Here is a 120,685-nt window from a genome sequence, read left to right on the forward strand (position 1 = left end):
AATCCAATCTAATATGAGACCCTTGACAAGTCCACAATCATGGTAAGAATCGACAAAATCCTATTCCACCAAGAAACCAGGGAAACCTCCCCATAGGGTGCAAGAGATAAAAAGGATTCCAGTTACCCAAGAACACCATCCCAACATGTTTGTTTTTTTTAAGACAGGAAGTGACACCGTTGTTCTTAATGGAAGAGAGGAACAGAGCCATGTTTGCTTTCCCCAAATAAACATTTCCTTCTCTTATCAGATTGAGGCCAGAATGTGTGGATCAGTTGCCTGAAGTTTTCTCACACATCCTGAGCAGCCACATGTCCAGATGTGGTGCAGCTCAAACGGGGGAGTCGCTGCACACAGTCCACATCACAATCCTTCTGAACCTGTGCAAACGTTTCAGTCCATTTTCTCCTATTACACTGACTTTGTGCTTTATTCCAAAACACAGCAGTAGAAATAAACACATTCTATGTTTATGGAGTCGTCGTAGTCAATCTTGGACCTGAATGAGCCTGAAAATGGCACAAAAGGAAATCCCATGAAAACCTCAGCATTAGACCAGCTTAGATCAACTAGCAATGGAAGGTCTAGCAGTTTGCAGCAGAGGCATGATGATGAATCCCTGCTACTTCTGGAGTTGTGCTGAAGGTCCAGGTCGCGGAACTAATTCACATCCAGCCCGATGCTCACTTGGCTCAGAACCTCCCTCCTCTGATCGAGGTAATGAAAGCAAATGTAAGAGCCTGGAACACCATGGATGTGTTTTTCTATGAATTCTTCCACCAGCAGAAGGCTGGAGAAGCTGCAGAGATGAGGTGCTGCTGGAGTCCTCGAAAAGCTGGGATTAGAGACAATGTGTGGCCAGGAGAGAAAAACCTCGGGGGGACTAGAGGAGTTGGTAAAGCCATGGACAATGAATAAACATTAAAAGTGTTGATATTGTGTTATTCATAGCTGTAAGTCAGAATCCAAAGTTCAAAAACATGCATTTACACATGGCACAGGTCACTTCAGTATTCAGTATATATATTATACCCACAACAGCTTACAATGGGATTGTTGCACTAAATGCTCCATCTAAAACACATTATGAAGCTTTTGCAACTTGACAGCTAAACAAAACATTTCAAATTTCATCTGTCGAAGTACAGCGCATAAACGTTACTCCTTTTGGTTTAGCTAATATACCAATATTCGTATTTATGGTCAAGTGAATTTTAAAGAATGAGTTTCCCCAACCAAAAACTTACCTAGTTACCAGCTGCAAGTATCTGTAATTACTGAGAGGCTGCTATACTTGCATAATACTTTCCATTGCATTGATTTGCCTCCTTTTTTAATTTTGAAGAGTTTTGACCACCGATGTACTAAAGAATGCAGAAGAAAACAAACACTTCAGTTCAGCCATTTTAATATTTTCAACCCTGATGATTTTCACACAACAAACTATAATAATAAACAACAAATTATAAATAGCTTCTCATAAAAAAACCTATTTATTTGGATCTAAAAAAATACTAAAAGATGCCATAGTTCAGCACATTAAAATATCTCTCACAAACTGTCAGTTTTTCATGCAGTCAGCATTACTTCCTTCACAATTTTCCAGAGTGTCTGTGATTAGAGATTAAACTTCTAATTAAAAATGCTTGAAAAGTGCAGCTTATCCTTCAATATGATACCGAGCAACAAGAAGCTGTGAATCTCATACGGACGCTTGTTTGAGGTTTCCCCCCAGAAGAAGTGCTATTTTTCTTGATTAAAATGTGAAACTGACATAGTAGTTAAATACAGTTGTGGTTTGTCAGAGTCTATTTAATTCATTTAAACATCCCTCCTTCTGAAATAATAAATATAGAAACTAATATGCATAGAACTGCTATAAAATAAGAGTTTAATTACTGATTTCTGACAGTGTGACTTTTTAACCTGTAAAAATAAAAAGGTACAATATATTTTACAAAATCCAAAATTGAAAACATATAATAAAGAATGTGAAGAAACTTTTTTTTTTAACATCACCTCCGGTATGATAATAGATTATGCTCTGTGGCCATTCACAGGAGGCAGAGAACAAATTGTCAACAACGGCTCTTGTAATGCCACGTTCCACCACACAGTGGTGTCGTGAGTCAGTGTAGTCCAGTGTCTATCAAGTGAAGAAGAAATTACATTCGCTGAAGTTTGTAGATTTGAACAGTAAATCTGTGCTGGATGATCCATAAAGATTGCGTAGCAGCAAAAACTGTCCACAAATGCAGGATTTTGTTTTTTAAAGCTCATTGCTCTTTGAAGCACACTTGGTGGGGCTGGAGAAGATCCTGCTTTAGTTCAGATCAGTAATTGCAAAAAAGTGTTCATGCTGGTTCTATTGTTCCCTTTCAGGGCAGACTTGATGCTCCGATGTTCATAACACGACGAACTCGTCCAAGCTGCTGCTGGTGTCGATCCTCCTCCGTTCCGTCTTCCTCTGGATGTAGGTTACGTTGTCGGTGGGTGTGCTACTCCCCGCCTCCTCCTCCTCCCCTTCTGCGAATATGAACATGGGGTATGTCTCTGCCGATGTGGAGAGAGCCTGTAAAGGTAGAGGCCGGACAAACCGGGCGTTAACAAGACAGACAACATGAACCCAAAGCCATGTAGAACAGGGTACCGTCCAAATGAATGAAAACCCAAATAAGTAGGACACAAACCTCATTCACAGCCGTGTGCAGTGACTCAAAGTCCTTCTGTGCTTTTGCATAAAATCCAATGGTGCAGCTGGGATCCATGCGAGAGAAAGACATTTTCCGGGGGTATTTACAGTGGAACGACTGCAAACGACGTGTGAAGAGATAAAAGCTCAGAGGAAATACACAGAACGCGGCAGAATACTTCTTATGTCTACAACTCCAACTCCAAAAATGTAAATGTTAATAAATACTGGAGGCAATGATTTGCAACTCTTATTAGACTTAGAACCTCCGCTCTGTTAAACCTGTTTCTACTGCTCTGCTAAACTTGCTGCATCCACTCTTCTCAACTTGCAGCCTCTGCACGGCGAAATTTGCTGCATCTGCTCTACTAAACCAAGATGAGCCAATCAAGTTGACCGATCATGTTAAGCCAAAACAAGTTTAGTCTTTTTTCCAGATTTAGAAATAAAACTTTCACAGTAGTTTTCCTGTCTATTGTTGACTTCAGATTGTATAGCCGATGGCCTCACTGACTCACATTCTCAAATAGTCACTGTACAATCAGTGACCACAGTTCCTGCTGATAACAGTGAAAAAAGGAAATCTACTGTTAAAGAAGTTTGACCTAAAATTATCTCCCTCAAATGGAGTTATTAGGGCTGAAAAAGAAAAGTGTCGACTGGCTGGAAATAACCATGGAGACATTTGGAAGGATTTCAAGAGGTCATTTTACTGAACTAAGAGAACATATCTGGGAAGCAATGACTGAAAACAGACGTCACATAATGGAAACAATACCGAGAAGAAAAATTGTACTTCATACCTCTAAAGGAAAGTTCTGCTTTCTTATGTCCACTGTGGGCTGACAGTAATGAGGATCCAAGTAGAGGAGGTGGTCATCTTTTTTTTTTTTATATGTATAAAAGCAACAGAAAGAAAAAAATATGAGGAAATTGATTTGAAACCATTCAGGGCAATAATCATGATCTGAACATAAAGACATACCCTGGAAGCCAACGAAAAACAAGGAGTGCTTCGGCTTGCCGCCGACAATTCCAATGCAGCATTCTAGTGACAAGAGTTTCTGTGGAGAGGCAATACACTCACCGTCACGAGAGGCACGTCTCAAGACATTTCTCTGAAAAAAGAAACAATGTTTAAATATGATAATTACGTACTTTGACACAAGCGATGTAAGAGGGATTGAGATCTTGGCCCCCGAGTCGCACAGGAACCAGGATGATGATGGCTTTCCATGGCTGAGGTCGAGGCTGCTCGCACAATTTTCTCACATCCTGCAAGTAGACTGAACAAAGAAAACCACAACTTGTCAAAAGAAGTCTGATTTTGGGGAGGTCGTCTCCCATTTCTGCCCTTCATAACGACGCAAAACACTGAGAAGATACTCACTTGTGCAATCTTGTGCGACATACACGACAAGATTGGGAACGTTGGCTGAAGTCGACACAGCTTTCCTGAAGCACAATTATATTGATCTTTAAAGCTCGAATGCAGATGATGAAGATAGGTGGACTGGTACGTCACCAGTTCATCGCTCACCTGAGGATATGTGCCACAATGGACGGGCCGTACCAGTCTCCAGCTTTCTTCCCCAAGCTTTTTCCCAGCTCTATGAGCTGGTGTATCCCATAGGGGGCCGTGACGTGGTCTGCAAACCAGGAGACCACGCTTCTGTGGGTACCCTCCATGGGTCTGTCCAGCAAGGAGCCCAGGCTCAGTTTTCGATCCCTCTTGCTTGCATGTTGGCTTGAATTCCATCCAGGCTGGAAACCTTCTGTGTTATGAAGCAGTTCCATGTCATCTTTGACAGCGCGCTGACTCACAGACCAAGTCCAGCCTGAAAGAACGAAGATTTAAGATTATTGTGAAATGATACAGGTCTACTTTTAATAACAGAAAAGGCCCCACACTGCAAAACTGAGCAGGAACGATGTGGGGCAAATGGTCTTTTCGAAGCCACCAAAGTCCACCAAAACACAGGTGACTGTCATCACCTGGCGGCATGAGGTGTATCAGCAGGCCTCGCGCCAGCAGCATCTGGCCGGTGCGTAGAACACAACCCCAGCCACTGTCCGTGGTCAGACAGCCGCCGGCCAGCGGAGGGAAACCCCGTCTGTACGTCAACCATAGGAGGGACGAGAAGCAGCGGCGGAAATGCTCCTTCTCCCCTGAAACACACACAAAATACCATTCCATTTCCTCTTCACCCAAGAGTTGGTTTCAGACAAGCTGAGCAGTCAGACGACGACGACGACGACGTTGTTCTCGTCTCACCTTCATCTCTGAGCTCGTAGGACTTCCCGAGCATGATCACAGGAGAGCTCCTGCTGAATTTGGATTTCTGCTTCCAGGACCAGCCTGAACAACGTAAGAGAAACTGTTTCACATCACAGCTATAGAATGAAGGCGGCCGCATGACAGAGGAGGCAGAGGTCTTAGCTTACAATTTTTATTGTGTGAAAACTGCTTTGTCCAAATAGTTTGCTGGATTGATTGATTGATAGTGGATATCCCCAGTTTGATTCCAGGTTTGAGGGTCTTTTTATGTGGCAATTGCATGTGGTCCAGGTACCTGGTTCCCTCCTACAGTGTCGGCTGACCTGCTGTATCTAAATGGACTGGAGACACCAGTCTTAAAAATTGTTTCAGAATCAACTGGTTGCCATTTCTCAAAACCAAAGAAAAACAGGTTTAACAATTAGTTTAGTGGCATAACTGGTTGGTGGAGATGGCTTAATCAAGTTGAGTAGTAGTAGTTAGTTGAACAATAGCGATTGAGAGTTTCTCTTCCAAACAGACGAGCAGGAAGATTACATTTTTTTTATTGTTGAGCATATTAGGTTATATAAAGTAATTCATTTCACTGGTAATTTGACAATTTTTAGGTAATAAATTAGTCTAAATAGCCCACTCTTCTTAGTGAACTGAGCCATAAGTACACAAGGGTTCCTCAGGGAACTGATTGAGCCTTATTCTTATTCACTTGAAAGGAACAAAATAAAGAAAGCTTTGTGAGAAAGTTTCAACGCGAGACAGATCAAACTGACCATATTTGACGCTGTTCCACGCCGACACCAGCCTGGACTTGAGTTTGCCTTTGTCTTCGGACTCCTGCTCATCCCTGCTGACCTCTGGCCCCGGGGGCACGGCCGACTCCGAGGAGAGGAAGAGCCACCCGTCTTCCTGTTCATCGTCAGCGGACTGGCCCTCACAGCGAGGGGAGGAGGTGCTGGGATTCATCACTCCTTATCACCGCCGCAGCCTCCATTATGTACAGTGAGCACAAGACAATGCAAACTGTGGGTCATCACCATCATGACTGCAACAATCACGGTCAGCTCGTGGCTAACGCTAACCACGGCGGAGTCAATGGTTGTCTGTGAGACTCAGAGAGGACAGAAAACATGTGACTGCACCCTGTGACTCCAGGAATCTCAGAAATGTTGTGGGTTTTGTTTTTCTTTTAGCTACAAAAGGAGAGCTGCTCGATCTGAAATATCTCGTCACATCAATCACACATGCAGGGTGGGATTTGGGAGGAGGGGTTGGATATTCAGTAACAATTACATTCATGACGGGGTAAATTACGTTTCTCGTTCCGAATAGTCAGAATTAAGTTGCAAACATTGACAGTTCACATGTCAGCTATCTACATCTGAATCCAGTCATTTCAATTCATGGCAGCATCAAATGAAAACATGTAAACATTTAAAAATAATGTATACAGCAGCATTTCAAAAAGACACAAATCAACATTAACATCCACCATCTGATCAGAATATGGCACCAAGATGAATTTTCCTGAAACTGCATCATTTAATGTGAACACAGGATGATGGCAATGAACTTGCATTTATTTCTACAAAGCCATTACTCCATTGTAATGGTCCATCACAGCAAGATATACATATTCTTATTAGAAACAATATACAAATACAACTCTTAAATGTATATAAAAGAGATCAAATATATTTTTCATCCAAATAAAATAACATCTCAAATATAGAAATATGGGAAAAAAGGTCAAATCCGTGTCTAATGATTTATATCCATAATTCAAGGTAGTGATATCTGCAACATCATATTGTCTGGTTTAAAGCTAAAGATAATAATCCTCTTAATTCAATGTATTTTCATTGTATTTTGTAAACTGGGGTTAGGGTTCGGGTCAGGTTAACACCAAGTATATTATGGTACAATTATGATCAGGGAAATCCATCTGGGAGCTTTCTAACTAGAATTGTGACATTTGAATAGCTAATTATTGATCCAGAAACGTCTTGCTCACCAACTGTATTTATTGCAAGGGTGTCTTTAACCTCCATCTTGCGTAATTAAAAGGGAGCTACAGAGATGCGCATTGTGTGCAGAGTGGACCCTGTACACATCCACGACGAGTGAAGTTTGTATTAAGTGACGTGAAAGTAAATAACTTTACTACTAGTAAATAACCCCCCATTTAAGCAGCAAACAGCTTTAGGACCGTTACTACTATGAAAGCTTTCCGAGTCAGCACAGTACTTTTACACAGGCAAATTAAGAATTATTGGGAGTTTTCTTTTTTTTTCTTTTTACCTTCATTGTGCATTCCTCATGTCGCATCCAGAGTACCGGGGGAACTGGACGAGTGGTGTTCGGCTCACTTGCGATTTTTCTGAAGTCGGTTCGGCTCAGTTTCTCTTTTTCTGGTGTCTGGCCAGCTCAGATCGTCCTAATTCGTGTTTTTTTTCCCCCAGGTGTGGGTTCGTTTCAGTTCGTCTTACTTCGTGTTGTTCTGGTGTCGCTTCGTCTCCTGCTGCGTCCCCACTCACACTCGCTTCCTGTTTATACCTGTCACGTGCCCACGCTGCTCTCATTGGCTGCCAGAAAACCAATCACAATGAGCCCCGATTCAATGAATGAACGCTTGGTGTTTTCTACTAAAAAAAACAAAAAACAAAGACAAAACTTTGAACTTTCTGTGTATTTTATTACATTTCTGCTCAATTGGCTTTTTTTTTTGCATTGTTTCCTCACAACAGTGGCTAGTAAATACATTGCAACAAATGGACAACAACAGTAAGCGATGATTGATCACTTGCTGTTGTAAAAACAAACAAAAAAGTCAAACACGTGGACAGGGATGGGCTTGACAGCAATAGTACAACTTTATGGAAGTCAAAACTGCACATATCAGAGTTAGCCACACAGATTTGGTAGGTTTCTTGGTCCAGATGTAAAATTTAGAAACTTGAAAAAAGTATTAAAGCAGAATGAAAAAGAAATCAATAAAATAGGGCAAATAGAAAGAACATAATAAATAAGAGATAAAAATAAACATATCTGACACAACATAAAGTGCAATTTTCTCACTTTAACGCACATTCCCTAAAAAGAACAAAAAAAACCAAACAAACACTGTTTAAGTCACTACAATAATGACATATAAAATGAGGACTGGACTGGCTATGGTCCCTGTCAAATAAACTATGTTTCAGATTTCCAACGTGGGGACTGGAAAGATCAGAAAGAAGATATCAGACTTCTCCTAAAATGCACTTGAATCCTTTCTCTGTACCTCAGGACTGCAGGAGTTCACTGATGTCGTCCACAGGATGGCAGCCTAAGACAGCTCCGCCTGCCCTCTACTAACATCCCACTACACACCAACAACAACGACACCAATAACAACAAGAACAAAGAAGAGCTCACGACTGAATGAAATGCTCTCCACAGATTTACAGGGTTTTCTGAGTACAGTCTGCCATCACTTTACAGATATGAGTGCTCAGTTTTGAGGAACTGGGCACAGTTGGATTGCATATTGTTACACATTTTAAGTACAAAAATGAAAAACAATCCTTTCACATTATCTTAAAATAAAACTACTTTCCCTCACATGTAACATCCACAATAGACTGCACTTTCTGCATAAATAGAGAGCGAGTGAAAGGGCGGACTCTTCTCTAAGTGATACTTTGCTTTTGTACCTTTTTGTCTTCTGAGCACACTAACAAGAACATCCTAACATAGAATTGCACATGTCACTATGATCAGCAGAGGCGGCTTCAGGAAAAAAAAAAAAAAAGTGTTTGCTTATTGCAACCCTTTCCATTCCTTTTCTTCTTCTAGTCACGAGCACAATGTAAACGTAAGTGATTGGGGACACCAAAATAAAGTGGCATCATTAACACATTGCATAGTGTCCCTGTGCAAGTTTACCGTCTCTCAATCCCACCGAAAATCAGCCCTTGAATCAGATCTGAAGCAAAACCAGCGGATCAGTCCTCCAGTTCCATCAGGTGCACGCATTTCAGTTAAAGGTACAGTATGTACGATCGAAGTTGGGCCACTTTTCTGCACAGGATGGCAGTAGTGAGCCACCATTCCTTGACATTGGAGGGGTTTTCTGTTTGGTCTTGCCAAGGCCTCTTGTAGAATTTGCCAGAATTTTCTGCTGCATTTTAAACTGATCGCAGCAAGAGAGGTAGTGTGGCTCATTACACCCTCTTGTGGTACAAAGTGGTATTACAAGGCGGCCCAAACTCGAGATGTCTCTTTAACTTTGGTGCACTTTCCCGCAACATTCTGATGTTTTCTTCACTAATACATACTGTACTTTTATTGGTGGTCCAGTTTCCCAGTGTACATTGTTGAGTCTTACAGTGTGCAACCTATTAAAACTCTGTGCCAGAAACCTTTACGGAACATGTAGAAACCTTTACAGAATATGAGGCTTCAAACTAGAATCGCAGAACTGGAAAGGTTAGGATGTTGTGTAAAACGTCAATGCAAATGATATGTGAATCTTCAAAACCTAAAATTTAATCAATAATGTCCAAACTTGCATTGCATTGTTTTAATGCAGTGCAGCGTGAGGGGGCTGAAAGAGCAGAGCGATTGACTATTAGTTTTTCTTAGATAGAAACGTCTCTGGTAGTGGAGGTCCAGGATCCCCTTTGGGGGTGTAGAAGAGGGGGTGCCATAGATCACACGGGACCCCCGGGGCTTCGCCTGCTCTGAGACGAAGTTAGATTGCAGAAAACTGTACAGTATTAAGACACCTTCTGGAATCTGAATCAGACCAGGCAAAGTGAAATGTGCTTCTTTTTTCTCTCCTGATTTTGTACTTTAGTGAAAATGGGTGCGTTTGTATGTGTTTGGCTTCACACTTTTATTAAATCAGAGGTCACAGGGGTCAGCAGAGGGAATCAAGGGAATAAGGAAGAGGATGTAAATATGCAAATTAGCATTATTCGCCTGTGCAGTTGACACATGAATGATGAAACTGATCTGAGCCACATTAGCCTCAATAGTTGTGAGATATGACAGCTCAATTCAACTCTCATATTAACGTCTCGGAACCATTCCGATACATTGATTTAAGTCAAATCAGTGTTTTTTGGCTCGTGTGAGATAATCAAGGTACACAGAGAAAACGGAAACATGCACAAGGAGAAGATGCAATGAGCAGAAAGGCCAGAAAGCTCAGAGTCAAACAGAGGATTTTCTCACTGTGAGGCAAGAATGCTGACGACTACCCCACCATGTGGTCAAACAACGCTCTCAGTCTTCTGTCGTCTTTATCACAACTTTTGTCTAAACGTGGTTGGAATTAACTCTAAATTGGCCCAGGGGTTTTCAGTTCTTTGATATGTTGTATTTGTGTGATGAATCACGGAAACGTTCCCATTTTACACAACCGCCTAACTTTTTTGAAACTTGTAATGATGGCACAGGAGCTGATCTGGAACGTGAGTAATGCCCGCTATTGGCAGAATTCCCACCCGCTTGCGCACAGTTCAGAGTTTGCTGAAAAGTTGTTCACAGTGTTTGCTACCTTTAAGGTCTGCTGTATATTGTTTCTTTTTTTTTTTCTCTTTATATATTCTCTCATTTTCCATGTACAGTGTCACACATGCATTGAGACGTATGCATTGGTTTCCACTATATACAACACGACGTGATGAGCACAGTTACACACACAGGTCTACGTTATGACACCACAGGATCCAGCAGGAGATGATGCATCTTCGTTCTCAACTGCTTTGCCTATTTGGTGGGTTTTTTTTTTCTTTGTTTCTCTTCAAGCATTTCTGTCTTCCCTTTGTTTAAAGTCATGATATGTCACATGTTGGTGTGATACTACAGAAAAAGGCATTACATGGGAGAGTTTTGCGCTGTCTTGAAGCCCTCTTATATCACGAGTGATGTTTGGAGCTGCGGCCGCTTCCTCGGTCTGAGTGGACGGCGCCCGACGCCCCCTGAGCCCCCCGACGGGCGCCGCCCGCTGAAGCCTCGGCTCTCCCTGCGGTGTTCCCCCGCCTCTCCTCCCCTGACCTGGAGCCGTCCTTCACCTTGCCGCCCTCTTGTGGTCCACCTTTCATGGGCCCGAGCACGGTTTTGGCCACGCTAGTGAGCTGCGTGACGAAGCTGGCCTTGTCTCCGGGGGACATGGGCCGAGACTTGCTGGAGCACGGCGAGGATGGCGATGTGGGGTTCTCCTCCAGGACCTCCAGACGTGCCCTCTCCTCCCTTGCTCCTCTGTAGCCGCTGGCTGGCCTCTCCTCCTTGTGTCTGCTCAGGCTGTGGGCCTGAGCCTGTGTTGGGGCCGAGGGTGCAGGGCCTTTGGCTTTGGGAGCATCAGCAGTTTTGTCTGCCGTGTCGGCTCCTTTCCGCTGCTTGTTCGGCTCTGTGGACGACGCTTTCTGCAGGGAACCCTTTTCCACCCCCACAGAGCTTCTCCCTTTGTCCTCGCTCTTCTCTTTAGCTTTGCTCGGTGCTCCGCTGTGAGCATGTGCAGCCTCCTGTCTTGTCGTGCCTTGAGTCGAGATTTTCTCATTGAGTTTACTCTTGGAAACCGTCGCCTCTGAATTAGGCATGGTTGTGGGTTTGCCTCCAGGACTGGGTTTGATTTCTGTGGATGAGGTACCTGGTTTGACGTCAGCTGCTGCAACAGTCCCATGACTCTTCTCAGCCTCAGCAGAGGTTTTGCTCGTGTCCACAGGACCGGTTGTAGACATTCTCTTCTCAGCTGCGCCTTCAGCTTGAGCCCCGATGAGTTGGAGCGTTGAAGTTTGGGTGTCTTTCTCCTTTGGCGTTGCGATTGTGTCACGGCTGAGCGGCGATTCCTGTCTTCCCAGCTTCCTGGCAGGCTTCAGTCCCCCGATCTCTCCCCCCATCGGGGGCGATGGGGAGGAGGAGGATGAAGGAGATGGCGGAGCCGGGCCGTTCTCTCCTTCCATCTCCAGCAGGCTTTGCAGGCTGTGCTCACAATGGAAGGACTCCCTCCGGTAGTCGCCGTGCGTCACCTCCAAGCTGTGCTTGCGAAGCGACACGCCTCCGGTTAGAGGAGAAGGTGAGGAAGAGGAGGAGGAGGAAGAGGGCAAGATCGGAGCGCCGAGCTTCTCCGCCGACTGCACCCGCTGCAGCAGGGGGGACCTGGGCGGCTCGGCGCTCTTGGGACGTGGGCGGGCGATGGGGGGTGACGAGTGCAGCTTGGCGGGGAACATCTGCGTGGTGTTGGAGCTCCCTACCGTGTGGCCACTGAGCGGCGGGGGGGACGAGGTGGTCGGGGACGGGGTGTGGGCTAGCGGGGACAGGGGGATGTTGCCTGCGGATTTGCAACGTGCCGAGCGGTATTGGCGGTGCAGTTTGGGGGACAGGCCGTGCAGGGAGCTGGGGCGCATGTGGTGAGAGGCTGCGGGGGAGTTCGGGGTGCTGGATGCTGGAGAGCTGCTCTGAGAGGACGTGCCTGAGGAGGGGAGATGACACAAATCCCCCAAAATCAATGTTGGTCCCACTTAGTTAAATATACTTTATATGTTTGTTCCTGGTTCCACGTCATAGAAATCACTCTAGAAAGTCGCAGCAAAATAGGGCAAAATTCACAACAGCAACATTCTATGGAAATTATGAGAGGAGCAGCTTTTAGTTCCTACATTCCTCACATGTGGAACAACTTCCTGAATACCTGAGGACTGCTGACAAAATACCTTCCAATCAGGACTTAATATTTGTTCAGGCTTTCCAATAAACAATAGATTTCATTTTATTTATTTATTAACTTTGTCTTTGTAAATCAAGCTTTACTATATAACAATTTAAAGTACATTTCACTGTGATGAATTGTAAAAATGTGTACAAATTAACAGTAAAATTCTATTTATTTTGGATGAAAGTTTGCATATTTGAAACCATGATACAGTGTAATTTAGATACATTTTCTGCCTATTTTAAAAATATATTATAAAATCAACTACAGGAAAATGTATCAACAATAGAAAATTGCTTTAACACTACATGTAATTTGCAGTCACAGTTTTTTAAAAATAATTAATGAAAACTGGATTTGCATAATTTATGCAGCACCATTTGCATAATATATACCAACTTCCATAATTTATGCAAACACATGCCATTCATGGTCACCTTTTTAACTAATACTGTTCAGAATTAAATATTGACAGTAAAATTCCACATATTTCTTGAATTTGTCACTAAATCATTGTGTTCATTGTGAGGCTGTCGGGATTAAAACGACAATATGTCCAACAATATGAAGGACACAGTTGCATATATTCAAGCACCTGTAATTTTGACAGTTTTAAGTTTGTTTTAAACATATTCACATTAAGGTATTTTGACTCTGCAAACACACTGTGCACTTAACTGCAATCCTTAGCGAGAAAATACACTCTTTTCACTCTTTGTTTCTGATGACCTGAAACAGAATTTTTATCTTTTGATCTTCTAATAACACCTTTCCTCAGAACTGACTATACACAAACCTCCCTGGCCAACTGGACTCCCACACTTACCCAGGTACGGCGACTCGAGAGTGGAGCGGTAGGTCTGAGTGGGCGAGCGGGCCGACAGACTGTGGGTGGGCGAGCCCGGGAGACTGTCCCCTGAAGACAGCGAGCGGTTCAGAGACGAGAGGCTGCGGCTGGTGTGCAGCAGGTTGGACTGCTTGGTGATTTTTCTGAACAGGGAGCTGCGCTTCTTACTGAGAGAGGGAAATAAAGGATGGAGTGAGAAGAGTATATATAGGCCGGAGACGGGATAAATGTATAATCTTTGACGTTACTCACTCTTGTCCCTCCTTGGCTCCTGCCCTCTTGGTGCGCCGGGCCATCTTTGATTTATAGCTGGATTTGCGGGCCGGTCCCACTTTTATGGAGGTGTTCTCAAAGGGCGTGGTGGTAACTGTCACCTTGTTTCCACTCTGAGGATTATATAAAGGAAATGTATGATATTTATGAGCAAATGTGTTGAGAGTAACTTGAACCTGAACCCTTAGAAACATTCAGTTGAATCGTTCACACCTTCAAGATGAGCTCTACCACCTCCGTATGGACCAGGCCATGGACCGACTCCCCGTTCACGTGAGTGATGAGATCCCCAGCACTCAGTCCAGCCTCCTGGGCAGGTCCACCATCCTCCACATGCTGTGATTAGAACAAACGTTTTATTGAAACAGTTATTTTCACTTCCTGGATACAAATAGTGTTGAATATGATGTATATGGTGTTCCACAGGGCTCCATCGATAGCACACATCACTTTCTACCTTCAGTCTCTGCACTTTGAAAAACAATGTTGTGCTCGTAACTCAATCTTGAGGATTTGAATACAATAAAATAATCTTATTTGGACAAGACACAGCCCATCATAACAATGTGGACACAGAGCTCATTATTTCATGCCCCGTCCACATGACACCATTTCAATTGAAAACACATTGTTTTTGCATTGTGTTTTCAGTGGCTCTGAGCACCATTGGCGCATGTGAATGTTACCACTTTTTGAAAGAAACAGACCTGTGAGCTCACGAAAAAAAAATGAGCTGACAATTAAAGTAGATGCGCACTGATGCTAATGGACCACTTCCACATATAGCGGGCGGCATTTTCCATGCTAGTTCAGGACTAAAGCACTACTTCATCAAACAGGTGTTTAGTGAAAAATGAACAGATTTGCTTTGTATCGTGACCCAAAATTACCTGATAGTACATCCAAGACATATTCACACTTAAAAACAGAAGTAGTGCAACTGTATTTCCCACACTTCTATTGACCAATACAACACAACACTCTGCTCACTCACCCACACCATGTGGTGCACGCTGTACACGTCACTGTCCCCCATGTACACCCGGATCGCCCTGAGGGTGAAGCCGTACTTCTTCCCTGAGCGGTGGATGGTGATGGGAGAGTGCAGGATGTTGACCATGGGGGAGTAATCTCGGCTGGGGGAGGAGTCCCGGGAGGAGGCGTTGGACGAGAGGGAGCGAGGGGACATGGGGCTCACCAGAGGGGAGGCACCGTGCTGCTCCACTGTGGGAGAGAGAGGCGGAGTTGACATCTCTGCAGGATGTAAACCAGCTTGCACAACATTTCAAGTGGAAATGCCTTCAGAAAAGTTCTGAGTTTTACACGGCAACGTTTTGAAAAAGAGGCCTGTTTACACGGAAACGGGAGAAATGCTGAAGACAATGTAGCTCTAAACTGACCCCCAAACACAACCAAGGTTTTGTGGTTGTTGTTTTTTCTTTCTTTCTTGAAAACCTTGTGTAAACGGAGCCTTATTTCGAGACATGCTCTAGCTGATTGTCATGTGTGGTGAAAGCATACCTGCAGGGATGATGACAGACAAAGCTGTGGCAGAAGCAGATTTGATAACTTTGCCTCCAGGCCTTGAGTTACGTTTCTCGCCCTCAGCCGAGAGCTGCTGGTGTCGAACTCTTCGCAGCACCAGGTCTGAGGTGGCCCCGCGGGGCACCTGTGGATCTGGGAGCCCCAGAATGGTAGCGCTGCCCGGGAGAGGCAACGAAGCATCAGCGGGTCTCAAGAGTTTATCTGCAACAAGAAGGAAACATGCAAATGTTCAGTCACACAAACAAGATAGTTCATTAAGAGGAAGAGTAACTGGTTGAGTTTTACCTCCTGCTGCAAGGCTGTTACTGTCTTTGAGGAGGGTCCTCAGATCTCCCTGTGAAGACATGGGACCTGTGGCTCCTTCCAGTGACGTCCCCCTGACCTTGATCGGTGGCTGCCTGGTCAGGGGACTCAGCTCTGAGTCCACCTCCAGAGGGGATGCCAGGCGGTAGGTATCCATGAGGGCAGAGAAGCGTCGCCGGGCTCCGGACGGTGGACTGGAGTCGCTCTCAGTGAAGGAGGACTCCGAACAGGACAGACGCTTCCTAAGACAGTGAAGCACACGGACAGTAAAGTCTTCCAAAATGAGACAGTACAATCATCCAACTGCCTCTTAAAGAGACAAGACACAAAGATTACTATCCTGAGCGCCGGATTTTTTTTCTTCATAATTTTGGGCGTGGGTTGGGAGCACGGTATTTTGGAGTTTTTTGTTTGATTTTATTTTTTAACTGAAAAAAAATATGCCGCTCCAAGTGGATGTAATGATTTGCGACACTTACCAAATATAATTTCCCTCTGATTCTCATGTTCAAATATCAATATTTAGGTCCTTGTTACCATTTATATAAATATGCTAATATAATAAGTCATTACACTTTTTAGGATCTATTTCCTGCTGGTTGGCACATTGTTTCTTCGCCCACATGTGATGCTAATACTGCTGTACAAATGTGTTCCGTTGATGGCTGAATGCTAACAGTTATGTTTGGAGCTGAGATAGTAATAGAGTGGAGTACCGACAATCCTAAGCTCTGTGTTCAACCAGTAAAGCAGATCATTATCCTGATTCAGAGATTATGTGACTGGGTGGGTTAATCAGATATATTTTTGTCCACTGTATTATGGTGTACCACAAGGATTAGTTTAGGTTATTTTTCTTACATTTGCTAAACCAACAGACTCAAACCTACTAACTCCTGGTCCCAAGTCTGCTTCTCTAACCTCAAGGCCTTTAATAATTTGCACGTCATTCCACTTCACAGACATGGAGCTGTCCGATCGATCTCTACACTCACATCTCAGGTGAGCCGGTTCTCCAGCTCTTCTCTCTGAGGGTGACACTTCCCAGGCTTTCTCTCTTGGCCACTCGATCCTCCCTCGGGACTTTGTGCTCACGCAGAGTCACTCCGTGGGTTTTATGCTCCAGCTGAGACAGATGCTCCATGCTGCTGTACACCTTCAGAAACCCACACGACATTCAAGCCATGATGAACTCGCCCGGTAACCTCTACCGGATGAATGTTGAGCTGAGCGGCGAGATCCTGACCTTGCTGAAGCGAGGGGAGCAGGACGAGAAGCGGTGAATCTCCACCGGCTCGTCGTCGTTAGTGTCATCTTCGTCGTACGACTGCACGTGATGGTAGCGCTCCGAGCGGGCTGGCGACAGGGGGGAGAGGACATCATAGCTTTAGAATCTGTCATGAAGACTACACACAGGGATTTTTTAAAAGTTTTTTTTATGTAACTGTGCCTTGTTGTCCATCTGCTGTACAAGTACATGTCGTTCTATTATACAAATTACACCCATAGATATTTTGGTCTTTTAATTGTCAATATTGATTCAAAAAGAATCCTTATTGTATAATTATTGTTGTGAATTATGTCATTAATATCAAAGTGGATTTACATCACAAGTAACTGAAAGGAGGAAGATGCTCAATAATCCGGACGAGAGTCGATTCAATCAGAGAGACAGCAACTCTATAATGGTTTTCTTCTACGACGAGTGTAAGAAACTCATTAAAAATTTCTTATTTACCCAATTCAATATAGTAATCGGTTATTAGATATTAATGATAAAAGTGGAAGGGTTACAGGAAGTCCTCACCTAATAACCGTGACAAGCTTCTGTCACTTGTACATATTTTGTGAGACAAAAAGCAGCTGCGATCTAAAAGGGATTCTTTTACGTGTGAGTGTATAAATATCAGCATTACACTGATAAGAGCCTTTCTGCTCCAACAGGAGCTCACCTCCTAACATCGGCAGCTTAATTAGAGTGACTCAGCCGACACCGGGCTTTTTCAATGACTCAGCTTGTGCGGATTTAACAGAATTTTCTTGTGTTCCCAGAGGCAGACTTACTGTCGAAATAACTGGTGTCCTCCTCTGACTCCAGGTGTGGGATGAACTCCGCCTTCTGTCTCAGCAGGCTGTTCCAGTCCACCTCAGCGAAGAACGAGTGCTGCTTCACTTCGAAGGCCCCACCTGCAGGGTGGAACGAGTGATGAGTGTACGGACACACCAAGACATTTCAGGCGGCAGTCTGTGTTCCAGGTCAGCAATTCCAGATCAGAGGTACATCTACCCACAGCACAACCCTCAGTTTGGCTTACATGTTGTTTATTTCCAATGGCATATGATTTAGAGTTAATAAGCATCAAGAAACACAGCAATACTCTGTTTACTTCTTGTTCATTGCAGAACTATAGTTTGGCTGTGATGCTCCTCACTCTGCTGTGAAGGATTTTTTTCTCTTTCTGGCGGAACGAAAAATAAATCCTCATCTGACAGGTGTCAAAAAAGTTGAGTTTGGCTTCGTATTTCAGTGTTTTCTTTGCGTCTGAGTGTTTTGTTTACCACTCCTTGTTTGTAATTCTGGTCCCTGCATGAACATACCTGGTAAGATATCGTTGTTGTCTGGATTCACTGAGCCAAACATCCAGATAATCAGTTCTACAAAGGTGCTTATCAGCTGTACACCGGGTTTTTTGGATCTACCTGGTGTTTGCTGTACTTCACAGACATGGAACAATCAGACAGAGAGGGGAGTATGAGGAGGCATACATATAGGCAGATTGTAACCCGTCTGTATGTATATCTCCTCGTATTCATTCCCCTCTGTGTTTCTGCACCTGCATCCAAAGGGCTCTCTAGAAACAGACAGGTCATTCTCCAATCCAGCTAATTGGTCAGCAGGTGGCTTTGTGTCCCTACTGAAGTCTTATCCTGCCTCCAAATAGGTTATGAGTTCAGTCATGAGTTACCATGGCAACCTATTTTAATGAAAAGGAAAATCTTTGTACTGAAATGTACTGAAATCACCAAACTTGAAATCTTCTTTGAAAGTGGAGGCCTCTGGTATGTTTTTAGTCCATGACCTGTTTGCCACGTCAAAGCGGCCTGAGCCAGCTGAGTTCAGCACCACGGACAGAGACACGGGATTATCCGCGCGGCAGAGGAAGGTGGGGGTGGTGGTGGTGGTGGTGGTGGTGGGGGGGGGGGGGGGTCTAGTGGGAGCACTGTAGTTGTGTGTGCATTGTGGATCCGTACTTGCTCAGATTAGTGTTTAATTTCTCACTTATTGATATCATTATTATGACTTCACAAGGCTTCACAATGATTAAACTGAACCTTTTTTTTTGCCTCGTCTGTCCTTATGCTTCTTCTCTAAAACCTTAAAAAAAACACGAGGAAAAGCAAAAAATGAAGTTATTTTTGCGTTTACTGACCTGTGCCAAGGCGAACCAGTGGATTTGTCTGCAGGAGGGAGGAGATCAGATTCTGTGCATCAATGGGAAGAGCCTCATCCCCCTCTGGCCACACAATGTCATCTACAGGACACAGCACAGGGTGTGTTTGTTGGCCATTTCAACCACTTTAACATATCAAAAACCTGTGCATTGCACTGTTTGGGGAAAAAAAGTATTTTGTAAAGTAACCTGTTAGTACCTGACTTTTATTGTAATATTAGGGACAGTTGTTGTGTAAATTGACACCCAAAACGCAAGCCTCTACCTGTGATGACCTGTCCAAACAGCTCCTCTGGAGTGTCTCCGAAGAAGGGCACGAGGCCCACCAGGAACTCATACAGGATAATCCCCATCGCCCACCAGTCCACTGGCTTCCCATAGCCCTGACGAAGAATAACCTCCGGGGCGATGTACTCTGGAGTCCCGCATACCTGAATAACAAGACACTCATTCTTTTTTATACTGGATATTTTGAACTCTATGAATCCCTTACTTTGTCTACATTTCTGCCACTGTTAGGATTTGTGTCTCAAATGTAACCAAATTCATTATTTGAAATCATACTATTGCTCAGAAAGGCACAGCCAACGCTGTGGAAGGGGCACATGTGTGACGTATGTTGAGTAGATCACTTCAGACACACCAAGGAAAGATGAAAGCCCCGGTGAGCGTTTTCATGTGCAGATTGGCACACGCTGAATGCTAACAGAAATCTGTCCACCTGAGACGTTCACACGAGAAATAATGAGGCTTGCATTCAAAGCATGTGAGCGCAAAATGAAAGGAATGGGAAAATAAGCCTCACCTAAAAAGGGAAATGATTATAGTAACTGAGGAAATACTGGCCCATTGTTCTGCCAACTGTTAACGGCCTATTTTGGCTCGCTTTGGATATGCCCGCCACACTGATGGGGATTATCTTTGCATAGAAATGAAGACATCAAAGGGCATTTAAAAAACTGAAACTTTGCCCGGATCACAAATATCTCACTGTAACATTGCAAGAAGAGACTGAATAATACACAGTCGGGTTGCATGTGAGATTATTAAAAGGAATTTAATTTCATCCTTGCAACTAGTGTAGGTTTCAAAATGTAGAGTTGTATTACTCTTGTAGAGTTAAAGTAAACCGGAATCAGCAGGATAACTTGAGCACATGAAGGTTTACAATGATCCTGCATACATTTGATTTCATACAGTATACACAGCAATTTCATATTGTCTTCACATTTGTCTTTTTAAGAGCTTCTGCTGACAAAGACAGTCATTATGCCTATCAGAGATCAGTCACTGGGCCCCCTGCTGTGACACACTTTGTTGCCATGGCAACCAATGTACACCATAGCACAAGTGAAATGAATGAGGTGTCAGTCATCCAGCAGCTCCTCTGTTATCCAGGGGCAGTTTTTGTCAGAGGCAGCTCAGAAGAGAACAATGTATTGTGGGAAAAGCTTCAGACAGCAAGAAGAAGCGATGGAAATTTTCTAAAATGTCAAGTTGTCATATTTTTACCACGACAATGACACTTTGTTTTATGACAGACAATTCGCAGACATTTCATTGGTCCAAAGAGAACATGTTGGGGAGCTGCAGAGCTGTTGACTCTGTTCTGCTCCAATTTTAGCTTTAACATTAGCATTCAGCAAAGCTGTTGTCCCTGTTTTTGTTATTTCTTCACTGCAACATGTTTATCACTTTGGTCGGTTCTAATTGACAGTGAGGGCAGGTGGAACTTCCTGCATTCTGCTCAACACATCCCCAATTGCATGATTTATTTTATTCTATGGGTGGATTCAAAACTACTTCAAGACCAGACAGGAGTAAATACATCAGATATTCTTTGATCCAAGTCAAGCAAAGATAGCAACTCTTGTGCATCTGGAGAGAAAATCATGCTATAGATTGTAACTTCACATTAGATCATCATTGTATATTGCAACACATTTGTCACCCCCAAATAATCAAACTATACATCCTTCAGTCAATACAATACACGCAAATGACTAACTGACTGCTGCCTGTGGTTAAAGGTGCAGTAATGCCACTTTAAGTGTACTGGGTGGCAGTAATGAGTCACTATTCCTCAGAGTCTCTTTTATTGGTGTTATTTTTGCTGAAAGTAAAAACTAAAGGAGTCAGAATCGGCTACTTATCAATTCCACTGCTCTCAGGTGAAGTTATTCACTGCACCACCTTGTAGTATAACAAGTATAACATGGTATTACAAGACTTTGGCCCGTGTCTAGTCAGTTGGTGAGTTAAATTCGATAGATTTAACATAATTTGAATATGACAAGGATTATTTTTTAGGTTGTTTGTTGACTAGATTATCTTTAATTGTCACACCTCAGGACTTGCCCTTGACTTTAGTGAGTCATACATGTAGAGTTTTGGTTGAAACTACTGGGTTTCTTTCAATGTGTTGGGATTTCAAGACACTGTAGTGCGATTGTATTTGTATTGTCTTTGTCATACCTGTTTATCCAAAAACTCCCGGGTATCCTTTTCTATGTGGCCCTCATACAAATTAGTGGTCAGACTCATCAGACCCATCTTAGACAGGCCAAAGTCCGTCAGCTTGATGTGGCCCATCGAGGTAATCAGGAGGCTGAGGAAAGAAAAGTACGTTTAAAGTCAGAACGTCACAGCAGTGAAACAGTTTTTGTTTTTGTACAACACTGTGCAATGATGACCACTTTCTCTCTCTCTCTCTCTCTCTCTCTCTCTCTTACTTGTCAGGCTTGAGGTCACGGTGTACAATGCCGTAGTTGTGTAAGTACTCCAACGCCAGGACCGTCTCTGCAAAGTACAAACGTGCCATTTCCACAGGCAGAGCTCCAATGTTCTTGAGCAGAGTGGCACAGTCCCCACCTGCCAGCACAGATCATTATTCAATTAGTCCCACAGCTGACATTAACAATTACCATGAATGTGTCCTGGGACCTCTTGTTCTTGCCTACTTCGGTTTCCATTCAGTGCAGTGAGCAACATGCACAGCAGAATGCAATCAAACAATCTGTGTAGGCCAGTGCACGCTTCGAGTCATGTCGCATGGTGTAATTAAGGATCTCTGGCACATCAGGGCGGATTGCACTTTGCAGGGGAAATCATGCTATCGTCTCCTATCTGACCAAACAGAGCTCTGACAGGAAAGAAACACCAGCGCCTTCTGTCAATGCTCAGACAGCTACGTTAACCTCAGGGTGGGCTCGTAATAATAAAAGCAGTGTGAAGAGATTGGTGACGATGCAGGCAAACTGCCAAGTTCGCAAGATCCAGACATAAACATCTTAATCATTGTTGCATAGGTAGATGTGATGTTCAAGGTATTCCTGGATTTTCCCTCTAATGTTCTGAGTGAATTTTTATTAAATCTAGAAATAATAATAATACAAGTCACTGTAAACCTGAATGTATTTGAAAATATTGCAAAGACAACTGTGAGAAGGGAGAATGATACTTGAAGAGAAACATTGGGGTAAAGACAAACTGTTGAATGAGCTCATGTTTTCACAGCTTGATGCTTCCTTTATTCAAGTTTAGTAGCAGGAGGAGAACTCTTCTCTTCTCCCTGACATTATCCTTGTCACACTGTCTTTGAAGATGCTATCTCAGAGAATTATCTTATTCTCCAGGAACTAAAAGAAGGTTCAATCAGCATTGCCACTGTGATGTCAAACACATTTTAGTTCAAGGGTCACAAACTGCCCAATTTCATCTTAAGTGGGCTCAACTGGTCTCCTAGAATAGCTGTGCTCCCACAGAAGCTCCTCACCAACTTCCACCAGTGCACCATAGAGGGTGAGGTGACTTGTGGTTGTACTGTACGGTTCTCCAACTGCACAGAGGACCTGCAGTGGATCATTGAGACTACATCCGAAGTCATTGGTGTCCCCCTTCCATCTTGAAATACTCCATGTCCGATTAAAAAAGGGCTTAAAAGATGAAGTCTGACAGCACACTGTGGACAGTCTGTTCATCAGCCTTCCCTCTGGCAGGCTCAGAGTCATGAGGGCACAGACTAAGAGACTTAAAAACAGCTTCTTTCAGGGCTGTTAATGCTCTACTCGAAGCCTGTATTGGTCTTGTAAATAAATAAAATAAATGGACAGTGATGTGCAATGACAAAAAAGACCATTTCTTATTAAGGAAGTGGCTTTGAGACACAGATCTGTGGAGGTGTTGTGGGATCAAGTCCACCAGGGGTCTTCAACCTGCACTTCTTCAGACCACCTGTACCTGACCCCATGAAGTTGCACTGAGTTACATGCCAATAAACACATTTACCTCTAAAATAAGTGTCAGTGCCTGACAGGTCTGGACTGTAGGAAGTCAGTGTTGCACCAAGAATCTTTTACTACAGTTATTAGAGTCCACTAAGTTTTTTTTTTTTTTTTTAAAGCTAATTTAATGGAGAGAGTTGTCTTCTATTTGCAGGGTTTTGGGTTTGATCAAAGTCAACAATGTTATCTGCAATGTTGTTTGACCGGTATTGTTTCAGTCTTGGCCTTTCTGTGTGAAATTTGCAGGCTCACTCTGGTAACATGATCTTTCTACCATGATCCAATAATATATACACGTGAACTTTAACTTGGTAAGACCTTCAGTGTGACAGTCTTGTGATTGACTAGTAACCTATTAAAGTGTTTATCTTTACTTTCACCCACAACCAGCTGAAGTAAAAACTGCATGAAGCAAATATAGCAGATGAATGAATAAATGTACGAAATATAATTGCCAAGGTGTCAAACTATTTTTGGGGGGGGGGTTTCACTTATGAAAAAGTCCTGGAAGAGACTATTATGCACCTGCTCATGTTACTTAATCAGTTATGAGATGTTCAACAGACTGTTTTAAGGTGTTTGACACCCACTTCACCAGCTATGCTGCTTATGTTCCAATCTTTAAGATGTGTAGCTATCACTAAATTCAATGTTATGTATGGCATGTTACCAGTTAAATATGGGGTTTAAGCAATGTGCACATTACAACATTTTTTGTCGGAGCAGGGGGTTGTCCGTCGCCACATCCTTACCTTCCACATACTCCATGACCATGCAGAGGTGCCGCCGGGTTTCGAAAGAGCAGAACATGGAGACGACAAACGGGTTCTCTGCAAACGTCAGGATGTCTCTTTCCACAAAGGCCTGCTGGATTTGGTTCCTCAGGATCAGGTTTTGCTTATTGATCTTCTTCATAGCGAATCGCTGACGCGTGTCCAGGTGACGCACCAAGTACACAGCGCTATTTCACAAAGAAACACCCATTGTGGATGCCGTCATATTATCATCTCAGCTCTGGTAAACACATCTTCCTCAGCAGATTAAAGGTGATGACGTGATGTTCCACTCACCCATATGCTCCGTTACTAATCAGCTTGATAGTCTGGAAGTCTGCTTCTCCAGGTGGCTTCATTGCCCTGATTTTACCCTGGGTATCAAAAATCACAATGCTTTAATTAGATATTGGACGAATCCATCCAAAAAGTTTTGGGACATTAGTATGACTCTTTGTGATAGACACTTAAGTCCTCTGTACAGATAAAGTGGCTTTAGTTCTGATCTATACTTTTCTTTCCTTTCATCAATCTCCCCTTTTTCGTTGACTTAGCTTCATTTCTGACAGTTGGAGGCATGCCTAATGCTGGAGGGATGGCACTGTGATTCATGGAGGGCTGGGGATATCCTGTTTCCAGAACCTCAGCATAAATTAGATGGAAGAGAAGCCTGCATGCCAAGTCATTAGCAGATGAAGCAAGCGTTTTCACTCAGACCCAGAACAACCTTGGCCAGACCTCAGACTGTCTGGAAAAGTAGGAAAAAACACTGCGAACCGGGAGAAACAAAGAGTTACGATGCATCTCACCTCTGTGGAGTCGTCCGTTTCAGGCGTCACCGGTCCTTCGCTGTCGTAGCTGTCCAGATTCACCATGTCTGTGGAAAAACCCACGACGTCACAAATCAGCTCATTAGATTATCTCAAATGCAAAGTTTAAGTTTGTGTTTGCCCTGGTCACCTTCAAGAGGGTCTCTGGTCAGACCCAGCTGGCTCACGATGTAACGAGGAATGTCTGTTTTCATGAGGTGACCCTCCTTCGCGTGGTCCTCCGCCGCCTCCAGGAGATGGTAGAACTCCTCTGGGTTGAACTCCTGGAGGCCACAACCAAAACACTTCACCTGATGAATGAAACCTTATCCTTCCACCCATCGAGACCTCAATCATTTGTCACGAGGCATGAAAACCCAAGTTGTGAAGTCAACAATTAATGTCTTTTGGACTTTGTGAAGATCCAAAGTTGGTGAACAAAAATCTAACAGTCCCACACAGGAACTTCTCGCTGTCAGGTGAGTTGTAACCACTTCACCACCCTGAAGAGCTCATCCATTAATGTGTATGGGAATGAATAAACTGCTTTTCACCAGTACAGTGAAATTTCAGTGAACAAAATTAATGTATTTGTACACACCATTCAAGGTCATGACTCGCATTGGGAGCAACTTGGGGGTCCAACCTCTATAGGACCAACTATTTTGAGTTGATTTTCTGTGACACCTATTATCACCTACGATGTATGCTATACATGACATTAAAGCCAAGATCTTCTCATTTCTGGTGATATCTACAGGAAGTGTGTGAGTAACATACCTAACAAGGTATAATATAAATACAGTATAGTGAAAAATATGAATGCTGGGTGAGCAAATATATAATGGTTTAATTTCTTGAATGTTGACACAAAGAGAGGTGGAGTGACATGCAGAACATAGATTGAAAGATTGATAATGATCCCTCAAGGGAAATTGTAGCAAAAAAACCACCTGAAACGCGAGAAATGTTTTGTGTTTTCACTTGAAATGTGTGGTTACTACAGCAAAACCTTGCAAATTATATTTTTATTATATTGCAAAGACTTTATTGAGCAATGCTGTGAGGAATTTCCTCTCGGGATTAATAAAATATTTTGATTTCATCCTATATTCTGAAACATGGAGAATGCCGAAGAAGTGCTAAACATTCAGTAAAACATTGACATTTCTAAAATACCTCAAATACTGCAAAATAGATTGGATTCTAAAAAGAATTATCCAACTGAAGCAGCAGTGTGCCTTAATTAATTGTGTGCAAGAAAGTGGAAAAATGGACGCGACAAGCTCCATGTAGAAAAACCCCTGCAAGCCTAGGAATTGATCTGGGGATTTCCCCCATTGTGAGGTGTGAATGCTAACCAGTACACAGCTGTGCATTTATTTTTCGATTGAACAAAACGAGTGCATGCTGGGATTCTCACCGAAAGCCGCTGACACACAATGCATCTCACACACACATTTAAATAGAAGTACATGCAGACTGGATTTGGATCGATGAATCAATCCTCCACTTTCACAACCATCACTCATCATGAAAAAACCCACAAAAAAAACAACCCACGTCCATGGGGGATGACTCACAGCGAAGTGCACAATGACCCCCGTTATAAAACACATGAAGGCCAGACAGGAACCGGCATCCTGTAACTTGAAGTGACACCGCGGTCACGGTCCGTCTCATCCGGGCTGGAAGGCAGCCGAGCTCCCTGGTATTAGCCGTACAGTGTGGCACGCTGAATTTTAATCTAAATGCAAATGTCTTCTGCAGACAGATCGAGGTCGAGCCTCACACTTGTGTGTTTGCTTGTTTTGATTGTCTGCCCCTGCTGTGTGAGACACTGGCGTGTCTAAACGATCGTAATGGGCCAACAAATATGCACTCATGTATATTTTAAGAGGGAGAAGAAAAAAATTTATTCGCCTGAAGTTACAGGAGCTGTGAAATGCTGTGATATGAATATTGGGGATTCTGGAGGATTGTGATCGTCGGAGTCATGTCAACAACGAGAAGTGTGTATCTCTTACCAAGCACTCTAAAAGCCTCGCAGGCCGGGAGATGATGATGAGAAGCTTTTTCACCAACTCTGTGACGAAGGCTACTTCGGAGCTCTCTGAACGCTCGAAGGCCTGAACAGAGACACGGAGGAGGAAGACAGACGGGAGGAAAGTGTGTTATAAGACACAGAAAAAGCTGTGAGATGGCAGATAACAGGCTTCACAATCAAACCCCGGCCCAGAGTGATCACAGCTTTTTAATCAAACCACCAAAATGAGCCGCGAGATGAAAACCCTTGATATCCATTATCTGCTCCGGCTAATCAGGAGCACAATTAGCATCTGTTTGCTTCAACCATTTGAGTCAGACTTCCACCAAATACAGCACGTGCCTGAAGGAAATAAAAAAACATGGAGGCTTGTGTATCAGACTGTGGTCAGCCCCCCAAAACACAAAGCATCAATTAATATTTTAAATGTTGCAAAATTCTTATAAAACTGAATAAAAATCAATTAAATGTGAAAAACAATCATTTTAATTCAACATAGGCATAAAAGCTAGTTCTGAGATAGTATCTTAGCCGCGTTTTAAACTGACCTCTGGTCTGTGTTGCTTTTATTTTAAAGAGAGAAACTATTCCAAAGCTTGTTGGCAGGAAAAGCAAGATGTCCAATCAACAGAAGGGTTTTTAAATGTTTATCATTGGATGTATAAGAATAGTTTGTTGATTGACTTTAGTGCTTTGGATAAACAGTTTAATGCTAAGTGAAGTTAAATAAAGTTTAATCAAACCCTTCAACCTTTAAAACTTAACCTGAATTCTAAAATGTGTGATTTTTATATAGGTCCAGGTATAATTTTACAAATTTACAATAAAAGTACAAAGCACAGCAGTTTACTCTGCTTCATTAGCAATGTCAATACAACAGTGAATTTGCTTTTTTGATAAATAAACCTTTCTTTTTCAGAAAGGTTTTGTGTTTCCACAGCAATTATTTGAAAACTATGTCCATTTAGTGTATATGGAAACTGTAGAAACCTTCAAAACAACGTGTTTGGAAAGTACATGGACATTCATATGAACAGATGACTAAGTAGGATTGTCATGACACTGGAGGCCACCATGGTTATTATTGTCCCTCCAATCGCGCGTTTGCAGAAGAACTACTTACTACTGCCATTGTGCACATGTGCAGTAGCAGCGTTTCCACCATGTACACAGAGATGGATCCAAGCGTTTCCAGAAAGTTCTATTTTCAGTGGTCCGAGCACTGCTGCTGTGTGAATGGACACTTGACAAGTACGGTAATGAAAGTTTTGTGTTTTCACTTGAAAATGTTGTCGCGCAAACGGGGCCTGATGCACCACTTCTAACGGGTCAGCTTGAAGGTCTAAAGCTTGACACAACTGTTATTTATGATCAGATATTAAAGTTGGGTTTTTGTTATATAGACCAGTCAAATGTGTATGCAGGGCCAAGTGGGGGCCCTAAGCAGGATTTAATTTTGGGGGCCCCCTTCCAATAACATAATAATAATAATTATTATTATTATTACTATTATTATTGTATTGACGTTTGGAAGCCATCTCTCTCTCTCTCTCCACTCTCTACCTGTAAACAACTGCCTGCCGGCCCATCTGACCGCTGATTGGTCAGATGGTGATGCTTCGCGCTTTCGTCTCTTTTTTTTTCTCTCTCTCTCCTGCCTCAGGCTGACTTGGTGGCGGTGCTCTACGCGCCTCTCGGCAAAATGCACGCGCATCCTTTGCGCATATGCAGAGTACGATGATACTTTATTGATCCCGAGGGAAATTCAATTCACTTGCGCAAAATGGGGCCCCCCATGGATCGCGGGGCCCTACGCACAGCGCGTGTTCTGCGTGTAGGGAGGGGCAGGCCTGTGTGTATGTATGGTCACTCACATCATTAAGCAGCTTGTCCAGGTTCTCCTGCAGCTCAAAGAAGTACACGGAGGTGATGAGACCCTCGCGGGATTTGGCCAGGCAGTCTCTGGACAGCTCAGCTATCTGGTGGTGGATGAAGCTGAGGACGCCGTCGGCCAGCGGAAGAACGTTTTCTGGAGAGAAAGCCTGGATGAAGTCGGCCAGCTTCTCCTCCATCTGTGCTGTGGCCTGGCAGGAGGTCGGTGTCACACCAGGACAGGAGCAGAAATATGACAGAGAACGAGAGGATACATGTCACAGAAAGTTCAGGAAAACACTTCAGACTGTGTGGCTCTGCAGGTTTACAACTAACTTTAACACAATTTGCTGTTTTTTTCTCTGATGTGACTTGAGGGAGAAGGAGCCCGAGGCACTGTTACCTCAGATAAACTCCAAACTATAAGGCTCAATTTCCTCTCACTTGATTGTTATCACGGTTAAAGCTTTCAGCTCATTTCCTTCTGATGGCAAACTCAGCCCACAAAGGAAGAGGGAGGCAGAAGAAGGGATTGAGAGGGAAAATAGAGGCTTTATTTAACAGTTTAAAGCTGCCAAAGTTCACTGGATACACTCTCTCAAATTGGAAAACTGAGGCTTTAAGGACTCATGCAGGAAGTGATTCACTCAGATCCTGCAAATCCCATGAAAATAGATGCTCTTCAGACTCAGAAACAGTATTTTTTCTGGAGCCAAAACCACTGTTCTGTTCTCTTCTGTTCTGTTCTGTTGTATTATCTTTGCCTGCATTTTTCTCTTTCATTCACCATTGATTTATCGGATATATGTGGCACAACACAGAAAAGTGTCTCATAATTAAATCGAAAATAAAAAGTTGTGGGGGGGCCAGTTAAGGAAGTGTCTCTCATTACAATAAACAGCAGCATCTCTGCTGAAAGCTGAGCTGATTTACACATTCAAATGTGTCAACAACAGATGTTTTTAACTGTGTGTGTGTGTGTTTGTGTGTGTCACCTTTGGAAAGCGCTCTTTGTACACATGATTCATCATGACGATCTCATTGTCATAGCAGGAGGAGGAGCGCCCCGGGCTGAGGAGACACATTTACAATTACATGACAATCTGCAAAACACAGACCGAATTACCTGAGAAAGAAAACGTGTTATTACAAGTTCATGCAAATAGCTCTTCAGACAGTCAGCTTGGTGTATATATTCATGTAGACATGGTAAAGATGGTGATTCATGGAAGTGAACCTCAATATTTCACAAACTGTTGATCTGCTGGGATTTAACACACATCCATCTCCAGGGTTTATGGTAAAACAAAGAGGAAATAGAGAGACTGGATGGAGATGCTGGAAAGGGAACATGAACTCAAATAACTACCGGTTACAACCTGCAGTGTGCAGAAGAGCATCTGTCAGCTTTTCCAACAGGGTGGAGCTTGAAGCTGATAGGAGTCAACGACACTTTTCAGTCCAGGGGCCACATGAGGCTCAAGTGGGCCGAATCGGTAAAATAGTTCAATGATAAGCTTTAAATTTAAACTTTGCTGTGGTGCAGTTTATGTGATGAAAATATCTATATTTTCACAAATCCAAACAATTACAACTAAAAAAGACTATCTATCTTAACCCATTTTTATTGAAACCTTCTGGTGCAGAATACAGTGAAATGTAAAAAAAAAACCTGTAGCATTATGCATATTTCTAGTAAACTTTGCTCCTGCATGCTTGTCATAGTTCATTCATGATATTTTTAAGTTAAATGTTTTAATCAGGTGAACCAACTGAAAAGAAATTCATCTTTCTTAGAGCGCCGAGGAAAATACAAGCAACATCTAAAATCCCAAAATTTTGCCCAACAAGTGAATGATGCATTAACTCTTCATCACTTTCAATATAAATCCATGTTAATTGGTTTATGAATACATTTGTAGCTGTTTTATTATTACAAAAAAGGGTACAGTAAACACGAAAACAAGAAAATGGAGGGTGAGGCTACATAAAACAAATAATAGGATCAGCCCAGTAAATCTGTTTTGAAACGGCCCTTTTAAAAAGAGGATGGAGCCTCTTGGCAGCAGAAGCTGCTCTTTAATCTGCTGCGGTTTGCTGACCTGAGACTGCGGGAGCGTGGGCGCATGTGGGGCGAGCAGCGGCCCCCGTCGTCATCCGTGATGCTCTCCGTGCTGCCAAAGTGCTTGGACAGGAAGTGGAGCTCGTCCATGGTGGGCTGGAAGGGCAGCTGGTGCAAACGCTCCTGGGAGGAGCTGGACGACTGGGAGGAAGAGGAAGAGGAAGAGGAAGAGAAGAAACAAAACTTCAGCTCATAGAAGCATGATATCATCAAGCTCTGAGCTGGACCCTGTTTGTCGATTTAAAGTTCCTTAATGGCTCGCGAACAGCGATGGCGCATGCTAAGGTATTCTATGAGGCTCGGGGTCAAAGGTTGCCCCTCTGTCTGACACACAAACCTCATCTCGATGCTTCATTTGTCTTCAAAGCAGAGACGCTCTGATTTCACTAACAGAACAATCGATCTTATCAATTCGCCTGCTTCATGTATGCATGTCAAGGTCTTTCTATTGATTCCACTTAGGCTGCTTTACATTTCCTTTTTGAGAAATATTCAATTCAATTCAACAAAATACAACAACAAAATCAACAATTCATAAAGCACAGAATACAACAAAGTCACTATTATAAGTATTTCCGCAACGAGTTAGATTGGTGATTTTCAGAAGCAGAATTGCCACAAAACAGTTTTCTCAGATCAAGCTATTGAGATAAATAAAAATAAAAAAATGCTTTTAATTACAGAGTTTCGTTCAGGCCTGCATATTATATTGGCTTGATATTAACATGCACGAGTTACAAATCACTGAACCGTGATGAATTATGTTTGATGCAGTGTATGTTAACATATTCGTGGAGTCCTGCTGCACTAAATACCCTGCAGTACAAATAGAAATAATCTTTTTCAATAGGGTCCTATGTACTGTCAGTGCCCGGACCTTAATAAATCATAAAAAAAGACAAATCTATAGGGAATACGTAGGAAACCGTAAGAAACATTAAATGAAAATATAGAATAAAAATGTTAAAAACACTAGTTGAGGACAATTAAACCACTTGGCTAACATTATGAAATCATATCACTCATGGTCCCATAAACCTTAAAAGACAAATATCTCATATTCATGTGTGTTGCAAAGTATTTGATGCAGTTCAGATGAAGCAAAATGCCCCAAGGACAACTTTTCCCTGACAGTTTTCAAAGACTTTGCCACACTGCGCTGCACTCTGATGTGTTTTTGCTTCAGTTGGTAGCATGTGGAGACGTATAACCAGGGGTTATTAAACGACTGGGGAACAGTGCGTGCTCCGTCTCATGCCAAATTCTCCTCTCGCGTTGCATTTCTCACGATCCTCTCTCATCCCACCGGCCTGGCACTCATCGCCCTCCCTGCATCATCCATCCCTCCATCCATGGCCAGATGGAGAGAGGAAGCGCGCCTCTGATGTCACCGTTACGCAACAAGTCACACAACCGAAAGGCGGCAAGGGACAGAAGTACAGGTGACGAGCTGGGGATCATGTTTAATCCGATTGTGCATGTTTGCAGCCAAACATTTCTTCATGTTCTGACATGGTGGACAATGCAAAATGGACAAAATAAGTCTATTGAGAATTCAACTGACACCCTGACAAAGCTTTATCCACTTTAATGTTTGTGGTAAATTGTTTTGGCCAGTTTCTACTGTAAAGGCAGAAAATGATATAGGATCCTTTAATTCTTCTTTGAATTGCAGTTGAATTACACAAGATAAAGTTGTATTTTGAAGTTAATATGAAGCTGGAATACATACAGAAATTTACATTTATATCACAGATGTGCATTAACAAAATAAAAACTGTCTGTTTCCTCTGAGGCGGTCAGACAGTATTAAACTGAAACCATCATTGGTAGTCACATACTATAGCAGGAATAGTGTGCGACATTGCTCCTTTGCTTCATTCAGCCTTTATTCATGAGAAGCTGCACTCGTTTCTCAAACAAGGACAATTTGAGAAATTCAACAAACCTTTTATTCCACACACTGGAAGGCATTTTGTTACACTATTTTTTTGGGGGGGACGAACTCATTTGTTAAAGATCTGCAGCTACAGCACAGCTGTAATGAACAATTAGCAGATGTGTGACAGTCTGTAGGCCCTTAAGGGTTAAAGGAGCATCACGTACTTTAGTTTGTTCTGAAACAATGACATCAGCATTTGTGCTGGTACTGCTGGTAAAAACGGATTCCTCTTGAATGATCCCTTCATTAAATTCTGTGTTCGGCTACCTGATCAGGGTGTGGACTTGTCATTGAGTGCCACATTCATGCACACACTAATGACAAGCATCTACAACCCTGATCTTTTTGTTTCTGCTCAGCTGCAGTTTATTAGTCACATCACGTAAAGCACAATCACAACTGACTTCAAAAACAATGAATCCCACTTTTTCACTACAACACTGCTGATTTGTACCAAAGTATACATATTAAACAAGTACTTGAATGTTATATTGTTTGATTTAAGCTTTTCTAGAGCTCCAGAAAACTAGTACTGATGATTAGGTAGGAAGTGTGGATTTATGCATGTTTTAAACAATGGAAACCACTCTGGTTGTTTACCGTTGAGCTGGGAGTGTTGGTGCCATATCCAGAGGAGGGCAAAGACGCCAAAGACCATCGTCGTCCATCCGCTCTGCAAACAAATATATCACATTTTTTAAAACTCATTGCAAAGGGTGTATTATTTGAACGGGCTGGGAAAGATTTTGGTGAAATGTGAGCTTTTGTTTCAGGTACATAAAAACATTCATTGAGCCGACCAGGGGTTTGTGACGGGGATGTTTCCCTGGAGAGGGGAGCAGAGGAGGCTCATTTAGTGGACTCATGGACGCCTCGATAGTGCAAGTGACAGGCAGCCTCGTGGATTTGATAAACGAGGACGGGGATTTACAGGAGCCTCCTCGAGACTCCGCTCTCAACACGACATGTGACCGAGGAGACACTGAAGTACAGTCGAATCTGGAGCAGCGGAAACACTGCAAACACTGTCGTTTTAATGTTGGACCACTAGTGGGTGCTGTTATTTGCTTTTGTAATGAAACCACACATGCTCCACACAGAGCACAATAAGGTATAAACATTAATAAATGGTAAGTACACAAAGATTCGTACGGACAGACGATGAAGTTGGATTGCAATTACGGTGATTCTCAACTATAAAACTATCAAGTCCCAGCAGAATATGAACTAGAAGTCATGACACACAAACACTGTTGTTGTTGTCCATCTACTTGCACATTTGCAGAAGAGCTATTTATTACAGGTGTGGTTGCACATGTGCCGTAGCTGTGTTTAAGCCATCTCCACAGAGAAGGAGACACAGAGCTTGAGTGTTTTCGGACATTTGCGTTTTACCCTGTTTCCATGGAGACGGAGTCGGGCATTTCCAAAAAGTTCTACCATGTGACCCGGTTTCAAAAAGTTGTGTCTTCAGTGGCCCTGAGCACTGTTGTCATGGAAACGGACACCAAAAACACAAGGAAAGTTTTGTGTTTTCACTTGAAAACGTCAGGTAAACAATGCCCAGTGTTGTGTTTGGCCTATTTCTCTGCCAAATCAACCCTGACCCATCGAGTCAAAGACTCAACCAGGCCCGCGAAACAGTGATATCTGGTACCCAGAAATAAGTGACACACATACAACACATACATCGACAAGCTTTCAGCTGTCCATGAGCGTATCACAGTTTGTGTTGCCTCTTGTTCACTGTGGACCATCACACCCAATCATCTACCTGAATTTGGTCCTTCTCAAACTTTAATTCCTTTTACTTGCTATTTTTCAGTTGCTGACACATCTGCAGCACTGCTCTGAACAAACTTGTGCTACACTCGAGCCTTTTGAAGAAGACATTGTCTCTATGTGGTTCACGCTAATGCCACCGCAACAACGCCCTTTATCTCACACAGAAGTCAAGAGGTAATCCAGAAAAACAGTCAGGACATAAAACCTTCTTGTGGTATTGTGATTGAAAAGCACTTGCTTTTAAATCACAATGCCATCCCATCCAAAGATAAAACATACGGCTCAAACTCTGCAGGCATTTGGGTATTAAAGGCAAATGTGATTGCAGTAATCTGCTTATAGATTATATATAATAATCTTCTTATGGACCGGTGTAAGGTTTGTGAATGTGGCCAAATGAATTTGACCCCACTGAGGAATCGGAGCTCTGGTGAAGTTGTTACAGATGTTTATTTGGGTCGTTTCACTTGATAATTGAAAGGTTGGGAATTGAGTTCTGTACAGTAGGACTACGTACTTAAAACAATAACTTTAGGTCTTTTTCATCTGAGATCTAATATTGCTCTAGATTTTAGGACACAAACATGTGTTTTCATTTTAAGTCAACACGTACAAGGATGCATAGGTTGAAGAAAAGGGTTCAGAAATATTCAAAGTATTCATTGTGTATTTATGTATTACAAATACTAATCCATGTAGTACCAAGACACTTTTGGGTGCCTTGTGTTTTTAAAAGTAAGCAGATTATAGCATACACAGAGAAGATTAGCACGATGCAGGTAATTGCGCTAAAATAAACATGAATTGCTGAATGAGTGCTGCTTCGGCTTGAAAATATCAACCACTTCATCAAAGGAAAAAAGGTTCGCTCACCTTCTGGAAGAGGCGAAGGAGAAGTGCGCTGGGTTGCTGGGAGAGAAGTTTCGAGGACTGTCCAGCGGGCTGCTTCCTGGAGGGACGGCGAAACGAGCGGAGGATGAGACACAGAAGAGGGGACACATGAGCAGGACTTGCCTTCTTAATGCTGCCAAACGACTTGCTGGGCATTAAGCTCACTGAAGCTGACCGCCAATGATTCTGTCACTCCATGTGACGGTGTGACTGTAACCAACCATGGCCGGAGCTTCTGAGGTGGGAAATGATTTCAAATTGATTCCACTTTCAAAACCGTTTGGGTCCGTCATTGATTTTTAGACATGAGTGCTTTGGTTAATGGCAAACAATTTTTGATAGTTTTTCCTCAAATCAATGCAACAAACTATCAAATTTAAGAAGATAGAGAGGTCGTGTGGATTGTGGTTAGCAGAATTCTTCTTTACATACAAACTAAATCGCCACAATTATGCATGTGAGAGAGACACTGGTACATTAATATAGTTATTATCACCATGGAAACAAAGCAAAACAGCAGTGTGCAAATCAGTAAATGTGTACTGGTATCAGATCAATGTCGTTTCAATGTGTCTGTTGTTGTTAAATAGTTATTTGTTGGTAAAATCCTCCAGACTGATCAAGGAGGTATCCGTGGCACTGAGGAGAATCAAAGGCATTCAATTGGTTTTATGTTATTAAAAGCCGATCATATGGGTCTATTCTGAATAATTAGTCTATTCTTTTAGATTTGAGGCGATATTTCCAGGGTGGTCAGAAAAGTGGATCGTCATGAGCACCAAGTCATTCGTCAAGCATCACAAAGAAATGCTTTGACGTTCTTGATAATCATGTTGATTCAGCCAATATGTGGTTCCAGCACGACGTAGGTAGCAATTTTTCTCTGCTGTACTCAACAATCATCTTGATTTGCCACAGTTGCCTGGAAACCTTCAGGTAAAGATTTTAAAAAAAACCTGTCTCATGAACACTTGTAAAGCCCTGATCTGTCAATGTCACTGTTAGAGTCGTGTACAAATGATACATACAGGATGTGGTCCACTGATTGCTCCTCTTTAGAAGAGCTTTTTTTAAAAATTCTCCTTGGTTACACAGACTCACTGTTTCCCTTTTGTCATATCTGGATTCTCAACTCAGCAAACCAACAGCTGACTTTGACTTCCGACTATCAATTCAGACAGAGATGAGGTTAAAAAAAAACAACAACAACAACAAAAAAACCTTTAAACTGAGTAAAAATGTGGATGAGTGAGAAAATTAGCTGTTGGCAATATTAGCCAAATCAAACAATATTGGCAATTTGGGTCTGATTGCACCTACTGGGACCAGCGAATAAGGCCCCGTTTAATGTGTTCAAATGAAAACGTGTTTTTGGGATCTGTTTACATGTCAACAACGCTTGGAGCTGCTGAAAACACAACATTTTCAATGTGGCTGACAAAGTTGAATTTAGTTCAGACTTTCTGACAAATGAGAAATCTTTACTGGTCCCAGAGAGAAGTTCTTGTAGCGTAGCTCCACACAGAAAATAAAAACCTAGAAGTTAAAATATCAATCTGACAGAATAAAGTAAAATGAGTAATATGTTAATAATATATACAGGGCTAAGTGGTGACTGTTAGTAAGCATAAAAGAATGATTAAAATAACAAATTCTCTGCTGCAAATGATGCATCATGGGAGTCAGTTTAAAGGCACAGTGCAGATATTAGTGTTTGGATGACATTAATGAGGGGAAAAAATCGAATACATTTCTAAGAGCAATCATATTATATTTTGATAAACACCATGAACATCACTTTTATCATAAATACACACATTTCTACACAATACTGGACTTTCTTTTTTAAATAAGACTCAGTGGAATTGGAAAAAAAAGCAGATGATCTGGATGCATTTTGGTATTGAAACGTTATCTTATAATTAGTCAAATAATTATGAAAGTTATTGTAACATTATAAGAAGGACTATTATTCTGGTTAATACTTTTAATTCTCTTTACAGAAAAGATCATAATTATGTATTTAATGTTGTTCTTAGAAAATAAATGACTTTAACATGCTTGTTAAAGCATCATGCAAATCACCCATAGACATTTTAAAGAATTATGTTGCAACATCACAATTTCACGGCCACGGTAGGAGCTGGAGGCCTTCTGCTACCACACTAAGTGCCTCTTGTGCTTTTTTTCTGTCCAATACAATCTGTCAAATTGTTTGGATGTTGGCCAGTACTGCTCCATATTCTGCTGCATTGTGATTTCAGACACTGTAAATTATCGCAATATCATCACAATCTTCCATCCAAGACAAATTGCAGACAGAGTATATCTGCCTTCAGAGGCCAAAAGGTTAAGAACCACTGCTGTAAAAGTAGTTTTTAAGTTATTCTGAACAGGAGGAACTAAATGAAGGCATTAGACTGTGTTGTACGTACCAAGGTGTCCGGGGAGGGGCAGGGGGGAATGTGGCCGGGGCAGCGTGGGGGACGTGGTCGTCAGGATCAGACTTTTCCGGTTGCTTGTGCGACAACTGTACAGGGGGGAAAAAACATTATGAGAAACAGCAACTGTATCCAGGCAGAGGCTGTGAGTGTTCTGTCTGTCACAGTGTGTAAACCAACACATACAGAGGAACACGAGAATTAAATTTCTTCCGTCATCCATCCCTGTCTGAATCGCCTCGGCACAGATAAGGAATGAGGGGGAAGAAGGCTGGAAAGGACTGACATGATTTAATAAATGGAGAAACTTTTCCATGACCTCACATAATTCTGTTTGGGGGGGGGGGGGGGGGGGGGGATTTAATAGCAGTGACTAAAAACTGTCTCTAATGCCTGTGAGCTGCAGTTTCCCACTCACACACCATCACATAATCCCATCACTGGCTTTTCGGAATTCAGTATGATCTCATAGACAAAAACTGTTTTCTAAACCTGTGCTTTGCAATCCCATTTGCTTTCCAAGAGACATAAAGAAAAGTAAGTACATACAAGCCAAAACAAAAAGAGGGCAGTAAAGTGAAGCTATAGTAAAGACAGAGTCAACAAGCTTTGAGTGAAGGGCCCAGACATGTGGACATTTTTCATCTATATAACATTCCACTTTAATTATTTTCACAAATGCAAAAACTTTAACCTAAATCCAATTCAATCAGAACAATTTAACCTACGAATACATCAAATATTTTAAATACTTTAAACTGCGAACGACAGAAGTTTCCTCTTGATTTGAAGGTTTGTATTGTATTCTGTGGACACTGAGACACTAGAAAGTGAAACAAGAGTAAAATGACAAACATGACGCCAGTCTAGCGAGCAGCAACAAGACCGCCACACACAGTAAAGATAATACATGAGACATACGGAACATGTGATGTATTTAATCAGCCAATAACAGGATGTGATCTCCTTCACTCCTTTCAAATGCAGCTTTCTGTCATCTTGCACTGGATGACTCAACAGTGTGTGAATAATTGAAATGTAGCTGATCACACACTGTTCTGACGTCTGTGAGGGGCTTCGCAAAGTCTCAAACAGATGGACCATGTCCCACTATCTGATGGCTTTCCAATGGCGTTTGAACTTGTTCATTTAAATCTGTGCAGGTACATACTATATACATGGCTTACAGGAGCCATAGGGATTTTGGTTATTTAATGTTAAAATTCTCCAAGCAACCGTGTTTTTGGAATAATATTTCAGCACTGCATTGTTTCTGACACTTATACAGGAAGTGGGTGTGGCTGGCAGACATGATAGTTCTTCCTGCTGCTGCAGTGTCTGTCCAGAATAAATTATTGGCCAACACCAGAACACCTTCTTTAGTTTGTCCGGAGCGACGACACAGACTGCGTGTATTAGCAAAGCCAGGAGCCTTTCTGACGACACTGATCACGAATCTGATACTCAGCATGCACACAAACTGCCTCCACATTCAATTTGATATGGTCGCATATCAGAGAAACTCTCGTCTCGCCTCGTGCGTTTCAGTAACTGTAACTGCACACAGGAAGTCCTAATCAATCCCGTCTATACCTGCCCTTATGGATATTGATCATGAAAGCCAGATGGTTATATTTCAAAGGGCAGATCTGATAACTGCTCTTGAGCCATTTCATCCACTCCAACCACGATCAGTTGTATTCTGACTAAACTATTGTGGGCCTGATTTACTCAGATGCTGCATAAAGCAAGCTGCATGCTCAACCTAATGGAGCGTTCCTTCAGAGTGTGATTTGCAGCTGATGAAGTAAGAATAACAAAATGGGAGACATCATGTGCAAATAGGTGTAGTTGGTATTGTCATGGTTTTGTGAATAAGATTGAAGCAAATTGCCAGGAACCAAATCCAAAACTTTGATAAGATATTCCAAATTATTTATATGTTAATCATGATTTCAACACAAACCTGTGTACCTGCTGGGCAAAGAAGCATGAACTGAATAATCTGTGTCAGTTGGCCATAGCACGGCCTATAGAAACGGCTCCATAAAACAGTGTAGTTCTCGCCATATAATTACATCGGGAAGCCAGCGTAGTTGCCAATAAAAGCAAATGTCCATCAATAATAAATTAAACTTTGTATTTTTTCTTGAAACTGTTTTTGATTTGGGCCATCCATGGTTGCAGATCCTATGGTGTAAATATATGAACGATTTCCTTAGTGAGGCTAACATTTCAGTAAAGAACTGCCTCTTTTATGAAGACAAATCCAAAGACAGTGTCAGCAGCATGACAGTTTAATGTGTTCTCAGTGCTGCAGGAAATCAATATTAGCCGTAAACATACAGCTCTATGGTTTGACATTCCCTCTGACACGCCCTCAGCATACGCCTCTGTACACACACATTTTCTGTTTTTACTCCACCTCCAGTATAACTCTGCAGTGTTTCTGCTGCTAATGCTGCTGCTGCTGCTGCTGCTGCTGACAGCTCCACAATCAGAGAACGCAGCTCGGGGCGTTTCTTATCTGGACGAGATAAAGAGGAGGGTGGGAGGAGAGGAAAGGAAAGGGATGCTCTCGGTAAATCTGGAGAGGAGGACGGAGGGAAGAATATGAAGATAGGGGTTAGAACAAGCATGACATTAAAGCAAAATGAGGGGTGGGGAAGGCCTCGGGAAACAGGGCCAATGCAAATTCATGGGAGGGTTGAAAGAACCCACACACACACACACACACACACACACACACACACACACACACACACACACACACACACACACACACACACACACACACACACACACACACACGCACACACACGGTAAACATGACCCACTTTTCTCTCACCGCTGCACACGCATGCACAATTATATGTATGTTCAGGAGCACGTGGGGCCAATACGCCAGCAGATGACACACAACCAAAGGCTTGAAAGAAGCCAGACTAACTGGAGCCTTCATCTTCTGCACGCTCATGTCTCTTCCTCTGCCTCACAGCAGGGGGTGGGGGGCATCCAACCATCCCCTTCACAGGATGTAGCTTTGATATACCGAGTCCATCAGGAGCAAAGGAAGACAGTGATGAACTGGTTTATATGTAGAGCAAAAAATCATTTAAAGTGCATTTCTAATATTTGGGATTTTTTTTTGCAGGCATGAAAGCAGTAGAAGGAGATCCAGCAGGCGCTTGCAGGCCCTGGAGGGACTGTGGTGGAGACGAGGGAGACGAAGGAGACGAGGGAGACGTGGTCACGTGACGATTGTTGCCATGCAGTGTGTGCCGGGGAGACTCATGATAACGACTGAGACAGAAAGGAGAAAGAGACACGCTCATTAGAGGAGGCACTCAAGTTCACCGAGAGAAGAGGGAGGAGACGATTCAAGGGGCAAGAGAGACAGGAAGTCACGTCAACATACCTGTTTGCGGTGATGTAATGAGAGGTTATTAGGTACAGATTAGAGTAAGTGCATGTTTAGCATACTCACATTTCAATATTTCAATTTGATGCTCAATCCCGCTATATCTGTCTAACAGCCTTATAAAAAAACTAAAAATCCAATTTATTCAATAAATATGACAATTATAATCAACAATCGTTTCTAAGTCGAACAGAATCAATGACCAGTTGACATTAAATATTTAAAAAAAGAAAAGAAAAAGCCTAGCGAAAATGGTAGTGGAAATGATAACCAATTGTGTATTATTTAGTCATATAAAATGTCAATAAGTGTAAATTTAGTATATTTATGTTCAAAGGCTGGAAAAGAAAATGCATTTTGCAGTAACTGAAGCCTGAAGATGCAGTACCACCAGTTGCCATGGAGAACAGTGTTGACATCATAATAGAGGTATAAATGTCGGGAAAGTGGCTGTGTGATATCTCAAGGTGTTTAACGTCCTTGGACCCCCCCCCCCCCCCTGCAATGCGAACTCCTTCTCAAAATCAACATTAGTGCGACCACACGCTGTTTGCAGATGCATCAATGATCATTTAGCAAGCCCATTTTGAGACACAAATCAGCCCAGATGTGAATCGATACTGTCCATGAAATTGGTTGCCCACTATTAACCATGACTTTGGACCTGACGCATTTCCATTATTTCATGTTGACGTCAAGCAACGGAAAAGAAAACAAATCAACTAATTGCTGGTTGTTTAAACTGTTTTGTTGTCACTAATAACAATTTCATGCCATTACGTTATCATGATAAGTGGCGGCATGAAGTCATTTTGATTCAAAGCAGAAAAACCTTATATCTATACATTATATTACACATAGGAAGATGATCTGTTTTCTATTTCCTTCTGGATACTGTTTGAAGCTGCAATAAAAGGGTTGTTTTACACAACCACTGTCATCTGGTGGTGAATTAGCAAGAATGAGCATAATCATATCTGATTATGTAGTAGCTCATCTTACCTTCCGTTTTGTTGGTTATTAAACATTCCTGCATCCATTTAAAACTATAGTTCGGTGCATTTACCTAATTACAATCACAGCATAGAAGCAACTAAGTCAAACAAAAGAACAATCTCATGCAAAATGAACTGACACACAAACAACAATATGTGCCCAAGATGTGCATATATGTGTGTGTGTGACCTGCAGGCACACACGTGCATAAATCTACATGCTGATGTTGCAACATCTGGGAAATGTTCCTGTGTCATAAAAGCACAAGTCAGGAAGGGAGGCTTTTATAGTGGCACTCTGCAGAAATAGCACGTGGCTGCAGGAAACATCTGATTTATTACGATTGACTCTGCTGACTCATTTTAAACACGCGTATGACAGTTACATAGAGCACGTGCTATTTCCCTTACAATTGGAGACTGAAGCTGAATGTATGTGTAATATATACAGTGTATGTGTAACAAGCCTTTCCTTTATGTTTCTAAATATGTGGTTAGTGTCAAAACCCCATAAGTTTCCCCCTCAAATCCAGTTTTCCAACACGGCTGAACCTATTTCTCTGTGAAATGTCTCGATATTCAATGTCTCCAGTACGACAAGCAGAAAAGCAGCCACACAGTATGATGATACCTCCACCGTGTTAGTCAGTGGGTGGACTGGACTTCATTCGCATCTAAACCAAATGACATATGACATTCCTAATAAGCTAACAGATCCAATTTCTTGATTAATTCAATGCACCTTTTTATATAGTTTACGAGTTTATGGCACTGAATCATTGTTGGTAGATTTTAAAATGTATACAGAAATTAAACTGAGAACTGTTATCATAAATCATGGACAGATTTAAATGCCGCATTTACTCAACGTTTCAATATGATCACAATTTCAAAAGCTGATGATTAATGTTATTTAAAACGATTAAGAAGTAAGTAGACCAGGATTAATGTTAGACATTGGGATTATTCCAGTACAGTGCACAGAGCAGCTTTATGTGCAGGACAGAGACATGATACACTTCCATGTCTAAATCTCTTTGAGTAAATGGAACAACACTGTCCACTGGGTCACATGATGAGCAGTAAAAGGCAAGGACAGAAGCTAAAATGGTTGTGCCCGAGGCAGAGCACTGTCGTACCTCCGCTCTATCACGTCTCTGCTCGACTGCGCCGAGCATTGTGTTAAATGTCAAATTCATGGCTCGGCCCAAAGCACGACAGCCAGGAGAGAAAACAAGCACACCCCCAACCCCCCTTTTTATCTCTTCTCCCCTACAATTGTTTAACTTTCGGGGTCCCAAATACCTCAAGTCATCTTTAAAGCTTCTCTGCTAAGAGGAAATCTTGTGACGCACTCAGACCTTTTGTCTGTCTCTGTTGCAATATCTGTCAACCTTGGGTAAATTTAGGGCCGCCCAAAAAGCCTGTGTCTTCAGAAGTGTTTTCCCTCCTGATAGAGAAACTCTCAGAGGGATAAGATCAAAGAGAATAAGAGTCCCATTACTCTAACAGGGAGGGAAAGATAGTGCTCCTTACGTCTTCACTGCAGTTAATAGGAGGTTGTGGGTATTGAACCCTGAGCTGCAGCACTCAGCAGGACAGACTCAGGTAACTCCTCCTCCTCCTCCTCCTGACCTCCTTCGGTTCACTCATAATTGGTTAAGCAAAGTCTAATGGCTTATTTGGTTACAGAGGATTGTTTATGAGCAGGAGAGTCGCTGAGTGCATGTTGGTGTGAAGGCAGCACACATGTGTGATCATAGTGTGTTTGTGCAGCTGAGCACAAACCGCGTCCTAATGTCACCCCCCAACAACTACTGCGTGCATCTTCCAATCCTTTCTACCAACCCTCTGACTTCACATCACTTTACTTTTAGCATTAGCAGGATCCTAATGCAAATGCTGCAGTGCCGGATAAGTAAAATGAGAGAGAATGAGGACAAGTAAAAGTACATTTACTTTCACAACAAGTACAATCTAGTTAATAGATAAAAGAGTATAATGTAACATTGAACGCGTATTCATCCTCTATGTACTGTCTAAAGATAACTGCCTTTATGCTTCCATATGTTCAATATCTTGTAATAAGACTTTGGTATTTGATCCACCAGAACGCACTGCTCTCAATCAATATACTACCCAAATACCAAGAGGAAGAGTAAAGTTCATGATAACACTGATGGTGATTGCAGGAAGTTGTTCTAATATTGATATTGAGAAGGAGGAACGATCAGATTGGCAGCAAACGATAGAACTTCAAACATGTCAACATGTCACACAGCCACACTTTGAAAACTTCCGACATGTATGATTCACTTCTAATCTCAATGCTTCCACTTCACAGGAACTGGTGGTACTGCATCATTGGTCTGTATCCCTTAGCTTCCCGGAGACTAATAGAAATAATGCAAATAGAACAGACCAAATGCTTAGTATGTATCCACATGTGCATATCTAGTGAAGAGAAGTATAACCTGAACTGCTTTCTACAAAGTACCAAATAAAGACAAACATTACATACACGCACAAAATCAAAATTTTTCTCAAATTGGCCAACTATTAATGCAAAGTCAATCATTATATTGCTTCTGATGTTGAACCTGCTTGTGATTACAGGAACCAACCAGGAGATTGAGATGGACACAAACTCCAAAGGTACTGATAACAATATCACAAAAAACTATATATTTTGGATGAGAGTATTCAAAAGCTCATATGTCTTCAAGCTAAACTGAAATAGAACCCTGATCAAGTCCAAACCCTCGAGGACAAAGCTCGTGCAAATTGTTCTTGCTCTCTAAATGTCTAAAACTCAAGTCCATCTTCACAAAGAAAAGCACTCATGTACAAATGCAAGCAGAGGAAAACCTCTTAGGTTTGTGGAGCACTTCTATCTCTCTATACTCGCACAGTTCAAATAAAAGAAAGCGCCACTAAAGGATGAATTAATAGAAGCAGAAGTAAAAGAAAGAAAGAAAGCCTGAGATGGAGCAGAATCAAAGCGAGTGTGTGTCTTGTCTGCTCACGTAACCTTAGTGAGCTGGTCCCTAATGGAAGAACTGACACAGATATGACCCCAGGGTCCCGGCTACCCTCTCCTCCCGCCCTCTCTCAGCCTATCCTCTTTTCACCTCTTCATTTTTCCACCTCCCCTCCTTTTACCACCCTAATTGTTCGTCCTCTCCGTTCTTTGCTCTGTGATGGACGTGACTTTGCTTCTTAAGCAGCTAAAGGGTAGATTTCCAAGTTGCTGGGGTGAAAATGATCTTAAACTGATTGCACTCGACCGGCGTCCCCGACATGGGGTCAGAGAACTTTGTGAGGACGAGCAGAAATCAGAGGAGGAAGAAGACGATCTCCACAAATCTAGTTTTTATGTTATATTGAAGGCTGTGCTTGTGAAAATGGATGTCTCTTAGTGTTTGACGTCACCGTGATGTTTTAGTAAGTCAGAGATTGTGCAGAGAGTCTGGAAGCTTCCTCAGCTGCAATCTGCCCCTGACCCACTATGGTCTAAGTGTCCCTGCAGGAGGCAGTGAAACAGCTGAAGCTCTGGCACTTCCACCATCCGTCTCTATGTGTATGTGGGCTCAGGTGGGCCTCGGTGAGAACCTCTTCTGAAATAAATGGCAGTTTAATCCCCGATCAGCTGGGGAGGATGAAGTCACTCAGAGACTCAGCACGACACCCACTCCAGCCACAGCAGAACAGGAACCCCCCCCCCCCCCCCCCCCCCCCCACACACACACACACACACACACACACACACACAGCCTGAATGCCAGGCCGAATTCACTCATTGATGTCAGCGAAGCAGTGAAAGGAAAACATACCTGAGATCACCCACGTAAGAACAACTTCTTTTTAATCACCCTCAACAGGGATCCAACACAGCACACAAGAAAATGTCTGATTAACCTTCAGAGAAACACCATGAATCAGACTTTGATGATTCTTTACCTCGTGTCACCATTGACTGATCACTTAACACAGTGAATCAGGATCTTCCTGTTCTCGTTCTGTCAGAAATGTCTCTGTGGTGAGTCATTCTGCTCTATAGCTCACTTTTATGTGGACATCAAATACATTTATAAAACAGAACCGGAGCCACAAACTGATAAACACAGACCTGCTCATATAAAACTGTTCCACACTTACTGGTCCCTGTGTCTGTTATCTGTTAGACATACTGTAAATATGTACATTTTGTATAGAGTTTTGTTTGTTTATTTATCCCTGACTGTAATGTGGAGGTGATGTGATGCTTGAATTTTCTCAATGTTGATTCAATAAAGTCTGCTCTTCCTCTGCACGTCTGTTTGCCTTGACTCGGACCTGCAGAAGTCAACTATCCTCAAAATAAAGGAAATTATAGAAGTTTTAATTACAATGTGTCCCTGATTGGAGTGACATGTTTTCTGCTCCAAGTGTTTAATATTAGTATCACAAATACTGAAAATGTGTACATCAATCCAAACAAACAGACATGATATCTAAAAGTGTCAAAGTATGCTATATCTATAGAGGTCCTTTTTATGACTTTGCACTACCAATTAACAACAATATATAAAAGCAAACTGAACTTACAATATCTCTATCTGAACTCTCTGAACTCTCTTTGTCTAACCGGCTTTTTGCTGAGTATTGGCTTGGAGAGACTTCATCCCCTCGGTGACGGCTGTCTTGATAAAGCAGATATGAAAGAAGGAGAGATCTATAGCAGCCGCCTGGACTCAGAAAAGAAATTGCAGTCCCTGCGTTTTCCACTTTATTTCATCACATACCCATGAACTTATGAGCCACACTCATAAGATGAGCCATAAAAACAAAAAACAAGTAACTAAACGGGTAAATATAGAGTATGTGCTCTTAGCTTCTGTTTATTTACTCATTTTTAAATAGTTTTTTTGGGGTTGTCTGACAGGAAAGAGAGAGGTCACAGGATGCAAACAGACTGACAGGAAAAGAGGAAGAATTCATGACGCTTTTACTTCCTCATCCTCCTCCTTTTCGAGTGAGTTTGCTCTTTATTGTGTTTATTCCAGGTTCTTGGTTGACACAAACCCTTCATTCTCAAAAGTCAAATGTTGGACATATCAAGCCTAAAAATCCATGAAACACAAGCAACTCATCCATCACAAAACCAAAGTTTGAATATTCTCAGAGAAACAGACTTCCAGTGAACTTGAGAATAAGACCGCATAAGTATATCAAACTATGACTGACAAATAATCCCATACAATCACATTCATTCACACAGATTAGAACCACCAAATAACCTGAAACGCATCTTTGTGGACTATGGGAGGAACAACAATCCCAGAAACAAATCCAACAGCAAAAATAATGTTTGGTAATAAATGGCCAATGAAAGGTAACAGTTGTTAGAGAATCCTCGTCTTTGGTCTTGGTTTTACATCTGTGGTCCTACATCACAATGTGAGACCAGTTCAAGGATGGACATTGTCATGGTCAAGACAACCTGCGATAAAATTCTGACAGTGTCAGAAATTTTGGGGGGATTGGTGCTGCTGCGCCCAACGGCAACTAAAGTATGAAATGAGTTGTGATCAGCACGAGACTGGCGCAAGACCCTAACCTTATTTCAAACATTACAAGAACAACAACAACAAGAATAAGAATAAGAATAAGAATAAGAATAAGAATAAGAATAAGAATAAGAATAAGAATAAGAATAAGAATAAGAATAAGAATAAGAATAAGAATAAGAATAAGAATAAGAATAAGAATAAGAATAAGAATAAGAATAAGAATAAGAATAAGAATAAGAATAATAGTGTATACTTAGCTGTTCGAAAATGACTCAGGAGAAAAAGCTTGCTTATCTCGCCCTACCCCTAATCTATTCTAATTATCTCTTTTAATTACTGTATCACCCTTACTGCACTTCATATTAATCTTCTTTGTATCTTTTGATAATATAATCCTTATATAACCTTTTAAAGTGATTAATATTTGCCCTGTGTTCGATTTCTTCACTCAGTGCATTCCACAAAGTCACAACACAAACTGACACATACATACATTTGCTGGTAGTGCAAAACCTGTGGCTACAATAGTAAAATCCATTAAAAAAAATTTTTTTAAGTATGTAGGATGTAAACAAAATATCTTTGGGGATTTTTCTCCAAACGCCTAAATGCCACAAGGCCCAGGGCTCCGATCAGGTGTTACTAGTTTACTTTGTGTGAATGGATGGCACATGCTTATGAGGTTTTATACTTGTGCAATAATTGTTGACTCGCGTACATCTTATAAGCTGCGATTCAGCTTGCATCATTATCGTGCCATCTGCCCACAGCTAACTTCATGTCGAGCCCAATGTTTAATAGATTCATGTTGTACAGTGTGGCAAGCTGTGAACTTCTAAGATTGTTAAAATCACACGATGTGTAGCGGGCATGAGGATTACTTTTAACACTTCCAGCTAAAAATAGACATAGGAAGGCACAAAACATTACAGCTTAAGCTTCTTGTGCACAATATAGCATAAAACATTTGAACAACTGGAAACTTTCATTCACTTACACTTACGGGAATTTAAGATCGCTAGTAAATAACATCAAATGTATATTTCTGGACTAAAATCTGAGCTTGTAGAAAACCTGCTGAGACAGAAAGCTCCTCAAACCAGGTGAAAAGAGTGTAACCATGACTACATTGGGATCAACATATGATCCTATAAAGTTCAGAAGCTGAAGTGGAAGCGTTTAACTAACATGGATACACTAATTATAAAAACAACAAGGAAGGTCCATCCTGTGAGAAAAGGAAAGAAACCTCACACTTAATCATTTACTTACATCTTAAATTATGAAAACAGCCAAAGCAACATTTAAAACCAAGAAGAGTGGCCTTCAGAAAAGCTACAAGACTTATTCAGTAACTCCATTTGACCTGACATGCATGACTTTTGCTTTGTACGAGTCATTCTTAGCTTATCTATGATATCCATGCAGTGACTGCAGGACAGAATAGATGATCAGCAATAGTAAACAGAGATCCTCCCACACCCCACGAGAAAGAAAGAGTATCACTGCATCTCCAGCCCCCTGTACCTTTTAGTGCGACGGAACATGTTGCTGGATGGTATCGAGGTGTGACTCTCAGCAGCAGCAGCTGGTCGGTGAGTAAGAGCAGTCACAAACCAGCAGAGGGTCTCTGGTGGAATATCAACCCGATGCCACACATGTTTAGAGCTCCAACTACCTTCAAATGTCTGTGTGAGTGTGTCCAAGCACCAGAGGAGAGCGAGATAAAAACAGAGTGAGGGAGGGAGAGAGAGAGAGAGAGAGAGAGAGAGAGAGAGAGAGAGAGAGAGAGAGAGAGAGAGAGAGAGATGGAAAGAGGAAGAGGGTGGGTCTGTCTTTGAGAAACAACAACAAAAGGCATTGGAGGATTGTGGGTCGGTTCTTTCTCAAGGCTACAGTGCAGTTTTTTTGTTTTCCTGTGTGTGTCACTGCACCAAATGGTCCCATTGCCGAGCTGAAAGCTTCCACTGCAGGCTATTTACACCATGAATGAAGGAGGCAGAGAGTGAGGGGAGGTTAATTCGTCTCAGAGGTGGAGAGGGAAGTGACTGAAGTCATGTTGGATGTTACATAACAGCGCAGCAAGATTGAGAATGAAATCAAAGATTATATGAACAAAAAAGAAACAACAACAAACAGCTAAGCTGGTGAGACAACGAGCACCAAGCACACAAACTGTGAATGGGTGTGTTTCGCACATGAATGAAAGCAAAAGGAATGAAAGTATAGCCAATTCCTCCCAGCTCATCTATAATGGATGGGAGGGGGCTGATGGTGTCCTGCAGAGGGAGGCGGCGAGTGATGCGAAGGAGGCAGCGACGGGCCGAGTCCAGATGGAAATGCCGTCGAGAGAGAAGGGACGAAAATGGGAGGCAGCGGTGGAGAGGCAGTGGCGAGACGGATGGAAGGAGGCAAACAGAGCCGGTCTGTGGCTTCATTTCATGTCTGATTACCCGTGATGAGGAGGGGATGAGGAGGGCGGGGAGGCGCAGAGAAGATGGATAGGACAGGCACCAGTGAGGAGGGTGGAAGGAGGGGTGAGGCTGAGACATTTCAGACACAAACACAGACTCACGCACAGGTTTGCTCTTAATGCTGTTGGGGTGCAAAAAGGTAAATAACATCATTTGAGCTCCAAGGAATCTCTAGAAATCTGTTTACAAAACCAAAGCCAAAGCCGCATTATTAAATGGCTGCGGTTCTCAGACAGCATTGAATTATAAACAGGAATTATTTAAGGATAGAAACCTCCGTATGGACTAAAGAACTATTGTCAAAACCACTTTCTGTGAAGACAGTTCATCCCTGCATTTACAAATACAACTGATAAGACAAACATGATGAGAAGACTGGGTGCTGCACAACATTAGTTAAACTTGATTATGTTGAGTATTATATCATAATATCAAGTTTGTAATCTTGATATCTTTATGCTATGGAATTAGTAGAGGAACCTTTCAGTGCTCTTTCTGTTTTTGGGCCCACATCCAGCCACAGTGCCATGTTTATTTCCACTTTTGTTTTAAAATGATCACATGCACATCTGCAGTTTACCAGCAATGTTTCAAAAGTGGAGCAAATTGCAGTTCACAACACGATTCAGAGCAGTAGGAATCAATCTATATGTGGACATGCAGAGCCTGAATTCAGTCAATATCCATCTTCTACATTCACTTGATTTAAATTAAGTTCTGAAGCCAATCCCAACTGGATATGGATGAATACACCCAGGTCTCCCAGAGAGACATAGAGATTTACCCCGACGGGCAAAAGAACCAATTACCCTGACACCCTGATATATTTTTAGGGAGAAGCCTAGAAACCCACATAGAGAACAGGCAAACAATGCAGAGCAAGGTTCTGCTGTGAAGAAACAGAGGTTACCACTGAGCACCACCACCACCACCTTAAGTGCAATGTTCCCAATTCATTTTGAGTTTTTGGTCTATTCGTGATCCTCACCAAAAGTACAGAAGTAGAAATACTTTATTCAGTTTAATCAATTCTCTAAACCTCTAATGAGAAAATGCAACAAGAAGAAAGTAGAGTAAGAAGAAAGAAAGAAAGAAAGAAAGAAAGAAAGAAAGAAAGAAAGAAAAGAAAAATGAAGGGTGAAATAGAGCCAAGTAGGTGTGTGACACACAAGTAAGTTATGCTTCTTCTTCAAGGCAACACTTAATTAAATAGATGGAAGCGCACAATGTCTTTGAATAGAGAAGTAAATATTTACCACCAGGCAGAGTGTTAGAGGGAGATAAAGAGAGAAGGAGAAGTGAGACAGGATTAAGAAAGGAGAAGAAGCAGGAAGGCAGAGGAGTGGAAATGAGATAGCGAGACACAAAAGGATTATTAACCGTGGACTGTGAGGAGAGAGGAGGGGAGATAAAGGGCGAGACACTGAGCGGCCGGAAAAAGGCAGCACGGCTGTTCAGCACCACGGACAGCGCCCAGAACTTTGGCTGGCCTCCATCAGACTCTTCAGGAGTTCTCTCCCTCCTCCTCCTCCTCCTCCTCCTCCTCCTCCTCCTCCTCCTCCTCCTCCTCCTCCTCCTCCTCCTCCACCCAACACCGTGCAGACTTCCCACTGCGTTCAAAGCCAACGTGCAAATCATGGCAATGAGCTCAGGGGGAGAAACCTCACTCATGAACAAGCTCGGCGGGGAACAAGTGGGATTGTTTTTCTTTCTCAGAGAGACCCAAGCTCTCCCCGCAGAGGAAAGGAGAAGAGGGAGGGCAGGAGGGGGAGAAGCAAAGGTAACACTCACCTGCTGTTTTTGCGAGGCAGGGGCAAATCCTTCTGGTAGAAACACAGAGAGAGAGAGAGAGAGAGAGAGAGAGAGAGAGAGAGAGAGAGAGAGAGAGAGAGAGAGAGAGAGAGAGAGAGAGAGAGAGAGAGAGAGAGAGAGAGAGAGAGAGAGAGAGATCAGGTACAAACTCACAAATATACACTTTAAGATACATTTATGTGAATGCTACCTAATTAAACCTGTAAAATCAATCAAATGAATAAAAAAAAATTGCAATAGAATAGGTTTGCAATAGGTTTTTTCCTGATCATTATTGTTAGTTTGGTAGAAAGATTTCTGCCATTTTCAGAATTTTGCCATGTAAATGCAAACACATAAACATCAACGTTGTCATTTAAACAGGACCTTAAAGTAAAATTGAGTGAAAATTCTAGGAATGATATTAACTGCAATTATATAATCAACTGTAAATGACAAAATCTTATTTCTTGTAAAATACTGTTGGCCTTTATGGTCGTGATCTTTAATGAATGTGTGAAGAAAATGCATCCTTAATAGCTGTTCAGTTTTGTAATTTTTTTTGGTCCAGAATCTGAGAAGAACATATGAACTTATAATCACTCAGCTAATCATGCTGTCACATTAGTGTCCCTCCCAGGAGATCAAACTCAAGATGATACTAATAAAAATAAGTTTGTCAGTTCGCTAATTGTCAATGACCATTGATCCACTTCCGCTCTGATCTGTGGAGTCTGAATGGAAAGACATCACGGAGCTGAAACTGCAGCAAAACAGAAGCAGCAGGAGCGGCGCTGGATCTGCTGCCAGCATAAACTGGCCAGGGAGGAAACGGGGGACGGTGTAAACAAGGCCGGAGCAGAGGGCGAGAGGTGGGCGGCTCAGTGTGACGCCGGGGGAGTTACTCCCCTGCAGCCACGTCCTCCAGTATTCTCCGCGTCTGCGTTGTGCACCACAAGGTTAATGAAGCCGGAGCCTCCCAGACGAGGCCATTACGAGGCGCGTACCTCCAGATGCAATTAATCCATTAGCTGCTTCACACCTCCTCCTGTCAGTCGCTGGGTAACCTTGTTAAAGTGCTGTTAGCGCGACGCTGACCTCCCGCTAACCTCAGTCAGTGCTATTATAGTTAACCTTCAGATATAGATCCAGGGTGGGAGGCAGCGCGTGGCTTCACACTTGCTGTCATGTAGCATATTTTTACACCGTGACACAAAAGCAAACCACGAGTTGAACGTCAGGTACCAGCTGAGGAGGAATCCAAGGAGCGAGGTGACGCCAACAGAGAGGAAAACGGCCAACCATAGTCCTGAATTCTCTTCCTTGGGTCAAAAGCTAAGTCGAAGGCTAAGTGGTTGTTGATCAGCATGTGTCGGGGTTTGACATGATAACAGAGGCAAATCCCTCCTTACAAGGACGACTGAATATTCAACCCATTGATCCCCCTTCGCTTTGTCCTTCATTGATCTGGCTAATTGACCCTGAGCTGTCAGAGCCCTGGAGATGTCTAACACACTGGTTTGACACTGAAGAGGAGCGCTAGCTGGCCAAACAAACCTGATCCCAAACACGACCACATACCAACTCTGCTTGTATGTTTCAGTACAAAGAGGATACCTCTGGGTGGGGAAGTAAAAATCCCAATGGTCGAGTAAAAAAAATAAACACAGTTGTTGAAACATCTGTTTCTCATTGCGCTTACGCATTGTCCATATTTAGCTCTCTGTGTGATGCAGGAACAATAATCCCAACCAACAATCATGGATGATATTTGAATTGTTTCTTCTGTGGCTGAAGTATTTATTCTTCCTTTTTTGCATGATGAATCCAGACACGACCAGCTGCTGTGGGTATTTTATGGTGGATTTACGTTTAAACGATAGTGAACGTCATTCACTAACAAGCACAACAGGAAGAATGGCGCTTCCTTGACATTTAATAATAAGCAAAGTAGCATCATGACTTGCTTTGGTGTGTATATCTGCTTTTGAACTATCGACCAAGCACTTGCATCTGCAGTTACATCTCAAGAGGAAACAGGAAGTGCACGTCAGAGGTTGCCATCATCTTCACGTCCAAAACACCCTCAAAATAATCAGATAAGACGAATCCATGAAGCCTCCGAGGCTCAGGAGATAGACAGCTCCATCATCTGCACCTCATCCTGTCCTCGGGGGAAACTTAGAGCCCCCATGTGGCTCCTGATTGGGAAGAAACTGCTTTAGAGGTCACAACCTCCTGAAGATTAACTGCCAAGTCATTCAAGTGAAAAGATGAAAAGTAGATAATACCCCACTAAAACCTAAAATCCTGAGAAAACAAGTGGTCTGAAAGTATAATCAACCAGCAAAACGTCTATTTAAAAACTGTTAGAATGAACGACAGTAGAGGAATTTATTGTAAAGATTACTATAACAGTTAAAAAACTACTAGAATTCCACTTTCTAGGTTAAATTTGAATACATTCACCAAAACAGCTTTGACATGTATTCATATTGTACAACTAAAGTTGTGCTGGAAATGATTTTTAGCTGATTCTGAATTAACGCAGGGTTTAGAATTCTCAATAATCATGTTGTGCACGCTCTTGGCTCTAGGGGGGGGGGGGGTGGGGGGGGGGGGGGGGGGGGGGGCATATTGCAATATGGAGCCTTTGTCTGTTTCTGCAGAAAGTCTCCACCTCTGAGTCTGGTTCTACAGGTTTCTTCCTGTTAAAATTAGTTTGTACTTTCCATCAACACTTATGTGAAATTATTTTATTGGTTTTCTCTGTTAAATCGCCTTGAGATTACCAGCTAGCTGAGAAAATACAATATGACAGTATAATGACCTATAAATATCTACAACTCCCATATTTCTTGTTATCCATCTTATATAACATGTTCTAGTACACCCTGGACACTTATGTTGACACCTACAGGCAGTCTGGGATCAGAAGTTTTAACTCACGTGCATGTTTTTTTTAGCAGTAGGAAAAAACTAATACAACAAGAAGAACATGCAAACTTCCTAATGAAAACATTACCATCCTTCCTTACACATTCGAATGAATATGTTCAAATACCCAATAAGATTTCTGGATCCATTAACATACATCGTCTAACTCGTCCATGGCACGGCTTTGATGCTCATATCTGCATGATATGATATTACCAAAAATGACCAAAGATCTTAAGATAAGAATTATTTTCAGAAGAATAAACACCAAATGCAAATAGTCGTGGATAAGAAGCTGGCACACTGAACAAAGTCTATTTCTGTGAAGAGTGTCTGTGTTCCTGTCATGTGTCGTCTCTCTCCAACATAACTCCCGCCCAGTATTAACAGTCCAGGCCAGTCGATTAAAACGCAGAAACTCTAACGAAACTCAATTATTGAATCCCGCAGAAGACTTGGCCTTCATTAACCCGGCAGGAATCCCATCCCAACCGTGACTCCATCACCCACACTTGTGTGTTTACATTTCTTGCTGTCGCTCGGCATCGGGACGGCTTTCCTTCATAATCCTCCATTCCACTTTAATTTGGAAAAAGGTCACAAAGTGGAAACTCTATTTCCTGCTTCCAATCTCGACTTGATCGGCGGTCACTGGGCCAGGAGACGAGCTGCTTCTAATTTGTCTCTGTAACTCACTGTGATACTGTTCATGATGCTGGACATGTGACCAAATAAGGAAAAATACTTATAAATCATTCAATTCATATATGCTTTTATAATTTTGTTTCATTTTAGGTGGGTTATTTTTCCTAATTACAATTGGAGTCTGCCTTTTTTTCCTCCTCTTCTCACCTTTTGTGTTTCTCTTTTTTTTTCCCCCAAACTTTGAAAAGTAATTTTCATTGTACATGTGCAATGACAATAAAAGGTGATTTGATTTGATTTGATTTGATAAATTGCATTTGCCCTTTTTTTACAGGATGGACAAATAGATGCAAACATGTATTCAAATACAGCCATTCCCAACCTTAAGGTCACAAGATTAAAACAACTCAAATTAAGTTTTACATAAGAAATATTAATCTTGACGAATTGATAGTTTTGCATTTGGAATGATCATTCTGGTCAGAAATATACAGAAACAAATCAAGGTAAATGCAAAAACGTCCACCCCCCCCCCCCCAAACCCCCCCCCCACCCCCAAGATTTAATGGATCCCTAGAGAGGAGTCAACCAATGTTTTCCTCTTCTGCTGTGAGAGCTCGTAATATTATGACAGTCTGAATGAGCAAAGAAAACACAGTCCTCCCCCCACGTTAGGACCCTCGGATGAAACCGAAGCCTGTCACTTAATTCTCTGGTGGTGTAATAAGCTTGTCAGAATGTTTCGCTTCTTGCCGAGCGCATGATTGCGTGTCCCACGTCACGACATGCCGGGAAGAAAATGTTTTAAAAAGCATCATCTGAGGGGATTCACGGAGCTCAGGCTAATTCTCCCTGAGTCCTGCTAATGAAGTCTGGAGGTGGTGAAGGGTGACTGACGTGCAGGCGGAGGGGCTTTGTCACAAATATGACATGGCCACCGATCACAGATAAGAGAGCGCTTTACTCCAGCAACTCATATGACAGGAGCAACTGTGTATTATTATTTTTTAATCCAGGTTTATCGAGCCCTTCTGGAGTGGGGGTGGGGGTTGCTGACGTATGAGCTTCTATATGCTGCTCTCTGATCTCCCCCGGTGGTCCCAGGCTGTCACTCTGACAGCAAATAACATGTTTGTGAGAAGGAAATCGGTGGAAACACTGATTCATATTCCGACCCTCTCACTGGAGGGACACTGGCCCATTGCCTTGTGACGACTGGCCTTTTGAACTTTTCCTTCTATTAACCCATTTCTGTCAAAGCATATTCACATTAAGCACTAAGAAACTTAATGAGCAACGCTGTCTGTGGGCACGCACAATTTCACTGTGCATGATATACATATCACTGAAGACTGAAGTGTAGTAAATTCTGCATGGAAACTTATTTGGCCAATCGGGTGGAGCAATCCAGCCTCGATGACCACCCAGCAGGGTTTCACTCACAACAAGGTGTAAATTAGGGCCAAGAGAAGCAGCACTGTTATTCGGAAGAGCAAATCCTAAAGCGCAATACTCAAAAAGTTACTGGGAGCTCACATGTTGATCTGACATCAGGCAGAATTCTGTCTGAAGTTTTTCACACGTCTCCAATTAGATATATATCCAATGTCAGACTTTTGAACTTGGACATTTTTAAACGTGACTATGATGGTTTATCAGTACATTTCATCATATGCAAGTGCCATATTGCAATAGTTGTTTACACAGCAGTGTAATATTTTTTCTTCTTTTAAATATCTCGACACATCGATGGTCCATGAGAACTCAAACACAAGGAACCAAACATTTTGAAGGAATCCTATCAAACACCTACCTACCTCGTTCTCATGTTAACAGCTTGGTAGCACAAATTGTGTAATTAATCTATTGATTAATACTGACGACACTAACCAGAAAACCATCCAGAAACACACTAATGCAGTAATCCAACCTGTGAGGTGAGAATGCTAACCACTACAATCAAATGTCACAGTTCAATTCATTAAAATAAAAACATGTCATAATGCTTCAAATATATCCATATTTTTATTACTGTGTATTTTATAGATTCACAAAATCATCTATTTGTACTGGTCTCATATTCGTAGCATTTCTCCATTTTCATTTAAAATACCTGAGCTCCCACCATCCAGCCACAACACCCAGCTTCTTCAAGGGAACACGAACTGATGAGAACACTTTGATAGGGGCCAAAACATCTTCAGTCCACTTGGCTCAATTCTCTTGCTTTGAGATGCTTCTCACCTCTTCTCTAACCCCCAGGCTCTGTTTATGGACGGTTAAGCAAATCTCATCACAAAAACATAAATATCACGATGCGAACTGGGATTGAAATGCCCGCACAAGTTATTTTGTGACTATAACATCCCCACACTGCTGTGTCAGGAGAGCCTGTTTGAGCTAAATGGTCTGATGCAGGTAGTAAACCAGCCGATAAAAGCTCCCTCACTGCCGTGTCCTTCAAGTCATATTGGCTGCACTGGAGAAATAAAAAAAAGGCCCCATAATAACGAAATGGCATTAGGTTTCCCTCTCTGGTGGCTCGGCCGGGCTGCACCAGCCTGTCTGGGGGAAGCGGGTGAGAGCAGGGGAAATGTGGGGATCAATCAAAGAGTGAGGTGCTGCCAGGAGGCGGCGAGCAAAGCAGCCATCATCCGCGGTGCTGACGGAGTCTCTGTCCAGGCTCTGACAGGGGGGGGGGGGGGGGGGGCAGGAGGGGCGACCGTCACACAGCATGCGAGAGAATAAATGTACATTAACAACAAAGATTTACCGAAGGCCAGTGTGTATAAAAATCCGCACAAGGGAGCTGTTGGGGGGGACACACATGAAACCTAATGGACTCATTTACATTATTTGCAGTTGTTTATCATATCATCGGCTTTTAACATGTCAAGTTGTTCAGTCAAGATGCTGCTGTTATCGTAGTGAGAGACAGTTCCTCTGCTGGCCCCCCTCAACTTTTATTTATAGACCGAATTCTCAGATATTTATAAGATATTTACCTCAAATTTTGACATTGCCAATTCAACCATATTGCCGTCAATCATTTAAATTCCCCTGATTGTGCAAGTTGTTCTTAATGAATCACTTACAAACTGCAAGTGTAATATATGTATGTGTAACTTGGAATGTTTCATAAATTCTCTCATCTCGATTTGCCGGTCGATCTTCATTCCTACCCTCACCTATGGTCATGAACTATGGGTCATGACCGAAAGAATGAGATCCCGGATACAAGCGGCTGAAATGAGCTTCCTCCGTAGGGTGGCTGAGCGCACCCTTGGAGAGGGAGCCAGCACCTGTTTCGGATGCCCCCTGGACGCCTCCCTAGGGAGGTGTTCCGGGCATGTCCCTCCGGTAGGAGGCCTCGGGGCAGACCCAGGACACGCTGGAGGGACTATGTCTCTCGGCTGGCCTGGGAACGTCTTGGGGTGCCACCGGAGGAGCTGGAGGAAGTGTCTGAGGTGAGGGAAGTCTGGGCAACTCTGCTCGGACTGCTGCCTCCGTGACCCGGCCCCGGATAAGCGGTAGACAATGGATGGATGGATGGATGGATAATGCTGTATGTGCGCTATTGTGTTGTTGCCTTCTTTGTTGTTTACCGGGAAAAAATAAACATTGTGGTGTGCACCTGAGGGGGAGGGTCTCCCTATCAGAATGGAGTGGGTGTGTCGGTCACGTGGTGTGGTGTTGGTAGTGGGGAGGTGTTATCAGGGGAAGTACGGTGACACAAAGGGGTTGGTTATTGAGAGGTGAACTGTCAGTGCTGTGCGAGAAAATAAAAGAAAGCGACTCGACTCCTTCGTCCGTCTCCTCTTTCTCCGCCTCCACAACATATTAATAAAAAATAAAAAAAAGGCTTGTTCAGCAAGTTCTTGTTGCGCTTCTGATCTGCTGCCTTTGTCGATCAGAGTCACGGTCGCAACTTGTTCAAGGTGTTCTATCAGGGGAGAATCTTGAGTTTCTTTTTCCCTTTTTCTAACCCTTCAAAATTTGAACAGAATTTTTGAGCAGGAGAGTCTCCTCTGTCATTTAATCATGTTTTGAAGCAGACATGATGTCCTTCCTCAGAGGAGATAGTGGTTTCTTGGTGGCACATTTTGGCACTCTGGGGGTTCAATTTTATATTTCTCAAATTTTTTCGCCAGTCTTGATGAGTGTGCAAAAATTGGCGAGTTTTTGGGCGCGTTCAGGGGGTCAAATTTGGGCTCAAAGCCGCCTCAGCAGTGAAAGAAAAATACAATAACAATAAGAAACATTACAAATACAATAGGGTCTGGGCCTCCAGGCCGTTTGTCCCAGAAAACTCTCTCCTTAGTTCATCATTAAGATAATTTATAGGCAGCAAAACTAGGAGTCAAGAAACTGGTGAAATGACAATATTGCTACTTAAGCTGCCTCTGAAATGTTTAGCATTGTATGCACTCCCTGAAAGACAACAAATGATCCACCATCACACCAATATCGGTTACGGTGAGTATTTTCAGCTTATTTATTCATTAAACTAACTAAACTTCTGCAAGAACAGTAAATGACACAGCCACAGCCAGAATGAGTATCAATATTAATTTGAAATTATTCATACATTTTAAATCCTTAATAAACTGCTAGCAAATATTCAACAAGCAATGTATAAGTCATTAACAAATGGCTATTAATGGTTTATTAACTGCTTATAACGGATAGTTATTATAAAGTGTTACCACAATTTCTACTCCCAATATCTATATGTCAGAGGAATTACCAAGTTGTTTTGAGATGAACTTCATGAACTTCAATGTTTCTATTTATCATGAATCTCATTGTTATTGTTGCCGCAGACGTTACACACACGAGCCAGAAAGCTAAACAGAGATCGCAATGCATCATGGGAGTGACCCCTGACTCCCTCACTGCAGGGGAACGGGGTGTGTCACCATATGGTGCTGTGGGAATGATTGCATGCAAGTGTGTGTGTGTGTGTGTGTGTGTGTGTGTGTGTGTGTGTGTGTGTGTGTGTGTGTGTGTGTGTGTGTGTGTGTGTGTGTGTGTGTGTGTGTGTGTGTGTGTGTGTGTGTGTGTGTGTGTGTGTGATGAGTCTCTGGGGGATGACAGAGCCGCTGAATAGAGCCCACTGAGCCAATCACATGTCGACACACAGATTCACAGACACACAGGAGTGAAGATAACTCACGGGCATAAAACTCCTGCCTCACACTCACACACACACACACACACACACACACACACACACACACACACACACACACACACACACACACACACACACACACACACACACACACAAACACACACAAACACACACAATACATCATTGTGCTGGCCTGACCATATCTATAAAATGCCAGGGACTTTGTGAGTGTGATTAATTCCTTGGCAGCTCCTGTCGTACATCACGGCAAGGATGACGAGACATGAAACCATCAGCAAGCCTCGCCACTAATCCTCCCTTTATTCTGTCTTTTCTCTTTATCGGCCTCCCTTTTCCCCCCGATTCTCCTCCTCACTGGCACAATAACTGATATGAACAAGGGAACATTACATGCACATACTGAGGGGCTCATGGCTGCTCAGCTCTCTGCACTGAATCACTGAGGAGGAGGAGGAGGGGGAGGGGGAGGAGGAGGAGGAGGAAGAGTAAGGGGGGGTGACCCCTGGTTAAGCAGTCGGCTTTATAATGCATGAGCTCAGTCATTTGAACACGTCAGATCAGTATGCATGACTGGCCTTTCATTACGCACACCCCGCTAAGGAGACTGAAGATACCCAAAGAAGAAGACGTACACACAAGAGAGAGGCTGGCGTCACCGTGACGACGGCACAATGCCGCCGCCAACATGACATGTGCAGAACAAAAGCTTCATCTGAGTGACGTGCCGTCAAAACAACACAGCTAAAACACTGAGGTTATCAGGAAAATTACAGGGAATCAACTGAGAAACTTTCACAACTTGTGGTTTATCATTTCTCATAGTTTAATAATTCTGCTGTTAAACTATGCGATCGCTGTTATTCCAAACACTAAATAAATCATCACACAACATGTTCACAATGGCTCAATTATTTAGTTATAGTTATAGTTATAGTTTCCCATATTTCCCATATTTTCCCATATTTATTTTATGTGGACATCAACCCTTGACATCATTTGCTCCCCAATGTAATAAAAAGCAGTGAGACAATAAATCTGTAATAAAAACAACATAGTTTTGTATAATAGCAAACTTGTGCTTGCAGACAGTAACAGTTATTGCTAGTTGAGTTAAAATACCCTCAACCTCTGACTCCAAGGACATCCGATAGGCAGATCAATGAAAGAATATGTATATTAATCATTATAATTAGGCAAATTTTAAGAATTAAACAGATTTCAATGCTGAGCTTGTGGTGCGAGTGGTTGCAGTGGTTAACAACAAGCTAACGGATGCTGGCAGTTTTCGGTGCTACATATATTTTTAAGACAATGCTCCAGGGTTTACTCGGCACTGATACAACAATATCTGTGTAATGAACTGAAAACAAATTGCACTTACTATGTAATTTTTTACAAAACCTTGTGCTATCGAAAAGTCATCTTTATTGCGAGCAGAGTTCAGATATCCTGGATATAAACGCTGCCAATTGACTGCAGAAGTCAGACATCTGTGCATTGATTGAAGAATATTTTTCTGATACTAGTTATGTATGTCTCAAGAATTAATATCCAATATTTCTTTTTTTCCGCAAGCTTGAAGCACGAGCTTCAAGCTTGTGTTGAAGCTCGTGCTAACTGCAAGCAAACTGTGTTAACGGCTTTATGAACTATTGATAAATTCCTGTTGGACATAATAGGAACTGCTATGACATTATTTGTGTAATAACATGAAGAAAATCTACAATCACAATACAAGTAAAAAAAAAGATCCTCTTCAAGCAGTTATTCTGAGATAAACTAAAATATCTTCAATATAAGCGCTTAATTCTGACTCTGAGGACATTAGTGATATGTGAACAGAATCATAATTATAAAATAAAAATATCGATGTATGTTTGAAGAATCAATCTCCATTAAAAATAGATTTTATTACCAACCTTGTGCTAGTGTTATAGGAAGTGCTAACTGACGCTAACTATGTTAGTTTCTATCTCAATTGTTGATAAACTCCTGTTGGATGCAATATGAGCTGCTATGACAATATTTGTGTAATAACATGAAGAAAATGTAAAATTACCACACCATTTTTCATAAAAATGTGCTTATATTAGTGAACAGTTACAGTTGCTGCAAGCTGAGTTAAAGCATTTTAATACAAGTATTGAAATAATATTTTTTCTAATCTACTTTAGGTGTGATTTTAGCTGTTTTGTTGTTTGTTGATTTTCTCCACACATTCAATATATAGGTAAACCAACATGGTGAAAGCGATACACCTGTTTTAAGAATGAAGCTCTAGTTTCCTTTAAAACTTTTTCTTTACTTGGATTTAGTCATGCTTTGTTTACCAAGAGGTGCATTTGGAAAAAGTTGAAGTTTTATTTAATTTAAGTGTCTAATTTGCCAACTTCAAGGATGATTTTAATTTGTAATCTCGTGTGCACAGTGAACAAAAATGAGGTAAAATGTTTATTTGCATGTCAGTCATTGAAAGCTGAAGATATTAAAATGTGATAAAGTGAGCTTGTTCAAAATGTGAGGTTAAATGACCAACTCTCGGGAGTCTGTGTGATGAAATGATGAAGCTGAAACAATGGAGAAAACAATCAAACCTGATGAAAGCCGCTCACCTGCAGCCTCCTGCGCCTTATGATCCCGGAGTCATCCATGGCTCAGTGGGGAATCCTCTGGATGGCCCTGATGGAGGGAGGTACCCCCGAGCTAACACTGAGACTCCAGCAAACTGTGATCCGACACAACCGGGCTGCGGCATTAACGCAAAGACCACACAGTAGCGTCCGGACGCGCACGAAGCCAAAAACAGAGCGCGCACACAGTTTAGGGGGGGGGATTATGGTGTCACGTTAATAAGTCCACTTCAAAAGGATAATATAAATGTATCGGGTTGCTGCATTGTCCCTTGGTGTGTGGCTGAAGCGGAGGTTCACTCAGCTGCACACTGCCACACCGCGCCGCGCTCCTTCCCGGACCATCTTGTGCCGGACTTCCGTGCGCTCCGCCGCCGTCCCGCTCAGCGCTCCGAGGCCTCCGCGATCTCCGCAAAGCTCATCCAATACAGCTCCACCTCCTCACCGCTCAACTTCTTCTCTTGTTCCCCATAAATGTCACCGTGGGGGGGGGGGGGGGGGGGGGGGGGGGGGGGGGGGCGCACAAAGGGACGGCGTTATCGCAAAGCTCCGTGCAAACAAGCGGCCGATCGTTGGCTTTCTTCACACATTACTGCGCCTCGCTGAGACGCGCTCCGTCCTCGGACGGGCTGACATTGCCTGGAGGCAAACAATCGTGGAAAAAAAGCACTTATTCTGATCCTCCCGTGTCCACTTCCTCTGAAGTGTGCAGCCACGGAGCAGCGCGGCAGCAGCAACGCGATATTTGCAAACAGTCAGTCCCCGGGATTCCCCGTTGCCCCTCCTCCTACGCGCTCCTCGGATAAACTGAGGAGCATCCGACCCCCTCTGATCCAGAAGATACCACCGGTGTGTTACACACAGGCAGGCCGCTCAGGTGTCCGTTGTGACCGGACCGTGTTGATCCCCACCACCCGGTGACGCGCAGTGTGGATGGAGGAGCTGGTGCGTCAAAGCGGCCTGAGCCAGCTGAGTTCAGCACCACGGACAGAGACACGGGATTATCCGCTCTCCGGTTGGGGGGGGGGGGGGGGGGGGGGGGGGGGGTATTCGTGTGTGTGTGTGTGTGTGTGTGTGTGTGTGTGTGTGTGTGTGTGTGTGTGTGTGCGTGTGTGTGTGTGTGTGTGTGTGTGTGTGTGTGTGTGTGTGTGTGTGTGTGTGTGTGTCTGCGGGGTGAAACGTGCAGAGGGAATATGTGTGTGTCTTATGTTGAAACTGTAACTGTCGTGAAACCTGCAACTCTACAGCTCCCCTGCTTACACTTTCGTATATATGTATAATAATAATAATAATAATAATAATATATATATATATAAAATAATAAGGTCAACTGTAATTAAGAAGGGCAAAATCTAAAACAGCTAAGCATTTAATTACTTGCCTGCTTTTCTATATAATAGATATGAACTGTGATTTCAAATAGCTAAAACCACTTGAAATAGTAAGTAACAACAGCCAACCGTGTAGTTTTGACTAATACAAGAAATTACTATTATGAAATTACTAATAAGACAGATTCAATTTTGCTTTGCAAAAAGAAACAAGCGAAAGTTTTAAACGTTATTGCTGAAACAAATTTAGAGCATCTTTCATCACATCAGATTATATCCAGATTATACAACATCTGCCTGCTGATAATATATCCATCTGATTATAACAAGCAGATCAGATTTTGCTTCGCAGCAACACTACAATATCAGATCGGCACTGTTGGCCAAACAAAATATTTATACCAAAATGTAATTTTTCCCTATACTCTTACCTCATAATACAACTCTGATTATGAATTTGAAACCTGATTCTGGCCATGTAAAGCTTGTGTAATCTTTTGAAAACAAGATTATGGGACATGAACAATGAACACACCTGAGCAGAATCTGCTGCTTATCGTCACAATTTAAGACGGTTTTTGCTGAGTCATGCTGGGCAGAGCCCCGCTGCCACCCATCGCTATACTTCCGATCCCAGCAGACCCACAGCCCTTTGACTGAGTCGTTGCATAATGCCTCGCTGGGGATTAGGACTTTCACACAGTTTTTATATAACATATGGAGCAAGTGGTCCAAACAGCAGGAGCCCCACGACCCATCAAGCAGGCGTCCAGACTGCTTGCATTTAAAGGAAGAGCTATGATCTGCTTTCAAATCACAACTGTGAATAGAAGAAGCAGAAGAATAGCCAGAAGAAGTCTTTTGGTTTTTCTGCTTTGAGGATAAAATGTTCATCTCCATTGTCTGCATAGTCATGCTTTCCATAGCCTTGTTCATGGCCAATAGCATGATACCTGACAATAATGAATTTTTAGTGTAATAAAAATCGAAGTATCATGAAATATTCCAAAAGGTATATAATTGATATATAGCAAAATAGAAACGTTTTTGCAGGTTTTGTGCAATTGATACAAACTCATCATTGTTGTAAACGGTGTTCAGCTATTTTATTGCATAGTTGCTACGAGGCTTCTTCAACTATCGGCTGTAAGATTCATTGACTATAGTGGCTTGAAATTTGGGCCTCTTTTAAATAACATTTCAAGAATTATCAGTCAGAATTCCATAAATGCTGCACGTCTTTACGTCTTCATTCTACTGATGTCTGCCGCATATCGTTAAGCTCTACACTGAGCTTGAAAAAACACATATTTTGTCAGCGAAACAATCTATCTCCTATCTTGGGGCAGACTGACACACCGAGAGTTTGCTATCAGTGGACAAAACAAGAAATTTAACCAATCTACCACCAATCTACAGAAGAATCCCCAGCGATCAGCTGCTCCTCTGACTGCAGGCCAACACGAGAACAAAACAAAGCTTTAATGATACACACAAGCTGATGTGAATGTGAATTTAACAGAGCAAATATAAAATCTCAATCTAAGCCAGGGGAGGTCAAAACAAGAGGGGTCCAATCTGGATCCATTCCAGCCCATGAAATTACAAACACAGCACCAACCTTTCCTTATCAATGAATTGATTGATTGTGATCACATGTATGATGAACACAGACAAATTGAAGAGGTAGAGGATGCGGTTTAGTCTATTTTTCAGCAGGCGGCATCAATGAAAAATGGCTTCAAAATGTTCTGTTCCGAGTTTGAACATCTGCTCTAAACCGTTTCAAACAAAGCTAGATAATGAAGCGACATCCTCGTACATTGCTGTTTATAATTTTGAATACAAATTCCATGTTTACACGTAAATTAAAAGCAAAAAATACAAGGAAAAGGTGGATCTGTGGAGTCTCTGAGCAGAAGGTTGCCCTTGAGTGCGAGATGAGGTGAGACAGTATCCAGAATATAGTTTAATACTTTGTGAAGACAGACAGTTCAATCCCTCCTTCCTACATTGTGAGTCCATGAGAAGATGACGCCACTTTTCTGTATTTATTATGCAACAGTTCCCCAACAGTGCAGTGCAATTCACTCCTGGAGGAAACTGGATAGTTCATGAGCACTTGGATGCACAATCCCGAATGTCTGAACACATCAAGTGTTCCCTGCCCGGATGGATCAGGCCATGAAAGGAAGAAAGAGATATAGCCCCCGTGGAGCGAGAGAGAGCGAGAGAGAGAGATGGAGAATCAGGCGGGAGATGTGAGAAGTTTTCTGGGGACTAAAACAACTGTCACCTATTTAAGCAACAAATGCAAAAAAAAAGAAATTCTGTGCAAATAGTGATTAGAAAACACTTACTTTGCTTCTTCATTTCCACAACAAGCGTTACCGATACCAATACCAATACCAATACTGATACCGATACGCGATAAGCGATGTCAGGAGTTTGGACATTATTCAAAATAACGACAATGACAGAAGTGAGACAGACTGTAAATAACAATCTGTCAAAATATCAAGAGGAAGCCCAAACTATTTGTACAACGCCGGCAACTTAATTACATGTGGACATTTGGACCAGCAGAGTTAGCTCAATATCGCCCTTTAGTTTAAACTCCTACTCTGAACCATGATTAAAAAAAAAAAAAAGTTGCCCTGCTGTGTTTGACTGTGTTCGAGGCCAAACCAGGCCAGAAAAGCTGCAGTAAGCAGGCGGTTGTTGGATTAAACGGAGCTGTCAGGGCCGCCTGGCTTTCAGTGGCGAGTCGGATCACCTGAGCACTGACGGCGGTGCTTTGTCCTGTCGTCTTTGTAAAAACCTAAAGAAGAAAAACACTCAAACTTGTCCTCCCTCTGCTCTGAGCTCCATCACTGAGTCTGGATGCTGCATTGAAAAGGGCTGCAGAGAGCGAGAGGCTATTGATTCATGTCATGCCACCGGCGCCACGAGGAAGAAACACCCCACAGAATTTTACGATTTTTTTTTGTGGTTATGGCGGCTGCAGAATGAGCTCAACATAGACATGCTGACACACTCTCATATCCTTTTACATAACCAGCGTGTAATCCCTCTGAGTTTGGGGAGTAACAACTGCTCAGTTTTGTTTGGAGTACTTGTGTTCATCCCTGAAAATCTGAAGGACAAAACATCCTCATTAGCCCAGCACTAAATGTTAGCTTCAGAGAAATATACAGAACCCTGGAGTACAGGATGTCGCGCATTTATGGATTTCATACCACTGTCGTCACACTAACCCTAACCCTAACCACACTGATAATAATGACCAGATGAGACTCAGAGGAGGAGGATTTCTGCTGTTCCAGCAGAGAGATTGTTTTTGAGGGATTCAAACCCTGGTTTCTTTCTGGACAGAAGTACTTTACAGCTTGTTTATTTAAACTACTGAAAATCTGCAACTAAAAAAATACAAGGAATCAATAATTTGTTATAATATTAACAATAATCCCATTATTAATTCCTTCAAATTGCTTATGGGAAGAAGAAAGTGAGTCAAGGCCTCAAACACTCTAATGACACTACAACTGGTTCTCAACTGTCCTAAATAATCCAGGGCGTGTGTGTGTGTGTGTGTGTGTGTGTGTGTGTGTGTGTGTGTGTGTGTGTGTGTGTGTGTGTGTGTGTGTGTGTGTGTGTGTGTGTGTGTGTGTGTGTGTGTGTGTGTGTGTGTGTGTGTGTGTGTGTGTGTGTGTGTGTGTGTGTGTGATGTGGGCAGATGGAGACGAGGTGTTTCCGGATCACGGCCTCCTCTCCCGTCCAGCTGCAGCATCACCACAAGCCACAACTGGACTGCCGATAAAATGAGGTCAAGCCACATGGATGATGGTCTGTCGTTTGTACAACAACCATGCCATTAAAAAAATTAATAAATATAAAATTAACACATTACCTGAGGACTGTTGGTTCTATAGTCAGAATTTAAGAAAACCTGGGACGCTGTGTGGGATTTCAATAGAAATACAATGTGTGCAGTGATTGTATAACACATTAGCTCATTTTACTTCAAGGAACATAAAGAGCAACGACTATGAAAACATAACATTGAGCTTCACTGAAAGGTCTTTGGAAATCAGAGATCAGTGGAGAGGCATGCAACCTATCTTACAGTCAATATATGAGATCATCCTGAAACTATGAATAGATTTTTTTTTAAATGTAAACTCAACAAAAAGGATGTTTATTGTTGTATTCATTATATTTACTCGCATTATTTTGATAATTTAATATTCATAATCATCATCATCATTGTCATCACACTATAAATCTTTAAATTAGAGAATAAAAACAGATTATAGCAACAAATTGTGATACATCGACAAAAAGAAATGCACAATTCGCTAATGAGAAAATAAATTAGGTCAAACATTAAGGAGAAATGACAAATAACTTGTAATTAGCACAAAGCAATAGCCATCACAGACTGTACTTCACACTCATATCCGATAACTTTCCAATAGTTTTCTAAGGATTTGCAATCAGCTGCATTTATTCCTCATGTTTGTTTGCGCTTTCTCTTCTAAATGAAACAACTCTGCCCCCTTATGGCGATGCAGGAAAATGCAACACTGATTCCAACAATTCGTCAGACGTCCTAAACGTCTTCAAATCAGTTTAAATTAATATTTTCTTTATTTAAATTATACAAACTCCATACAGAAACCAACTGAAACCTTTTCACTGTGACGTGATGCTCGAAACCACAGCTCTTCTTTGGGAGCGTAACAGCTCCTTCAAGAAGCTGCGAACTGGTAAGTTACTGGTTGGAAGAGCTTTATTTCCAGTTCATGTGAAGAGAAGTCAAGAAAATCTGCAGATCACTGATTAACCACCACTCATCGAACTCAACACCTCGATGAAATTATGCTTGTGTAGTGAATATCATTGAGCGATGTCATTTCTACACACAAGAGAAAAACACTTTGCTGCAGCTGGTTTATATATTTTCAAAAGGAATAGATGATAATGTGTTGTTTGCCGTAAACAGTTTATAATAGTCCAGTTGACAACTTGAGGCCTTCAATCGTGCCTTCAACTCTTCCACATCTACATCAGTCCGCCCCCAGGAGGCCAAGAGGAGAAATTGTAGCACCGTTCTGATAACGGAAGTCAATCTGACCTTTCAGAATAACATCGAGATGTTGTCTCTTACACTTGCATGCAATTTCCATTGCGATTTGATTTAAACTGATTTATTTTGCTTCATTTACTTTGGCATTTCTAATGGGTCAGAGACCCCTTCATTTTCACAATGTTATTTTAACTATCAGAAGAATTTAGCCTATGCTTATGAAAACATTTAATTATCATTATTTGAATTTGGTTTGTTTTTATTGTGTTACCAAATATGTCTCCCTTGACAAGATTTGGTTGATTTTGGTTAGAAGAAAATAAAACTGTAAGTTCAAATTAACAATTGAAATAAGCTATGTTTCACTAATTCACTAAATTTCATGTCACAGACATTTCTATTTTTTTTTCTTGCAAAATGCAATCCGGTCGTTTTGTAGTGTTTATATTACCATCGATATTATTAACATAACATTAACAAAATGAAAATAATTTGATGAATTAGGTAGGACGTTTAACAAAGCAGATACATTCAGGATTTTCACATTTATTTTATTTATTTTCATTACGTTTTTGTGTTTTGTGGCATTTAAGAAAGTGGGATTTGAAATGCATTTGGTCAGTACAGGCAGTTGGAAGGTCTTCTTATATTGAAAGTATACACCGGAAGTGTGTTTGTTTATCTGCACATTGACTTCCGGTGTGTCGTTACGAGCAATGCCACTCTTTGTTAAGTAAAGTGAGAATAAATCTCCACCTGGGACTATATTTTCTGGACTAACCGCTGTTTTTCACGCTTCCGGTGCTTCGGGGCGGTTACCAGCAGAAGTAACTGCTCGTAGTTTCCCAGCGGAGCTACTTTTTGTCGGTGGCTAGCTGCGTTAGCTGCCGCGGCTCGGCACGATGTCGCTTCACGGGAAGAGAAAAGAGATCTACAAGTACGAAGCTCCATGGACGGTATACGCCATGAACTGGAGCGTCCGCCCGGACAAACGCTTTCGGCTGGCGCTGGGGAGCTTCGTAGAGGAGTACAACAACAAGGTGAGCGCCGCAGCTCGGTCCATTCAACTGCTAAATCTAGTGTTACGGATTAGCTGGTTACACTGTTAACTGGTGATCCTACTTCCTTCTACGTCTGTTGACGCCGCGAGTGATGGCAGATATTGAATGAACCGACTCAAAAAAGGTACAACACTTAGAAACTTTTATGTAAATGCGGTTGAATGGCGTTCGCCAGGTCATTTACGTGTTTCTGTCAGATTTTTAACATCTCCTGTCATAAGCAACAACAAGGGACGTCAAAGGAAGTCCATCACCAGTTAACTGGTACACCAGTAAATCCGTAACACTGGCTAGCGAGGAGCTACGAAAGCTAACTGGAACAACAAGATGTAACGTCAAAATGACGTTTCCATCGTGCTTGTATCAAGACATCCAACTGCTTTGCTTTAATGGTTTGGTCCTTGTTATAGTCCCCAGCAGCTCCATATTTAGCCCGTGCTATTTCTGAGCCTGACCTGGTTGTAAACATTCCGTTAAACGGCGCAGCTTTCCCCGCCTGTGCAGGTTCAGCTGGTCGGACTGGAGGAGGAGAGCTCGGAGTTCGTCTGCAGGAACACCTTCGACCACCCGTACCCCACCACCAAGATCATGTGGATCCCAGACACCAAGGGGGTGTACCCGGACCTGTTGGCCACCAGCGGGGACTACTTGCGCATTTGGAGGGTAACAAGCACACCTCCACCCCATGGCTGCTGCAGCAGCAGATTGTGTGTGTTTAGTTAACATGTGTACATACATAAGTCCTGGGTAGTTATTAAAGCGCCAAGTTTTGCTAAAGTGACACAGAGCTGTAAATAGGAAAAGGACAGCACCGCGTTGCACTCAAAACTTTACAAAATGTCCTTATTTAATCAATTTGCAATGTCAATAATTCAAAGCACATTTGAGTTCAGATGGTTGAAAGCCAGGGAGAAAAAGTATGTTTTAAAAGTGGATAAAGATGATGATGTGTAATGGCTGCTTGTTCCACATTGTCGGGGCAGCAATTGCATAACAAATTAAGTTATATGGTAGTCCAAAGCCACAATCTGATTACTGATTTGGGCTCTTTTTTTGCAGTTTGGTTCAGTAGGATAGCGTCTTATTTGGTTCCTCGTGTTACGCTGAGTTCTGTCACAATCTATTCCTTTAATCTTCCTCCCATGTTTCTGTGCGTGCACTGTCCTGCTGCTGTAAATCATCATCATGTAACTTCTACTCTAAGGCCTTGTTTACACAGCAATGTATTCGGGTGAATACGCAACATGACAACAGTGCTCAAAGCCACTGAAAAACCTTTGAAAACACTCCGTCTCCGTCTCTCTGCTAACAGAGGAAAGCTCAACTTTCTGGAAACAATTTGGCATGTACACTGCAGAAACACTGCTGCTGCATATATGCATTACAGTGTATTGTTCTCTATGTGCATGTGTGTGCTTTCATTCCGAAAACAACCAACAGCTCCAACTCGTGGACCAAAATCAACATTAACTGCATCCTTTTTAGTGTTTCTACTGTTTCCATGTAAATGGACATCTTTTTCAAAATGTTGTTGTGCAAACTGAAACTTTTCTGAAACAAAAATGAAAAATGATATGTTCTCACTTGTATAAAGTTTAAAAACAATGTGCAAAAAGACTGCAGATCCATGTTCTTTAGTCTGATAATAACCTCTGTCACAGTCTTGTGATGAACCGCCGTTTGTGGCTGCACTGAAACTACTGACATGAAAACTGCATGTATACAGTGATTCATTCGGCTTCAGCATTAATGCAAACTGTTAATGCAATCTCTAGTTTGTGTATTTCCTGGTTTCTGAATTCAGTGTTTCTTCCCTTGCTCTCGTCTCGCAGGTCAGCGACACAGAAACGCGTCTCGAATGTTTGCTGAATAACAACAAGAACTCTGACTTCTGCGCCCCCCTCACCTCCTTCGACTGGAATGAAGTGGATCCGAATCTGCTGGGTAAGAAATCAAACCGTGATGAACGGACTAAGAGGCAGCTGTGTGTGTGCACGTGCATGTGTGTGGAAAGTGGAGCTGTGCCCAAACACCTCTGGCAACACAACACACACGAGCTCGTGTGTGAAGCTTTACGATATAAGTAATGTGTTGTTTCTTCTTTCTCTGCAGGCACTTCAAGCATCGACACCACCTGCACTATCTGGGGTCTGGAGACCGGTCAGGTGTTGGGACGCGTCAACCTGGTGTCTGGACATGTGAAGACGCAGCTGATCGCTCACGACAAAGAGGTGTGTGTGTGTTTGTATCTTCTTTTTGTAAAGCAGATCTGTTGGCATATACCTGCGTTGTGGACAGTCACTGTGAGCCACTTCCATTCCACCCGTGCAGGTGTACGACATCGCGTTCAGCAGAGCAGGAGGAGGCAGAGACATGTTCGCCTCTGTGGGAGCCGACGGCTCCGTGCGCATGTTCGACCTCCGACACCTGGAGCACAGCACCATCATCTACGAAGACCCGCAGCACCACCCGCTGCTCCGCCTCTGCTGGAACAAGCAGGACCCCAACTACTTGGCCACCATGGCCATGGACGGCATGGAGGTCAGTCTGGAGCAGGAAAAAATGTCCACTGATCGGTTTGATGTGCCCATTTCACCTGCTGATGGTCACTTTTGCTTCATTCGTGACTTTAATAAAGGTCAAACTTGAGTGTTTCAGGCTGTAAACCATCCTTGTCTGTAGTAAAAGCCGAGCTGTCGCCCAGCCTTTGATTCAGATTCGTTTTGTTTTTCCACAGGTGGTCATCCTGGATGTGCGTGTGCCGTGCACTCCGGTCGCCCGGCTGAACAACCACCGTGCCTGTGTCAACGGCATCGCCTGGGCCCCTCACTCGTCCTGTCACATCTGCACTGCAGGTGAGCTCAGCAGTATAATCCTCATTATAATCCCACATGAGCCCCTGGAGGTCCAGTGTTTTAAGAGTTCTGTCATGTTTACACACCGATTCGCTAAAAGGTGCAAAAACATCAAGCAAGGCTAAAAGTACCAAATTAACCTAAATCAGGGCCAAAAAAGACTTTTCACCCTTGTCGGGAAAATAGCAGGAAGAAATGTAAACTTATTTATTCCTCACCTTAACTTTGAATGTGAATGCTAACCATCTTGTACTTTTCAAAACTTCTATATAGAAAGAAAATCAAACCTGAGAAAATACAAGCAATACAAAACAATTGAAAACCATATTGGCATGTTAGAAATCATTTTTGGATTGTTTCAATCTTGTATTGTTTGTTTATTTGGATGAAATCTGAAAGTATTATTTGACACGCCTGGTAGACGGTTAAGCAGCGTTCGCATTGAACGCAGTGGAAAGTGAAGTGAGCTCGTCGCATTAGCTCCTCTGTGATATGAAGCCAGACAGCGAGTGAGTTCGGCTCTGCTTCCTTCACCACCTCTCCCCTCTTCCCCCCCCAGCTGACGACCACCAGGCTCTGATCTGGGACATCCAGCAGATGCCGCGAGCCATCGAGGATCCCATCCTGGCCTACACCGCCGAGGGCGAGATCAACAACGTGCAGTGGGCGTCCACGCAGCCCGACTGGATCGCCATCTGCTACAACAACTGCCTGGAGATCCTGCGTGTCTAAAGCCACGAGACGCCCTCTCACACCTGGACTTATTACCTTCTTCTCTTCGTGTGTGTGTGTGTGTGTGTGTGTGAGCGTGTGCGTGTGTGAGTCCTCCCTCCACTTTGAGGACGAGGTCACGAGTGAAGTTGTCGAGCGTGGACGGGGCACGACGCGTCTGCTCCACAATAACCTGGTTTACACTCTTGTTTTCCACGACTTTATACTCCACTTTTTGTCTCCGCTCTTTATTTATTTTCGGCCGCGAGGCGTCGCTGAAGTGTGCGTAAGTGCGATTTTAATTTTCTAGTCGTTGGTGTGATTTCAGCCAGCTGTGAGATTCCCATGAAGGATTTAGACGTTGTACATTTCATCGGTTTTCCTTTGCCGCGGCTGTAGGACGACGACCTCTCAGTTTCAAAGTGGCGAAGGCTTGTGGGTTCGTACCATCAAAGGATCGGTATATTCTAGTCTTGTTTACCTCCGTGGCAGTTTGAGACGCCGACGTCTCGGATGCCCTTCTCTCCACATGACGTGCGCTTTGAAAAAAAAACCTGTAAAATACCCTGAGACGTGGTTTCTGCAGCAGTGTTTGTCACCACGTGGTTTGTTTTGTAGGTTGACATGCAGGCGGCCGTGTACAGCAAATCTACCAGAGCGACGTGGTTTCAGCCTTCCAGCTCTCCGATTCTCCTCCTGTCGGTTTTTTAATGTAGAGGCTGCGCTAGACTGAGTCGTGAAACGGGAGGAAACAACTTCCTGTCTTTGTCGCCTCCTATTTCTTTTTTTTTTAGTTCTCCTTTTTCTTTTGTTTTCCAATAACTAAAGGGTCATGTCCTTGTAGCATGCCATTACAAGGCAAAATGTACATACATATAAATATATCAACTTATGATGTTGGTAAGCCAAGTGTTCATGTTGTAGCTTTTTTCATAAAGTTTATTATTGAATTTGCTCTAATAAATTGTACTCCTCCATGTCGTAGAAACCCCCCCAGTATTGTGTGTGTCTTTCTTTCATGAAATGATGGTTGTTTGGATGGCTGTTTTTAAAACCACATAAAGCTTCTTCAGCTTCCCCACATGATGGCTTCTTGTCCTCAACTTGTCTTGACAATCTGAAATGCGACCATTGGAAAAGCAGTGAAGCAGCAGTCAATCTACATCAGAGTCACAAAACAGACTCAGAAACTGCTGCTAATCAATTTAATCTCTTAATTCTGGCTTTGGACAACTGGAAATGGCAGATATACATAGAAAATTTAAATTTTCCTTGATATGATGTGATATCCATCTTCTATACATCTACTCCTGGTCAGGGTCAAACAGAGAGACAACCAAATACTCACACCGAGAACACATTTAGGGTCACTAAATAACCTCACATGCATGCGTTTGGACTGTGAGGAAACCCTCAAGTACACAGTGAGACCATATAAACCCGTCTGGTATTCATATCAGAAATGTTATTGTCATAATGATAAAACAATTTTAAACCCAAAAAATGTTTTATTGGTGCAGTCAGACTTCTTCAAGCAGCAGATACTTAGGAAGAAGATCAAATTTGTATAAGACTAGTATAACATTAATCTTAGGTTGCATAGAATGAATCTAGGTTGCATAGAATGTTCAGCAGGATGAACCATAGAGGGCGCTCTCTGAGGCCAGTCACTGGGTCACAACAAAGTTCAAGGCTGTTAACTCAACAGTGTTTGTCACACCTGGCGGTTTACTCCATCTTTGAAAGCCTTTTTTAAGTGTAACCCTCTGATGCATGAATTATGGAAGCCTTGACCGTTTATTTATAAAGTGTCTTTATTCTTCTCAGGACATGAAAAAATCTTGTTAAACTTTTTATTTTTTAATTTCACAAATTTAAGAGGCCTGAACATTCAACATAAAACATTATGAACTTATGTCAATCTTACACCTGAATGGCTCAAAAATCTCTATTTAAGATGCAGGACTGCATAACTGTTCATCACGCCTCAACTGCAGGAAGTTGTGTGACTTACCTGTTGTTGTAATTATACATCTTCTTTGAGAGTAAGGGGTTCATAAACATCTCTCTACACAAAGACCATGTAGGGGGCACCCAGAATTGAACTGGGGACCTGTTGATCTGCAGTCAAATGCTCTGCCACTGAGCTACACCCCCTCCATCTACACTTTGTTTGGTGTCCATATTTGTTACTGTGTATTTCAGGACCGTATGAACAATAGCACAATGTGTAAGATAAAGAGAATAACACTAAGGAGAAGGATGTTTACTTTGGCAGATAACCAAACAAGCAACAATTGAATGGTGAAGTGAAAGAAAAAGCCGCTTCTTCTGGATGATCATGATTCCACCAAAGCTGGACAAAAATGAAGAAGGTTATTCAAACCCACCACCGAAACCATTATAACACTTGGCCTACAAAACAAGTAAAGTTTGTACCACTGTGGAGGGGTACTGGCAGACAGATGGAATATCCAGATCACCTTTTCCATGCATTATCTGAAACTAGCAGTCTATTTGATTGTTGAATGACAGGTCTGGATTACATCTAATGCTCATTTGAGAAGAAAGGGGGCACCCAGAATTGAACTGGGGACCTGTTGATCTGCAGTCAAATGCTCTGCCACTGAGCTACACCCCCATTGTATTAAGCTGTGCCAGCCAGCTCTGAGAGCGCCGGAGCTGCTCGTCAATGGTTTAAGCAAAGCAATGGTTTAATGCATGAATTATGGAAGCCTTGACCGTTTATTTATAAAGTGTCTTTATTCTTCTCAGGACATGAAAAAATCTTGTTAAACTTTTTATTTTTTAATTTCACAAATTTAAGAGGCCTGAACATTCAACATAAAACATTATGAACTTATGTCAATCTTACACCTGAATGGCTCAAAAATCTCTATTTAAGATGCAGGACTGCATAACTGTTCATCACGCCTCAACTGCAGGAAGTTGTGTGACTTACCTGTTGTTGTAATTATACATACTGTGTATTTCAGGACCGTATGAACAATAGCACAATGTGTAAGATAAAGAGAATAACACTAAGGAGAAGGATGTTTACTTTGGCAGATAACCAAACAAGCAACAATTGAATGGTGAAGTGAAAGAAAAAGCCGCTTCTTCTGGATGATCATGATTCCACCAAAGCTGGACAAAAATGAAGAAGGTTATTCAAACCCACCACCGAAACCATTATAACACTTGGCCTACAAAACAAGTAAAGTTTGTACCACTGTGGAGGGGTACTGGCAGACAGATGGAATATCCAGATCACCTTTTCCATGCACTATCTGAAACTAGCAGTCTATTTGATTGTTGAATGACAGGTCTGGATTACATCTAATGCTCATTTGAGAAGAAAGGGGGCACCCAGAATTGAACTGGGGACCTGTTGATCTGCAGTCAAATGCTCTGCCACTGAGCTACACCCCCATTGTATTAAGCTGTGCCAGCCAGCTCTGAGAGCGCCGGAGCTGCTCGTCAATGGTTTAAGCAAAGTTCCAAACTCCACAGGTCCGGGAACTGGAATCGTACCTGGAGAGGCCAATGTTTTGTTTCTTTAACCCAAAAGAGGGGGCACTCGGATTTGAACCGGGGACCTCTTGATCTGCAGTCAAATGCTCTACCACTGAGCTATACCCCCTGCTGATTCACTGTCCCAGAGTGGATCATTTTCTTTGTGTGCTTGTATGATTCATGCTTGCTCTCCTCAGCTCCTCCCTCTGTGTGCTGCCAGATGGAAACTTTCACTCACGTTGAAAATGAAGGCAGAAACAGATAAATGGATGAAGGTCACTCCACAGTGGCTAAAGTGGGGATACAATTCTTATCAAGCCAAAGGTATGGCTTATTTAAAAACTGTTTCAGTGACCGTATTTCATTACTTCTTAATTTCTTCGCGTTTCTTGCAAAATAGGCAAAATACACCAGTATATGTGCAATTAAGTAGTTTGCTTTAAAATATGGTGCTCGTACCTACTCATCCCTACTCGTCCAGGAGTTTGTCTAACTCTGCAGTTAAATAGTGCCTTCGCTGAAATTGTTTTGAGTCTGAAGGACATTGTAGGACAGCAAAAGTAGCACACGGGTTTCAAAAGTAGTGACACAGGTCATCCTTGAACACAGACTGCAACATCACACATCATTCTTTATGAGACAAAACAAGAAATCTCCACGACCTTGTTTTTCTTTCGATGGTATTGCCAACAACTGATTCATGACAGAATAAGGGGGCATCTGGATGTGACACCAGGACCTGTTGAACTAAAATGGATGACTGAGTTTTACACAAACGAGAGCCTGTGTGAAGAGAGGGGGCACCCAGAACTGAACTGGGGGCCTCTTGATCTGCAGTCAAATGCTCTGCCACTGAGCTACACCCCCTTCACACACAGTATAAACATAACTTCAGCGCACACACACATTGAACAATTCTGACCAGAAGATAAACAACTTTAACTAAGAGCGAGTTATGATATGATGCTATAATGAGCGATCGATGAGCATCTCCTTTCAAATGCACATGGCACCACGAGAAGAAGTAGCCCTTCCTCTCGTGGTGCCATGTGCCAGAGGAGAGCTGCCTAATTGTGGGAAGGTCAAAGGGAGGGCCAACCTTGATTGGGATTGGTTAATCCCGCCCAATGGCACACTATGAGGTTTGATCTCTGATTTGCTCATTGGAGCAAACACTTTGTAAAAATTGAAACAAGGCACAGAGAGAGAGCGACAGACTTTTCAATCTACATTGACACAAGATAACCAGTTAATCTCCTTCCAGCAACCACTCCCATTGGCCCTACTGAGCCAGCTCTCTAAGAGCCAGAGAGAATGCAAGTGAGTGGTCTGAGTCAGATGCAACCGTCCATCCTTCACTGAGGACTGGCCCAGTGAGCTGGAGTCACTACCTGTTTTTTTTTTAACCCAAAAGAGGGGGCACCCGGATTTGAACCGGGGACCTCTTGATCTGCAGTCAAATGCTCTACCACTGAGCTATACCCCCTGCTGATTCTCTAATTCAGAGTGGATCATTTTCTTTGTGTGCTGGCAAAGGTGTTGCATGATGTGTGTTCTCCTGACCTCCGCCCTCTGCTGTGCTGCCAGATGGAAACTTTCCCTCACATGAAGGCAAAAAGGGGGAAAGGCGAAAATGAAGGCAGAAACAGAAAAGAAATGGATGAAGCATGATTACAACAGTAGATAATCAAGAAATGGTCAAGTGAAGAAAAAGATTGTGGTCCATCATGAACACTGAGTGCTCCAGCTTCTGCTGGTTGATGATGACTTGGCCAAGTTGTAATTCTTCTTTACAATGAAAGGGGGCACCCAGAGTTGAACTGGGGACCGCTTGATCTGCAGTCAAACGCTCTGCCACTGAGCTACACCCCCACATAGACAAGGAATAGTTTCCAGGGGTGTCGAACTCAGATCCTCGAGGGCCAAGGCTCTGCACGTTTTCCACGTCTCCCTCCACTGAACGTCCTGATGGTTCATCACCACTTTCAGCACAAAGTCAGTTAACCAGCTGCTCATTGCAATCAGCTGTGTTGAAGCAGGGAGACGTGTAAAATGTGCAGGACTGGAGTTCCACACACCTGGTCTGGACAGACCCAGAAGGGTCAATAATAAAGGACTGAACCTAAAGCATCTGCTGGGAGTGTTTTAGTGAAAAGGTTTTGAAGGACCTAATGGACAATCAAAACATGTAACTTAGAAAATGAAAGACTTTTGGACTCCATCTGTATCTCTGCAGTATGGCTTTAATCTAAAAAAAAAAAACAACAACAAAAAAAAACCCAAAACAAAACATAAATAACAGGAGATTGTGCTTCAATATACAGAAATGTAAATGTTTATAAAGTCATTGCATTCACCTTGTGGTTGGAACTGAAGTCGTCTGAGACGTCGTTTCCAACCACTTCACGTCACACTGCTGATGTTGAACAACCTCATACAGTTTGTTTTGATTTCCTCTTTCACACGTTGAGGCCAAGCGTGGCCGTCTGTCCACTTTGAGTGTGAATAATCCAAGAGAGTGAGTCCTCCGTCGGTTGGCACGTTCAGGGAAACCATGTGTGAATTCACAAGACCACCACGTTGGGAGAAACAGCAGAAGTGGTCAACAGAGAGACGGAGATACGAGAAACGGTCACCAGGAAGAAAACAAAACTGAGAGATTTACGTGTGAATGCACAAGAAATTCTGACTTTTTTTGTGTGTGTACATTGAAATACTTTCTCACTTCCAGGGATAACTCCACCCTCCAGGGTTATTTTGTACCTTCTGATATCTTCAACAATCACCACAATAACATTTAAATTCAAGCACTCCTGGTTGTTAGGTTTTCTAATTGCTCTATCCATATTTTAACCAACCACTTTCCTAGATTATGAAAATAAATTCAACCTCAAATCAATACATTTACTTAAGCTTAAAATGCCACTCTTATACTCAGTGAACGTAGATAATCCTTCAGGTGTGAAACCTTTTCGGGTCGTTTGGCTTCGTTTCCAGTGACCATCTGACACAGTGGTTCCCACGTATCTTTTATCACGGTGACTTTCATCTAAAAAACTACCAAGTCCCAGGAGAATATGGACTGGGCGTCATGACACTCTGGAGGCCTCCATTGTCGTTATTGTCCATCTACTTGTGCATCGTTTTCAAATGAGAAGCACAAAAACGATGCATTTTCACTTAATACATTGTGTAAATGGGGCCTGAGTACACGGAGTTTAAAATGTTGAGCGCCTCAAACCTCAAGAATGTGACCTTAAAAAAATGGTTTCATTACATGAGTCACTGTCAAAGTTCCTAATTAGGTATTGACAGTTTGCAGTTAAAAGCAGTAACAATTCAATGAAGTGTCTCTTCACTGGACATTCGTGACAAATGTGTGGAGTAATTTGGGGAACGAAAGCTGTTTGTGCTCCACAGTAAGGCTTCAATCTAACCTCAATGAAGTGGTCCTAAAACAACAGTTTTACATAAGTTGAGAGTATTAATGTCACATGGTTGTCATTTGTCATAGTTCACATGTATTAGAAAAACAGAGCTGATGGCAAAAACATCCCCAGGTAAAAAAGAGAGACAGTTACGACATAGAAAAGGAGGAGCCTTTAAAAAAATCAACAGGCAGTTTCTCAGGTCAGCTCTAGTCTAGAAAGTGTTTCACTGTAGTTTTATCTAACTTATGCAAGTGGAATTTTGAAAACCTCAGATTGGGCAAAGCCGTGGGAGGTGAGGGGTGGTGGGGGTATGGTGGGGGGGTACCCGGTGCTGGTAGCACCAGGTTTGGGACCACTGGTCAGACACAGGTATGAATGTATGTCTCCATCAGATACCTCATTGACAGGCCAGGTTTCACTGCATTTCCACCCTGATGGGGGCATTAATCTCTTCATCGCACAGAGTTTGAGGGGTTAAGGGGTGCCAGGGCACAAAAGCTGCCAGCGAGGGCGCCGTTGAGTCATGAGAACCAGGAGGCCCTCTTAACCGTCCGTGGGCAGCATCTGAACAGGACGGAGGGCTTCAAGGAGAACTGAGTGGTGATCTGAGGGGAAAGGGGCAATATGACTGGGGGGTGGGGGGGGGGGGGGGGGGGGGGGGCTTTTCTAGCTTCCAGGCAGGACGGGGTCAGACATATGCCTCTGGATCTCCTGCATTTCTGTGGAGTGTTCCAGGTGCTCAGGGAGGGACGGGAAGCGCTGGCTGCCGCAGAGGAGACTGGCAGAATCCTGGTGTTCGGAGCCGGGCAGCAGATGAGCAGGGTGGAGGTCCATGGGGGGCAGATGTGGCGGCGGTTCGCTTTCAGGAGACATGGACATAGTGTCATCTGATGCCACGGTGAGATGGATGCCACTGGACAGGGAGTCCTTGGATTTGTATTTGAAATCTGAATCAGGACTCTGGAAGATAAAGAAGAATTTCTCACTACTGTGCTATCATCAGGACACTCATCTTCCAGTCAATGATTTTTTTACTCAGCCTCTCCACCTGCAGCAGAGGGCCAGGGCCGTCCATCTGCACCGGCTGGATGGGTGGGATCATGTGGATGGCGGGCGCCGCCGTGCTGTACAGGGTGGTGGGGTGAGGCGGGTGAGGGCTGGGGGACACGGCGCTGTAGGCCGGAGGCACCGGGGCCATCTGCCTCTGCAGGAGCTGCAGGATAACGTTGATGTCTGCCGTCATGCGAGTCTCCAACCTGGAGGGGAGAGAAACGGGAGGTGAAGAGTGAAGACAAGGAGTTACACTAAACAATTCTTCACATCAGGGTCTGTTGTAACTCTAAGATTATGTAAAAGTGACCGTTATCCTGATTTAGTGCTAAAAAAAAAACATTACTCAATCAAGATTTAATTTATTATCTATTAAGATTTAGTTCTTATCAAACGGTGAGGTCTGCATTTATTGAGTGTTATTGTCCTGAATGAAGACGTGCAGACTCAGCTTATCAGGCACCTTTATCAGACCAGGATTTATAATGTTATGTTTGTAACCATTGAGCACTACTGCGCCTGTTAATAAAAGCTTTATCTCATGAAAGCTGTATATATCAGGCAACCTGAAAAGAATGAGCCTGCGAGGCTACACTGAGGGCAAACAACCCTGCTTTGCATTTGTGGAAATACAAAGCAACAAAATAGCTTTAATAATAAAATTGATAATAATATATTAATTCATATTCATAGTTAAGTTTTTCACACACTTTATCCCCACTTTAGCTACCGTGGTGTGACCTCCATCCGTTTCTTATCTGCCTTCATTTTCAATGTGAGGGAAACTTTCCATCTGGCAGCACACAGGAGAGGGAGGAGCTCGGGAGAACAAACATGACCTCATGCCAGCACACAAAGAAAATGATTCACCCTGACAATGACATTCATCAGGGGGTATAGCTCAGTGGTAGAGCATTTGACTGCAGATCAAGAGGTCCCCGGTTCAAATCCGGATGCCCCCTCTTTTGGGTTAAAAAAAAACATTACCTGTTGAGTTGCGACTGCAGCAGCTCCAGACGAGACTCCAGCTCGCTGGGCCGGTCCTCGGTGCAGGGTGGAGGGTGGAAGCTGGCTCGGACCATCGACTGGTGCCTCTGGCTCTCAGACAACTGGCTGCCTCTCCGGTCCGGCCAGTAGCCATACAGGCCCGGCATGCCGATGGGAGCGGTTGCTGTCAGGAGGAAGAAGAAGGTGAACTGGTTATGTTGTGTCAATGCTGCTTGACAAGGATGTAATTAACAAAATTGACATGTAATTAACATTCATTTTTTTTGTATTAGTTTTACGTTTGCTCCTGCAAATCCAGGGTTTGGTTTGTATGATTAGAGTGGAAGATTTCTAAGTTTCTTGGTTTGATTTTAGAGATTTGAAAAGGGAAGGATTAAAAAAGATGTTCTACATGCATAAAGAACCAATGGATCTCACCAGAAAGAGCCGTGCCACACTCTGCTTATCCCCAGAGTTTGTACCACTTCTCTTATTTCTTACGAGAACATTTCATATTAGCAGGACTTCTTTATCATTGAGAATCACATAAAATGTCAAAAAAAATTTGATTTTGTGTTTTTTAAATAGTTTTTCATAATAGCACTGGGGAGAAGACTTGACAGGATTCCACACACCTGAGTATGGAGGCCCTCCAATCTCCACAGGCGGTCCTATTCCAGCCGAGGGTCCACTGTGAGGTAGGATGCTGACCACCGCTGGAGGATAGTCTCTGGTGTGTCCCCCTGGAGGATACAGCTCCCCTTTGCTGTGTCCCACAGGCTTTATTTCCTCATCGCTAGACTGAGAGCAGATGCTCGCGCTGCTGCAGAGATCCTCCCAATGAGATCCTGCCATGGTGCCCTGGTGATGGTTCTCCAGTGAACAGGACTGGTCTGGGTAAGAGTCTTCACGATCCATCCCGTCTGTAGAGTCGTGGCACAGAATAAGACAAAACAGCGATGGAGTGGTGATTTGTGGAAAAGCAAGCAGCCTTGTATTTGTCTCACCTGGCCTGTTTCGACGACGCAAGGAGTTCCTCCGGTGCCTCGTCAGACGGTAGCCACATTCAGAGTCCCTGCTCGGGGTTGGCTGGTTTATTCTATCTGCCTGATACAGATCAGCTTCAGTAATTCAAAAATAAAAACGAAGACCTCATGTACCGAAAACATTACATCCTGCATCAGTGGTTCAAAACGAAGCGTGTCGCCACTAAAACAGGAAAGCAGACAAAATGAACCACTGTTCGACATCAATACAGTATATCGGGGGAAAAGTAAATAAGTTGAATGATTTGTCATAATACAACAGTGTGGTTATGTTCTGTTGAACTGTGCAATTAGATAAAATGACCTTGGAGGAGGACTTGAAAGCCTCTGATTAGGTGCATTGTCGCCCTCTGGCGGCACTCACATCTCTCAAATTGAAGGTGATCTCCAGATTGTTCCAGAACAGGTCTGCGAAGTCGGGATACATGTCCAGCACCTCCAGCAGGTCGTCCCTCAGAATCTTGTGAAGGTCGCAGTAGGTCAGAGCACGGACGTCTGCGCTGGACTTCCCCGGCCTCCCGTACAAACTGATGGACTCGCCAAAGATGTCATTCTTCCCTGCACCAATCAGAGGCGAGGAGACGGTGCGTGATCAATACATGACTGATGGAGAAAGCGAGCAACACTACAACTAATTTATGGATAACTCCTCGACGGATGAACCTAAACAATGAACAAAACCAAGTACTGTTGTGGACACTGATTTGTGACATTGCAGCGACTCAACAAACATATGCTGGTAAGTGAGTGACCTAATCAGGCTCATCTGATTGTGGATGTATTGATGATCAATTCCACAGTGGAATGAAAGTGGAGCTGTGCCCAAACACCTCTGGCAACACAACACACAGGAGCACGCTCGTATGCATGCGTGTGTGTGTGTGTGTGTGTGTGTGTGTGTGTGTGTGTGTGTGTGTGTGTGTGTGTGTGTGTGTGTGTGGCAGGGGACCAGACAAACACAAAGTTACTGAAACAATCATGAAATGATCGTCTAAATTGATTTTAAAAAGTCCCATTTTTCAACCTATAGGCAAACGAAGCGTAACCAAGTGAAATGACTCCTGGTATAAAAGGGGGGAGTGTCTCTTGACACTGCACTGTGATTGGCTGCTCACCCAGTATGGCCACCACCACGTCGTCCCGCAGGATCTCTATGGAGCCTCTGGAGATGAAGTAGAGGGCGGTGAGAATGTCTCCACTGTGAACGAGAGTGTCACCCGGCGGTGCGTGGGTGGTCTTGAACCGTATGGCCAGAGCCCGCAGGCACCCTTTGTTCGCCCCACGAAAGGCTTTGCAGTTCTGCAGCAGGCTGCGGTTCAAATGCAGACAGATGTCTGCCTGCAGACATTCAGGGAAGCCCTTCAAGACCTGCAGGAAAACAGAGGCATTTGTAAATTAGATGATAAAGAACCTGAGGGACAGAGAGAAGAAGAGCAGTGTGTCAGATTGATTCAGGAGGGGCAGAAAGGACAGCATGATTATCTGTTGTCACATTGAACTGGCAGGCATTAATGCTGTTCTCTCTGGCTGTACCATGCTCTGGCACTGCGAGCAGCACGAGAAGTGACGCACATCCTCAGTGAAAACTGGGTCCCTGAGTGCAGCGGACTAAATGGTGGGAGACGACCCAGTGTTGAACCATGGACACCTTCAAGTGCGTTCAAAAGTCCTGCTGCTGAGCTATAACTCCACTGCTGATTTATAAACCAATATTTTTCATTGAGAGGGTAAATGTCAATGACGGAAATAAAACCTTTGGACTTGCTGTCAACTCACCCACCTCTTTGTTCTATTGCGAAAGGGGGCACCCAGAATTGAACTGGGGACCGGTTGATCTGCAGTCAAATGCTCTACCACTGAGCTATGCCCCCACTGCTTTCTGCACAGGTTGCAGAATTTCAAAACCTTTAAAATGTGTAGGATGTTCATTATCTAAAATAGTTAATAAGTATCACCAAGAATGAAAAAGCGGAGACGAATTGAATGGATCATGGGAGGCAAAGACTTACTGATGCCCATGAGGAGTGAAGGCTGTCTTGCATGGTCCAATTTAACAGAAGAGCTGCAGACGTTACTACTGATTCAAGGAGAAAGGTGCCTGGGGACACAGTGCATCTGAGGCTGCATAACCACAGACCAGTCACCACCCAGAACACTAACAACGCACATGTGAACATCTCAAATGGTTCATGGACCATTTGAAAAATGTGGTGTAGTGGGACAAATCACATTTTATTTTCTCATCTCTAGGATGACCTACCAAGACCTACCATGCTGTAGTGTAGGCCATGTACATCTCTTTGTGGAGATAGTATTTCATAATGACAATGGTCTCCTTAAACAATAGGTTGCAATGTACCACATTGCAAAAAAAAAATGCTTTAAGAGTGGTTTGAGGAACACATCAATATTTCAGTTTTCATGGTGCACCTCACAATAAGCAACAAATACAGCTGAACTGGTAAGCATTCGATTCACATTCATATAGTCCCTAACCTTCAAGGTTTGAAGAAATTTGATGAAGGGCAAGAGAGAAGAGGTGAAAGTGATCGTGACAGGAATGTAACACCGTGGAAGGTATTTTATGAATATTTAGCTCATCGATGCTGTTTGAATCAGTAATGATACAGTAAATGTACCCATGGAGTGTGGATGTTATCAGGACTCACAGCGTTCATGTCGATGCCATTGGTGTAGGACCAGGCATGTTGGAAGTACTCCTCCAGTCTTTGTCTCAGACCTCCGGGGATCTGGTGGAAGCGGATGAACTCTTTGACCCGCAGCATCTGGGTGTGGTAGCGGGCAGTTCCCGAATAAAGTCTCTGAATGATCGCAGACACGTTCCCGAAAATACTGGCATACATCAGTGCTGTGAAAATCAAACGTTGCAGTGTGTTAGCTCAATATATATGCTTATTCAGTAATCCAGACACTTGAGCAGGTTTATTGATTTACACTCAGTCCGACGTCACTTACAGCCGATGAGCATGACGCAGATGGAGAAGATCTTCTCCGGGTTGGTGTTGGGTGACACGTTACCGAAGCCCACACTGGTCAGGCTGCTGAAGGTGAAGTATAAGGCCGTGACATACTTGTCCTTGATGGAGGGGCCCGATGCCGTGTCATTGTCATTATAGTGTTTACCGATCTGGTCGGCGAGATTGTCCAGCCAGCCGATCTTCATGCCACCAATGCGGGCGGAGCCAGTGCGCTCCACGTTACCGATGGCATACCAGATACAGGCCAGCCAATGAGCGATGAGAGCAAAGGTGCACATGAGGAGGAAGAGGACGGCGGCTCCGTATTCTGAGTAACGATCCAGCTTCCGGGCCACACGTACCAACCTCAGCAGTCGGGCTGTCTTGAGCAATCCAATAAGAGTAGTTGTCTGAGGCTGGCGGAGACGAAGTAGAGCACATGTTACTGACCGACAGAATGAAACCTAACGCCACAGTGAGCATTCATGTGGACTTCTTGCAGATACAAGACGACAGGCTGTACAGAATGATGGTGAAGTGGTGAAGACAGTCATATCACAGCAGGAAAAGCTGGCTTCGAATCACTGTTTTCTCACATTCCAGTGTTGTTGGTTACTTTAAATTCCACACAGTTTGACTTTGTGTATTTTTGTGCCCCGAGTTGGAACAGTAGCCCGTCTAGTCATTTAGCAAATGTCAGCTGCGATTGGCAACAATTCCACTCTCAGACACCCTATCATGAATAAAGTAAACATGGAACATCAATAAATACATCTGATTGTTTGTTTGTATCAATTATTATCTGTTTCATATGTTTGCATGACCGCAATTCGCACGGAAAATTGTTGTATACATTTTCTTGCTCAAACCCTTTGTCCTCACCAGGTTTTTCTTTTTATGTGATTTTTCCTGCATTTAAACAAAAAGTGCTATTCAATTAGGATGACTATTATTATGATTGCATGCATATATAATCAGATAATGAAGATTTTGTTCTTTTCTTAATAATTTCTGTGCTTAAAATTGTAGAATTTGAAAATAATTCCAGAAGTTTTAAATTCACACGGACCTGTTTTGACTGTGAAAATTGTGTGTTTGTGTTGTCAGATACTTCAACTGACTTTACTTGAACAGTTCACACCAAAATGTTAAGAAAGACTAAACAGTGAGTTGTCACGGACGTTTGTATCGCTTCATCATCGGTTCTGAATATGTTTCTCGGTTTTTGATATATTTTGACTATGATTAACACATCATCACCCCGCAGTGAAACCCCAAAGTCATTGCATTGTTAGACTCCACACACTCAGTATTTTACAATGTCATCTGTAAATGTAAGTATCTGAGTTACAGGACCACGAGTGCCTGACATGTGGAGTTGTTCCTCACCTCTTCGGACCCCGAGCGAAATATGAGCAGGTCAAAGGGGATGGCGGCGACGATGTCGATGAGGAACCAGCCTTTGAAGTAGTGCTGCGCGATGCGTCCCGGGTGGCTGACCACCTCGTCGTTCTGGTTGACGTAGGTGGTCCGGAAGTTGATGAGGATGTCCACGATGAACATGATGTCCACCAACAAGTCCACCACATTGAGCGGGTTGCAGATGTAGCCGCAGGCCGTCCTCCGCTCATCCTCCACTTCGTTGAGCAGGAAGGCGGCCGAGTATGGCGTGAAAATGGCGGTGTAGATGACCAGCAGCAGGATGACCCAGTCCCACACGGCTTTGAAGGGGCTGTAGTGAAGGATGGTCCATTTGTGGATCCGCGGGGCTTGGAGCTTGTACTCCGGCAGCACGTCGGCCCCGAGGGACAACACCTGAGAAGAGAAGGACGAGGAAGCTAAGAGATAATCAGTGATAGAAGACCCGCAAGTAATGCAGTCATTAGCTGAACCACGGAGGAACACATTTAATCCCCCCCCAAAAAAATGGTTTTAAAATTTCAGAGTTAAAAAGAGAAAAAAGCATTCACTCTTGTGGTGAACATACTGTATGTCCAACACTGTGTCTGAAGATGGACTGAACAATTCCACTGGAGCAATAGGAGACGGTAGAAAGGGAAATCTCTCTTTTAACAGGAAAAAAACCCTGCAGAACCAGACTCAGAGTTGGAGACTTCTTGTTGTTCCACAAGCCATGCTGATCACATATCGATGAGTTGGATCTAAGATTGACAATGGTAACGTCTTAGTGTGCAGTCAGTGCTCTGCTATGAAGCTATGCCTCCTACATAACAGATGTGATTCTCTGCTGTAGAGGTTAACGTTCCTGCTTCACAGCAAGAGTACAACAGGTTTGATTCTGGGCTCAGTTGAGTTATTTACAAAGTCTAAATGTTCTCCCTGAGCATGTCCAGGCTTTCTTGGGACACTGCAGTGTGCTGCCTCAGTTGAAAACTACAGTCACCAGGTTACTGGGGACTATAAATTGCAGGACAATGTGTGTGGGTGAGGTCATTTGTCTCTGTGCTGCCTCTGTGACAGATGACCTGTCCAGGTACTGTATATCCGGTCTTCACATGGGAACAGCTCCTGTCCCACACGACTCGGAGTCGGGAAAAGAAGTACTGAAGGTGTAAGGCTGGGTGATTGTGTTCTAGAAACCATTGCATAACATTTAATGTGCAACTGCAGTACAACATAAACCTCAAACACCATCCTAAACGGACCAAACTCATTCTAAAATAAACAAAAGAAAAATATAAAACCGTTGTCAGGTCACATGAAGAAAAACCTGATATTCTTTTGGAAACCCAAAACCATTGATTATTCTTGTAATTTATGTCTGAATCTTGCATCAGACTGAATAATAACATCATAATGAAAGGCAACACAGTCTCATCATTGTTATTTAAATATGTTAACACAGGTTCTGGAGTTTAGTTCCAATTTAAAAATTCCATTCTATTCTATTCTACTCTATTCTATTCTATTCTATTCTATTCTATTCTATTCTATTCTACTCTACTCTACTCTACTCTACTCTACTCTACTCTACTCTACTCTATTCTATTCTATTCTATTCTATTCTATTCTATTCGATTCTGATAAACATTCAGACTGAAGCGCAAAAATTAATTAATAACAACAACATTAATGACCCGGTTGGTAGACTGGTCGTCTCCCAATCGGAAGTTTGCAGGTTCGATTCCTATCTCGACCTGCCTACGTGTCCTCGGGCAAGACACTGAAACCCAAACTGCTCCTATTAGAGTGACAGTGCCTTGCATGGCTGCAGCCTCCAATGGTGTGTGAATGAGTGTGTGAATGGGTGAATGTGGTGAGCTATGTAAAGCGCTTTGCGGCTGCTCACACAGCTGTAAGGCGCTATATAAGTGAAGTCCATTTACAACAATAATAATAATAATGGTAAATCCCCCACTCTTCTCTGTGTTTTTTTTACTATAAAAATATCTGCATCAAGTAGCAACTGGCATTTAAATTTAAAAACAAAGATTTAAAAGATTGAACTCCACATGAAGACAAAATACATTAATCTCCAACATGTGTGGCAGTTTTTGGAAATTTTGTGTCCCGACAAGAGGATCACGAGTTAAACTGAGGGTTAACAGAGCCAGAGAGCACAGTGAAGCAGCAGATCAAACTGACCGGTACGACAATCAGATCCTCTGTGTCCAGGTTGTCCTCCTGGTGTGGAGCGCAGCAGCAGAGGAGGAGGCTCCTCCAGACTCTGAGCAGCCCCGCCTGCCCGTTGTGCGGTGGCCAGCTCCTCTCCTGCATCACCTCCTCTCGGTTTAAACAAAGTGTTCGTCCTGTCTGTCACTCTGCCAGCCTCTGCCTGCTCTTACCTGCCTCCTCTGCACCATGTGGTGGTGTAGCCACTCACTTTTTCAGCGCCATGTGATGAGCTTGGGTCAATCGTGGAGCCAGAATAAGTGCTGGCATCGAGCGGACGCAGTGCAGAACAGTGGTTTTTAGTGAATTCTTGTTAACAGCGAGGTCAGGCCTCTGCCTGACCGGAGTATCACCCCGTGCACACCACACTGCTTCCTTTAGTGGTCAGACCCTGGTTTACATGCTACTTTGCATAATTATAGACACACTGTCACCATGAGAGAATAAGCTGGACTTGCAGGACGAGTGTATCTCTGCAGAGGCCCTCAACAGTGGTTTTTCTAGCTATTTTCCCATCTTGAGAAGAAAACAGCACCATAAATAGTTGCTATTACCGTAACATTTCCTCAAGGAAAAAGACCATTAGAACATGCTAAATATGTTCTTTTGCCATATTTGGATATGAAAAAAAGTTTAACTGGAAGTAACCAAGACAATCTCAGGGCTTATTTCACATGGATTCTGCTTTTAGCCATTGAGATGATCTCAATTCATAATGATAACTGGGAAACACAGAGATTATCTGGAGAAACTCAGGTTTCCTAACACCACTCTGCTGACACACCATCCTGTGACCCTGTGTGTGTGTGTGTGTGTGTGTGTGTGTGTGTGTGTGTGTGTGTGTGTGTGTGTGTGTGTGTGTGTGTGTGTGTGTGTGTGTGTGTGTGTGTGTGTGTGTGTGTGTGTGTGTGTGTGCGCAACTGGGCAACCCACAGGACCTGAACAGATGTGAAAAGACAACACAGTAATGAGAATGTAAACACATGAGCACAGGGTCACTCATCCAAGAAATTTTAATTTATTGATGCTGTTTTGTAACCACAAGCCAGCGAGCGACCGACGCCACCAGATTGCACGCAAACAGACAGTGCTGTTAGTACTCTGACTATGACGGGGAGTGTGTTTCCTCTAATGTGAGAGCTAAAGAGAGATCAGAGCTTAAAGAGCAGTCAGAGTTATTGATGAAAGAGAGTAATAGAAGAAACTGCAAATCTCTGGTAGGAATAGTAGGCGAGACACTTACATTTCTTCCAAAACTACTATTAAACAGCTTTAATTCCCTTTTCATTTTTTGGGGACCCATCACATTTCAACTGTACTCCAAAAATAAAAACAAACTGACATTAAACGTTGACATTAAAGCTAAAAACCCAACCGCAATGCAAGAAAACGCTCCAGTGCTTGTCTGAAAAAAGTGGTGGTAAAAGAGGAAGATGAGGAGACAACAGTCGGGATGAAGAGCAATGTGAAGCGGGAAGGTTAAAGTTCAGGTGTGAGGCTGAGGTACTCACAGGCTGGAGCTTCTGCTTGATGCTCATGCCGAGGATGCACCGCGAGGTGGTAAAAGGCGGGAGAAGACTCACAGAAAGTACCAGAGGAAGAAATCAGCCTCTGTCCATCAGTGTGTAAAATCCCTCCCTTCCTCCCGCTCACTCCCTGGCTCTTCCTCTTTGGCCGTAGCCCTGCCCTGCCCATGAAAAAAAAACAAAAAAAAACAGTCCCTGTGGCTGTACGGGCACCCGCCTCCTCTGCTGGTGCTCACCGGGCAATCAAAGTCTGTGACACGATGAGCTCAGAGATAGCGTGTTCTCTCAGATGACGTCTTGCTGGACTGTTTCTGAGGCCATGTGTTGGTCTAAGAGTTCACCATTCAAATAAAAGAGTAGATGTTTGACTGTTTTTGCACATACTTCTATGTCCAGAGAGAAGTTTGTGGTCACTGAAGTAGTCAGTATGCCTGAGGATTAGTGCGTTGACAGCTTTTAATGTAAAAATACAGGAAGTCCGACATTCAAGAATAATTAATTAAATAATTAAATAATTAATTCAGTGCTGTCTTTGTTTCATTGCAAAGGCGTAGACGTGTCTTCTTGGTATGCTGATATCTCAAGCACCTTTTCCATTGTGGACAAATAACAACACTAAAATCATCAGCATAGCAAGGGTAAGCAGGTAATGTGCACTCTTTTTTACACTTTGTAGTCCAGATTGCACCTTTCGTGGGCTGGGTGGATAGACCACATGGTCAACATCCCCTAGTAAGTCACAAAATGTCTATGTCCCATAATGAACTCACTGATGTAGAAAAATAAACACTGCAGTATAAACGTTAATGTATTTCCTGATGGACTCAGCACTCCAACAACAGGATGTCAATCAACAAAAATATACATTGTTAACAGGGATTGATGCTCTCATAATGCATGACCCTACAGCTTTGAACACACACACACACACACACACACACACACACACACACACACACACACACACACACACACACACACACACACACACACACACACACACACACACACACACACACACACACACACACTGTTCATGTGCACTTTCAAGGTCAAAAGTCAGGTCAAACTCCATGTTGACGCTCACTGCCTTGTTGTGCTCGCATTAAAAAGCCAGGGGGCGCCATGTAAACACTCTACAGACTTTCACTTCTCATGATAGTATAGATATACAGAAAGATTCATGAGAGCATTTCTGAGCTTTCTAATCCATCAGAATGATCACAGTTTTGGTAAAATGGAGGGATTCGCTCACTTTTCTCAACTCTTTAAAGAGCTACTTGAGGCTGAAGGCTTAATTTTAAGGCGTAAAATCAGATTTAGGAGAGAGGTAAGGTGGCTAGTTACATATGGATGTTCATTTTTGAGTCATTCATGAGTAAATGTATCATATTAGCAATAAAAAAAAAAAACCCTGACAACATTTGAGTGAGCTTTTCAACAGTAATCTGTCAAACAAGCTGCAGTGGTCAATCACACTGTGTGTTTCATGTTATGCAGAAAAATCGATGCCAGCAGAGATCAATGGCAAGCTTCATTTCCCTTTTTTGTAAGGCGCCAATCGAAATCCAATTATGAAGGCCTGTTTGTAATTTTTTCTAATTGTATAACATGAAATAAAAAAAAAAAATTGACATATGTACTGAGTGGACGTCAACCACACAAGAGCAGAACATTAAGGGCAATGGTTCCAAAAGCAGCCGCAATGATCCGGGTTCAATTCGTCAGTTCAAGTTTAAAATTAAAATTATGAGAAGCAGCAGCGGCGGCATCGTGCAGACAGATTTGGAAGGACCGTGCGGTGGTCTGACAGCTACACCCGGCACAGGTCGCCTGCCCTCCATGTCCATTAGCTCCAGAGGTCAAGGTCAGCGGCAGCGTCAAGCGTCCGAGTGCCGCTCGATAGCCTCTCGGCGGCCGCCCCTTTTCACAAGCTTTTATAACTGCATCCCACCAGGACCCCCCGTGCTCTCCCACAGACGGCTTCACAGGTTGTGTGCGACCCCCACAAACACCCACTCAGGCTCCACATGCTCCCTCACACGCTGAGAGGCCTCCTGCCTGCACGCCATGGATTCAGCACACACAACACACACTTTCAAAGCTTCAGCGGTTACAAAAAATCACTACTTGATTACTTGATGCAAAAGTAGTGGAGTTAATATTTAATTATAGGTTGTTTTTCTTATCAGTTAATTGAGATTTGGCAAAGTTTTTGCACATAGCTGTGTTGCTGTAGTGTTGCTTGAGTTTTTGAGTGTTTGATCAGACTGGCGCAAAGATCAGAGTTGAGGTGCAGGTGAGCTGAGTGAGAAAACCGGAAGTGAAGCTTTAGAGCATGTGCAGCATTTGCATACAGAATAAAACAAGAAGTGAGATCAAAGCAGGTGCTTGTCACCTCTTGACTCGATGAGAGACTTTGCAGCCTTTAAATTGCATTGATTGACCCAATGTGACACAAAGTGAATAAGATGACCTAACATGGAATGTTTAGTATAAGAAACAGTAATAATGAATGGACACTAAAGGTTATGTAAGTTTAGGCCCTGTTTACATGCCAAGGCTCCAAGAGAAATCGCATCGTTTTTACATTTTCATTTCAGAAATATTTCGCATTTACACAGCAACTTTTTGAAAACGATCCTCATTGAAATAGAAACAACAAAAATGCTGAAAATTATGTAGTTGGCATTCCTTCTCATGAAGATTTAAGTGGAGAAAATGATAACAGGAATAAAATGTCTTATTTCTGCACTAATACTTTCATAGTAATAATCAGATATTAGTAAATTATTAGCTATATATAACTGTCAGTTAAAGTGAAAGATTATGATTTCTGGTATTGCAGAGGAAAACATTTCTTTCTGGATTGTTGAAAAAAGTCCAAATGGCCACCATGACAGAAATGATCCCCCCCAAAAAAGAAAACACATAAGGGCAGTACGGACAGAATCACGTGAATTTAATTATAATGATCTTCTATATTTTGGCGTGAATACTGCTGTTAATAATGTTTGTGATGGAAATTTGCCTTTGGAAATTAGTATATTTGACCCAAGAGAGAAATTATCTAAAGATATAGTAACACGAGAGAGTACTAATTTGATTTCCAGCACCACTGTGAGGAACCTGGGAGTCAATTTTGACCAGGACTTATCCCTCAACTCCCACATTAAACAAATCTGCAGAACTGCCTTTTTTCACCTAGGTAATATTTCCAAAATTAGAAACATGCTGTCTCAGAGTGATGCCGAAAAACTAATTCATGCATTTCTTTCAAATTCAAATGCTGCAGCAAGAGTCCTGACAAGAACTTTAGATCACATCACTCCAATATTAGCTTCTCTCCATTGGCTCCCTGTTAAATCTAGAATAGAATTTAAAATCCTTCTTCTGACTTATAAAGCGCTTAACAACCATCATATCCTGATGAACTGTTAGTCCCAAATCTCCCCAGGAGAACACTTCCTTCTCAAAGTGCTGCTTACTGGAGGTTCCTAGGTTTTCTAAAAGTGGAATGGGAGGCAGAGCTTTCAGCTCTCAGGGTCCTCTAATGTGGAACCAGATCCCAGTTTCAGTTAGGGAGGCTAAAGCAGTCTCTACTTTAAAGGCGAGACTCAAGACTTTTCTGTTTACTAAAGTTTACAGTTGGGGTTATTTCAAGACACTGCCATGCCAAGTTCGAAACCCCTGATGTAGGAAGATGAAACAGCCAGCGACAGTAAGAGAGGAGAGAATGGCACCAGCTCAGCATAAACATGCTACTTTATTGTAGGACGAAACCTGTGTATCCACACAGTAAACATGCAAACTCCACATGGAAAAACTTCCAATGACAATATGTCACAACCAAGAAGTCTACAGAGACATGGTTCCTTTCTGATAGTCCATGGTGGAGTAAATGATGAAGATAAAGAAGAATTCAGGAAGATCACGTGAGGTCTGTCGGGAGGGAACATACCAGAGTTAAGTGGAATCTCTCAAGGAATGCTGTCGATTTTCCAGACTTGTTTGTGATGTCAGCAGAGCGATAACAGTGATAACAGCCCGAGTGGTCCTGCCAGGCCTTTGATGGGCCTCCTGTTTGTGCGGGAAGTTCTCTCCTCGGTCACACAGGCCACGCTGCTCCCCATCATGCACCCAGTCAGAGGCTGCACAGGCGACACCACAATCGCTCGTGGTGTGAAGAAGCGAGATCTCGCCACATGGCAGCAGCTCTTAGTTACAAATCAATCACGCCAGGTCATGACCCTGATGTGCAAACAGCATGTAAATATAGAACTGCCACACTGGGAGCTGATGTATTTCAGGAGACAATGGAAGACCAGATTCAAACTAGAAAGACATGATGACTTTTAAAATCCATCCTTCTGTCTTTCTGTCGACAGCTTTCTCTGCATTGTGCAGCAGCTGTTCAGCTGCAGACTGGAAGAGCCTCCGGAGAGCCGTGAGGACGGCAGAGAAGATTATCGGGACTTCTCTTCCTTTCATCAACGACAACAACAGTTCTCTCTGCTGGCCTCTGGTAGGAGGTACCACAGCCTGAGGTGCAGAACAGCCAGGCTCTGCAGCAGCTTCATGAATTCCTAAACACTACATCTGAGAAAATGTTATCAACCCAAACATGAAATGACTTATTAAGGTTGTCGTGTTGATGTCACTGTATTGATTTTCATGGACATTGAAGGTGAAAAAAAGGTTTTCAGGTATGATGTTAAATAATATACAGAATACCTACATTGTAATATGAATTGAAGCTACTCAGCCTCCAGTTGGAGAGAAATGAGAGTCAGCTGCCCTACATGAAGCCCTCTCAGATAAACTGGGTTAATGTGATGCACTTATGGAGCCTCCCAGAGTCCGAGTGCCCATTCTATACTGAACCTATCATCATGCATTTCAATCAGCCTGAATGCTAATGTGACGTAAATAATGTTTCCACTTTGCCACAAAAAGATTTGAACAAAGAGAAGTCGGAAGATTTTCTACTTCACTCCTCTGATGTTTATCTAGCAGCTACATTTAGAGCTTGCAGTACAGCGAGCTCACAGTGTACTGAAATATGCAGAAACAAGGTGGCGTGATGACAGGTGGCGGACAACCTTATGCTCCGGGTGCCACAGAAGTCACACCTCAGGTGAGATAGCTCTGTTACACTTTCAACCTGCGACTTCAAGCATCCTCAGGAACAAGGAAAATTTACATTTATAGATCCCTCAGTCTGGATTTCTGTCAGACAGACACGTGGAACACAGAAAGAGAAGAGAGAGAACGAAAGAGAGTGCCAAAAGTAAAGCATCCAGAAAGTGGATATTTAGTAACCAAGTTAATATATTCAGCTTTGCAAGAGAAAAGAAATCTATGGTTTGATTCTTCCCCTCAAGATAGATTGTAAGGTTCCAGTCTGTTGTTTCAACCTGTGAAACCTCCCTACCTGTGAAACCTCCCTTATTTACAGCCGTTGTTTGAGGTGTGGTTCGCGGGTGCAGATTGTGAACTCTCTTCTCACCTGTGTGACATGAGTGACCTTCTCCGTGACGTTCTGCGTTCGATCTTTGATCTTGCTGGGTGCGATGATTTCGATCTCGGTGGGTGAGGGAGGTCTCATCCGCTCCGAGCCGAAGGTGAGGGTCACCTGAGGTATGCGCCCGATGGTCCGGTGTCTCATGAGGTCTGAGTCTGAGGTGGAGTTCAGAGTACTGGGCTTCAAATCTGACAGGAAGTGACGGGAAAAACACAATTAAACAATTGAATAGACGTGTGGCCTGAACATGTGCATCAACTAATGTAGCATAAAGTCACTAATTAAAAGTCTATCTGGGTTCATAAGATAAAAGTCTGATGGATAATTAGACCATTAAGACATTTAGAAATGATTAAAAGGAACCTAAAGCCAAACCTGAACCACATGACTTTGCCAATGTAGTGGACAAAATGTACAAACACCTGCAGATTATTGGTCATCATCCACATCTCACCTGCAATCGATCAATCTGGTCTGGTTTCCATCAGCCTCCCAAAATGTATTTTTTTTAAAAATGCAATGAAGAGGCTACAGTAATACTTGTATCCTGCTTAAAAAACATAGTTTCATCAAAAATATATATTTCCTCTGAGATTAGAGGGGCTCAGATGTGTGCTAATATCCATTTTGTCCAACGCACACGTGTGCGCATGCACATGCATGCATACCAACCCACACAAATGCACACACACACACACGCACACACACACACACACACACACACACACACACACACACACACACACACACACACACACACACACACACACACACACACACACACATTGATTATTGTGTCTCTGCTGGAATAACCATCAGCCAGATGCACACGCTCAGAAGAGATCTGACGTCTCACAGAATCAATCTCCCTTATCTGTGGTGAGAAATGTGAGATTTCTAATCAAAGCAGAATAGGGGAATGACAGCCTGCAGGGGGGCATGACAGCCTGAAGAAATGAGGGGAGATCTGATAAGATTTAAAAAAAAAAGCTGTGAGGGGTAACACTATATTGATTTGAGCAAATACAGCACAAAGCTTGACCTCGGACTTTCAGCAAAACTCAAGATAACCAGCGGCACAGATTTACTCAAAGCTGTCCAATGTCAAAATGCTATGAAGCCAGATTTTCCTTTTTAGGATGTCAAGAGATGTTTAATGATTGTATTTTACGTCATTCTTTCCACCTTTTATCTTTCCAATGTGTGTCCCGTGTTCTTTTATGAATAGTTTACAATAATGGATTTGGATATGAACAAACTATAAAGGAGAGTGGAAGAGTTAAACTGCAGATGAACTGAGCTTACTTTATAACATGTGGTCACATGACACATGAGATAGTGAAGAGGGAATTGCAGGATTGAATTCTGAAAAGGGTTTTTGGTCAAAATGAAGATAAAGAAACTGTCTGAAACAAAGACAAGAAATTCTTTCATTATGAAAATACATGAATTTCCTTTGAGCTGACACTTCTTCTTTACTTTGATTTTCAGACATATTTATTTGTTATTAGGTCATCTGAGGGGGACTGAAGAGGCCAGATGTGAATCATGTGGTTGTGCTGCACAGAGGTCACGCCAGAGACTCACTGCTGTTAGTTCGGGGGTCTCCGGCTCGACTGCTCCACTCCCCCCTCATGCCGTCGATGTCGTCCAATGAGGAGACGCGCCTGAGGCTGCGGACGCTGTCTCTGGAGCAGCTCAGCGGTAACGGGAAGGTGGTGCCCGGATCGAGGCGGTCCGTCAGCAGGGAGCGCCGTTTGGTGGAGGACTGAGGCACCGGGGAGGGGGGGTCCAGGTCCTGCTCTATCAGAGCCTCCGTCTCAGACTGCATGCAGCTCTCCTTAGACGGGATCCGGAACTCTTTCAAGGGGACTTCCTCGCTGTTTGGCTGAGAGCAAGAAGACATCACTCTGAATGTTACGAAGCCGGAGTTTGAAGGTCTGCAGATGTTAGATAATTCACTGAAACATGATCGGGGTTTCGAAGCCGCTATAAAAAAACCAAAAGGATGTGTGGTTGTTACCATTCTAGGTGTAACAGAATTTGACTGTGAAACAGGAAATGATATAATCTTGGCTAGAAACACGTCAACGACACACCAGAAGACAAGCACAAACAGACATGAACACAGGTTCGGAGAAAAGAGGATTATTTTGCCCCCAAGTTTGCTTCCTTACATTTCAAACTATTTGAGACGGTGCGTGCGCAGCTGTTGGAATTGCATATCGAGTCTTTAGCTCACTTTGCTTCAATAAAAGTCGAATACAGAACATCTTCTTTTGTTTAGTGCGATAAGTGTATGCGTTAGGTGTTAACATTACTCTATTAAGTAGCCCGCTACTAATTGACAACTATAACATCAGTATCACAGTTAGGCCCATTTACACGACGTTTTCAAAGTGAAAACAGAAAACTTTCGCTACATTTCACTGCACACGACAGCAGCGCTGATTGAATGTTGCTGCAGATGGCGTCCCCTTGACGAGGCTGGCTCGTCTTAGTAAACGCTGGGTGATTCCGGTATTAAAAATCCTAAGGTGTGTCGCTCAATGTTTCTCATTGTAATGGACAATAGAGCCCAGGATGTGGCTCATTGACACGCTATTGTGTTTAAACAACATTAATTTTGTTTGTTGGGGTCACAGCTTGTTCATAACGAACACCATGTTCGAGCACAGGGGTGTCCATAAGTGCACGTGGCACCAGGACACCCAAGGCCGGAGGTCAATGATAGACTTTGTGGTCGTGTCATCTGATCTCTGGCCGCGTGTCTTGGACACTCGGGTAAAGAGAGGGGCAGAGCTGTCAACTGATCACCACCTGGTGGTGAGTTGGATGCGCTGGACCGGGAGGAGGCCGGATAGACTCGGCAGGCCCAAACGTGTTATGAGGGTCTGTTGGGAACATCTGGCTGACCCCTCCGTCCGCGCAGTTTTCAACTCCCACCTCCGGGAGAGCTTCTCACAGATCCCGAGGGAGGCTGGAGACATTGAGTCCGAGTGGACCATGTTCTCCATTTCCATTGTCGAAGCTGCTGCTCGGAGCTGTGGCCGCAGGGTCTCTGGCGCCTGTTGTGGCGGCAATCCCCGAACCCGGTGGTGGAAACCGGAAGTAAGGGATGCCGTCAAGCTGAAGAAGGAGTCCTATCGGGCACTGTTAGCCCATAGGACTCCCGAGGCAATCGACAGGTACCGGCAGGCCAAGCGAGCCGCAGCCCGGGCTGTGGTGGAGGCAAAAACTCTGCTGTGCTCACCTGCAGGTAATCCACCACCACCCCTTCAAACTGGTCTTTGGAGTTTGAAGGTCGTCGCATCGACCGCAGCATCGGCAGCCTCATCTTCAACCTGCGATTCTGACCTGAAGAAAAATAACTGTGAAACGCTAACTCAAATTAAGTTTTGGTTGTTTTTTTTTGGCGGGGGGGGTTAATGATTAGGTCTTTACAGTAAACCCATCCTTGAGCCACTCGCTGCCTGAGGCCAGACTTCTTGAGCGAAGGGTCGATGAGCTCCTGGTAGTCCAGGATGAACATGATGACGTTGCCTTCTTCATTTTTCACAGGGACAATGTCCACCAGGCAGGGTCTGCAGGCCCCTGTGGACAAAAATAATGAGGAATAAGCAGGGAGGTAGGGAGCACCTGGAATTGAACCAGGGACCTCTTGATCTGCAGTCAAATGCTCTGCCACTGAGCTACACCCCCATGAACTCATCTGCTTGTATAGACACATGAGTGCATATCTACATTCATAGACATGAGTATCTACATTCATTGAACAGCCCAAATAATTCAATTTCAAAAATGCAGATTGAACTTCTCTTGCGAATTTTTATCTTTTCATGAACTCACATTAGAAATGGAATCACTTATGTAGTGACATGACTCCGACTCCGTAATCTCCAGGGACTTTATAGTTTTGTTGTTGAGAGTAACGTGTAATAGCAATCCAACGTTGTCGTCTGCCCATAGGAATGTCCGTAAGTTTGCCATTGTTTCATTACAAAAACACACAACAGCACCCACTAGTGGCCTGGCGTGCTAACTACATCATTTTCAAAAAGTTGCTGTGAAATTTTCCTGAAACAAAAATGAGGCATTTTCACCTGAAATGTTGTCATGTAAATGGGGCCTCATAAAATCTCAGTGTGCTTCACACTGTTGGCCACATTCACCGGTTCAAATACACACGATGGCAGCTCTGCTTGGAGTGCATTGGCAGCAAGTTCAGTGTCTTGCTCAAGAACACTTCAGCATATACTTCTGCAAAATGGGGAATTGAACAACCAACCATAGTCGTAGTCTACCAACTGAATCATTCATGCTAATGCTATTTCTCTAGCAATAAGGTAGCAAGCTTACGTTGATGTTTTCTACATCTGTTCAGTTTTGAGACTTTTAATGTTGCAACACGATGGTGTTTTGATCGTATTTAGAAGCTTGTGAGTTCCGTGCAGACGCTCCTGTGCGTGTATGGCTTTCTCTGAATACTCTCTCCCACAATTACAGAAACAATCACTCACAACAGCCTCGGATGTGACTGTCTGTCTGTGATGGACTGGAGACGTCTGCACAGTGAACCCTACCTCCTCATCTGGACAAAGAGGTACTGTATATAGATGAATGTAAACAATGGAAAAATTAGGAGTGACTTCAACTGAAACGCTGGAAGGAGGAGGAGGAGGAGGAGGACGAGGAGGAGGATGAGGAGGAGGAGGGGGAGGTTAAAAGAGGGGATGGATTTCAAACACTGGAATCTAAAAAAAAAAGGCTGAATGAGCAACACTTCCGTCAGGTCCAACTTCACTTCGCAATCAGTGTGGTCCAAAAGCAGAAATCAGAGAGGGTCAATCAGTCAATCAGTCAGTCAGTCACACACACACACACACACACACACACACACACACACACACACACACACACACACACACACACACACACACACACACACACACACACACACACACACACACACACACACACACTGCATGCACAAGCATTGAAAAACAAAAACAAAAAGAAATGTTTTAAATGAATCACTTTGCTTTCACTTGTTCTGCTTTTGTTTTCATCCCCCCTTTCGGTTTAGCGTGAGCACACAGTGGGAAACAGGAGACCAAACAAATGGATGCTTAGTGGATTTGAGCTGGCACACTGATCACATTTCCATGACAACGGCACCGGAGACGGCGTGTCATGACCAAATGGCTAAAGTAACAGAGGGAAACACATGCATGTCAGAGTATGGCTGAAGACTCTTCATACTGAAAGGCAGCGATGAGTCTGGCGTGTTTCCATCGTGCTCTGGGAAGGAAAACGTTGAGCTGTTTCGTTGTGGCTCGTGTCTCAGTCACCACATCCTGTTTCACACATCCAAGTTCTTCTTCCCTTTATTCATGTCACCTATTTCAAAACCTCATTTCATTCCAGTCGGTCTCATTATATTTCAATGGGATCTACGAGAGAAGATAGCATAATAATAAGCCCCTGATTTAGTAGGCAGGAGGAAATGCAAAAAACGTTCAGTCAATCCACCTTGTCTAAAACATATCATGGATGTAACCCTGCAAACCACAAAAGTAACTAAACTCAGAGTATTTGCTGCACTGCTTAGTTATTTTCAAACAATGCGTTGTCAGTGTAATCACATGTATGGATGGATTCATGTGACTGGTAGAGTTTTAATCTTAGCATTAGTATGAGTCATGATTAGAATCACCAACAAAGAGACAAATTGAAAACTTTCAAAGGACACAATGCAAGTGTACTCGCCTATATCACAGTGCTTTAATTACATTACATCACCATGAGCTTAAGAAGCACTGACGTCCAGATTGAAGAGCATCTTCCTCCCACTAACTGATGGAACTTCAGGTCAACTTAATGAATCATGTTTCTTTTGTGGCTTGTGTGGAAAGACAAGTGCAAGACAACATTTTAAAAACATTTTTTGTCTTTTTAAATGGAACAACAAAATGTTTGCTTTCGCCGGTAATAAAGGAGATTCGATGGAAAATAAAGTTTTAGTACAGTTGACAAAACAAAGATGGGGTCGTCCCTTTTGAAGTATGTCACAAAGATAATAGTCCTTACCACGTTAATAAATACTTTAAACTCACCATAACTTTCGCCGTGACAATGATTAAGCCCTGTTTACACAAGAATGTTATGGAGAAACAAGTGAAAATGCAAAACATTTGTTATTTTGGGTGTTTGATAGTCGGAGCCACTTAAAAGGCGACTTTTTGAAAATGCTCCGTTTCCATGGAAACGTGGGTAAAAAATGTTACTTTTTCGAAAAAGCTCGACGTCCTCCATGTCGACGGCAGAAACCCTGCTACTGCACACACACACCATGGTCTCAGTAAGTAGTTTTTCTACACGTGCAAGTAAATGAACAATAACAACAATGGTGCCCTCCAGAGTGTCGTGACTCCCAGTCCAAATTCCTCTGGGACTTGGTCATTTTATAGTTGACAGTCACCCGTATTAGCAATCTAACTTGGTCGTCTGGCCATACGAATGTCCGTGTCCTCGCCTTTCCTGGCCTGGCATGCTAACCACATCATTATCAGTGTTCAGCGCCGTTTCCCTCAAAACGCGAATCTTTTTTGAAACACAAACAACGAAAACAATACATTTTCTCTTGAAACCTTGCTGTGTAACATATGAACACATATCGATGCTTTGATGCTGAGCTGGCGTGGTCATCTTTGTGTCTGCCATACTGATTCCCATTAGAGGCTCCAAACCAGCCAACATGATCTATCCATGAGCAGAAGGAGCTGAGTTGACCTCAGAAGGTCTTATCATTGTGACGCTGTGGACGCAGTCGTTTTGAAAACCTTTTGAATTGCAGCGGTTGTAACGGGACACACGTCTCCACCTTACATTTGGGAAAACCCATGACACAAACATGAATTTTTGGTTGACAAAAGAAAGAGAATTATTTTTTTCTTTTCAGATTGCTTTTCTTTGTTCTCGGGAGGCTTTTGTCTGGTTCCGCCACCGGCGTGCTTTGTATCTGTTCATGAAATGTCTAACTTTTACACCCACAAGTACACGTCCTACCTGTCCAGGCTGTAGCTTTCATTTCACACAAGAAGAGACAGTTCCAGCTGAATTAACTTGCAGGTCACCAATACCCTCACTTAGGCGAAACAGAAATAAAAGATGGACGGTGAGAAAGATGGAATGTTTTTGTTTTTTTTCTGTCGCCTCTCATTCTGTTGCTGCGGCAGAATTGGACTCGTTGGTGAACACGAATTCAAACCGTCACATAAAACTGTGATTTTCAAAAATCACTAAAAGCCAGTGGAGGATGGAGTTAGATGAAAGCCTTTGAAACCAAAAATACAAGTTTTGATCTGGAAAAATCTGAATATACAAAACAAGTACAAACTGTGTTTTCTGTCTTGCATGTTTCTGGAATATATGTCAATGCTTTGTTTGTGAGACTGAATCACATTCAGCAGTGGTGTGATACCGCTGTGGGCTTGAGTTTAAAGATTTTCTACTTGTGGTCTACTTTCCTCGTGAAGACGTTTCTAAACTGTTCACACAGTCTTCGTCCTGATGTCCACTTGAGATTTTGTCGTAGAGATGTTTCTATCCATGCACACGTTCACTCAATCTTTCCTAAAAGGGATCTACATTTCTGTGGTCTTCTTCTTTTTTTTCTTTTTGATGGTCAGAATGTATCTCGACTGAGATTTTTATATGCGCAAACACACGTTGCAGCAAAAAATATATCTCTGTCGTTATTTGTCTTTCAAATATTAAAAGTCATATTTGGAATTCTGTGTCTGTGTTTCCTAAGTCGTAAATGTGAAGACACTTTTTTGGGTTGAGACTCATCACTTTCGAAGTACGGTTGTAAACTGAACATTCGTGAATTACTGGTTGTGGAATGAAGGGTTAAAATACTTTAAAGAATAACTGAATTCTTAATATGTAGATTTGGCCAGAGGTTGCATGAGGAGCTATTCACACTCGCTCACAAAAAGGAGCAAATAAAGAGGATTCGCTCAAATCTGTGTTCATGCACCTAAAATATGGAATGACTACTACTTTAAACACACAAAGTAAAAATCAGCTTAAAATCTTTTCATTTGGACAATCATTCTTTAAAACTTTTTTATAGTCCGTCTCTTTCAGTATGAGACTGAAGTCATTTACTTTTAAACTGTGAATCACTTCCTTCCTACCTTCCTTGGAGTAGTAGAGGATCTCCACCTTGCGCTCCTCGTTCCCGAGCAGGGCCTGACCCAGCTGGGCCAGGGCGCTCTTCATGGTACCCGGGCCAACCAGGAACTGGCAGGTGCAGGGCTGCTGCATGATCTCCGCCCGGGTGTAGCCGAACATCTGGCAGAAGCCCTCATTGCAGTAGATGATGCCGCAGTTCTTCATGCGGGCGTTGGCGATCAGAAACTTGCGATCTGCAAGGCGGGAAAGAAGATCTGCGTGAGAACGAGCTTAAATCTCACCATGAAGTGAAGTCCGTGCTGGGGGACTCTGCGGTGCTTTAAAGATGGTCTGTGTATTTACTGCATATTTACAACAATGGGAGTGTGATTGGTTGATGAGTTGTGAGTATAGCTTGGATAACTATGTTAAACAGGATGGATAGGCCACCAGTGTTGAGTTGTATTGTTTATTATTTTGTTGAGCACTGTACATAGAACACTAGAGAAGTCCTTTTAACTTGGCATATTTTTGTCCTGTGTTGAAAGGAAGGAATTTAGGTTAGAAAATTGTCTTTTGTTTGCTTTTCTTTTCTCTTGATATGGAGGTTTAGCGCATGGGGTCTCTACCCTTTGGCTCTGGAGTAACATGAGGCTCTTCAGCCCCCCTGGAGCGGCTCCCTGACATTTTTCACTAAATTAAATTTTTTTTTAAACGGTCTAATTTCCAGGCAAAAAAAACTGCTAAATAAAGTAGAATTGCTAAAAACATCAAACCTCAAAAAAACATATATATTTCTAAAAGAAAATGTGTAAAAAGCTAAAAAATACTAATAATATGTCTGAAATACAGTAAATAATGGTTAAACTAAAATTATTAAAATTGCCAGTAGAGGTTTGTTTTTTTTTAACCAGGAAAAGACAAAAGGAAAAGAAAAAAGAGAGAAAAAAAGAAACTCGCCAAAATGCATAAAATAGCTAAAGTGGAAGAATTCATGAAAAATGACAAAAAACTTCTAAAATGGCTACAGGAGCGAAATATGTAATAAATTATGTGTAGGGTAAATTGTAGCCATTAATGTTTTGTGGCTCCGGACAAATTTTATTTTGTAGAAGATTGCAAAATCGGCTCCATTAACGACGAGAAGTATATTGTTGTTTGTTGTTCATACCCGAACAGATATTGTTGCTTTAAAAACTGTGTGACTGGCCTTTCTTAGCAGTAGCAAGTGTCGGGAGCGCAAATCGTTCTACGTCTCGTTTCTCCCAGAGGACGGACACGACGACAGCTCATCCACATGTTAAAGTCCTCGTCGTCCTCCAGCTTTACATCTGATGAGACCAACCTCTTTAATCTATTTCCCCTCCTCTTTACTCCACTGAATCAGCTGAAGTGGAACTAATGAAGTCCTTTTCCATGGTGCGAGTGCTATTTGCGTCTCCATTGTGTCCCAGGAGAGCAGGAAGGAGCAGGTGGACACTTTGGAGTCATCAGCAGCTTTAACACCTCCTCTCAGGTAACTCCTGGGCATTGACAGGATGCTCGTGTGACAAGCCTGTGTACCCAGCCCAGTTTTTAATTAGACTTTTATTATTTCATGACGTGACATTATTATGACGGTTGCTATGCAATCTGAGTCAAGGTTTCCACTTTATTACCAGAACAATGTGTGCATTAATGTGTCTAGTAAAACCTAAATGTCACATTTAATTGGCGAGCCACTGTCTTTTAATTATATTTTAAATGATTTATAGCACTAGTGAGAAACATTTAATGCCAGGGATCATTATGAAGGACAATCGTCAGGATTTATGAGAATGATGGTAATTATTTTAACGAAAAAAGATTAACATGTATGTCTCTATTATATAATTAAAGCTTCAAATATACCCAGTCTGAGTTTAATGTTCTTAAAATGACCATCATACCAAAACATTTTTTTAAAGGAGAATACTTAAATTAACTTTTTAAAATACATTGTTAATGATTAAAGATGCGACAAGGTGTTGTGCTATTGAAATGCTCAGGATAAATGCAGGCGTCTATAAATAAACAAGACTTTGACTTTAACCCAGACAGTTATTACTTGACATATGATTGATTGAGGTGAACTCTGGATGAATTTGATGGTGACGGATTCATTTAAAACACGGCCTGTTGAAGGAAAAAAGAAAATATGGGGAAGCACTGATTCTGTGGATATTTAAGGCTATAACTGAGTTTCAGATCCTTTTTTGTTTAAGCATTTGTATGAAGATCAGCACATTTGAATCGCGTGTATGTGGAACGTGCATGAAATACAGAAAAAAGATCATCCTCCCCATTTCTAGCAGGTTTGTGTGAAATGCAGTTGATACAAGCATTGAATCAGCATTGAAACTCATTGATTTAGCATTAAACTTGTGATACAAGTGTGGAATTAGTTTACAACTCAATTCTTCCAAAACAGAAAACAACAGGTTTGAGTAAAACTGGAAACATTTCTTAGACTGAAACACCGAAGGCCCATTGGTGAGAGCTGAGACATTTTCACATCATGAACTAATATGAATATGCATCTGCTGCATAAGGGGAGGGGGATGAGGGGTCTTATTAGGAATGTGTAGCTCACACAGCATCCCGCTGCCGTTATCGATGACGCTAAGGCCGCGGTGTGGAAGTGAATTGGGTCGCTTTTGTTCAAAGGTCGCTAATGGAGGAGTTCAATGAGCTGAACCAAGAGTACATAAATAACCTCTGCGGCCTCCCACTGGCCCTTTTATGACGCTGCGCTGGAAGTGGGTTAAACAGCTGGCACCGCTGCCAACACACACACACACACACACACACACACACACACACAGGGGAGGGAGGAGGGGGGGGATCCTTCTCATAGCCCACCCCCTACACTTTTCAAAGTAAATGAGTGAAAGCTCCTCTCGTGGAAAAGCACATCCTGTTCAAAGTGCTTATCCGAGGTGCCAAACGGAAACGCCGGGCTCACACGTGCACGTGGCTGTGTGCACGTTCAGAGGGGCATTACATACATGATTGCACCACGGGGCAGTGCAGGTTGGGGCGTCGTGGACCTAAAGTGCCCTGAGAGATGCCAGCAAACAAGTAGTACTCCATATCGAAGCAGCCTCCACTCAGGGAGACGAAGTTCAGCTTTACCTGGGTACCAGTATCTGAGGTGAGACGCTTCACTTGACTGATGTGCAAAACAGGTTCATAACCTGGGATCCCTGACCTCCATCAAGGTGGATGCTGGAGGCCCCGTTTACACGACAACGTATTCAAGTCAGAATGCAAATCTTTAGTCACGTTTTGGGCATCTCCTTACACGACAACGGTGCTCTGAGCTACTGAGAATGTAATCTGTTGAAACCAGCTCCCAAGGTGAAAGTTTTTGAGATCCCTCAGAGTGTATTGTCATGGAAACGGGGGGAGATGCAACTTTCTGAAACGATCGGTTTCCCTCCCCATGTAGATGGCAGAAATGCTGCTACTGCACGTAAATCTTTTAGTCGCTGGACAATAAGAACAATGCTTTCCTCCGCCGCGTCACGACTCCCAGTCCATATTCTCCTGGGACTTGGTAGTTTTATATTTGACAGTCACCCGTAACTCCAACTCAGTCGTCTGTCTATATGAATGTCCGTGTAATCACCATTGTTAATATTTATAACATATCGTTTGCGCGTGTAGTTTCATTACAAAAACAAACAACAGTACCCACTATTAGCACGACATGAAAACTAGATCATTTTCAGTGTTTCTGCCATTTACAAGTAAATAAACATTGCCATGTAAAGGAAAAAACTTTTCTGAAAACAAAAATGCAAAACCAAGGCTTTTTCACGTTTGGCTTCACTGTCATTTTCCTTGTCCAATCGGAGATCGGCGGGTCAAGAGCACTACCAAAAGGCAATCCGGAGGTTCAAGGATGAAAATAATTTGGAACTTCTGATACATGGCGCCTGATGAGCCGAAGATCTGATCAAAGCGTATATGTGGTGAAAAGCGGGCCCCACATGTACGTGACTGAACACGGTGGCAGCAGAGCGGAGTGTGGAGGAGGATCCCCGAGCGTCCGGCCGTGCAGCTGGTGGAACATGTGAGATAATGGAACATAATGCCAGGCACAAAGTGAGCTCACAACCAAACAAACACAGAGCGTGGCGTGCAGTGAGACTCCGACAGCAGCACCAGTAGCGGAGGAGGGGGGGAGAACGGCGGGTTCACCATCACCGATACAAACTAGATGTGGTCTGACATTAAAACTGGTGGTCTGACACCTGTTAACAGATACACCCACAACCAGCGCCGTCCGTACATGAAGGCCATGTGAATGAAATCTAAATATATTACACCATGTGGGGACGTCTGAATATGAAAGGTTGTGTTTTCATGATCTTTGACAATTATGAATGGAAACATATTTGTTGTATGCTTGGCTTTATTTGTCACTGTTTCAGTGGTTAGATATTATAAATGTAAGCCATTTTCATCCAAAAAACTAAATGTCAGGCATGTGGCACTCCCACCTCTCACACAAAGAAAAAGACATTTAAGACATATGAATATACTATATATTAAATTAATTTGATAAAAAAACAAATAATGAAGATCTGGTTTTGTGAGCTGTCTGAAGGTAAAATTACAAACAGAATATTGTAAAATGCTTCATTTTATGTGATATTTTGAGGTTTTGATGGTCATATATTTTGACTTTGAGCCATGTGCAGAACTCACCTCTTTCATATTAAAAGTATTTGAACAAATAATGAAGAACTGGTTATGCCAAGTAAAATGAAATGTTGGTTTTCCACAAACATAGAAAAGTATACGCAAAGTGCATTGCAAACACTTGGTGGAGGATTATTAAAATATCAGTAGTGTTTTGGATTGTTTATATAATATATACGGTATAATGCAACCTAACAAAACCACACGTTGATTTTTGCAGTTTAAAAGTATAATTACATTTGTTATTAAACCTTATTGATAGTTTATGATCTAAATCTTGAGGAGCGTCATTCTCATCAGAATGTAAAAGGTCAAAGATCTGCTTTTACATCGTACTTTGGTAAAATACTTTATTTAAAATGTTTCATATGCGATCCCACCTCTTTCAGAAGCATTTCTAGTAAGTGACGTTTGAATGTCAATATATTTTAAATTTGAGATTTCTGCAATTTTTTTTTCAGATTTAAAACATTTAAGGAAACAATCAAGGCTATATCATATATGGTGCATCAATAGTAAGATAATATATATATTTTTGATCAATTCATTGTTTTCATGATCGTTTCAGGCCCTTGGGGGTTGTGTATTTTCAATCTAACGTTTGTAAAAACTCACTTTCATTGAATTCAAATCATCTCTACACACAAAAAAAGTTGATTCCTCCACGTTTGATGACTGAAAGTGAAGAATAAAAGTGTATTATTGTAAAAGTTTCAAAAGCTAGTGGGCCAGATCAGTAAAATAGTGCCATAATAACTTTCTTCATTGCAGAGAATATGTGATGAAATAAAAACAAAACAAACTACAACAATTACCAGGGAAAATTACTACAATCTCAACATAAAGCCACTTTTAATGAAACCTTCTGGTGAACAGAAAACTTCTCCTACAGAAGTTGCATTATGCAACGCTGCATTATGCAACGTTTTCACAAGCTCACCATGACAGTATAGCTTTGAGCAATGAGGTAGCTATCGCTTTCATGGCAGCATCACTGATATCTTAGCTCGTGTCTCAGTGTTGTGTTGTGTTGTGTTGTGTTGTGTTGTGTTGTGTTGTGTTGTGTTGTGTCCCCTCCTCTTAAGAAAATTGTTCAAAAATCAAGTTTTGTTTTGTTTTTGTCACTACTGGCTTGGTGGTTTGTCGGGCTGAATTGGAGCCTCTTGTAGGCCAGTTTGGGCCCACGGGCCCTATGTTTGACACCCCTGATCTATACCAAAGGAGCTTTCACAAATATAGAAATAAAAAACAAATGGGGCTTCAGAAGTCTGAAAGTTAGTTTCGACATCAAATTAGGTTTCCATTATTGTTAAACCTTTGAATCTAAATATTACTTTCAGGTTTCAATGGTTGCATGAATTTCAGCTCTTGTGGCCGCCAAAACATATGAAACATAAAAGTAAGATTTAATGTCCTTGCATTGTTACTTTAGATCTCACGTGTTAATGTATTGGATTCCCACGATGCGAGCTCTCTATCAGGCAGAAATGTGAAGATAATCCAGATTTGTTCATGCATGATGTTGAAAAAGATGACTGAACACATACTGTTCAAATGTTTGATGTAAGGTACTACTTTAGACTTGCCATGTACTTCTATAAATTCCAGCCACGAGCAGTGCGCTACAGGTTTCAAGTACTTCGGGAAAACAAGGTGTGCATTATTTGATCAAATCTTCCGTTTCCATTATCAGTTTAGGTTTTAATACTCATGTGTTCCAATGTTAAGCTTTCTCTTCCATGAAATCAAAACCATTTTAGCACAAAAAACGAAGACAACGTCGATGCATTATGTCTTAAAGTGGAGAGTAAAGTGCGCTTTTTGTGATGTTTTTTTGTTTGTTTGTTTTTTGTTGTTTTGTGTGTGTGTGTGTGTGTGATCATGTTTTGGGAAGAGAGAAAAATCGGAGACATAATAACGCAACTGTTGTCCGTCACTTACTTTGCTCGTCGAATTTCCTGATGATGGTGTCCAGGTAGGTGTTCTGGAGCGCAACATGACCGCGTCGCACCGGCATCGTGGCGCATAGAGCCGCGCGCTCTCCCGACGCACGGACCTCACCGGCTCAGAACGATCCGGAGGACTGAGGAGGGCGAGGGCGACGAAAAGGAAGCAGAGGAGGGGGGAACGGGGAGGAGACGCGAAGCGGCATCAAGAGGATGAGGAGGAGGAGGAGGAGGAGGAGGAGGAGAGCGGGAGGATACCATCATGCCTCTGCTCGGTGCGACGTTCCCCGGCTCGGCGTGGCGCGGCTCAGTGGCGCTCTTCGGAAGCAGCGCCGGGGGTGGGGGGCGGTTGCCAGGGTAATGGAGATGCAGGGTGAGAAAGGATGGTGTATGGGGGGGAGAAAGATAGATGAGGATCACACGTGGTTCAACACGAGGCAGGTGAGGAGGACCTGTTGAAGTTCTCTGCTTCTGGAGCTTCATGCAGGCGCCCTCAAGTTTGGAGCCGCAGAGAAGAGGGCCTCCTATTGGGCACATCATCCAGCTGATGGATTCTTTCTGTCATCCTATTTTTATTTTTGAATGCGCTTACTATGCTTATGAAATAGAAACACTGTTTTACATTAAGCACCTTTGTTCTATGCTTGTTTGAAAAAAACCAAAACTAAAGCTGAATGTTGATGACTCATACAAAAAAAGATTCAAGATTCAAAATACTTTATTTATCGCCTCGGGGCAATTTAAAACAGCCACGCTGAGTAGTCATATGAGCACAGACATAAAGACTTAAAAACTAGAAAAAGTGTACACAAACCACGTAATGAATATCATAAATACAATAACATAACTACTCAGTGAGTCGGTCGGTCAACCGCATGGGCAGTGACCAAGAAGGCCTCATTCTTACATACTTAGCCTTACACTAAAAGTATACGCACACGCACACGCACACGCACACACACACACACACACACACACACACACACACACACACATACACACACACACATATGCGTGCGTGCATTTGTGTACTTTTTTGTTTCAGTAATCAACATTCAGCTTTAATATTTTTACAGAATTACATAAAATGCCTTTCACTGGCGAGACAATGAATTGTGGCTAAAAACTCTGATTAACCAACTGACTGACCTTTGAGGAGAGATTTTCAAACATTTCTTGTACTTGTACTCGTGTAAAGCTTAAGCTGCGTAAAGTACTTTTACCTGAGTTGTACTTTTTGTGTTCTTACACTTAAAGTAGTTTATGTCATTTCCTGTATTTTTCTTTGTCATAATTAACTGTCTGTGACTATGGGTAACTTTAATACGCCATAAGTCTTGAGTACATGGACACTTAATGCACGAGCTGCATTTATAATTGTGTTTAAATATACTCGTGTTTATAAAGGTTGTGATTTATATGTGTGAAATAAAAATCATCATATGTCCAAAAGATTCAATCTTAATTCTGAAAGGGTTTTTTTTCCATGTATCCAACTGGCTCCAAAGTTACTATTCACAGATTTGATGTTTACATTTTACTTTTTCTGTATCATGTGCTTTTGATGCCTGATACAACCTTGATCTCATGTCTAAAAGAGCTCTGATTTTCTGGGTTTTATTTCAAAGCTCGGGGCCGGTATTAGAGTGCATTGTGTGATGTGTAACCTGGCGCTGGTGTGACACTGACAGAGTGCAGACCCCCCATCAGTCTTCTTCGCCTCACTCCACATCGCAAGTCCCCCGAGCCCGAAATAGCAGCTTTCTCCCTCTCCGTGGCTGCCATCACACTCGTGCACATTTCTATTAATCTGCAGGCAGTGATAAGCCTCACATGGCTCGGCGTAACGTTTGTTGGTGAGGATCTGAACAAATGGGCTGCTTTTCTTTTGTGAGGTGAGCGGGAGTCTGTCAAAACAAGTGAGGAACAAAACAGGCTTGTAAAAGGTGTGAGCTGCACCGGTTAATTCTCACCCGATTGCACTGGAAAAAAAAGAAGCTAAATTCAGTCTTTGCTGTTCTCAACCTTCTCCGTCTCCATCTGGGACACCTACCGGGCTCGGGTCGTGTACACAGAGACAGAACAGACATTCAGACCAGAGTTTCTCCTCTTTAAAGGTCACCTGAGGAGGCTGCACACTCCTCGCTCTGTTTAGCGTCGCCTGCCACAAAAGACTTTCATTCACCGGCCAATATTTATAGCCGAGTGGTATTTTACAGGTCTTTGGAGGATCTCGCTGTATTTTCTGCATGAACAGCGGCAGCACCAGAACAGCTGCTCACCCTCTTATCGTTCATGAAGTCTTTTAGTATTCGGAGTCAACATAGTGGGAGAATGCACTACAACATCACTGTTATTACAAATACAGAGAAAAATGTTTAAATAATCCATGTTGTTGAGTGTATTAACTCCACAACACCTGGTGGCGATAAAGGTCTGTAAAATAACTCTTTCACACAGTAGAAGAAAATGTGCGAAGTTTGTTTATATGTCATATTTGTATTTATTTGTCCATGAAAATAGTGTGAAAAATGCTCAAATTAAAAAACTGGAGATGTTTAGTTCTATTTAAAATGCAGCTAATCAAACAAAATGTTGTTGTTTAAACTTGTTTGTTTGATGTGTGTTGTCATCCTCTCATATTCCGTTTGTTCATTTCAGGTTCAAAATTTCTCGTTTTTTTGATTCATTTAGTCACATTTGTCTTGATTTCGGTGGTGGTTTATTGTTAAGAAGTGATTGTTCACTACTGTGTTTACCGTCACTGTTTCACTGCTAGATTATCACACACGACATTCTTACTGGTGTTCTGTGTTTGCATTGAGGTTGACAGTCTCAGTGTGCCTTGGATTGTTAAACATTTGTGATGCTAATGCTGACAGGACAAGAATCTGAGATGGTTCAAACTGTGAAATGAGCAAAAAGAAGAAAAGGACACACGAGAAGCCCAAAAATCACCAAAATCTCATCCATCTGGGGAGCTGCGATTCATAGAGATGAGTGAATGATCTCCCAGTGTCAATATTTTCAGCTCAAATCCCCACGTCGCCCTGTCAATCGCTGAAGTGTCTTTTAGCAAGAAACAAATTGCTCCCAGTGGAGGCTGTGTGGAGGAATGTATTTTATTTGTTGCTCTGGAGCCAATGAACAGGTGTTTTTTTCGTTTGTTTTCTGGATCTTCTCAATCTGAGAAGCGAATTCACATGCAGCTTCACGTTATCAGTGTTGAACTGTGCTGCTGCCTTTTTATCAAATCTAAAAAAAGAAATACCTGGAGAGATTTTAACTTTTCCTTGTCTTCGCCCAGCTGACCTCTGCAGCAGGGTTCATGCTCCATCTCACATCCAGCTCTGGTTACTTGAGATAACAGGCAGAAATCACAAAACAGTTAAGACGTCCATCTTCTTAATGCAGTTCATCAAACAATTGTTGGGTGGCGCTGATCTCCACAAAATAAACTTGTAGTGACGAGAAATCTCCACCGTTACTGGACAGTTTCACTATTTGTCTCTGATGCATGCAATGATAAATGCTGTCATATTGCTCATATTAATATTTATTACTTCATGAGTTGCTCAGCAGAGGGATAAAATTTGTTTTTTTATTTACTTATTTACTAAACTTTGAAATATCTAATCATGACTGGGGAAAGAATGAAAACGTAGCTCATAAAAATCATGTAAAAAAAAAAAAAGAGTTTTTCATCAAGGGATTATTTGCTTATTGAGAAAAACTGGAGATCGGTGTCATAACAAGTCATCTTTGTCCAAATTGAAGTGTTGAGAGCAGGGTAGCGGCGGCTCACCTGCCCGCTGCCGTTTGGACGACAGACGAAACGCTCACTGAACGCTCTGCGTTTCGTCTCGACGGTCCCGATGAAACCATGGCTAAGATTAACCCAGAAGACACATGCCTTTGCTTGACCCTTTGGTGTGAGGGCCAAGTGAGACAGGAATGTGCAGCAAGGAGGGTCGACAGAGACAAACAGCAGGTCTGTGTTTGGAAAGCATTGCTTGCTGAAATCACGACGGAAACATGAAGAGATTTGGATCGATTCTTATTGAAAGAAGAAGAGCCGCGTTGTGCTAAAAACAATGTCTCAGTTGTGAAATGCTGGCTGAAAATGCAAACTCGGCAACTTTTTGTGAATATGACACAGTAATTTAGAGTAATTGTCGGTAATCTGCAGATTATCTTGACAACTAGCGGGTGTAAAATGATCCCTGCAGCTGTATTTGATCCAGAAATGCTCCACCTGATTATGTAACTTACACCTGGTGACACCAGTTATCATCCTCCTCCCATTAACTGATGTAACTTCAGCTAACATCCAGATTATATAATGTCACATGAGAACTCTGCTCATTAAAGATATAGCTAGTAAGTGTAATCTCATGCCAGTCATTTTATCAAAAAGGTCCCGCCCCTTCCCGGCCTTGTGGAAACGGCCCCGGACGGGAAGGATCCAGGTTTCAGGGTCTGCACTCAGCACCTGAGAGATTTATCAGCCTGAATGACTTCCAGCTCAGGGTCGTCCTCGGCTCCGGCCTGAGACTCTCCATTCCTCCGATAAGAGAAGCAAAACAGATCCTCGCTGCACCTGAAACACTCTCACTTATCACGGCCAGGCTTCGGGAGGGGAAACACACATCTACAAGTGAAAGGGAAAAGAAGTTCGTTTATCAACACAATCTACAGTGTGAGGATCAGAATATATACAATGTAGATATGATTATATACAAACTACTTACAATGTGTGGTGGTGACACATTGGTGTGCAGAGCCTAACTAGATGTGAGTGAATGGCTTTAGATCTCTTGGAGGAAGATGCTCTGAAATATACACTTCATGAAAGAAACAGATTCAGCAAATTGTGTGTTGTTGTTTTTTTTAACCAAATACATAAGGAGGTGCAGATCAGTTCAGCTTTTAGCAGAGATGCTGCTGTTATTGTGATATTGTGACTCTTGACCCCTATCAGCTCCCTGGACACTGCTGAGGCAGCCCGGCGCTCTGTGCAGGTTAACTATGAAAATGATGGGTCAATTACAGAGACGGATCAATAGAGTAAGCTTTCTTCTTCTCTACCACTCTGATGTATTGTGAGTTTCCTCCAGCAGCATATCGAGTTCGATAGTTGCTGCAAGCAAAGCAGCACGGCTGCGAGACTGTTTCTAACTGACCGTGTCAACAGAGTCCAAGGATTCCTTCACGTGACAGCGTTTTCATGTGAAAATGGAAAACTTTTGATACGTGTCTGTTTGTATGACAACCGTGCTCAGAGCAACTGGAAACACACCTTTTTTAAGAAATGTCTCCCAAGGTGGAACTTGTTTTGAAAACGCTACATCTCTGGAAAAACGACTGCACAAATATTTCTTCTGCACGTGCACGAGAAGATGGACAATAACAACAACGGCGGTGTTTTTAGCGTATTGTTCTCTGCACGCATGTGTGTGGTTTTATCACAAAACTAACCAACAGCTCCTACTAGTGGCCATACAGGATAACGGCGTAGTTTACATCGTTTCCATGTTAACAGAAGTCATTTTCAAAAACGTTGCCGTGTAAACTTTTCTGAAGTGAAAACACAAAAACCAATGCATTTTCACGTGAAACATGCAAATGCAGCCTCAAGCAGACAAACCCCTCATTTCGAGGCTCCTGTTGAACGCGATATGATTCATTATGTTCTTCCGAGGAAATTACCCACAAAACGTGTGCAAACTGAAAGCGCAATCTATCTGCATGATGGTTTGGCTCTTAGCAATCAGTGTTGCACGGCGTGAACCCGTCTCTGCTCTGCATGATGATAAATACTGTGCTGGAGCTGCACGCAAATAGCCCAAAGTTAATTGTCAGACCCTATAATGATCATCTAAAGATTCAAGCTTATATAATTCCCACGTTTAGATCATATTTATTAATGCATGAACTGTCACCAAAAAAAAAATAGCCCAAGACGAACATTACTAGCAAACAATATGATTTATTGTGGTTAACATGAGACTGTAGTCAAAACTAATGTTACGCTCACGTCTGCAGAGGAGTGGAACAGGAAGGTGAACACATGAGGAGAGGCGGTGGGGGCGGGGGGGTGAGGAGGGTTGGCATGGATCACACGGTGTCCTTGGCGACGAGCTCCGGCGAAGCACGGCTCTCATTAGCTGTCAGCACGGCTTCAGTCAGAGAGGAGCCACATCCCCTAAGGTCTCGTCAGCTTTCACACTGTCAGACCACCGTGTCCTCATCACGCAGATAATTCTCCAGCAGAAGAAGAGGCGACGGTTCCCATTTGTTCCTGCTTGTTTTGGCTGATTAGACCTCCGCCCCCACCCCCCACCTGCTACACACAGAATCAGACATCGGTGCTTTACTACAGAACAAAAACACAAACCTACGAACACTTAAGGGTCAAAACCTTCACGAGAAACATAACCGACTGTGAAACAACATAAAACGTTGGGTTACAAAGGAGACTTGACTCTAAGTATAGTTCATTAGTGGCATTTACCCCAGTCTGCTCGCAACAAGATGACTAACATCAGATAAATTAGTATCAACATGTTAAGAGAGGAGCCTCAGATGAGCCCTTCAATGTTCGAGAAGTACATAAAAAAAGCCCTTTTTTATATATCAAAAGGTGTTTCTTTCACACATTGTTTAATGGTTTCATAGGAAACAGCAAACAATCAGAGAGCATCTCAAATTGAAGGCTTTCAGTCAGCTAACAATTTGACCACATTTTCTTCTGCTCCCACTTCATTTTCCAAATAGTTTTGAATTGTTTTCCATTGTATAAATGACACAAGAAACGGCTAATTAATCGAGAGGGCAAAAGTTGAAAAAGTAACCAACTCGCATGAGTTATTTGACATCAAGTCGCAGGTCAGAAGTGGCAGTTTGAGGTTCTTCACTGAAGTTTTACCATCATCAAGATAAATGAAAAGAAAACAAAAGAGATTGTGTCTCACTTCTTTTTTTCTTTTATCCCCATAAGTTATTTAAAAGTTCACAATGAGTTTTAATAGTTTTCATGTGAGAATCAACTCTTTGTGTATTAACAGTGTACATTTATCCACCATAGTGAAACCAGGATGTGCATATAATCCTTGTGGTTAAATAATCTGTAATGAAAATAGTTAAAATCCATCTCTAATCTTAGTGGTTCGAGTGTTTTGGTGAAGCAGATCCACGTTCCCCTTAAATTTCTATCAAGTCCACCCTGACATAAGGACACGAGCTGAGGTAGCCAAAACGTTCTTTTTTTCTTCGTTAATTCTTGATTTTGGACATTTTTAGCTGTTATCTTCAAATTCAATCAATGGAAAGTATAATGTCTGTAAAGTGTGTGTGTGTGTGTGTGTGTGTGTGTGTGTGTGTGTGTGTGTGTGTGTGTGTGTGTGTGTGTGTGTGTGTGTGTGTGTGTGTGTGTGTGTGT

The 120,685-nt window shown here is 42.6% G+C and overlaps 4 protein-coding genes across 5 annotated transcripts; 1 reads left to right on the top strand and 3 right to left on the bottom strand.

The window, feature by feature from the left end:
* Positions 1 to 1,429: 1,429 nt before the first annotated feature.
* LOC308141597 (cysteine protease atg4da-like) lies at positions 1,430 to 7,413 on the bottom strand. The gene is made up of 11 exons (XM_080511801.1): positions 7,269 to 7,413; positions 5,741 to 5,955; positions 4,968 to 5,051; positions 4,688 to 4,861; positions 4,233 to 4,530; positions 4,083 to 4,147; positions 3,851 to 3,978; positions 3,678 to 3,756; positions 3,496 to 3,572; positions 2,691 to 2,810; positions 1,430 to 2,572 (listed from the first exon to the last, which is right to left on the bottom strand). Exons 2-11 carry the CDS (start codon positions 5,931 to 5,933, stop codon positions 2,405 to 2,407), a joined length of 1,386 nt encoding a protein of 461 aa, XP_080367927.1. The 5' UTR covers positions 5,934 to 5,955; positions 7,269 to 7,413; the 3' UTR covers positions 1,430 to 2,404.
* A 3,460-nt stretch (positions 7,414 to 10,873) lies between these two features.
* On the bottom strand, positions 10,874 to 63,672 carry LOC308141594 (microtubule-associated serine/threonine-protein kinase 1-like; the record flags this gene model as incomplete). The annotated part of the gene is made up of 27 exons (XM_080511797.1): positions 10,874 to 12,426; positions 13,493 to 13,680; positions 13,766 to 13,899; positions 14,000 to 14,122; positions 14,781 to 15,010; positions 15,308 to 15,532; positions 15,617 to 15,876; positions 16,630 to 16,790; positions 16,881 to 16,990; positions 17,699 to 17,821; positions 19,066 to 19,167; positions 19,352 to 19,517; positions 21,562 to 21,694; positions 21,819 to 21,957; positions 24,122 to 24,330; positions 24,440 to 24,516; positions 24,952 to 25,019; positions 25,103 to 25,235; positions 26,979 to 27,080; positions 28,873 to 29,082; positions 29,866 to 29,941; positions 30,973 to 31,133; positions 33,535 to 33,607; positions 35,593 to 35,668; positions 38,046 to 38,140; positions 52,285 to 52,316; positions 63,634 to 63,672. 27 exons carry the CDS (start codon positions 63,670 to 63,672, stop codon positions 10,874 to 10,876), a joined length of 4,998 nt encoding a protein of 1,665 aa, XP_080367923.1.
* Positions 63,673 to 70,760: 7,088 nt separating this feature from the next.
* Positions 70,761 to 75,690, top strand: dcaf7 (ddb1 and cul4 associated factor 7). 2 transcript variants are annotated; one of them, XM_080511804.1, is made up of 7 exons: positions 70,761 to 71,111; positions 71,637 to 71,795; positions 72,965 to 73,076; positions 73,245 to 73,363; positions 73,464 to 73,673; positions 73,870 to 73,987; positions 74,547 to 75,690. In XM_080511804.1, the coding sequence occupies exons 1-7, from the start codon at positions 70,974 to 70,976 to the stop codon at positions 74,717 to 74,719; spliced, it is 1,029 nt and encodes a 342-aa protein (XP_080367930.1). In that variant the 5' UTR covers positions 70,761 to 70,973; the 3' UTR covers positions 74,720 to 75,690. The 2 variants fall into 2 exon arrangements, with proteins under 2 accessions (XP_080367930.1, XP_080367929.1); XM_080511803.1 differs by having other exon boundaries at positions 74,561 to 75,690.
* A 6,621-nt stretch (positions 75,691 to 82,311) lies between these two features.
* Positions 82,312 to 113,315, bottom strand: kcnh6a (potassium voltage-gated channel, subfamily H (eag-related), member 6a; the record flags this gene model as incomplete). Its single annotated transcript, XM_080511798.1, has 16 exons — positions 82,312 to 82,605; positions 82,694 to 82,901; positions 83,683 to 83,866; positions 84,318 to 84,605; positions 84,690 to 84,789; positions 85,093 to 85,286; positions 85,844 to 86,096; positions 87,398 to 87,597; positions 87,705 to 88,122; positions 89,096 to 89,521; positions 98,375 to 98,577; positions 99,977 to 100,277; positions 101,643 to 101,746; positions 101,834 to 101,983; positions 106,594 to 106,824; positions 113,240 to 113,315. 16 exons carry the CDS (start codon positions 113,313 to 113,315, stop codon positions 82,312 to 82,314), a joined length of 3,630 nt encoding a protein of 1,209 aa, XP_080367924.1.
* Positions 113,316 to 120,685: the final 7,370 nt, after the last annotated feature.

This window comes from Blennius ocellaris (assembly GCF_963422515.1).
Source record: "Blennius ocellaris genome assembly, chromosome: 16".
Taxonomy (NCBI): domain Eukaryota; kingdom Metazoa; phylum Chordata; class Actinopteri; order Blenniiformes; family Blenniidae; genus Blennius; species Blennius ocellaris.

Excerpts from the sequence above, each read along its gene's own strand:
- LOC308141597 (XM_080511801.1), bottom strand. The coding sequence starts at position 5,933 with ATGAATCCCAGCACCTCCTCCCCTCGCTGTGAGGGCCAGTCCGCTGAC. Across the intron at positions 5,052-5,740 it reads GTGGAACAGCGTCAAATATG|GCTGGTCCTGGAAGCAGAAA; the intron begins GTCAGTTTGATC and ends TACGTTGTTCAG. Across the intron at positions 4,862-4,967 it reads CTACGAGCTCAGAGATGAAG|GGGAGAAGGAGCATTTCCGC; the intron begins GTGAGACGAGAA and ends TGTGTGTTTCAG.
- dcaf7 (XM_080511803.1), top strand. The coding sequence starts at position 70,974 with ATGTCGCTTCACGGGAAGAGAAAAGAGATCTACAAGTACGAAGCTCCA. Across the intron at positions 73,674-73,869 it reads TGGCCATGGACGGCATGGAG|GTGGTCATCCTGGATGTGCG; the intron begins GTCAGTCTGGAG and ends GTTTTTCCACAG. Across the intron at positions 73,988-74,560 it reads CTGTCACATCTGCACTGCAG|GCTCTGATCTGGGACATCCA; the intron begins GTGAGCTCAGCA and ends GACGACCACCAG.